We start from the raw sequence: 144,179 nt of genomic DNA on the forward strand, positions 1-144,179 counted from the left end.
CATTATCATATTGTGATAATGCTTTTCCTCCTGGATTCATCAAATAGAATGATCTTTTACCTATAAACACACATAAACAATAAAAAAATCTATCATAGTTTCACAGTTTCAGCTGTATCACAGAGTATCAAAGAATGAGTAAGTAACTTAAACATCAAACACGTGTTTTTTTTAAAATTCTGTGGGTTAGAAAATACAGACTCATAAAGACTTTAGATTTGTTGTCTGGTAAAAACCTATCTTCTAGTTGTTTCTTCAGATACCAAGGTAAATTTTCTCTGCCATGTTTCTCCTTGTAAGGGTAGAAATCTCATTTGCAATGACTCCACCATCAAACTAGTTACATCACAATTATTCCTCTTTTTTATATTATCAAATTGGTCAGATTTTCAAACTTAATGTATTTTAGGGAGAAAACCAAACACTATGGTATTGCATCACTCTTTGTGTGTCTAGATATCAAACCCATAGCCTCACCATGAAACACCAACATTCTATGCACTGAGTCCCTATATGAAACCCTTTTTTTCTTCAAATTATGATGACTACTTTGTTTGCTCTGCTGTGCATTGCTGCAACCAAACATACATTGGCTCCAGTAATTTCTACTCCTGCAGTTCTCTAAGATTGTCATCCCAATGAATGCGGGAAACTTCATTATCTTGACTCAGAAGTATTTCCCAGTGGCAATCTTGATATATGGGCAATAACTGTTACAGTGTTTTTATAATCTGGTGGGACTTGTTTCATAGCACATTTAGGCTAACAAAGTATGTTTAGAAAACACGAGTGGGTACATGGGGGTTGCCTAGCAAGTCTTACAAAACTTGAAAATCTAATCATCTCCCTAGAACTTTGGGAAGGGACTTTTTGTCCAATGGCATTTCAATTTAATTAGTATAGGTATCCGAGAAACTATTAGGAAAACAGAAAAGCAAACAGTTAAGAGACACTCTTACTCACTGTTGTAACAGGTTTTTTTTTTTTTATGATTTCAGGACTAATGTTTCCCCAAAGACTCATGTGTTAAAACATATTCCTTAACTTGTGCTGGATTTTGAGATGCTCTGGAAACTTTAGGCAAGTTTTTCTAGGTGGAAGAAATGGGTAATTTGAGGCATGCTCATGAGGGAAGGTTCAAAATGTTTTTGTCATTTCACCACAAGGTGAATAGTAAGGTCATCCAAATACATTTGCCACAGTGATACAGATTCTGCCTCTATAGCGGAAGCTTCCATTGTGCAAAGGAATAAGCATTAAACTTATTGACATCATGAGCAAAAATAAATATCCCTGCAGTTGTTTAACCTGAGTGTTTTATCCCAGTAATGCGATACTAATATAATATCAAATTCACATCTCTCCTCCATGTATTCACCCTTCAATGCATTTTGTCAATTGAGTATTGCAATCCTTCCGTGTTGACCTAATACTTTTAGAAGGAACTCTCACAGGACCTTCCCAGATTTCTCTGTGTAAGGTCTATCAACTCTTTTTTGTGTTTATGGCATCTCCCTAATGGACTAAAGAGACTTGATAATAGTAATTATTTCATTACAATTTTAGTGCAATATTTATGCTTCTTGGTGAGCCAATGACAGAATAAATGAGAGGAAAATATTAAGTGGAATCTCTCTTCTCCTCTCAGTTGCTCAGTGTTCTCTCTGTCGAATGGTCATGAGAAATTGTTATTCTTCAGCTGCTAGTCAAAGTCACATAGATAGGCATATTATGGGCTATAAACCTGATGAGTAGGGAGTTAGGTACTGGCTAGGACCCATCAGAGGTGCCCTGGAGGCTACTATTTCAACGTAGATCTACTAGTAAGACATTTTAAAAATAAAATATATTAGCCTCTATACGAGGTGAGTTGAGTAATTATATAATAAAGTTCCATCAAAACCCTGAGGGTTTTCATTAAATGTCAGGCTACAATAAATCTTCCAGCAGTGGACCTCTTTCCTGTTAGTGTCCTGTATCTTAAACAGTACTGTATACCTTTGAAAAATAGCTGATTGAAGGTCATTCTTCCAAAACCCTTTCTCACTTTTGACATTTTTAGGCAATGACCCTTTAAAGTTGAAATATGAGGGGTTTTCATGTCAAATATCGTCTAAAATGTAGTCACTGTAGTAACAGTACTGGTTAACCAGAGGAGGAAAGATAGAATTGGAAGAACTGTGAAACATTTTTTAAGAAGCATGTGCCATAATTCTTTTGTAGAGGGTACTATGTAGCAATTCCAGACATGAATTCAGAAACATTACTCTCTAGGTTCAAATTCTGTTTCTGTCTGTCACTTAATAACCCAGGAAAATTAGCTCTCCCTTCTAATATTTCTCACATGAAACATAAAGAAAAATAATAATAGACAACTAATAGAAATTTGAAAATATTTCAATATGCAAAGCTATCCCAATCAAATAGAAGAACTAGTCCTTAGTAAATCACTCATATTTACCAACTGTGTCAGCTCTTGCAAGTTAGAAATCAGACAAAGAAAAGTAGTACAAAATCCTGATACTCAAACTGGAACAATCTAGATAATAGATACCCATCAAATTAATGATTGTGAGCAAATTTAAAAGAAAGCTACATCACAATTTAAGGGATACTATGGAATGTGATAGAATGATTATTTTCTTTCTATTAGAATCTTTAGCATATTAAGGAGTTCTTGATTCCCAGGTGTTCTGTGGCCTTCTTGACTTAACTGAATTAATAAACTATTGTAAGACAGTAGGGTCAGGAAGGAAACGTGCTGAGTGCCATTAGATGTTGTAATTGGAGGATTAATTTACTTTGAGATGCCAGAATTTCTTGGAGGACAAGTTCTAAGAATTTAGGAAATGACTGAATAGTTTAAGCAAAATAAAAATTTCAGATTTTTACTTTTAAAATAAATATTCTTGCCAATATATTCTAATAAATATAGACAAAACAGGAAATAAACAGTGTTTTAAATGACTCAGTAGGAGATGAAGCTACTTCAAGTAATTGTCAATAGAAGTCAAAAAATTTGGTGATAAAATTCATAACTAATATTAGTACATGCAGATATTGATGTGGGTGATATTGGAAAAGATGAGATGTTGGTATAATAAGAACATAAGCTGAACTGATATTTCACAAAAAACAAAAATATTAATATTAAGAAGATGGAAGTGCATTTCATGAAGACTGAAACACAGACAATCACATGTAGAGATGGGAGAACACGATATTATAAATATTGGATTTTGAAAAGGAGATTGTCAGCTGGTTCCAGTGCAGGTTAGAGACCATTCCAGAATTTTCCACTGGTTTTATCAGCAGTTAAACGTTAGTGTCACAGAAACCAAAACCAAAAGAGAGTGTTTAGTGAATGAACATAAAATGAAGCAGGAGAAAGAGGAATTTTCTTCCAATAGAAATTTGAAAATATTTCAATATGCAAAGCTATCCAAATCAAATAGAAGAACTAGTCCTCAGTAAACTACACATATTTACCAACTGTCAGCTCTTTCAGGAATTGCTAGTAACATCTCTTGTTGAAGACAACATAGTCAACTCATAGAATAGAGAAATAAAGTTGGTATTGACGAAGAATCTTTATTTTTCTATATAAAGGTATAATGAATACTATTGTAGAACAAATTTACCATGAATATTACTCATCACTGAAACTTCCGAGCTACTAGGATTTCGATCCTGTTATACCAGTGGCACATATGTTATGGAAGTAACCATACATGGTATGCATGAGCATCTATTTGCATGTTAATTAAAAAACTAGCTTTAAGACATGACCTACAAGATGGAATGCCAGGTTTATTTTCTAGAATCTATGTCTAACTAGGACATAGATCCTATGTCATGTTAAATGGACATAGTATTAAAATGACTGTAGTGGTGTATTGTTATACCCATGAATTGTGCATCTTTCAGCCTTTATCAGAGAATAAGAAAACACAGTCTTCCATCTTAAAAAATACATACCCAGAACACTCCTTCTTCCAGAGCTCAAAGAATATCATGAAAGAGAGGGCAAAGTGGTTTTAAGAGGTGGTAGATTAATTCAAGGAAACAGGGTTTATTGCCCAAACATTGCAGTTTCACGCATTAATACATATTGCTGAGAGCATGTACAAAATCTGAGCAAGATCATGCTAAATTAAATCCCATCTTGGAGAAAAGGGGCAGACTTGTAATCTAACACCTATCTGAGGTGCTATTGGTATATAATGGCTGGAGAGAGAAAGAGGAGAGAGAGAAAGAGAGAGAGAGAGAGAGAGAGAGAGAGAGAGAGAAGTAAAAGAAATTTTGTTAAGACTCTTAAAGCAACTCCCCATCCAAGAATATTTGAGCAGCACAAATTGGGTTCAATAGGTTAAGAAAAAAAAATGAAAACATAGTTTGGTGAGTAGGAAGTTGGGGTAAATTTTGGCGGAGCTGAATGATGGAACAAATAGGGTAAACATGAAAAATTAAATTGTCTGAAACTCTCAAAGAATTAATGAAAATACTATAGAAAATTGTCACATACACCCCTGAAAGCTTGCAAGCTCAAGACTGTGCCCTTGGTTTGTAGAAGTAACCACTAAAAAGTTAGTGAAAATCGAGGTCTTAATTAGTAAAATATTCTTCTGGTAGAAATAGAATCTGATGTGATTATTTGGGGTTTTATGTACTAGAAGGATGAGTCTGGTTTAAGAAATTGGTTACTGGGAGCCAACATTTGATGACTATATTTTGATTCTAGATTTTTATTCCCAACTCTTAGATAGGAACTTCATTTTTTTTAATCCTCATGGCAAAAATAATGTATTCTTTGCAAATTATTTATCATATTTATTTATTTATTGTGGGACAAACAGGTATGGAGATCAGATGCTGGAGCTGTTTCTCTCCTTCTAGCACATGGGCCTCAGGGATCAAACTCATATTGTCTGGCTTGAAGGCAACATCGTATCAACTGAGCAATCTGCCCCTGCGTTAGCTTTTAATATGAACAAGGTGCTTGATTATTCCTATAAAGATAAAGAAAGGGCTAGAGTAAACATTTGGTGGGATAACTCAGCAGGAAAAAAAAGAGTGTGGACCTGCTTAGAATCCCTGGAACTTACAGGAGAAACGAGTAATTAACACCAAAGTTTGTTCTCTGACACCGATAGGCAACACACTAATCAGAAAACATAAGGAAAACCAAAAGAACAAAAAGTCAACACATTTATAAAAAACAAACCAATGAAAAGTCCAAACAAACACCAGAAAATGAAATAAATTCAAATGATAAAAATAACTTTTAAATTAACAATATAAAAATATTTTTTCTTAAATCTACGTTTTTGTGAATTTTGTGTTATTTATGTTTTTTTTACTTGTCACTCCCCACCGAGTCTTTGCTTCTGACAGCCATGAGGCGATCACATTTCTCTGCTATATTATATACAATGATATTCTGCCCCCTTTTATCAACCATTTATGGACTGTATTCTCAAAAGCTGTGAACCAGAAAATCTTCTCTCTTTTAGCTGTCATTTGCAAACTATTTTTCATAGTGACAAAAAGAACTAACACAAATGAACATGTGTAGCCAGTACTCAAAATGTCATATGTCTGTCCTATATTTCAGAATACTCTTCAGTGAGAAATTAATAATTATTTCTCAGAAAAAATGACAATTAGATAAATGAAGTGTCATGCTGACAATGGAGGTGGGAGTCCCATAGCCTAAGAGGAGTGTATGCAATAGAAGAAAATACTGTGCTATTTAGTGTTTAAGTTTAGAATCACGGGGTTCATAAAAGAGAGATAGCTTTAGAGATAAAAATTAAATAAAAATTTACCTTTTCTCTGGAGAAGTCAGATATAGAGATAATGTTGAGGGCATGCATAATGTGCTCATTTTCATTTACCTTCTTTAGAACTTCAGACTCTTACTGTACTGTCAGTTAAACAAACTGAATTATATTTTAAATATACCATGAATTAGGTATAGCAACAATAACCGAAATTTGGACTTATTTCTATTATAAAGGCAATTAATTATATGGATAACTCAATGTAATCCTGAAAGCAACTTGTGCTCTATGTAGAATTTATACACACACACACACACACACACACACACACATGTGTGTGTGTGTATAGGTATCAAAGATCTTCCTGCTTAGTAAGAGACATTGTCTCAAAAAATAAGGCAGACAATGATAGAAGTAATCATCTGTTGTTGAGCTCTGGCCTCCACATGTCAGTATATATCTGTACTTGCGCATCACACACACACACACACACACACACACACACACACACACACACACAATCATGGGGAAATACCATTCCACACAGAAAAACTAAAGCAACAAAAGAAAGAAGCTAGGGCATAAATCTGTACTTTTGTCACCATTGTATTTTACAATCAGTCTTTGTATCTAAATCATAGTTTATGAATGACAGGTTGGATCGTTAGTAGTCCTTGTCTGCTTAGTGTCAGGGCTGCATGTGGCACCATCATGCCACTGTATCACTAGTCATTTTACAAGAAGACAGAATGGCAATGACTCCCAAATTATGGTATATGAAAATATTAAGTGTTTATTACTATAACATCTAATCCATTAGATCCAGAATGAACTATTTGTATCACCTGTAGGTATAACAACTGTTTTAAAGTGATAGCATAATAAAAAAAAAACCCACAAAGCTTTCTAAAATGAAAGTAGTATGGCTACAAGTTGATAGTCATTGCACATAGATATTAAACTAATAGATATGCAATAGGTATGAGTATAGGATTCTGTGGGATAATACTCGTGTAGACTGTAAACTTTTGTCACTCGTATTAGTTTAATAAAATGCTGATTGATCAGTAACCAGGCAGTAAATATAGGTGGGGTGACCAGACTGGGAAGAGGGAAGACAGAGATGAAATCACCAGCCAGATGTAGAGGAAGCAAGATGAAATGCCTCACTGAGAAAATGTAGCAAGCCATGTGCTAAATATACGTAACAATTGTGGGTTAAATTAAGTTGCAAGAGCCAGTTAACAATAAATCTGAGCTAATAGGTCAAGCAGTTTATAACAAGTAAAAACCCCTGTGAGTTTCTTTGGATTAACTGGCTCTGGGACTGGGCAGGACAAAATTTTTATCTACAGAGCAATATATCATTAGAAGTTACTTTATGACTTTGTGCCTTTCGTAATAAGATCAGATAATCATTCAACCCCCATTGTGATTGAAGCTTATTTTGCTGACAACGGTAATTAGCACAAGGGCATACAGTTGACAACAAATAAAGACTGAGTTTCTGGAACACTCAGCACTGTGCCAGTGGTGGTGGATGACTCCAAGGAAACTCCAGATACAAAAAAGCTGCTGAGCGTAAGGTTTAAGAGAGACTGTGAGGATACATACAACCTGCCCAGGCTCAAAACTGACAGATTTCTAGGACAGAAAATAAGAAGTAGACCCAAAGTCTTTCCATCACTAAGAAGCTTTTTTTTTTCTTCAATTGATAGTTTCTGGGAGGGAAAACAAAATCACAATTGCCTAATGGAGTGTTACTGGGTATGTCAACCATATTCCAGGTCAGGCTCCATGCTAAGTAGCAGTTGGCCAACATAAAAATGATTCCATATTTATTTTTATTTTAAATAAATTATCTTAGTATGTGTAACACTTTTTGACTTTTTTGTTTAGCTTGCTGTGATATTTTGTCTTATTTTTGAGGAAAAAAAAGAACATGAAGTTGGATGATAAGGAAGTAGGCATGATCTTTGAGTGAAAATATGTACAAGTATATTGTATGAAAGCTGTTTAAATAATAAAAAAAAAATTAACAGGTAATGATTATGGTCCAGTCATTCAAATGAATGAGAAAGAGAAGAGTGACTTTAATGAGAGTCAATGAAAAAAAAATAACTGTGGTATAGTATACTTACTTGTCTCCTTCACTCCCCTTCTTTTCCTTGTTACCACTGAGAGTTTATGCCTGAATTCTTCATCATCAGATGAGTTTTTGTATATTTCAGAGTATAAACAAAATATTAGCTTCCACTTAATAACATTCAATAGTTGACTACAACCCATGTTCACTCCACAACTGCAACAACAAAAAATGCCTCCCAACTTTAACAAATCTCATGTCAAAATTGTCCTGAAATGAAAATAACCACCACAATGTTCTCTCTCCAGTTCCTCACCTATAGCTACTTCTGACCTCAACCTTGAAGTCTAGGACACATGGCCTGCCCTTCCTAAGTGTGTCCTCCTGTGAAAAGGTGGTTAATTTGATGGATATAGGGGAACTTACTATATTTATTCACAGCCTAGACTCCCTAGTAACTAGTCACCATATGCATATGGCTATTTTATCTTGTCCAAAAAAGAAAGACAGTTAGAGTCAAATTATCAAGTTGTAACCAGTACACAAACCTATCATGGCTTTTTCTTTCAGATAACAAAGAGCTTACATCCATTTTACATAGATTAGAGGGAACTATAATTTACAATTCTAGCTATAGAGAGTGAGACTTTTTTAGATGTGTACCTCAGCACATTTTGGGGAAATTTTATTTTGGAAAGTGTAGAATATTCCCATTATCATATCCCTTTCCGTTTTATGAGTGTAAGTATACCATCCAAGGAAACATCCTTCACCTTTCCTTTCCATTAATTTCTGGGAACGGCTGTCAGCACTTTCCAGTAACGTATGAAAATAACAAAACCTTTTTGAAAGTTTTTGGTAGGATGGTCTAACGTTGTAGAACGTTAGACTGTATCATCTTTCCGTTAAAATGTGGAAAAACCGCATTTAATATTAGGAAACGCCAGGAGTAACCAGAAAGTATTTGCTGTGGACTAGTTATTTCCAGGGAATTAATTCCTGCCTCACTGGTTAATCATATCCTTGAATTTAGGTGTTCACCCTGTGAAATAGTTAAATAATAATGCACGACACATTGTTAATCGACATAGAAAAATAAATAAAAACAGTTTATTTATATGGACGTCACCGGCTACGTAAATGCACTTGCTCCAGAATCTATTATAATGTACTTCAATTGCTATTTGTATTATTATTAGGTATGAGCTGCTTTAATTAACATACTTTGTGGAAGAGAAAAATGCTAAATAGCGTGGAGTAAGAGAATAGGAACAAGGAAGGTCACTACATATTTTTTAGATGATAGGGAGTCAGAGAAAAGAAAATTACTGCAATATCTGTTATTCTGGGCAACAAGAGAGGAAGAAAAGAAGGGAGAGAGACAAAGAAAGTCTATCAGTCTGTAACCCCGTTATGCTCATCCGGTTCCTTTAATGGATTTCAGTGGCTGTTGTAGCAACAGTTCCCTTGCCGCCGCCTTGCATGCACAAACAGTTACTTCTGCTTTGAACTGTCTGCTTCTCAAGTAACTACACGGTACATTTCATTTCATCTCTGAATTTGGGCATTTCCAGGTGGTGTGGAGTGATTAATGATGCAGCTTAGGACCCCCATCCTTGGGCGACATCCCCGGGAAGCAGGGATTTAGCAAGGCGTAAAGGCAGAAGATGGCTGGGCACTGAGCCCTTTTCTCCATAGCCATGGTCTTTGCAGTACAGTTGTTCCAGCTGCCAGAGGCTTTCTGGTTGCCATGGCAACCCTTGGGCTCAGTTGAGAACTCAAAGCAGAGCCTCTGAAGTTAGGAACCAAACACAGAAGCTCCACAAATGCAAATGAAATGCACTTGAGCAGGGGAAACAGAAGAATCGCCCGTGTCATATGCTAGGACGTCTTTGACGGCGGAAGCTAGTACAATCAGTTTTGTGTTTGTAAAACGAGAGAGTTCTTGCCTGGTATTCTTCATTACTGACATCTTCCCGTCATGAGAGATAATACGTTGCAAATTGGCGCACTAGAGCGCAGGCAGTAGCAGGGGGAGGGACCGAAACGTGCTTAACGGGAAGGCACCCAGACGGCTCATTCATTCACTTGAGTTTTACATTGTCCACCTCTAGAGAGCTCATTTGTGCAGGGCATTGTGTCCCGTCCTACATCTGCAAAAAGAAACAAGGCACTGTCCCGGAATCAAAAGGAAGTAACGATAATTACTCAAAAATAACAGGATTCTCGCAAGCCCGAAGAAAGTCTATTAAGCTCTTTCCACAGAGGGAGAGTTCCCTGGGCGTTCTCTTGAAGGCAATTAAAAAAAAAACTAAATGAATAAATAAGTAACTAAAAGGATAAATGAATAAATAATTCCTAACTCAGGAGAGGGAAGAGGTAGTGACCAGATACATTCCAATATACGGAAGGGCAGCAAAATAGCAGCGTTTCCCTTGGGAGCCCAACTGTCAAGGCCACGCCAATGTTTCTTACAGGCGCTGGAACGGAGAAGAGGTTTATTTTTCTTTCATAAAAAAAAAAAAAAAAAAAAAAAAAAAAAAAAAAAAAGCGGAGCTCTTTTCCCCACTGGGCTGGGCTTGATTTCTAGTATGGTAAACCCCGCCTTTCTGGAGCACTGATTGGTCCAACTCGTTTTGAGATAATTTATGCCGGCGTCCTCCCCGTCTGATTGGCTCCTTGGCTCAGTTCTTCTGGGAGTCGCATCCTACCTGGTTAGGAGGTGTCCTGTCTTTCCACACTCTCCCTTGTACTCACTGGGCGGCTGCTGAGGCTTGAGACAAACTCTGGGCTTGGGGACTGAGCTAGCAGAGCAGGGACCATAAAAGCGACCTGATGGGTTCTAGGAAAGCCTTCCTCTTCTCTCCTTCGCTCCTGTGGAGTCAAACTAGAGGAGTGAGGTTGATGTTCCTGTTACTAACCCTGCATTTGGGAAACTGGTGAGTAAATTCAAAGACTTAAAACTGTCTCCTTTAATTAATTAATTTGTTTTGTCCCACAATCATTACAAGAAATTTGCATTTTCCCGGGAACATGTGCAATGTTTGCCGTCATTGTATTTTCTGATCTATCTGTTTACTTGGAGACAACATGAAATCAGCCTTTTCTGAAGCCGGGGTGTTCACTTGTTTTTGAGTTCTATCGGGTTATAAACTAATAGAGGAACTAGAAGTAGAATTGACTTTCCTGCTGTATTTGGAATCAAATACTGTTGACAAACTTTGTGCATTTTAAATAATTTCAGAAACTTCTTGTTACATGTCATCATGTATATACTATTTGTATATAAGCCAATATTGTGATTTTTTTTCTCATTCGTGTTGGGGTAACTTTCTTGATTAAGTCAATCTTTTATATGCTATATTTGACCACGTATCTATCAGCTATGGAAAAATATATATCTCAGAAGGAGTTCTGTGTGTTTCATTAGAATCACTTTTGAAAGTCTTCACTGTAATTGGTTGCTTACTAATTAAAATTGAAATTATTCTGAATGTCTTAGCTGCATTTTTGTGTGATCATACCAAGCACAAACCTGCAGTTTGACAGGAACAAGAGTGGACCGTAAAACATATCAAAACCTTTGAAGTTGTGCTGATAGTGAAAGAAAAAGCTCACACGTGGACTAGGAACAAGCAAAGTGTAGAAGAAGTTGCCACCTTTGCTTAAGACATATATTCTTTAATAGCTTTATAAAAATGTACTATCCATGCATTGCATTATTTGTTTTATATACATTTACATTCAACGTTGTGACATTTGATGCTTTAGTGCTGTTTAGAACTCCAGTAGAGCCAAATTACTAGGAAGATAATTTTATGTAGATTTTCCTTCTCTTTACCAGTAGACAGAACATCTGCAAAGCCTCAGAATGTAGGCACTGAATATGATCATAATTAAAATTGGCCTTCCTGGATTCAAAATTTGATATTTGGTATGTTTGTGTTTCATTTGGGAATTGCAATTTTATTTATCTTTCTGCCTTCGTATTTTAAATGTTCTCTATGTACAGACAATGTAATAAATGTTTCATCCTATATAATGTCCAGTAATGGGTTATGTCCTTGAATATATCACATTTATAGACGATATTTAAGTAGAATAGGTACTTTTACACCACTGAATAAGTAAAATCAGATTGGCCCACTGGTTTTCTAGAGTAAGAGCCTGCATGCTCTTTTTGTCTTTATAGCTGCACATTTCTATGTAATCGTGTAAGGATACTGTCTTACAGAGAGCATATTGTCAGTCCCAATAGATACTTCATTTGGAAGAGTTTTACATTGCATTCATTGTTGCCAGCTTCCAAAGTCTCATCAAGCTGATACAGGGTAAAGTGTGCTGCGGTGCAGTGGGCAGGGCACTCACTGAATTTCCTACTCTTATGTGCCACAGCTCTTTAACCATACTCCATACGATAGTTTCTTCTGCAACATATATTATAGCAGTAGACCATGATGACTGCTTCCAGTGTTCAAATTCAATACATCTCTGATTTGAAATGAAATATGCAGTGATTTAAGGGTCTCTTCACAGGCCTGAGTAGTAGTAAAGAGGAAAATTCTAATATGACTACCATTCCCTATTTTTTACTATATGTTTGAAAGACTGAAATTAAGTTACAAGGTTCAAATTTATGAATAATTTATTTTATCTTTATTGTATATATAAACTGGATTTCTTTGTCAAATGAACAAATAAATATTGAAACAAATATATATATATATATATATACATACACACACACATATATATGTTGCTACTATAACTATGGTTTGAGTGCTTGAGTTATGAGTTTTTATGACTTTGTTTTGTATAGCAGACAAATTTGTTATAAATTTTATATTCTTTCAATATAGATTTGGAGAAAATTGGCATCAATACTTATAAACTATGTATGATCATATATATATATATATATATATATATATATATATATATATATATATATATATATATATATATTGTTCCCTCTTTGTGTGTGTAGCTTCTTTTTATAGCAAATCACAGACAGTTCTGTTTGAAGGAATTTCAATGTCATACTAGTTTTAAAATACACATTCAATGCCATCTATTTGGAGATTACTAAGTTGGATTCTATTACTTTTTATATAAATTCAATGGGCAGGTCTTATCTCTAGTAGTTTCCGTGAAAAGTGAAGGGAGACAGTGTATTGACTTTCCTCATTGCTGAATTATGAAAACGGATCCTAAAAGCTCTGACCTGTTGTATCTAAAAGCTCTGACCATGGATGCTGTTCTTCATTCTCCAGGAGAATCTGTGGCATCCTGACAACTTGGTTCATATTTCATCTGCTTGATTTCACTCTTTGTAATCTAGAGACAAATATGAGTGTAATCAAGTTTAGAAAGAGTTTGAAAAGTATCTTGAGATTTTAGATATTCTGAAAGGTAATCTAAATAGTAATCTTTGTCTGAGAAGTTACTTGAGTAGAAAACCAAAGAAATTCAACATATTTTAAAAATTTCCCTCAATAAAAACATTGTCCTCCAATTTTAAACATTAAGTTCAAATGCACTTACTTTTAAAATGTATTATTTTAAGTTATTTCATAAATAAGTTTTGGGGTGTTGTGCTTAATAAATGACTTTTCTTCATGTTTCTAGCTTTTAAACTTACTTTTGTAGTATAAACCAATGCAAATGTTACACAAGTACTTGTTCAAAGGACCCAAGGATAAACTGATTTTGAGATAAGATTGCAATTGATAAAAGTTCCCAATTGAAAATCTTTTAAATTACCCAAACACAAAATCCAGTCCAGTTGCTTTCCATTCTACAGATTGAAACACCTGTCGGGTAAGTAGAAGAGGAAATGCTTCATACTGCATTCAAATTTCATAAACATTTTGTATCTATATTCATGTTATTATGTTTGTTTATGAGTATAAGAATAAAGGTAGAGCCCCAAGGAGCTAGAGGCAAGGCAAGGATATAAAGCTGAATAAGGGCTGTGGAGGTCGTGGTAAAATGAAGGTAGCATGTGGCAAGTGACTTCCTAGATGAAAGGGAATGAGTGGGAACAAGCTAAATGAAAGATTTTAGTTGAAAATTGTACATGGGAGGTATCAAATGAGAATTCTGATCTTTGTTGTCCAGTTTCAATTTCAGTTCCATTGTCACTTCTTCCTGAATGATTTCAGACAAACTTTTGGGGCACATAGAACTCATTTTTCAAAATTATTTCAAGAACATTAAAAATATTCAGGAACAGGACAGAAAAATTTGGGAAGGACATAGTAAGAAATATGCTATAAACTCATCATAATTCTCATATTATTTATCTTTGTTAAAGTGGTTTGAAATACAATAGAATTGAATATCGAATGTTAGATATTATTAAGTACCCAAAAGGAATATGTTTCTTTGCTTGGTTCTGTATGTGGTATATTAAAGAAATGTATCTTTCTTATTGTTCTTCCCTCAATGGCGAGACCTTGTAACATGTCCCCCACCAATGTTGGGATGATAAATGAAATTTATTATTTAAATTCTGTTTGGGCAACTATACGGTTGAGATTTCATGGGTGCAGATTCCCTGTCACATCTAAAGAACCCTATCTAGCAGAAAGTGTCCTGATCCTTTGGCTTTAACAATCTTCCATCTCCTCTTCTTCCATTTTCCGTTAGCCTTAGTGTACGGGTTGCATTGTATATGTGTTAACTGGTGATGAGGTACTCCATGGTCTCTGCATTTTTACCAGTTGTTTATCTATCTCTACAATCTTCTTAATTTGTTGGAAAAGGAAGCTACTTGATGAGCTTATACTCTTATTCATGAGTATACAAACAATTATTGAGAAAACAGTTAACTATTATATTAGTTTAGGAAAAACTGCTAGGAGGCACTCCTCTAGTGTTTATCATGTCGCTAGTCAAGGGTAGTTGGCTAGGTTGTAGAATCAGTTATTAATTCCCTCCTATTGAGTAGGCCTTAAGTATGATTAGACAGCTGTTGGTTACCCTCCAATTAAATAACTCATTATTATACCAGCGGTGGTTTCTCATCAGTTGGTAATTGTTGTGGCTAACTGGCTTTATGATGGATAGGAACAGCAATTGCTTTTCTCTCTTGGCAGGTTACACAGCAATTTCTGATAATACAGTAGCTAGTACTTAAAGAGGCTTTCAGAACACTCCCAGCTTGGTTGCCTCAAGTCCTGTGACTGAACTGTATGTAGTCTTACCTTTGAAGTAAGCGAAGAGTAATGGTAATAATCTATGTTGTTTTGAGAGTCTATTTGACCCACCTGACTAACTCAACAGGCAGTGTCTCATTACTAATATGGAAGATTTGTTAGATAGTCTGTGGCTACTGGGATGAGCATTATAACCCCATAATGAGTAACATTATGAACATTGCCTCTCTCAGGATAATTTTTCTAGTTCCATCCATTTGTCTGCAAATATTATATTTTATTTTTTAATAACTGAATAATACTCCATTATGTAAATGTACCATATATTTTACTCATTCTTCAGATAAGGGACATCTAGGTTGTTTCCAGGTACTGGCTATTATGAATAAAGCTTCTAAGAACAATTTGAACAAGTGTCCTAGTGGTAGGATGGAGCATCATTTGGCTATATGCCCAAGAGTGGTATAGCTGCATCTTGAGGTAAATTTTTTTTCTCAATTTTTTGAGAAACTGTCAGTTTCCAAAATAGCTATATAAGTTTGCATTCCCACCAGCAATGGAAGAGTTTTCCCTTTGTTCCACATCCTCACCAGCATGAACTGTTTTGATCTTAGCCATTCTGACAGGTGTAAGATGGAATCTCTGGGTTGTTTTGATTTGCATTTCCCTGAAGACTAAGGATGTTGAACACCTCTTTAAGTGTTTCTTGGTTGTTTCAGATTCAAATGTTAAAAATTCTTTGTTTAGATCTGTACCCCATTTTTAAATTGGACTGTTTGGTTTGTTGTGTCTCGTTTCTTGGGTTATTTATATATTTTGTGTATTAGCTCCTCTGTCAGATGTGGAATTGAGAATTTATTTCCCATTCTGTAAGCTGTCATTTTCTCTCATTGATGGTATTCTTTCATTTTTAGGTTCATGAGGTCTCATTTATTAATTGTTGATATTAGTGTCATGCTATTGTTGATCTGTTCAGGAAGTTAAGTCAGAGAAAGTAAAAATTAATTTTCTCCATGAAAGAGCTTCCTCTTAGTTTATCTAATCTGACTACTCAGCCATTGTATATAAGACCAATCCTTAGTAGATTCAATTGGATATGCATATATGTAGTAGGATTTATGGCCTCTCTAATTATGAAGAGCCTAGCCATATACATATAATAAGAAAATCAAATATGAAAAGGAATAAGATTTTTGAATAATGCTACTTGCCTCATTTTACAAAAGGAAAGAGAAAGGCACAGATACTTTTAGAATATATTAAAGAGTTATCGTTTACTTAAGTGACGAATTCAAGATAGAAACTCACGTGTCTGTCCAGAACCTACATTCTTTTTTTTTTTCCAAAGAGCAGGTTTTATTGTTTTTATTGAGCTATACATTTTTCCACTCCCTTTCCTTTCTCCCCTCTCATCTTCTAGGAGTGTGCTCTGCCCCCCACACTCCTAATTTACTCAGGAAATCTTGTCTTTTTCTCCTTCCTAAGTGGATTCATGTTTGTCTGTCTTAGGGTTCTCTTTGTTGTCCACGTTCTCTAGAGTTATGTACTGTAGGCTGGTTATCCTTTGCTTTATGTCTAATATCCACTTACGAGAGAGTATATACAATTATATCTTTCTGGGTCTGGGTTACCTCACTTAGTATGGTTTTTTCCTAGTTCTGACCATTTGCTTGCGAATTTCAAGATGTCATTATTTTTTAGCACTGAGTAGTATTCCATTGTGTAAATGTACCATATTTTCCTTATCCAGTCTTTGAATGATGAGCATCGATGTTGTTTCCAGGCTCTGAATATTTTAAATAATACTGCTATGAACATAGTTGAGTAAATGACCTTGTAGTATGAGTATGCATCTTTTTAGTTTTTGCCCAAGAGAGGTGTTGCTAGGTCTTGAAGTAGATTAATTCCCAATTTTCTAAGAAACTGCTGTACTGATTTCCAAAGCAGATATATAAGTTTGTACTACCACCAGTAATGGAGGAATGTTCTCCTTACTCCACATCCTCTTCAGCATAAGCTGTTCTTAGTGTTTTTGTTCTTGGCCATTTTTATAGGTGCTATCTCAGAGTTGTTTTGATTTGCATTTCTTTTATGACTAAGGAAGTTGAACATTTCCTTAAGTGTTTTTTTTTTTTTTTGGCTATTTGAGATTCGTCTATTAAGAATTCTTTGTCAAGAGCTGTATCCCATTTTCTAATTGGATTATTTGGTATGTCTAAGTTTTTATATATTTTAGAGATAAGTTCTCTGTCGAATGTGGATATGGTGAAGATCTGTTCCCATTTTATAGGCTGCTGTTTAGTATTGTTGACTATATTCTTTGCTTTACAGGAACTTCTCAGTTTTATGAGGTTCTATTTATTAATTGTTGCTATCAGTGACTGTGATACTGGAGTTATATTTAAGAAATGCTTCTTGTCCTGTACCAATGCATTCAAGGTACCTTCCCACACTTTCTGGCACGAGGTTCACTGTGGTTAGTTTTATGTCGAGGTCTTTGATCCATTTGGAGTTGAGTTTTGTGCATGGTGCGATAAGTATGATTTTATTTGCATTTTTCTAAATGTTGACATCCAGTTATGCCATCACCATTTGTGGAAGATGTTTTCTTTTTTCCATTTTATGATTTTAACTTTGTCAAAAATCAGGTGTTCATAGTTGATATCTGTTTCTTTGATTCTATTCCATTAATCCCCATCTGTTTTTATGCCAATACCAAGCTGTTTACATTATTGTAGCTCTGTAGTAGAGTTTGAAGTCAGGGATGCTTGCGCCTCCAGAAGATACTTTATTGTACAGGATTGTTTTTGGCTATCCTGTTATTTTGTTTTTCTGTATGAAATCAAGTATCTTTCTTTTGAGGTCCGCGAAGAGTTGTGCTAGGATTTTGATGGGTATTGAATTGAATCTGTAGATTGCTTTTGGTAAGCTTGCCATTTATACAGTATTAATCATATCTGTACAAGAATATGAGAGCTCTTCCCATTTTCTGATGTATTCTTTCATTTCTTTCTTCAAAATTTTAATACAAGTCCTTCATTTGTTTGGTTAGATTTCCCCAATATATTTTATGATATTTGGGGATGTTTTAAAGGGTGAAGCTTCTCCGCTTTCTTTTTCAGGCTATTTATCATCTGTATATAGGAGAATTACTAATTTTCTTTGAATTACTCTTGTATCGTGCTACATTACTGAAGGTGTTTATCAGTTGTAGGATTTCCCTGGTAGAATTTTGGGGATCACTTATGCATACTTATTGTATCACCAGAAAATAGTCAAAGTCTGACTTTTTCTTTTTCAATTTGTATCCCTTTGATCGCCTTTTGTTCTTATATTACTAGTTAGAATGTCAAGTATTATGTTGAATAGATATGGAGAGAGTATGCAGCTTTGTCTTGTCCTTAATCTCAGTGGGACTGCTTTGAGTTTTCTCTCTATTTAGTTTGATGTTGGTTGTTGGCTTGCTGTATATTGCCTTTATTATATTTAGGTATATTCCTTATATTTCTGCTCTATCCAAGACTTTTATCACAAAGGAAAGTTGTTTTTTCTCAAAGACTTTTCAGCGTCTAGTTAGCTGATCACGTGGTTTTTCTCTTTCATTTTATTTATGTGGTAGATTGCATTGATAGATATTTTTTGTATGCTGAACTATCCCTGCATCTCTGTGATGAAGCCAACTTGGTCATAGTGGATGACTTTTCTGATGTATTCTTGGATTCAGTTTGCCAGTATTTCATTGTGTATTTTTGCATCAATGTTCATGAATGAGATTGATCTGTAATTCTATTTCTTGATTGAGTGTTTGTGTGGTTTTTGTATCAGGGTAACTGTAGCCCGCCAAAAGAGTTTGACAATGTTCCTCCTTTTTTAACTTTAAAAATGTTGGTATTAGCTTTTCTTTGAAGTTCTTATAGAATTCTGCACTGAAAATATCTGGCCATCGCATTTATTTATTTATTTATTTATTTATTTATTTATTTATTTATTTGAGACTTTTGATGACTGTTTCTATTTACTTAGATGTTATAGGTCTATTTGCTTATCTGGTTTTGATTTAATTTTGGTAAGTGATATTTATCAAAATATTCGTTTAATCCCTTTGTTTTCCAATTTTGTGGAGTACAGGTGTTTGAAGTATAACCTGATAATTATCTGATTACCTCTCTGTCTATTTTTATCTCTCCCTTTTCATTTCTGATTTTGTTAATTCAAAAATTCTCCCTTTGTCTTTTGGTTAGTTTGGATAAGGGTTTGTCTATTTGTTGATTTTCTGGAAGGACCCAATCTTTGTCTTATTGGGTCTTTGTCTTGTTTTCTTTGTTTCTATTTTCTTGATTTCATCTCTTAATTTGATTATTTCTTGTTATCTAGACCTCCTGTGTGAGTTTGCTTCTTTTTATTCTATAGCTTTCAATTTCTTTTTTCTTTTATTCTTTTTTGTTAATTTGCTAGTGTGGGATTTTTCCAACTTCTTTATGTAGGCACTTAGTGCTTATGAACTTTCCTCTTTGCACTGCTTTCATTGTGTCTCATAGGTTTGAGTATGTTGTGCAGTCATTTTCATTGAATTTTAGGAAGTCTTTCATTTCTTCCTTAGCCCAGTGGTGATACATTTGAGCATTGTTCAGTTTCCATGTCTTTGTGGGCTTTCTGCAATAGTGTTGTTGTTGAATTCTAGCTTTAAGCAATAATGATCCAATAAGATACAAGGGGTTATTCCATTTTTTTGTGTGTGTGTCTGTTAAGATTTGATTTGTTACTGAGTACCAGGAGAGGAAGCCTCAGCAACGTAGTAAGCCATGACAATAGGAGTGGCCTCTAGAGATTGTCTGACCACCAGTGCCTCATCCTCAGTGACGACTACAACTGGAGGAACAACTATAGGTGCAATAGTTATGCCTGTACCAGGAGGAATGCCCATCTGAGTCGTGGGCCTGTAGGCACCTGGAGTAATGATTACAAAATCTCTGCCTGGCTTATGCTTCAAGGAAACTTTAAGGGAACCACAGCCCCCAGCAATAATAACTGGAGGTAAAGAGACACTCGTGAAATGTAGGCCCCATCTGTTCCAATTGGAGGAAGAGATGAGTAGACAGGTAAGAATACACTCAACAACCATAAATAATAATACAGCACCACCAGAAACAGGTGTTTGTACAACAGCAAGACATAAGCATCTTAACACAGATGAAGCAGAAGAAAATGACCATAAAAATAATTTTATGAAGACGATTGAGGCCCTTCAAGAGGAAATGAAAAATTTCCTTAAAGCAATGGATGAAAAAGCAAATAAAAATTAGAAAACATCAGTAAAACCCTTAAATAAAACCAAGAAAAAGAAATCAAACAGGTTAAAAAATGCTTCCAGACCTGAAAAGGGGAAATAGAGGCAATCAAGAAAACAAAAACTGAGGGAAATCTGGAAATTGAAAATCTAGGTAAATAATCAGGAACTACAGAAGCAAACACAAACAACAGGATATAAGATGTGTGTGTGTGTGTGTGTGTGTGTGTGTGTGTGTGTGTGTGTGAGAGAGAGAGAGAGAGAGAGAGAGAGAGAGAGAATCTGAAGTGTTGAAGATATGATAGAGGAAATAGATACATTGGTCAAAGAAAATGTTAAATCCAACAAATCCTTACTAAAAAGTATCCAGGAAATCTGGGACACCTAGAAATAACTGAACCTAAGAATAATAGGGATAGAAAAAGAAGTTCAACTTAAAGGCACAGAAATGTATTTAATAAAATGATAGATAAATAATTTCCCAACCTAAAAAGGACATGCTTATGATGATACAAGAAAATTACAAAACACCAAATAGACTAGACCTGCCCCCCTTTAAAAAAGTCCCTTTGCCACATAACAATCAAAACACTAAACATGCAAAGTAAAGAAAGAATATTAAGATCTGGAAAGAAAAATGGCCAACTAACATATAAAGGCAGACCCATTATAATTATACTCGACTTCTCAGTGGAAACAAAGAAAGCCAGAACTTCCTGGTCAGGCACCATTCAGACACTAAGAGACCACATACGCCAGCGCAGACTATTATATCTGGCAAAGCTTTCAGTCAATATAGACAGAGAAAACAAGATATTCCGTGACATAACCAGATTAAACCAAAGCTTTTCTCAAATCAAGTCTTATAGAGAGTACTAGAAGTAAAACTCCAATTTTCCAGGAAGTTAGCTACACCCACAAAAAACACAGGAAATAGAAAATCCCACACCAGAAAACCCCAAAGAAGAGAAAAGCACACACAATACCACCACCACCACCATCAACAACAACAACAACAACAAAAAAAAAAACAAATATAACAGAAACTAGCAATCACTGGTCATTAATATTACTTAATATAAATAGATTCAACTCACTTATAAAAATACACAGGCTAACAGATTGGATACAAAAACAGAACTGATCTTTCTGCTGAATACAAGAAAAACACCTCAACTTCAAAGACAGGCATCACCTCAGAGTAAAGCGGTGTTAAAAGATTTTCCAATCAAATGAACCTAAGAAACAAGCTGGTGTAGCTATTCTGACATCTAACAAAATAGACTTCAAATTAAAATTAGGCAATAGAGAGGATGAAAGTCATTATATATTTATCACAAGAAAAATTCACAAAGATGAAATCTCAATACTGAACATCTATGTACCCTCAATCACAACAGATATTACTAAAGTTTAAATCACGCTTCCAGCCCCACACATTAATAGTGGGCCACTTCAGTATCCGATTCTCACCACTGGATAGGTCTACCAGACAGAAACTTAACTGATAAATAAAGGAACTAACAAATGTCATGGCTCAAATGGACTTAACAGATATCTGTAGAATATTTTAGCCAAGCACAAAAGAATATGCCTTCTTCTCAGCATCTTATGGATCCTTCCCAGTACCTAAATTCTAAACCAAACATTTCATATCACAAATACTTTGTAAGTCAGATCAATGGGTTTAGTTCTGCATGGAGGTAACTGGGGAGAAAAGAAAGAGACAATGAAAATACTATGTAATATCTTTATTACATAATTTTAGGAGAAAAGGGGAGAAGAGAGAGTAATGAAAACCTATGGTAGTGTAGTTGTGGGTTCATTGAAGCAAGCACAATAGGTAGGAAATCTATTATGTACCTATCACATGGTTCACTGACTCTCTTATGCAATGCTAGGTTCATTGTTTAGGGAAAACGTTCGGCAACTTGGAGTACTTGATCATTAAAAATTTGCCACAGAGAAAAGAATTAAAAGTAAGAACTTACATTTTCGGTGCATTTTGTTTTAAGAAGTGGCTACTTATTTCTCAGGGTTCTATAGAAAGTTATGGTGAAATTTGTTAGTTATGGGTATACGGCACACTAAACTAATAATAAAAGCAACAGGAGTCACAGTTTCGCTACACAGAGATAAAGGATAGCTCATCACCAGATCCATTCAAGCAGAAGCTTGTTAGAATGTTCCTGTACTCAGTGGGAGGCTGATGAGATTTATGGGTTTTATCTATTTTTAAGCAGTATCTAATTTTCTCAGTACTAAAATAGTTTGGCCAATTGAATTCTAATGCTTTAACAAATAGCCTTAGCTATTAATCCAGTCAATGAATATTTCTTGCCCATTATTCATCCAACAACTATTTACTCAGTGCTCACCATGGGTTAAGCAGCATTTTGGAACCTGGTGCTAAAGTGGTAAGCAGAAAAAAAAAATCCTTAGGTGCCTTGTGTTTTTAAGGATTAAAGAAGGACATAGGTGATACTCAAATGCCAGATGCCAATGGCAGAGATGTGGTGTGTTATTACTATTGAGTCTGAGTTCTCTTGCTCTGTGGATTGGTGGTTTGTTGATAGAAATATGTATAGCTGTGTTCCACATGCTAAAGGAGGTACAGCGCTAATGGTGAATACTCTGCCATCAATGCAAAGCCGAACAAAGACCATATTCTATGAGCTTTGTTAAAGCTGAGTTCAGGACAGAGTTCAGAAAGAAAACTTATGTGTGGGAGGTGATGTCAGTGTGTTTGGTAGTAGCAGTAACTTTATTTTGATCTTCTCATGTGGCATTAAGCATCAGCAGCTTTACAGTATGGGTTCCTTAATTTTCTATCAGTGAGGTTCTGATTTATAGGAATTATTTTCTCCCAGAAACAGCGTATTATGCAATTTGACATTTCTCTTTATGTTTTAATAACTGAATAGCAATGTTAAGAGACTGTAGCAAGCATAGGAACATGGAAACACACTTAGAGATTCTGGACTCTAACTTGTGGCTGCTTGCGTAAGTCAGAAAATCAGTGCTTTTAACTTGGTTTGAAGACCATTCCCTATGGATGGATTCCTTACTCTGTCTTGGTAAAGGGGGAATGGCCTGGTCCTGCCTCAGCTTGATATGCCAGACATTGCTAACTACCCATGGGAGGCCTTACCTATCCTGAGGGTTAGGTGGGAGGAGTATGGGAGGTGGCAAACTGGGATTTGGAGGAGGGGAGGGAGGGGGAACTATGGTTAGTATGTAAAATGAAAAACAAACTTTTAAATAAAATAAAAAGAAAATTAATACTTAAAATATGTTGGGTATAATATTTACATTTTACTCTTGGTGTGATCAAGTTTCTGAAATATCTTTAGAAGTATTAGAAGGAGAGTTCTGGCAACTCGTTAATGACTGCGTGTACTCGGAGATGATCTCTTATGGTTGTGTGATGTCTGAATTGTGTAAATGTAGAGATGCATCTGGTCCTTAGTCATCCTCGATGCATGTACTCACAGAAGACTCATCTAATATGTTTAATTCAGGGTCTACAAAAAAGAGTACATTTTCTATAAAGTAGCCATATTGACTAGATTGAATCTGATCTCAGACAACTGCACTCTGTTAGGTAGTTAGTTATTTGAGCAACTGATGTGTGAATAAATGCTTATTTCAAGGATTTGCTTAGTAGCAATTCCTTAACAGCCTCAGACTGCCACAATTAGCATAGATGAAGAAGAAGGATTGCATGTTGCTGCTATACTCATTTGTCTCCCTTGTCTTCGGAAGGGAGTGCTCCAAGAGTATCTTATGCTAATGAATATTGTATTCTTATTTTAGATCCCAAGACAATAAAATGGTGTGGGCCTCTTATTTGGATATATTCATGCTCAATTCTTTCACTTTTAAGATACTTCAAATTGTTCTGTAATCGAATAAGAATCAACATGATGCCTTTACACAATTCTTGCAGACTTAAAGCATTTATCTGATGCATAAAAGCATCAAAGATTTAGAAAATGTGAATATCGTTAAGGATTGCATCACATATAAATCTAATTTATGTCCTGTCAGGCTCTCTGGATATAAATTGAAATGGTGACTTGGCTGTTTATTTTAATATAATTTATACACAGTGGTAACTTAAAAAATACTGTACTAAAGATTATGCTAGCTTTCTTTTCCTCAAAAAAGCATGATAATGCTTACATGGAAGTACTTACAGAAGATATTTATAATATTTGGGTATTTACCATATCCCTGAACACTTTTCATAGGACACGTAATTGTTCATTTTCTAAAGATGATTGATTTTAGAGAGTTCTCAGAAGACCAAAGTTCAGTTCCTAGAATTCACATTGAGTGGCTGGAAACTTTAAATCCATCTGCACTCCAATGTGTTCATTACCCTGGCCTGTCTTCCAGAGGTACCTGTGCTTGTGTGTATAGTAAGGAGGAAGCTGCTTGTTGGTTCCTGGCCACCCGGCTAGCTTAGACTGAAAATTAACACACAGAAACTGTACTAATTAAATTACTGCTTGGCCCATTAGCTCTTCTTGTTGCCTAACTCTTACATTTTAATTTAATCCATTTCTATTAATCTGTGTATGGTCATGTGATAGGAGCTTACTGGCTAAAGTTCTCAGCTTCTGTCTCCAGTGGCTCCATTGCTTCTCTCTGACTCTGCCCTTCTTTCTTCCAGCATTGAGTGCAGCTTTCCCTGTCTACCTAACTTTTGCCTTGCTATAGATCCAAAACAGTTTTTTTATTCATTAGAGGTAATCACAGCACACAGAGGGAACTTGCACATCATGTGTGTATACCCCACCTCCACATATACAGAGTTAAAAATAACCTTTCATTTAAAGGACAGAGTTAACACAGAAAATAAACAAAACATAGACAAAAACAAAAATGTTGGTAAGTTGCATGTTTTATTAGTAAGATTTGTTATGATATATGGATAGCTGTTAGTATGTTATAATAGTATTTTTTCAATAAAGAAAATATAAATTTTAGAATTATTATCTAAAATATTAAGAAAAGTATTTTTATCATTTGATCTTTTTAATCTTATTCCTAAATATATATGCCTATCATCATGAATTTTTAAAGAAAATTTACTTTTCTATTATTTTGTCTCTTTATCATTAGTGAAAAAGTTTTTAATTATGATAGCTCTAATATGATTAAATAAACTCTCTTGCAAAAGCTTAGGAATTGTCCAAAATCTTTTCTAAAACAATAGTGACCTACGAAGGCTCCACTCCTGTGGGAGAAGCTATGAGTGGTTGGTAGATGCTAAGAGGAGATTCACTGGCCTGGCTGCTGGTCGGCTGCTTGAGCCCCATTGGACAGACACAGACACATATCTGTGTGTACAAGAGGAGCACTAATAGGAATTTCCAGATTTTAAAAATAAAAACAAAATACAAAAAAAAGGATATGAAGCTTGGGAAGGAGGTAGAATGAGCCTCACCAGCTTCCCCATCCCACTCTCCATTCATTCCTCAGAGAGGATAAGGGGAATCATCAAAGTCTGCAATACCAAGTTGAGGCAGGACCAAGCCCCTTCCCACTGAATCAGGCTGGGCAAAGTATCCCACCATGGGTAATGGACTCCAAAAAGCCAGTTCATGTACCTGGGATAAGTCCTGGTCCCACTGCCAGAACCCCCACTCCCACCTAAGCATATCAAGCCACATAACTATCATCCACATTCAGAGGGCCTAGTTAGGTCCCATGCAGGTTACCCAGATATCAGTCAAGAGTCCCTTAGCTACCCCTAGCTGGGGCTGGCTGTCTTTGTAGTTTTCCCCATCACAATCTTGACCCTCCTTGCTCATATGAGCCCTCCTCCACCTGTTCAGCTGAACTCCAGGAGGTCAGCCCAGTGCTTAGCTCTGGATCATTGCATTGTCTTCCATCAGTTACAGGATATAGATTCTATGATGAGAGTCATGGTGGTCAGTTCGGGGACTCTCTGCACTATTTTTAGGAGTCTTAGCTGAAGTCATCCTTGTTGATTTCTAGGAGTTTCCCAAGCAGGAAGTTTCTCCCTAACTCAATATGACTCCTTCTATCACGATATCTCTTTCATTGCTCCCCTCCTCCATTCCTTGCCTATCTTTGCCATCTGGATACCTCATGTTCCCTTTCCCCATCCCCTCCCTTCTTATGCCTCCCAGTTTATGTGAGAGATCTTAACTATTTCTCCTTCCTGGGATCTTCCTTGTGTATCCTTCTTAGTGTCCTCCTTTTTTACCTAGCTTCTCTGGGACTATGGATTATAGCCTGATTATCCTTTGCTGTACATCTAATATCCACTTATGAGGGAGTAAATATGGTGTTGTCTCTCTGGGACTGGATTACCTAACTCTGGATGGTTTTCTCTAGTTCCATATATTTGCCTGCACATTTCAAGATGTCTTTTTTTTTTATTACCACTGAGTAATACTACATTCATTGCTCAAGACCCAGCAATACCTCTCTTGTGCTTGTATCCAAAGGAAGCGCATTCATATCACAAGGACATTTGCTAAACTATGTTCAAAGCAGCATTATTCATAATAGCCAGAGCCGGGAAACAACCTAGATGTACCTCAATAGAAGAATGGATAAAGAAATATTATACATTTACACAATGAAGTATTACTCAGCAGTAAGAAACACAAGATGAATTTGACAAAATACAGCATTGGAAGGGGAGGTAGGCTTGAAATCTCACTTTTTTTTAGACGTTTAAACTTTATTTTTATTTATTTATTTATTTTAAAACTTTATTTTTTTTCTCGGTTTTTCGAGATGATTTTTTTTAAATTTATTGTTTTTATTAAAAATTTCCGCCTCCTCCCCGCTTCCCTTTCCCCCCCTCCCCCCACTCCCCACATCCCACTCTCCTCCCCCTTCCTCTCCAGTCCAAAGAGCAGTCAGCGTTCCCTGCCATGTGGGCAGTCCAAGGTCCTCCCCGCTCCATCCAGGTCTAGGAAGGTGAACAACCAAACAGGCTAGGCTCCCACAAAGCCAGTACATGTAGTAGGATCAAAACCCAGTGCCATTGACCTTAGCTTCTCAGCAACCCTCATTGTCCACCATGTTCAGAGAGTCCAGTTTTATCCCATGCTTTTTCAGTCACAGTCCAGCTGGCCTTGGTGAGCTCCCAAATCAGCCCCACTGTCTCAGTGGGTGGGTGCCCTCCTTGTGGTCTTGATTGAGCTCCAAAGATCCAAATGAGGAGCAGAAGGATGGAGAACATGAGCAATGAAATCTCACTTCTAATGAGGAGCTATTAGCAACGGATAGCTTCTGGAAGAGGGAAAGTCAGTTTTCTTACATGGCGTGGACTCTGGTAGTTGGACCTTACTCCAGTGGATACATCCGAAGGAATTTGAGCAACACAATTTGGACTCAAAGGGGGATGGGAACGACACATAGTTATCTATGTGGGAAAAGAAGTGACTCTGTGGAACTTTAGTAGGGTGTTGAATACGACCAAAATGCATTGTTTGAAATTTTCAAAGGTCCAATATAAATGAAAATAAACAAAGTTTGTTTTTCTAGAGCAGCAGATCACAGGTAGGATCTGTGGAAAAAATGCAAATTTATGAATTCAGAAAATTTTGCTCAAATATTTATATGTGATCTGTTATGTAAATTGTTATTTTGGAGTTTGATATTTAATAAGGGGAAAAAGTAATATATATTGAATATATGTGTGTATTTATGTGTGTGTATATACATATATATTCATAAGCACACATCAAATGTTTTCTATGTTGAAATAATTTTAATATGAATTAAGTACTTAAATATGTGTGGATTTTAGAAAGATAATGGGGTTTTAAAATAAAAAAAAATACCTTAGCCATGGAGTATGGAATTTGTAGGCCAAATTAAAATTTCACAGAAGATGATCAAATAAATATTTCATAAACAATAAAAGTAGCTGAAATGTTATGCAAGATAAATAAATGTTTGACAAGAAAGAAGTTGGGACACTAGATTGTGTGGTCTGTGGGAGTTGCTCTTAGTTACATAGAAAACCATCACACTAAGATCCAGTACTCTGAAAATGGAGAATTCATATATATAAGTTGATATATGTATATTTTATATAAGTATATATTTTCTGATATCTGTGCCTGTATTTTTAGAGCATTTCAGTTGTTATTATGTTTTTCATTGAGTACAGGGACACAAGAGTTGAAATAGAGATATGTATGAAAGTGCCATCACAATTTGGGACTTTCTAGTGAGTTCTGTCTTGCAACTAGAAATGTGAATTTGGGTAAGTTCTTCACACCTTTCAGAAAGTCCTTATATTTACTTATAAAATTAGGCCATAGGATATCTCTTATGTAGGGTGCATACACATTTATTCAGTTATGGAGCAAATAATAATTGAGAGCCTGTTATTATTTTTTTTTTTGCCATAGAGTATCATAGACAATGAGCTTGCATCAGAAAACAGGCAAACTCCAACAGACAGGGTTCCTTTGAGAGTGCATGCTCAGAAATCAGAAGACAGTTTATATTTTAAGATTGTCTTGAAAACAGGAATTCATTTCAATGTAAACAAGTTCCAAGATCCTCAGGGGAAGAATCGTGTACATTTATCTACTACTTGCTGAATGTATATGTGCACAGCAGTAAGAAAACATGGACTAAAAAGGCTGAGATGCAGTTACAAAGCCTGAGTTTACAACTGCTCCTCAGAGATTTACTCTCAGAAATGAGATTATCCTGACAAAATCATGGCACATTAAAGAGCAGGACCTTAAAATTTTTGGATTTACTCAAACTATATAATTTCTTTCTTTAAATAAGAATATCTACAAGAAAAATTTGGACACCTAATAATTATTAAGCATTAAATATTGAGTATGGCCAGATTAGTTAAGCTGAGCAAAATAGAACCAAACCTCTTAAAATTAACTTAAGAAAAAGATATGTATTAGAAAATATGAACTCACTTTGTTTTTCTATTAAATGTTTCCCCAGTAGTAAAAGATTCTGAGTAATTATATATTTCACACTTCTCATTGTCTGCTACACAAAATCTTGGTTATATATTTCCAATTGTTTATGGAGTAAGGAGCATTTCTAACACACTTTTGAAATATTTACATGTTCAATGAATGCTCAGAATGTGCTAGGAAATTCATTCTTTTGTTACACTTATGTTTCATGTTTTGGAATCATGTCTCTTTTGTTTCTCTCCTACCAAAAAATATAAGACAGATTGCATATCTTTTTTCCCTTAATTTGTTTGTCTGTCAATGTGTTTTGAACTATATAATTATACTCATCCTAAAACAAACTGCATTCATACAAACCAAGTAAGTCAATATATGCACATGATCTACATAGAAGTGGTGATGTCATGATTATAAGAGCCATAGCTAGCGACTCCAAGGGAAAAGGCTCTTCCTGACACAGTAAGGTTGATGAACATGCAAATTCTCAAAGAATGTAGTATGCACAAGACATGCACAAAGTCAAACAAAATCACAACTGGAAAGGGGGAAGTAGGCACAAAGTTCCACACCAATCAGGAAGATATTACAATTGATTCTTGGAGGAGAAAAATTAGTTTTCTTTAATGTGATACTTTAAGTGTATCTAAACACTCAAAGGCATGTGTTAGTGAACTATTCAATAACACAACACACGTGTGTGTGTGTGTGTGTGTGTGTGTGTGTGTGTGAATTCATTCTGTGTGTGCATGAGTGCTGTTATATTTGATACCTTTTTGGTTTTCGTTATTGTGTTTTTGAGAGAGAGTGAGCAAGAGTGAAGTTTGGTGGTTTTTGAAAAGGCAAGATTTGGAAGGACTTGGAGAAGGGGGAAAAGAATGATCCAAATATATTGAGCATAATAAATGAAAGAAAATATTAGCCATTTAGCAAGAGACAACGAGGTGCTATAGAACTCTGAGGAAAAATAATTCTGTTCAATTCCTTGTTTAAATTTGACCTTTTGTAGAATCTATTTGAACAATTGCATACAAATTCACAAAATGTAGTTTCTTAAAACTGGCAGTGTGTGTGTCTGGGAGAAGCGTTGTGGTATTGATCAAGTCCCTATGTATTACTTACACACACACACACACACACACACACACACCAACTTAGTGTTGTTATGGAATTACTAAGTGTACAATGAATGACTCTCTGATTCTTTTGCCTTCTCTCTCTCCTTTTTGGCCTTCTGTTAGTTTGTTTTGCACAATTTCAATGTGTTAGGTTTTGTTCTTTATCTTCTCTTTTATATTTTATTGTACTATTACCCATGAAAACCTGTTTGTTCTCTAATGAGACAGAAATGGCATGGTTCTGAATGGAAAGGGAGGTGGGATATGATCTGGGGGGTTAGAGGGAGGGGAAGCTGTTTTCAATAATTGGGAAAAATGAATTCATGAAACTGAAATAATTGTCTTTTAAAATTTTATGTTTTAAATATAATAATTACTACTTTTTCAACTACTCTCCATATCATTTATGTATGCGGGCAGCAAAGTTAGGCAGCTATGGGGCTCTTCATATTACAGCACCTCTCCTGCTTCAGTAAAAACAGCTGTGTATGCTTTGGTTGTTATCCTTTGCTGTTCTTTAAGCCTCACTGAATTGATTATCTTTAATTTTATTTTGCTTTATGCAAGTGAGTTTTAGAATGGACCCATATCTGCTGCCCGTTCATTTGTCTGAGTCTTCATGGAGGGTTTACCACCGACTACAGAAAGGACGATCTTCTAGATTCCCAGATGGGTACAACCCCATTGCTCATTGCATAGTTTGGGTTTTAGAAATCTCCTTTCTAGGCAATGGTAGTGCTTGGGAAACACTTGCCCACTTTATGACTTCTGATTGGATTCTGAGAAACACAGAGTACCATAAAACTGTAACTTTAAAAATACAGTATTCGTCCATTTTCTAAAGATTTTCAAATACGTAAAATATAAGAACTCTGTGTCAAAAACTTTTAATGCCTTGTTAAAGCCTCACAATTTCATTAAATGATTAATACTAAAACAGACTCTAAACCTTCTATTTCCAATTTTCCTCTGTGAGTATTATTTATTCAACCCTTATATGCTCATCATTCAAAAATAGTACAAGTCCATAATAATTACCCAATAGTTATTGTAAGTAATATAATTTGTTATAATACAATGAATAATAATGTATCATTTGTTATATTATAAATAATTATAAATATAATCATGTGCAATTATATAATATATCATTTGTTAAAGTAGCAATAAAATTGAAGATGGACTATAATTCACAGAAGCTATGTGGTCTAAGCAAGTTTTCCAAATAAATTGGTGCTATATGTTGAACGTTATTCTATTTCACTCATGTATTATTATCAGTGACCCATTTTCCTAGCATTTAATGGAATTATGTATTATTTCATATTCACTATAATTACAAAATGAATTATGTGATTATATGCATCAATATATAATATGTGCATGTGTCATTTAGTGATATATATATATATATATATATATATATATATATATATATATCCAGTAAAATACAACTCTAATACTTAAATTTGCTATAATATTCTGGCAATAAAGAGGGAGTAAATCAGATAGTTGTGCCCCTTAAATGGTTGTTAAGTTCGTAAGTTCGTATATAGTTGACAATTGTATTATTACCTATGATTTTAAAAGTTAATATTTTAAATAATATTTTAAAAATTAATATTGACATTATTTAAGATCAAAAAGTTCATATAATTAAATATACAAATGATGTTAAAATAAGATCAAAACTTGTAGTCACAATATCTGAGGTTATTATTTTTCCTTTGAAAATACCTAATGGCGTCAACTCTGGTTTACTGTTCAAGTACACTTTTCCTTCGTCACTTAATATCTATTACTCATTCTTATTTTTGGAGAGTCAAGTTAGTATAATATCAAAAAATAGTACTAATGATAATGTAAATTATGAAATTCTTTATTTTTATAAGCTTAGTAGCAGTAGTAGTACTTTTTCTTGTGACGGTATAGTAGTTATCACTGAATTAGTCTCAAAGTGTTAAAGTATGAGTAACAATAGAAAAATGTGTATTGTATTTGTTACCCTGAGATTTTTTTCATATATACTCAATACAATAGACTGTAATGAGCCTGTCTTTTCCCAGAAAATATATAGGGAATACCTATATAAAATTTATGGCCCTGTCAGTGGATGTCACTTGAAATTATAACCTTTTGTTCAAACCATGGGAAGAAGGCAGATCAATACTCCTTCAAAGTTTAGAGAAATTCCTTAGGCAATTCATTAAACTGGTCTGGATTACACCGTGTTTTCTTGTAGATTAATGGGAGAGGTTTTCTCGTGTGTCAGAATCAGAACACACTGCCCTTTTTATGTGTGCTATCTATGGAGTTGCTCTATAATTCATCATCCAAACTAGGTCATCTTGTAAGTGAGAGGGAGGTGCTTGGAATTATTCTAGGGAAACAGTTCTACAAGAGTCTTGTCCTGAGAAAAGTTAAGAATATTCATCTTCTATGTGAACATTGGTCAGCAGCAGTTGCTTGATTTGCGTTGGGTGCATGCATGTTGCCATAGTGATAAACTAGACCCATCTCTTCATTTGCCTTTACTTAAATTGTTGCTTAAATTCCAGGTAAAAGCACTTATGATATGAAAAATAGTAATATAGCCATCAAAGTAGTTTTTATGTGTCAGAACATTGTATAGTGCTTTACAGGAAGAGCTTAGAAAGACATGATTCATATGACTCAAAAACTTTTGCTAGTAACTAGTCATAAGAACTGTAGAAACAGAAGCTTCAGAGTAAAATACAGTTGCCAAAATGAAACAAGAGATGTTTGACACATCTGAGTGAAAGGTATGGGAAAATTTAATGGGACGGGAAGCATAAAGGAGAGAGAAGCTGGAGAGGGAAGAGGAAGTTTAGGATGGAGGACTCAAGAGGACATTGCTCTGCTAAGAACCTTAGCAGAGGGAGGCATCAGGCAAGGGTGGCTACACTACGGCACCTTCACGTTCAATTATTGCCTGACAGCAGCTTTGATTGCAATGGTCTGCATAGTCTCAGGGCTGCTCCCAGGTGCCAGCAGCTGGATAGCCTGAAGAGCAGTGTTCCCAGGCCAGTGAGCTAACAGTCAATTTCAGGGCTGTCATGACAATTTGTTGACAGAAAAATGTTCTATCTCTCCCGCAAAAAAGGCTCCCTTTATTTATTTTTTAAGATTAGAAATTCAATTCAAACAGTTTTTGGTATAGACAGTGGAGTGATGGAGGAAGGTCATTGGCAGTTTATTTTTAGGTTAGGATGTCTACTATATTAACTCCTTCCTGTGTATTAATATTATAAATTATGTACTGGAAAACTGTATAATACTATTGAATAAAAAAGCTTCTATAGTTCTTCTGATGTAGAATATTAAGTATTTTTCTTATCTCTTTCTTCAAAAAAACATTTAGAATCATTTTACACATAAAGGATGATAGCAGCCAACTTTTTACTGTTATTTTTCCTATGATATTGTGATTATAATATCATATCAAATAGACTTGGTTAAGTAATGGTATGTAGAAAGATTTTTTCTTTTCCACCTGCCTGTTCCCAAATAACTGAAACATGGACTGAATATTAATTATAAATATTCGACTGACAGCTCAAGTTTGCTACTATCAAACCCTTCCATTCATATTTCTTATCTGCCCTCAGCCACATGATGGTACCTGCCTTCAGCACAGCATGTTCATTTGGTTCTCTGCTTCTCTCGAGACTCCTCAGACTCCATGTTTCTTATTCCCAGCATTCTCTTTGTCCCCAAATTTCTGCCTGTCTCTAGACCCATCAACTTTTTGTTAACAATGAAAGCAACATATTTTCACTACTAACCAAAGGAGTATTCCACAGCAATCCTGAAGATTGATTTTCAGACCTTATGCATGATAGAAAAGTGCTTGAGCTCTCAATTTGCTTTGCTATGTTTCTAGCCGTTTTTGCAAGTCATCTATAAACACTTATTGGTTAAATGTGCACAATGTATGATATGCATATTTCACTATTTATTAAAACATCCTGTTGTTTAAAATGTATGCCATTTTTAAATTAAGTAACCACTGTTGTGTTTGATGTTTTCCAATATCATTTGTTTCAATAGATCTGCCCCATTCTAGGAAATATTCACTACAACAGGAACATCCCATTATTTGTTTTTGCATTTCCAGAACTTCACACTTTTTAAATACATGGTAATTGCTCCATAAATGAATGAAAATTCCGTGCTGGACACAGTTCCTTAGAAAGCTTTTTTCACAGAGAAGATGTGATTCATTAATAGTCACACTTTCAAAAGTGTGATCTCTTAAGGTTATTATTTTACCTTCTTGGTACCAAAGGATGACTGAGGAGGCTTTATAAACTTATGTAGTCTAACAAGCTTCCCAATTGGATGCTATTTATGTTGTGCTCCTTCAAAGTAGCAAATCCACATCCCACCATTTGGATAAATCAGATGATTCATGGAATTATCATAAGGAACATGTTTACAGTTTATATGACTCTTTAGAAAAGAAAAAAAGCTATTTCTACTATTTATAGTGATGTCCTGTAAAACAAGCCCATTCTTATCTTTGAGCTAGAGATGTAAATGTGGTTTCCCCAGAATTAATGGAGATTAGATGACATGACATATGGTCAGAACCACCACCGGATATTTTGTAGGTTCAGTTCCTTAAAACCATTGATATTTGTTATGCCCAATTGGTGATAATAACGATTGAACCATCAGTTATAGTATACAATTGAGAAGTATCACATATCAAGACGCAAAGACTCCTTGAAGTTACAATTGCATGAATTTAAATTACTTGTAGACTTCTTTGAAAATGAATTCAAAAATATCTATAGTGTCAGTAAAGAAAAACGAATAATGAATATTTAGTTCCTATAAATGAATAGGTGTCTAAAATACACCAGTTTTGTAGTATTCTCCCTTCTTTTTGCAATATCTACATATCCAGTAGAGTGTAACAATTATGTTTCAAAACTGGTGTTTTTAATTATCCACATAATACCAATGTAATGTTAAAATAATTAACAAATATTCTGAAACTGATTTGAATAGCTTGAAGTAAAGTGTAAAGAAATTAGCACTAATGAAATTCCTTTCTGTGCTGAGATAAAATCAGAAAAGAAAACTCTAATATAACCAAGGTCAATTTTCTCTGCTTCCTGCAAGAGAAAATATAACTCCCTGTGAATGTGTGATTTTCTTTATCAAAATGTTGTTACCATACAAACTAGAGTGAACATCCCGTAGTTTATTGAGAAATTTGACTACAATCATGTTTCAATTGAAGACTGGACACTTGTATGTTCAATGGCTCTTCCATATCCAGCAAATAGCTCTTTCTATGAAGGAGGGATTGAGAGATGTAAGGAAGACTAAAACACAGCTTATTTACAATTCTCCAGTAAGTATAATTTGATATAATATTCTTCTAAGTTGGCTCACCAGCCGGGAACCCAAGAATTTCAGTGTTTGAGGTATCTCAGTTTACCTAAATATGTACTTGTTTATTTTAGAGAAAACAGTGAGAAAATGTTAAAGGAAATAATATAAAGTTCTATGAGAAGAAGCACTGAATATTTTATAAACAATTCAAGAAATAAAATATGTGAAAATCTAATAACTGCATTTGTATGGCACATTATCTTTGTACTCGTGATAGCTATTGGAGTCTTTGAAGTGCGGCCAAAAGCCTTCATCTTCATTTTAAAGTTTACCACAAAGAAAGCAGTATTTAATTGACTTTTTTTATAGATAACATATACTTCTTAGTTGTTTATTTTAATTTCAGTTTTTATTGGTTTTATTGAGCTATACATTTTTCTCTGCCCTGCTCCCTTCCTCGACCTTCCCCTTCAACCCTCTCCCATGGTCCCCATTTTCCCAATTTACTCAGGAAATTGTTGAGGGAGAGAGGGCCTGCCTTTTGTCCCAACCACCTAGCTAGCTTACATCTGAAATAACCACATATAAACTCTATTCATTTAAACACTGCCTGGCCTATTATCTCTAGCCTTCTATTGGCTAACTCTCACATCTTGATTTAACCCATTTTTATTAATTTGTATATATGAACATGATGTCATGGCTTACCGGAAAAGATCCAGCATGTCTGATTCCGGCAGCTCCATCACAGTTCTCTGTCTCTGCTTTCTTCTTTCAAAAATTCAGTGCTATCTTCTCTGCCTACCTAAGTTCTTCACTATCAAAAGGCCAAGGCAGTTTCTTTATTCAACCAATGAAAGCAACATATAGACAGAAGGATCTCCTACACCAGGAAATCTTGTCTTTTTTCTACTTCCCATGTAGATTATATTCATGTATGTCTCTCTTAGGTTCTTCATTGTAGTCTAGGTTCTCTAGGGTTGTTATTTGTAGGCTGTTTTTTTTTGTTTTATGTTTAAAACCCACTTATGAGTGAATACATATGATAATTGTCTTTCTGGGTCTTGGTTACCTCACTCAATATCATGTTTTCTATCTCCATTCATTTGCCTGCAGTTTTCAAGGTGTCATCATTTTTTTTTTCCCATAGTGTAGTACTCCATTGTGTAAAGTACCACATTTTCCTTATCCATTTTTGGTAGAAGGGCATTTAGGTTGCTTCCAGGTTCTGGATATGACAAACAATGCTGCTATAAACATAGTAACATCATCTTTTACAATAGCCACAAATAGCATAAAATATCTAGGAGTAGCTCTAACCAAGCAACTGGAAGACTTGTATGACAAGAACTTTAAATCTTTGAAGAAAGAAATTGAAGAAGACACCAGAAAGTGGAAATTTCTCCCATGCTCTTTGATAGGTAGAATTAATATAATAAAAATGGCAATCTTACCAAAAACAATCTACAGATTCAATCCAATGCCCATCAAACTCCCAGCAAAATTCTTCACAGACTTTGAGAGAATGGTACTCAACTTCATATGAAAAATCAAAAAATTCAGGATAGCCAAAACGATCTTGTACAATAAAAGAATTTCTGGAGGCATCACAATCCCTGACTTCAAACTCTACTACAGAGCTACAGTACTGAAAACAGCCTGGTATTGGCATAAAAATTGACAGGAAGACCAATGGAACCAAATAGAAGAGCCTGGATATTAATCCACACACCTTTGAACACTTGATTTAGACAAAGAAGAAAAAAATATTAAATAATATTTAACTGTCTTTACTGACCAGGGCAAGTGTGAGAATCTCAGAACCACCTGTGTTTTGTGTGTCAAACAATTAATTCCTCTGGGGCTATTCCAGGTCTATAATGCACAGAATACAGAGAATATGGCAGAAGTGTAATGTTGTGGCCTAGCAATTGCCTGTTACTCTACAAAGGATATTTCTTGATGTTGTGCAAAAAGTACATTTTATTCATTTGAATTTAATCATTTAAAAGAGATAAAATGAAAGGGCAAAGAGCTTACTCGGGTTGCCTGGTTACTTGTTGTGGCCTTGGTGAGAGAAACTGATGAGCATTTAAGGAAGTCAGCCTGAGGCAAGAGTAAATAACACATGTTCATTTGTTTCCTAAAATATGAAATAAAAGTCAAACAGACTTTCCTATAAATAAAATAGGAAAATGCATTTTTTTTAGCAACCTTTGTTATTTTACATATCAATCCCAGTTCTCTCTCCCTCTCCTCCTCTTGCTCCCTCAAATCAATTCCAAGTCCACTCCTCAGATAGGGTGAGGCCTCCCACGTGGAATCAACCAAGTTTGTCACATCACTTAAAGCAGGACTTGTTCCCTCATTCCTGTATCTAGGCTGAGCAAGATATCCATCCATAGGGAATGGGCTCTAAATAGCAGGTTCATGCACTAGGGATAAATACTGGTTCCATATCTGGTGGCCCCACAAACTGCCCAAGCCACACAACTGTAACCCACATTCCTAGGACCTGGTTTGGTCCTAGGGAGGTTCCTGAGCTCTCCGCCTAGAGTCAGATCTCACTAGCTCAGGTTAGCTGTTTTTGTGGGTATCTCTATTATAGTTTTGACCACTTTGCTCATATTACCACTCCTCCCTCTCTACAACTGGACTCCAGGAGCTCACCCCAATGCTTATCTGGGGATCTCTGCATCTGCTTCTGTTAGTTACTGCATAAGGTTCTATGATGACAATTAAGGTAGTCATTAATCTGTTTACAGGGGGAAGGATTAGTAAAGGCACCCTCTCCACTATAGCTTAGATTCTTAGCAAAGGTCATATTTGTAGATTTCTGGGTATTTCTCTGGCCAGGTTTCTTGCTGACACAATTATGGCTCCCTCTATCAAGATATCTCTTTCTTTGTTCTCCTTCTCTTTACTTCCCCCAACTCAAAGTTACAAATCACTCATGGTCTCCTTCCCCGTCTCCTGTCCCCACTCCCTTTACATGTTCATACCACACTCCCCAATTTACTCTGAAGATTTTGTGTATTTCCCTTTCCCATGGGGTATCGATTTATGTCTCTCTTAGGGTCCCCCTTGTTTCCTGGCTTCCCTGGGGTTATGTATTGTAGTCTTGTTATCCTTTGCTTTATATCTAATCTCTACTTATAAGCGAGTTCACACAGTGTTTGTCTTTATGGGTCCGGATTACGTTACTTGGGATTTTTTTTCTAGTTCCATCTATTTGCCTGCAAAATTCAAGATGTCTTTTTTTTTAACTGCTGACTCCATAGTGTAAATGTACATTTTCTTTATCCATTCTTTGGTTGAGGGGCATCTAGGTTGTTTCTAAGTTCTGGCTATTATAAATAAGTAATAATTGTACTTATTTGTACATAGAACATAATTGAGCAAATTTTTTTTGTTTGTTTTGGTATGATTGAACATCCTTTGTGTATACTCCCAAGAGTGGAATTGCTGAGTCTTGAGGCAGATTAATTCCCAGTTGTCTGAGAAATCACCATACCGATTTCCAAAGTGATTGTGCAAGTTTGCACTCACACCAGCAATGGAGAAGTATTCTCTTTATACCACATCCTCTCCAGCATAAGCTGTCATTAGTGGATTTGATCCTAGCCATTCTGACAGGTGTAAGATAGTATCTCAGAGTTGTTTTGGTTTGCATTTTCTTGATAGATAAGGATGTTGAGCAATTCCTTAAGTGCCTTTCAACTATTTGAGATTCCTTTGTTGAGAGCTCTCTGTTTAGCTCTGTACAGAAACTTTAGATATGTAAAGATATCATGAAATATCTGTGACTTTCAAACTTAGGCTACTTGATTATTATAGTTCAAGTGTGTCTTTCCCATGCCACTCTCATTCTTGGACTGAACAGATGGAGTGAGGTTAAATGTGACTAATCACCTGCATGGTAAATTAATATGATATTAGACTTTCTGCTTGGCAATGATAAATATTTTTCAAAACCATTTAAAGAGTCAAATATGAGTTTAAGAGGCCAAGGTTTGTATAATCCTCTTGCAGAAAGGATGGCCAAGTCAGAAGCCAGTGGGCTGATAAGTGTTTTTCCATAGAGAAGAATGGACATTGATAAGAATGAAAAAACCCAAGTCATTATATGCTCAACATATCAGAATTATTGAGGAGATAAGCTAAGAAATAAAGTTCTTTTAAATTAAGCTTTGATTTATTGTATTATTCATCTCTTTGTACTGTAAAAAATAGCTGATACAATCAATATATGTGATAAAAAAATTGTATTTTAATCTATTCTGTGTTTCTATCTATAGATGTAAGCAAATATACATATGGGTACAATATAGCATGAAGAAAAGAGAAAACAAAAAGTTAAATGTAAGGGGATGAGTAAGGACTGAATGTAGTAATAATAAGCATGAGTTAGAAGAAAAGATATACAGTCAGCTTTTTTTTTCAAATTCTAATTCTGTCTTGGAGTTTTTAGTTTTGATTTTGGTGGTGGATAAATGAATAAAATATGTATGTTGCTGAAAGGGTAAAATTTAACGTGAAGCTGCACAGCCTCTGTTCTCAGTGATGGTTCACACTATATAAATTCATTGAGTTGTATTGACTTTAAGTCTTGTTAACTACGAAGTGTGATGTTTACTTATTTGCAAAGTTTTATAATATACTTTATAAAATTAAATAGAAACAATAAGAATCAATAAATGAGTTTAAAAGAATAAAGCTGGGAAGGAAACATTAAAATATTACCTAGACTGTTGTAGTTGTGTCCCCAGTTTTGTGGGTAAGGAGACTTATGTTTATCTGGTTTCCTTCATTATTCAGTGTCTTACTTAGAAACTAAATTCTTAATATTTAGATGTCAGGTTCTCTGCATTCCCTTAACATATATTAATAAGGCACTGTCCCTTTATTGATCTCACAATCAGAAAATCCTCAATATTTGCTTTAGCATGCTTATTAATTTTTGATTTTGATGTATTTATTTTATCGGCTAATAAATTTTAAAGCATTATATATGATCATACTACTATATGTTAGAATAATTCTGAAATAAATTATATAGTTTAATTGAGAAGATTTTGATGGAACTTTTACTATATAATGTTCTCTTTGAATCATTTAGTGTTGATAAAGCGGATGATGAAGATGATGAAGATTTAACCATGAATAAAACATGGGTTTTGGCACCAAAAATTCATGAAGGAGATATCACACAAATTCTCAATTCATTACTTCAAGGTTATGATAACAAACTTCGTCCAGACATAGGAGGTAAGTCTGATGTTATCATCTAGGATTTTGATGACTTCCCTGGTGCAATTTTAGTCCTTTTCGAATATCCAAGGCAAGCTACAGATTGTTATAGTTGAGGGTACTTAACTGCAGTGGCCAGGGTCTTCGAAGAATTCACAATGAGAGAAGAAACAGAAAACTAGCCCCTTTAGTGTAGTGGTTCATCAATTGGTGATATAAAAGGTGTTAGCAGAGAGTTTTGATGAAACTGTTTGGAGAAAAAGAAGTTCCTGAAAGTAACTGTGTTGACAAAAATGAAAGGTTCCAATTTCGTGACAGTGGAAGACATTTAATTAGCATATAACTATAAGTAGTGAAGGCAAAGTTAGTGGAGGCAATCGACTTTGTTTCAGATTGTATGTCTAAGTCTATTGCAAATGTGGATACATTTGACAGTACAATTAACTGATAAATTTCTCTGAGTGACTTTAAAACAAAACCAAATAAGCAAAGAAAAATAAAATTTTAATAGAGAATTTAAGATTACTAGCAACAATGAAATCTTTACATATTTAAATTTCCAGGGGATAAGATATTTAATGTTGTAAATTATTTTTCCTTAAATAATTATGGTAAGAAACGTTATCTTTTTCTTTTTGTTTGTTTATTTACTTGGTTTTGTTTGGTTTGACTTTTTTCTATTATATTTCCTATCGGGGCACTGCAGGGGTGAGCAGAGGGCATAGAGGAACTGACAGCTAAGTGGAATTACGATGAATGATGTAAAATTACCAGAGATTCAATAAAATAATTTATGTTAAACATGAACAAAATTGCTATGAAAATAAAAAAGAAATGTTGTTAAATATAATTAGATATGTTTGAAGTTTTATGAATAGTAATCGTATTTCCCTAAAATAAGTACTTAGCTTATATTTTAAAAAATCAATTTTGTATATTTACTCACAATTGATTAAACTTCATTATTTAATGTGAGATAATTCTGCATTTATGTTAGTAATATAAAAATGTAATTTGTTTACAATAATGAATACTTTACTTGTTTAATTTCATTCCAAGTGCCCTGGCAGGACAAAAGCACAAAGTTCAATTGTTTTGGATTGTTTCTGATTATCAGAAGCCAACTTCCATTTCATTACTATTGAGGAATGATGATGCTTATGAGAAATTGTTAAGACCCTCCTCTGCTTGTTACTTTCTGTTCATATAGAGCAAGGGTTATTTTTTTCACTGAAACTTCATATGCTTTATAATATAGAACATGCATAGTTTGTCCATATTTTTATGGTCTTTCCTCTAGAAATAAGATTCAATCATTTATTAAATTTAAATGGATTTAATATTTTATTAAAAGTATATGCGTTTTTGAGTGTGTATTTGATTTTTTTTCCTGGAACACAATTAGGATAGTCCAGATGGAGGAAGGACAGTGTTGGAGAGCAATGAAAGAAATATCTTGATTGAGGGATCATTATGGGGCTAACAAGAAACCTGGCACTAGAGAAATTCCTAGGAATCTACAAGGATGATACCAGCTAAGATCCTAAGCAATAGAGGAAAAGTTGCCGGAACTGGCCTTGTCCTGTAGTCAGATTGATGAATATCTTAAATGTCACCATAGAACCTTCATCCAGCACCTTATGGAAACAGAGGCAGGGAAATCCAGTGCAGCACTGGGCTGAGTTCCCAAAGTTCAGTTGAAAAGTTGGAAGAGTGAGAATATGAGCAAAGAGGTCAAGAATATAATGGGGATGCCCATTGTAACAGTTTACCTGAACTAATGGGAGCTCACCAACTCTAGCCAGACAGGGAAAGAACCAGCATAGAAACAAACTAGATCCTTTGAATGTAGATGACAGTTGCATGGCTGGAGTAGACTGTAGGGCCACTGGCAGTGGCACCAGAATTTATTCCTACTACTTGTACTGATTTTTGGGAACCCATTCCCTTTAGGTGGATACCTTGCTCAGTCTAGATACAACAGGGAGAGCCTTGGACCTTCCACAAAGCAATGCGCCTTATCCTCCTTGAAGAGTGAATGAGGGTTGGCATGTTGGGGGAGAAGGTGGAGGGAATGGGAGAAGGAGAGAATGAAAAAACTGGGTTTGGTATGTAAAATAAAAAAGATAGTTTGTTTCCTTTTTAAAAAATTAAAAGTTAAAAGAAGAAATAGTATATTACATATTAGGATGAAGATGGCCGTATGTCACCCAAAGAAATAAAATTAAATAATCCCCCCCATAAAAAACAAATCAGAAGCTATAATATATATGCAAAGACCTGTAATGATTTTTTTTAAAAAAAAAACACCCCTAATTAATATTATCAGAGAAAAAAAATCCCTCAAAATATGCCTTTGCCTTTGTTTTGTGTTGGTCATCAAGCAACAGATTTGTGGCCTTTTCTTAAGGGTTTGTTTTCCTAATGAGACTTTTCTAGAGAAAACAAATTTTTAGGTTGCAAGCTGCTAGCAGTGAGGGATAGCTTCTGGGTTATAGAAGAGCCTGTGTCCCGTCCTCATTTCAGGTCTAAGACCCCATTTGGTCCAGACCCCTGTTGGCCCTGCACATGCTGCCATAGTCTCTCTGAGTTTATATTTTTGCTAACTCTGTTGTGTCTAGAAGACCTTGATATTTCAGTGTACTCCATTTACTCTAGGTTTACATTCTTCCCACCTCCTCTTCTGCAGAGTTCTCTGAGCCCTGAGAGAATGGATTTGATGGAGATAGCCCATTCATGAGTCCAGTTGGGAGCAAAGAGGGTACAGTGGAACGATTGGAGGGAGTAAAGGGAAAATAGAAAATTATATAATTATACCTTAATTTAAAGAGAGAAAGAGCACTAACCACTTGAGTGTCCTTGAGTCTGAATTTACCTACGGGTTTTGTTACAGTCCTGTAATGCCTCCGCAATATATAACAATATAATATATAATATATAACAGCAATATAACAGCCTACAGTACCTCCACAATGATGTTGTCCCTTTTCAATCCACTGCATCAGGAGGTTGTGGTACTGTTCTATTCTAGTTCAACTTATCACTTGTGATAGTAATGATTTTAATATGCATAATTACTTAGCCTTTCAAGTTCGTCCCTTTCGGATTAATATTTTTAAAGGTATACTGTAAAACTATACAAAAGTTTTCCATCACACCCCTCCATTATTTTAGAATCATCAGTGAGTCACACCTATGACATTTAAAACTGCTCTAACTTTCAAATAGATTCAATAATGTCATTATTCATCCTACACATATTGACTAAAATACTACCATAAGGTACAGTGGAGCTTTCTCTTGCAATTGCTTACCTATTATTACTAGCATCATCAAAGGCCATGAGCAGTTATTTTGTTTTACATTTCATAGTCCATTATTGTCATTATTTATTGTATTGTACAATGTGAAACATTTAGTCACAGGAGCTTCTTATAATTTGTTCCCTTCATATGGGTATGTGTTCCTACTGTTTTAGAAGCTCATGGTTTCTTTTCTCACATCAGACATTCTAGCTCATCCTGACCCGGAACTAGAATTAGCTAATCCTCCAAGGACATTGAGTTCTTTTGTAGTTTTATTTATTTTTGGAATGACATTTAGAATTCAAGATCTAAGCCCCAGGTGTATTCATCACTATACAGTTTAATTCAGTTTTTAAAAATCTCTTCAGCTGACTAGAGTAAAAAATGGTGTATTTTCTACACACATATAGGCATTAATACTCATGGGTTTTTTTCTTTTATACATGTACTATGAGACATGACTTTGTACTGTAGATTTGACTCAAATACAAACATCACAGTATTCATTCTAACCTTCAATTCATTCTTTTTACAACTTACATTTTCAGCAATAATAACTTGATTTTCATGTCACTACAATATAGTCTCAGGTTTGGCAAATCCTCATAAAGTCATATAATTTTAGAACTTAATTTATTTCTATGCACAATATATATCTTTAAAAACAAATTTCCCAATGAATAAAAAAGTCGGACACAATTTTATGCTTTTATTTTTAAATACAATTGTATTTTGAATAATATTCCTGGATTTGGTATAAATTCTGAATCTAGCTGTAACAGGAGGCCCGCTTGATTGTCTCGGCTGCCTGGCTAACTTATCTCCGAAATAACCACACAGAAATTGTATTAATTAAAACACTGCTTGGCCCATTAGCTCTACCTTCTTTTTGGAAAAGTCTTACATCTTAATTTAATCCATTTTTATTAATCTGTGTATTGCCACATGTCAGTGGCTTACAGGCAAAGCATGTCTATCACTGGCAGCAGGTCCATAACATGAGTCCCTTGACTCTGTTTTCTTCCTCCCAGCACACCATCTAGTTTTCCCTGCCTACCTAAGTTTTGTTCTCCCCTATCAGGCTAAGCCAGTTCTGTTAGCTTACAGAAAACAATATTTTCAAATTAGTTTTCATTTTATTATAATATTTTAGTGTTTTCTGCACTATTAAAGTTTAAATATTTATCATTTAGTAGTCCTTTCTAATGTTTTTGAAATTTTCTGAGTCATTCCTTATATAGACTTTCCATACATTGTTTATGAATTGATAGCCTTTTCTGTTGACTTGTTCTTTACGTGTAGAACATACAGATGCAAAAGCTTGGGTTCACCCTTTCTCTGCTGATTTTCTTCTTGGTTGGGTATTTTGTCTGTGGGACTCTTGGCTTGTTTCTTTTAAAAAGTGGGATAAAAATTCAATGCTTATTTTAAGTTTTTCTTTCTGGAGATTACTGAAATTAACAAAAATAAATTTTAAAAGAATAACATTGCTATCAAATGCCCAAGAATGATTCAGTTTGGTTAACCTCTCTCCCAAACACTTAATAATTTATTTAAAGAGTAATGAATTGTTCTTTTAATGCCAGGAAGAATTATTTTTTATTTCACATGGCTCCATTATTATTTCTAATCTGATGTATTGATTTCTTCATCAATTCTATTATAGATAAGTTAATAACAATTACCTGCCATATATTTATATTGTATTTAGTTTTTTAGTGACTACAGTCTATTATTAATTTTTTTTCTGTATTCACTATTGGTCATGTGTGATTCCATTTTTGTGTCTATTTCACATAGTTCTCCAGCCAGGTTCTGTTTCTTGGTTTAAAGGACAGGAATTGCAGCCCAGGGTTACTGCCTGAATTTCTGATTCAGAGTGGTTATCATATTCCAAAGGCTTGTTAAATATAAGCAGCTACTCTGAGTATTTTCCTCTGAGATTTCAACTGTGTATTGTCTGTAAGCATTTTTCCATAGTTTGATTAGGGTGGTTCTTAATTTTTTTGCAATATTTCTTTTGTTTAATTATTTTGTGCTTTGTAGATATTTTCCATAGCTTCATAGTTTCACTCCATTGATGTTCTTACATGCTCACTTACAAAGTTTTAATGGATTTAGTAGGTGTAATGGTGATGTTTCTTTTGTGTTAGAAGAGGATTCAATGGCATTCAAATTATTGGATTCTGTTTCTTATAGAAACACATAATTCTTGTTTGGTTCTTTTTCCATATGTTTTTAAAGCATATTTCTATTTTCATTTTTGATAATGGACTTTGTCCAGAAACACCTTGTTTAGTCTTGGATTTCTTTCCTCTTACTATTTGTTCTAGCCTCAGAGCACAGTTTTAAGTACCTTCAGATGGATGGTACACAGGTTCCATTTAATGGGATTTTCACATCAGTCTTAAGCTTGTTACTGATTCCCATCTCTCACAAACTTGATTACACTCTGTGGACAAAAACAAAAGTCTTACACAGAGTGAGACTGTTCTGGAGGTATTTCTAACAGAATTTGTCCTCATTCCTTGTCTCACTTCTTTCTTCTTTATCTCTCTTTCTGTCTTTTCCTGGAAACATGTTTTGGAATTTGAACATAGATCCTTTATGTTTTCTCTGTACTATTTGTTGCTTTTTGCTAGTCTACTGTTTTTCTGAAAATGATGTAACCTGAGACAGATAATACACATTTTTTTAATCAATGCTTTGGCCACATTGAGATTATTCCTCTTTTCTTTTTGGAAGCATGGTAAATTAATGATTTTTGATTAATCTTAATAAATTAGCGGTGTTTTAGAAAATTTTATCATTGGATTTTTTTTCTACTGAGCAAAAATTCTTTAATTTTCTAGTCTTAAGATATGTGTTCAGAACCAGCTTTCTTGGAAGCACAGAAAGTAACTGAAGTTTTCCTGAATTATCATAATTATTTCACAACTGTTCATATTAGGTTTGTAGTGTCATATGTACAACTTTGGGATGTCAGATGCTTGGAGAATTTTCACTCAGAATGCTGAATCCCATTTCATGCTCTTTCCCTGATTACAGAGAAATCCTAGCTCTCTCAACAGACTTACCCCTATTTTCTCTTCACATTTGTAAGATAGTACAAGATGTGATATGGACCTGAAGCTTTCTTTGTTGAAAGATGAGAAATCACTAATTCAAAGTCTTTGATAATACATGGATTCTTCAATAATTCCTTACTGTGATTACTGACTTGACTGTGCTTTCATTTTATAACATTCATTTCCCTAGATTTTCTTTTATCTCTGCATTATTTTGTGAACTTACATCCAAAGTATTTTGAGATTTTCATATACAAGTATATGAGGGCATCAACATAGATTTGTATTTAGTTTAATTTCATGCACATACTGTATAACAATCAGAACTATAATGGTAATACTAATATATTGATATTGATTACTGAGACTGCTTTTCCAATTATTTCAGTCATATGTTTACAGGTTAAGGTTCTGGGGAAATAGTAACTAAAATGTCTCAGCCAACTCTATGGTCTCATTGTCTTAAAGACTATTTTGATAAAAAAAGTCTGTAAAACTTTCTTCCAAATATTATTATTTGATTTAAATGAACTGACTTAATCAACAAAAATGCACAGAAAGATGCATACAGATTACAGAAGGACTATATTAACACAAACTATATATTCAAAACATTTATTTAAAAAAGATATGTACTTTGCTGAAACAATCTGAGAGAATCTGGACAATAGAGTCCAAGAATACAAGATTAGAGTCTACTGTAGAGAAAATACCTCACTAATGCTTCTTTTTAAATATAATTTGTGCTCTACTTTCCCTCCTGTGTATGATTAAGTTATCCCAAACCTCTGTTCTTTCTGTATATTCACTCCTTCGGGGGTGTCTTTTATAGTCTTGGTGTATGTTTATAGGATATTTAGTCCCAATGTGAGCTGAACAAGGCATGCCAAAGTGGATGGAGAAAGGCCCACAAGGCCTCAGCCCTATACACTGCACTGTAGAAAACTGAGGAAAGGCTGGAGAGTGAGAGGTAGTCTTTCACATCCCTGAAAACACACACACAGGAGAGGTCTACTGATAACATCATATTTAGGAATGCATATGTATATACACATGCATGCTTGCATGTAATAACAATTAGTGAAAAAAGAAGTCATGAGTTTGATGAAGAGTGCTGGGAATCAGAGAGGTTGGAGTGAGGTGAGGAAAGGAAGAAATGCTGTTAATATATTATAATTCCCCAAATAAAATTAGAAAGTTAAAATTTTTAGCAGCACAGAAAAGAATATTTAAAACCATGGCTCAGAAGAAACCTTAAAACACTTATGCAGCCTTCTCTAAAATCTTCTCTATAAAAGAAAGGTAGTTTTTTTTTTGTCAGTGCTTGGGTTTCTTATTTATTGTGGGATTGTGGCATAGAAATATTTGATATCTCTGTGTATTGATGAATTGAACATTATCTCTTCTGACTGTTAAAAATCATTTAATGATCCCAGATGGCATTCCCTCTAAATTGCACTTCAATGGATTGGGCTGGAATATTTTTTCCTTTCAAATTTCTTAGAAATGCTGCAGTTATTTGACTCTGGACAAATAGCATGATGGCAGGAAAAAGTATTTTCAACTTTTAAAGACTTTTAATTTTGAATAATTATCATTATAAACAATCTTCATAATATAAGTCAATCACAGAGGCAATGAGTCACTGTGACAGTTTTATGGTTACTTTTTCGTTAATTCTGTACTTTGTATGTTATAATAATTAAGCTTGTCTTCCAAATTAGCTTGAAATATTTTCTTTAATTTCACATTAATATTTCCTCATCTTCTATAGGGTTATTGATTAAAAGATCTGATTAATGCCAGCAGACACGAGTTACCATATTTAGATTTAGAAAATAGATTCATAGTTAGAAAAGATACATTTTATGATTGTTAATTGAATATTTTGTCAGCACTATAAAGCAAGGAGGTTAAGGAGAAAATTGCCCATTTTCTTTAAACAAACATGGAGAGTATTTTCTTATTAGTAATTGCTATCAGGGTTTTCTGTCCTGCCCAGTTCCCACAATCATTGAGTCCCAACGAAATCACACAGAGGTCTACATTAACTATAAACTGATTGGCCCATTAGTTCATGTCTTTTTTTAACTCTTATAACTTGTATCATTATTCTTATCTGTGTTAGCCACCTAGCTTAGTACTTTTTTCAGCAAGGCAATCACATCTTGTTTTTTCTATGGCTGGGCTAAGACTGTGGAGGAATGGGTTTCCTTCTTCCCAGAATTCTATTCTCCTTTACCTCTACTTCCTGTCTGGTTGTCCTGCCTATACTTCCTGCCTGGCTAAAATGCTCTGGCTCTTCTCTCCTTTACCTCTACTTCCTGTCTGGTTGTCCTGCCTATACTTCCTGCCTGGCTAAAATGCTCTGTCTCCTGGAAGAGCCAGAGATCATGCTAGCAGCATAACCCAGGAAGCTGGCATTTTAAAACTGTGCAGCTTTTTTCCTGCTGTGGCTCCTGAGTCAGGAAAATCTGTCTTAAAGGAACTATGGGATACTGCCAGCAAACAGCAAAAAGCTGTGTTAAACCCTCTCTCTCTCTCTCTCTCTCTCTCTCTCTCTCTCTCTCTCTCTTTTCTTCTAGAATTTCTTTTTCAAGTCCTCTCAGGTTTTACATAGATTTAGTTAACCACATTGGAGGCATCAATTTTTGGAGCAGGGAGAAGGACTCTTGTTTGTCCCAGCCACCTGAAATAACCACACAGAAACTGTATTAATTAAAATACTACTTGGCCATTAGCTCTAACTTCTTATTGGCTATCTCTTACATATTATTTAAACACATCTCCATTACTGGAGATTCTAACCGGCATCCATCTTCAGAAGAGGATTCATGGGTTCTTTGACACTGCCCTTCCTCCCAGCATTCAGTTCTGTTTTCTCTGCCTACCTAAGTTTTAAGACCAAGGCAGTTTTTTTATTCATTAACCAATGAAAGCAACACACAAACAGAAGGAACTCCTACACCACATAATAATTTTTATCTTGGTATTATTTTCTTAAAAAATATTGCACATTTTATTCAAATTTTCTTTTCTTATACAATAAACTATTGGTTTACATATTAATAAAACACTAATATAAGAATTAGAATATCTTTATCAACAGCAATTCTTTTATCTTGAGCTAATGTTGTTACTTCCCTTGTTGGATCCACAGTGGCCTTGATTGTGGTCAGTAGTTCTCCCAGTAACAGAATGCCATGTAGCCTGTGCCCTAACACCAGAATTAATATTTGCATAACAAACACAGCTTCATGTTATAAGAGGCTCGAAAATATTGATATTATGGAGTCAAGGTAATGTTGGATGAGGACGCTGTTTTGTTCCCGGCTGCAGGGCTAGCTTAGCCCAGAAATAATCACACAGAAACTGTATTACTTAAAACACTGCTTTGCCCATTATCTCTAGCTTCTTATTGGCTAACTCTTATATCTTAATTTAACCCATTTCTATTAATCTGTATATCACCATGAGGTTGTGGCCTACCAGCAAAGTTTCAGCATGTCTATCTTCAGCAGCAGATCCATGCATCTCCCTTACTCTGCCTTTTTCCTCCCAGCAATCAGCTTAGCTTTCCCTGCTTACCTAAGTTCTGCCTTGCTATAGGTCCAAAGAAGTTTATTTATTCATTAATGGTAATCACAGCACACAGAGGGGAATCCCACATCAGGGTAACTCTTAATATATGGAAGTCCTACACTTTACTACAACAAACATGTCTTGCAAAATAAATACCCACTAGTTCTTTGTTTCTACTGTAGGCAGAATCCAGTGCTAAGTGTTTTTCATTAAATGTAGAAATCAAATATTTGTTGATTTATGAGTATAAATAAAAAATCTGATTATGAAAGAGTGTGTGTTTAGATCAGTTGTAATTGCTTAGAAATGGCAATAAATATACGTACAAATTCAAATAAGGAACCTGTTATATTGTTGTTAATTGGCTTCATAAAAATTATCCTTTAAATCCTGGCTGTAATTTGCTTAATTATCTATTTATTGCCTCCAGTAAATAGTTCACAGAAATAAATGACAATTAAAGGCACTCATCTCAGAAGTCATCACTCTCATATAAATTTCCTCTTAATCACCTGACCTATTTTTATTTAAGACAACTGCTTGAGGCTAGCAAGTTAATTTAACCTTCCTGTGTTTTGTCAGTCTGAAAGCCCAACTTTCTTTTAAACTAATTCAAAATGACTTATTTATATTTCTTGTTAATAAATGTATGTACCGTTTAATAATTTTTTGTCTGAAGAAACACATAAATAAATCTATGTAGACAATGAATGGTTCTCCAAGTGCTGATGCTAATCATTGCAGGGTATTCAAAAAATAAACATCATGGTTTGTGAGCACTGATTTTCAAAATTACTACTAAATTCCACTGAATATTTTGTAGCTTGAGGGCGTTGCCACATAGACGAGTAAAATTGAGAAAATATTGAGACTGACAGATTTGGCCCTCTGTAGCAAGAAAGGTAACCAGTGAAGACTCACACAGCCTTTTAATATTGGTGAGGAATATGAGAGGTCAGAAAGGGAAAGTGTTCAAAGCTTACAATGGTAGAAAAGTGAACCAAACAAACATGGCTCACATAAACATCTACCACAAGGAGACTTTTCTTTATCAAGTTCTCTGGAAGACATGAAGTGTAGTAATGGGGCGGCGGGGCTGCGTTCCCAGCACCCCGGCTGCCTGCTCGGCTAGCTTATGCTCCGAAATAACAACACACAAACTGTATTCATTTAAACACTGCTTGGCCCATTCTCTTCTAGGCTAATTCTCACATATTAATTTAGCCCATTTCTAATCATCTGTGTGTAGCACCCCAAGGTGCGCTTACCGGGAAGATTCTAGCCTATGTCCATCCTGGGTCGGAGCTTCATCCCGGGAGCAGGGCATGGCGTCTCTCTCAGGCGTCTGCTAGCGAGAGGAGAGCTGTGAGTCTGAGCTCACTTCCTCTTCCTCCCAGCGTTCTGTTCTGTTTACTCCTCCCACCTATCCTCTAACCAATAAAATGGGCCAACGCAGTTCCTTTATTAGCCAATGACCTTCCTCCATCAATGAAGGATCTTCTTGCAATTCTTGTTCTGTAGTGTCTACTTTGTGAATACTTTGTTTCTCAACTAGAAGCTATTGAAATAAAGACTAAATTATCCTCTACATGTTATAATTTGGATTTTACGAATAGTGTTTAACATACTATGTAGAGCTATTTTTCATTGCAAAAAAGAACATTGCAATTATTCTGGTAAATCTCATTAAAGGGAAGTTTAAAAAGGAGCAAAGAACCACAGTCACCATCAGATATGAGACTGTAGTGAATGAGCTTTAATTATAAATTATATCACTTTGTAACCATTTAAAATGCTGACCATTTAGGTGCATTTTTGATAGGATATGCAAAGATTAGATATACCATCTGAAGGTACATGAGAAAGCCCTAATGACAACATACAAATCAAAGTAGATGAGACAATGGAAATATCTATGTGGTTGTCAGTAAAATTCAACTATCAACAAGATAAATGAATATTGTTACCAAAACAGAAAGGATGGAGGAATAAATAAATATTTAAAAGATCCCCATGTGAGTCAGTCTGGAAGCAGTGTGTTACAGACTTTGTCTCCTTTGATACCCATTCTATAGGTTTCAGTGTTTGTCATAACTGGCTCTCAGTAGACCCTTACTATTTATCTTCTCAACTCTGTATTCAGGGACTTCACAGTGTACATTTAAACTAGTTATTGAGGAATGATTCACCATTTAATTTGCATCTTGGAATAGTTAACCGTTTAGAAATCAGCAAAAGTTAGAAATCAAGGCCTTTTCCCTTACTTTCTGAGAGTAAGGCTGTTGTGCACTCACCGTCAAACTCTTTATTAGCTTTAAATAATAATAATAATATTATATACAAAATATATTCTAACTCTAAAGGCCTAGAGCAAGGAAAACTATGTTAAAAATTTTACTGAATTTAAAGTCTTTTATATAGTTGGGCAGTTTTCAAAGGTTCATAATATCTTTAGATTGTACCCATGAAATATTTAGTTAACTCATTAATTTATATTTATATAACTTATTTCAAATTAAATTTTTATGATTTTGTAAGAGGATTTTTTGTTACAATTCATAATAGATATATTATGATTGAAATAGTAAAATGTGATTCACTACTAAATTTAAGGTCTCTTTAGAACAATCCTGTATAACATAAAGCATTCTGTGTTACTTTGCAGTGAGGCCCACAGTAATTGAAACTGATGTTTATGTAAACAGCATTGGACCAGTTGACCCAATAAACATGGTGAGTATAGCCTGTTACAATACAGATTCCTGAGTGTGTGCCTTCTAGAATAAGGAAGTGTGTGATTTAAGATAGTTTATCATGAAGCATTTTTTTTAAGATTGCAATTATTATTGTACTGGTTAGTTTGCCAATTTGACACAAAGCAAGATCATCTGAGCAGAGAGGACCTTCATTGAGATAAACTGACTCTATCAGATTGACCGTATGCAAGTATGTAGGGAATTTTCTTAATTAATGATCAATGTTGGGGGACCAAACCCACTTCCCACTTTGGGCAATGCCACATCTAGGCAGGTGTTCCTGGGTTGTACAAGGAGTAGGATGAGCAAGCTATGGAGAACAAGGTAGTAGCCAGAAATCTTCCATGATCAAGGATCAAATTTCTTCAACAAAGGTTTTACGCTTTCTAAGTTACAGATGCGACTTTTCTCAATGATGGACTGTGACCTGTGAGAAAATAAACACATTCTTTATCAAGCTGAATTTGTTTGTGTGGTCTTTATTACCACAATAGAAAACATACTAGGAAAACTGTGTCAAGCATTGGCCAGTGGAACTAAAACACTCTTTATGGAAGAACTAGTAGTTTCTTATTGCAATGGATTGCATTTATAGTGCATAAATAATTACCATTAGTTCTATCAAAAGTCAATCTCTGAAGAAATCTGAGAGAAGAAAAATTAGGAAGCTCAATGGAAAAGGATTCTGAGATTGAAAAGGCATAGTACGAAAAAAACAAATAAAAGGGACATAGTTTATGCCTTCAATATTGATTAAAGTTATTAATTAAGAATAAATACATTTAGAATTAATTAAGAATAAATTAAATAATATTTAATTAAGAATAACTTTTTAAGGCCATAGGGAAGCTACAATAACCCCATGCACATGTACACACAGACTCATTTCCACAATTGTTTTTTTATATGTAGTGCTTTCTTGGGTTAGAATATAGAGCCCCAAACAGGCTAGTCAAGTCATCTACAAATGAACTATGTGCCTAGCTCATTAATCTCATCATATCTGGAGAACTAGCATGATATGGTTAAGTTTGCCTGCTTGTCTTCCTCATAATAGTACTACACCATACTCGGTTTAGCTTATTCCTGGCTCAGCAGTTAAGCACACTGATTGCTTCTCCAGAAGAGTCCTGTATTTGATTCCCATCACCCATATGAAAACTTATAACCAAAGCCCGTGATATCTGACACCTTCTTTTAGGGGAACTGCACACAAATAATGCATGGACATATATGCAGGAAAGACATACATGCATACAAATAAGTATCAAGCAGTTCTTCTGAGTATGGTGCCACTAACTTCCACAGCTGTCTGCACTGATGACCACAATGCCAAGCATTTGGATGGTACCATAACTGATATATTAGTCACCTTAAGGCAAGTGAGTATAAACAGGATTTTGTTAAAAAGATTTGAGATGATAATGGGGGCTACATTGGACTGACCTAGAAAATGATCTTAATTATGGGCTAACGCTCAGGTGAAAGACAGGGTTACAACTAGGTCTTTGTCAAGAATTATCTTAACCTCTTTCTTTTTAAAAGCTAATTAAATGGAAGTGCTATTGAACCTGACACTAAATATGCTGAGAAAAAAAGGAAAATCATAGTTATAAAAAGGGACTGATAAGAAGCCTGTGTAGAAGATAATTTTAACTAAGGAATTTAGGACAAACAAAACTCACATTTCATAAAATGAACAAAATTGTTTTGCTGTGAGTGTAGTAGAGTAATAATAGGATGGGAGCGCAATTCAACAGACAAAGGGTAGCTTCACATTTTTCTCACTAATTGCCCATACAATTGCAGTGAGAACAAAATTTTCATGTAACTGTTTTTTGGACCAGATATTTTCTTTGTTACAAAAATGTTTTCTTTCTTTTGGAAGATGTCTACATCAAGGAACACATTATAAGAAGTAAAACTTAATTTCATAATTGGATACAGATTTCTTCCCCTTGTTTCATTTATGAATTTGTAGTATCATATCTCTATAAAATGGGGTATTATATTAACTTCATGAATGGATCAGTCAATTAATAGATAATTTCCTTAATTATTGTTTTGAGAACTTACATTAAAATGAATACAGAATATATTAAGGAAGGTTGAAATAAACTAAATACTGTGAAGAAGCATTATTGTTTGCTTACATTATAATCAAAATGCTTGAATATAAGTAGAAATGCAGATATACACAGATCTGAAGGCTAGATAATGTCAAATGATATTATTTGAATGGAAAAAAATTCTGCCTAGTGAATTTTCAGTCTTTGGGAAGCAGGTATGATTTTGCTTTGTTGACACCCATAGCCCAGTAATTACATTCTGACTGGTGGATAAAAACCATCAAGTGTTAAAGTTATTCCTGCAGCAAAGTCAATAGAAGGTAAGTATCGAGAAAGCTGAAGAGCTCATGTACAACCATAGGGGACTAAGCAGAAGATTAGCTAGTGTAAACACCTTCAATTGACAATTACAAACATACACTGGATATGAGTTCCTCAGTGGGAACACTGGAAATGAAAGACAGGGAGAAGCAACCTTTAAAAACTTGTTTGGAGGGAGAAAACATGCCTCATTTGCTGAACATAATCCCTGCTATCCTAGTCACAAGAGTGGCTTTTCACGTAGACACAAAATACAGTTTCTGTAACTGTATAGATCCTTCTTACTAGAATTCTAGTAAGTCTCAAATTCTCAAAGTCATTTGAGAATTGACAGAGGGGTGAGGAAGAGGAATCCAGATGTGAAGTTGGTAATTCAGAGATCATTTGGAGACTCAGTGGAACTGTACTTCAAAACAACAAACTGCCAGAGTAGACTACATGGCAAACAGCACAAACAGGCTTGGGTCAATTTAGTAAATAAAGTGAAAATATATTTGTCAGTATATAAGTAATTAACAAGCACAATCATTTTTAAATTAATATCAAAAGCAAAGGAAACCCAGGAAAACTTTAAACAAATGTACTCGTAGAGCAGCAAAGTCAGAAGCACAGTTCAAAATGGAGCGGAGGTAGAGGGTGGCCCTCTGCAAGCGCAAGGAAGAGAATTTGCTTTGTTTTGATTTTCAAAGTTTAGTAGAATGGGAAATTGTCAAAAATGTGTGTGGGGTGTGTGTGTGTGTGTGTGTGTGTGTGTGAGAGAGAGAGAGAGAGAGAGAGAGAGAGAGAGAGAGAGACAGAGAGAGACAGAGAGAGACAGAGAGGTAGAGGGGAGTATATGTAGGTGTCTATGTCTGAATATTTGTGCTGAGAATTTTTAAATAATATGTTTTACTTTCACTGTATTGTCCTATGAATAAGAAAGGCAGATGCAAAATTACCTCCACTCTACGTAGACCGACTCTTGTTCCATTTTCTCTCCTTTCTTCTATTCAGTTACTTTTGGATTTAGGAAGAAAAAGCCTGAGATGTAGCTTTTACACATCGAAGAAAATATTTTCTTTTCTTTTACTATATAGACAGGAAATGTCACTGTGCTAAGTGTATTAACTTGAAAATTTAGGAGGAGGAAATGTGGCACAAGAATAAGACTGTTTTTTTTTTTTTTCCCTCTTCTCAGACTGGGTAGCTTGCATGTGCTGTGGAGGGGAGAACATGCTTTTGGTACTTGGGGGATGATGTGTGGCTGTGGGATTTGAAGAAACACACCTGAACTTTTGACTTTGAAGTCTGTTTCCTTGGCTTTTAGGATACTTAAAGTCTTACTTTAAACAAACAGTTGAGTTTCCTTACCTATGCACCTGTATTAACTTTTGTCACCAATTGCTTATAATCTACTCTTTTACCACACATCTTATTTTAGAACAATGTAACACATTTTTAATATCACTATCAAAGAAAAGGTGAAAGTTGTACATGAGTAGCATCTCCTTCTCCTGGCCTCTTAGATCTTGTTTGCTCATTTGCCATTAACTTACTTATTATATTAATATATAAGTGCCTACAATTTAAATTTTCTTGCCTTAGGGAAAAAGCCTTCTTTTATGTTGTTTTGTCAACTTTATTTTCTATATTTTGAAGCCTTTTGTTTCCATTTATGATGTGTGTGTAGAGGTCAACTTTGTGGAAATTGTTGTGTTCTTCCCCCTATGACCTGGATTCTGAGGATCAAACTCAAGCTGCTAGACTAACATGAGAAAGACTTTTGCCTGATCATCAATCTTACTGGCCCAACACTTTTATTTTTTTAGGTTTTATCATATTTATTTTTGATTATCTAATAAAAATTCATGCAATTACTTTTAAGAAATATAAGGCATCTTTCTATGAGAGATGAAAAAATAGCAAAAAAAGTTGCTCCATTTTGGGAAAAAAAAGAGACTGATCTTTCAATAAGTAGATAAATATAAATGTCAGGATATGTATATGAATCCATATTGATTTAAAACGGTAATAGTGAGCCCAGTGCCACTTGTTATGAAAGAAAATTGTTAATGAGTAGCTTTCCTATGTTGTAAAACAGATGCGGAATTGGGATTCAGTCTAGTAATGCAGTCACCAGTAAACCTGGTAGGCAGGGAGAAAGTTCAAAAAGGAGGGAGAAAAGAAGAAAATAAAGGAGGAAAGAACCAGCAGTGTAATGCCGAATTTACACATGTGGCATCTGTGATCAAAATTTCTAAAACGTGGTAGGTCTTTATATTTGTCCTGCATTATAATTTGGGCAAGAAAAATCAGGTGAGCATAAAAAAACAGAGATTGAAAATCTAGAATAATTATTTTGCAAAAAAAAAAATTATAGGCACTAGAAGTAAAATGAGAATGCTTTGTGGAAAATTATACTTAGTCATCTGTGCAATGAAATAATTAAATGTGCGTATGAATACACCTTCTATCTTACAAATGGTGTTTCACACACCAAAACATGGGTCCTAATGGCTTTTCAGGTTTCATTTTTTCTTGGAATTTTTCTGAATTTCTCTGAACATCACTTCAGGATTGCTCGATTTTTTCAGAATTGATGATCATTTGGGTAAAACTTAGAGTACAGTGAAAATACAAACATGAACCTGTAAGTATAAATCTTTAGTTTATTTCTTCCATTCAGCAGAGAAATATGAAACAAATTTGACTGAAGCGAGGACATGAAAGGACATGAAAACAAGTATGAACACTCTTGGAAAACAGGATACATTTCTTCCTACGACCAACAAAATACCAATTTTCAATTGTCTGGAAATAGGGAGGTGATAAATTTTGTTACATGTTCCAAAGCCACAGGAAACTAGCCATTCATATGATGGCACCATGATGGGAATTTCTGAGTTATTTTTCCTTGGTTAAGGTTACCAGCTATTTGTCCAAAATACTATCTCTGACTGCTTTTGAAAGTTTTTTTTTTTTATGTTGCTACCGTAAATTACAACAGTTTTGAATGACTCAAGCTAGCTACTATAACATGGTTGAGTGTCACACAATCACGTGAGAGCTTAAGAGAACACATTTGCTTCCTCAACAACAGTCTTGGTCTCCTGAATGGCAAGCTTGACGCTGGAGTGTCACCTTGCCCCTGATCGCTAGCTTCCTGTCTGCTGTGCAGATTTAAAACTAATCACACCTCTAATAGTACAGGAGCTAATTCTGTATAAGTGGCCATTTTCTCTTTCACCTGCCCTTCTAGCCTATCTGCTCTTTCTCTGGACAAAATGATGAACTACAAATCCATGAGGCAGATTTGTGCAGACCTGAGTGCTTAGTGTCTGGACATGCGTGTTGATGCTGGCCTTGCAGTGTAGCTAGAGTCTCCCTAAGGCCAGAGAAGTGCTTATCTTTTTTATTATGGAGTTTTTATTAGGAGTTCTGTGACCAAACTAATTTTGATATTTTACGCTTAAATTATAAGCAAATTTATATAAATTTAAATTACATAAAATTTATACCTAATAGTAAATATATGACTAATTATGATATAGAGAATCAGCAATGATTTATTAAGACTTTGGGTTCTTTTACCCCAATTTTAGTATTATATGTATTTATAGCTATTTTTATATCTTAGAAAAATTGAGGATTTTATATTAAATTGGCAAGTGCTTACAGATATAAAATGTTCTGCGTATCAAGGAAAGTACATCTCTGACACACAAAAACAAGACCTCTCCTTTGTTATGTGAGGTTTATACTCCTTCACCCTTTTAAGAGGTTCTGCATTTTAGAGTCTTGTGACCAATTTATTAATCACAGTCCTTGTATTGTCCTGGTTTCTGACTGAATGTACCTTATATCAACAAGTCGTTCTGAATTTTCCCAGCTGAAACAATCTCTAACAGTTTATTTCTTTTTATCTGTACCTATCTCAACTTAAATTCAATTTCAAGTTTTAATTAAGCCCAGATTCATATCTAAGAGGCTTCCATTGTTGTCCTCTTGAAGCAAACAAATTGAAAGATCACAGTAACTAAACTGTCAAACATTGCTTGCTGAACAAGTTATCAAATTAATATGCATGATACATTGTGAAATTTGCAAGCACTATTCACAGAAATAAACAGACCCCAGAGCCAAATGATTCACATTTGAAGCAAGGATTCATGAGGATTTATTGATTATCTTGATTGATTGATTGTCACACGACCTCCATGAAAATTTGAGAAAATAAGGCCATCAAAATATTTTATCTATTGTGATAGTCTCAAGAAGCTTTTGTTTTTACAATAATTTAGCAAAATATATTTTATATCTGTGAAATGTTTACTAACACTTATATAATATGAGTTTATAATAATAAACTCATCTCTTTGCCTGCGTTTATCTTTCTTTTAGTTTACTGCTGACCATGGTTTAATTTAGACTTTTATTTTAGTCATGTGATCAGGTAGTTTGAGTAAATGTTAATATGAATGTAGACAGACAAGATCAGGATCAATCCAACTACACAATAAAGTTTTGCATCTGTATCAATTGCTTAGGACAATTATGCCTTTTGCATTTTTTCCATTCCAAAAGCAAATAGAACCCCACCTTCAATACTGCATTAACCAATATTTATAAGTGTGAGATGAGGTACACAGCTGCAATATGCAATTTTGGTTACTGTAGTAATATACATTTATGGTTTTCCTGTCTACCTTATAAATCAAAGTAGCACACTTTTCACATTTATTTCTTTTGTTGGTTAAATTTCAAGGAGACAGTAAAATTGTCATGTCATGTCAGCCTCAAGTATTAAATGTACTGTTCCTCTCTCAAAATGTTTCTTCTAGAAGGTATTGTACTTGTTCTGAGTCAATAGAAATTCAATTTCAAGTTTTTTTTTCTTATTTTTATGTAGATGATTATAACCTTTAAATAGGAACATGAAGTACAAGAACAGAGTTTGATCATTTTCTGGAAATTACTCTACTATGAATGAGTAAACAAAATTGGATTTTTTGATTACAAGTAAAATGGCACAGACTTTAATAACCTTCTTATCTCAGCAAGGCATTTATTAAGGATTTGCAGTTTAAAGGGGCTTGGGACTATAGCTCCTGCGAGGCTTTGTGAAGGACAACTTATCAAGAAATGTGCTCTGCATTTCTTTCTTTTGATCATAGATTAATTGTGAGTAGATCCTTTCACTTTTCTTTAATATTTTATCTTTAGGGAAATCTGACCTGTTAGAAATCATAATCCCTCCAACAGCTGTGAGAACATTAGAATTATGTATTATAAAACACATTTCCGTGCAGAACATATGGCTGTGCAGGCAGAAAGATCTGTATTTTTGGCCCAGGTTTGGAATTAATACATTCCTTGAGCTGCTGAATGGTGTTCATGATGTTTGCAAAATTCTATTACTAGAAATATAATTCTTAAATGCTGCTTCTGATGCTATCAAAGGAATTTGAAATTAAGTATGCTTAAGTGTCATGCTGCTCTTTATACTAGCCATTGTTCATTTTTTCCAAGACCACAATCCTGCCTACTTTCTTATGAAATTTCTGCTATATTTCCCCTATTCAAATATATGATTTGACTCAGCTGAACAACATTGGTTATACTCTCTTTTCAACCTGACAGACCCTTCTCTCTGTTCATATTTATTGTTACAAAACAACTTTCTATCATTGGCAAAGTCAATGTTGGGCTTAAAGGAGTTAATGATTTGAATAAGTAGAGAGCACATTTAAATAAATCTCATTATCTCCAATATTTCTTAAGTGCCATTGGTCCTGACAAGGAAGTGAGAAAAGGTGTTAAAGATAAGATATGTCCATGTATTTTCCATAAGAGTCAAGCATCAGTCAGGTCAGTAACATTAGCCTTACTAAACAAATACAGAGATTATGTAGCATGCCGCTGATAATATTCATTAAATGATTAAGAATCTATGCCACAAGTGTGTGATAAAATGAAGTTTCTTTCTCAATTTATCTCTATATTTTAGTAACCAAATAATAAATATTCTTGCAGCAATCTAGGATTTGATCCAACTTCCCTACTGATAAGTTGAATCTCAGACTGTTTACTCATTAGTCTCCCTGGATTAAAAAATAGATATTAAATATTCATTAACCAAACTCACAGTCATGCTTCCATTTCTTTTGGTAAATATTTCCTTTCAGGCCAATTGACCAATTGCAAGTATCATATCACGAAAGACAACTCAATCTTCTCTGTTATGTGTAGCCAATATAGTACTTCATAATTTTAAACATTTTTCCTTCCTCTTTTAATGTCTAAGTTAAGCATGCAAGCAAACAGTCACACAGAGACGACATTTTTTTTCAGTTCCTTTATTCTGTACCACATATTATTGTTCTTCCCTTAAGTTTTGTGGCAAGTTTTAATGCTTATAAGATTGTAGGCATTTCATCAGGACACAGATGTGGGTAATTCTTGATCTCAGGCCTCTTTCTTAACTGCACGACTTGCTCCTTTCTGTGAACAGAGTTTTGAGACCTAGGTCCTTGCTATGAGAACTGGAATATGAATGCAAGGTTTAGCTTTGTAAATGTCCATTGGAAATTAAGATCTCTAATATGGGGAAGAGTTCTTTACCTTTTATCATTTGATATTTTTGGAAAACATTTATTAATGTGACAATTACTTCACAAAGTGTTGGAAGGTTTTAACAACAGGATAGCATACAGAACCATTATTGTAATCTTTAGCACATTATAATTGTTTAGCTGGTTCCTTTTGTGGTCGATATGAGACATTAAACACTACTGTCCAGATATTTAACACTGATGTCTTGAAATGATGGTAATCTAATACTCAGACTAAAGACATTTTTAGTGGTTTTAGATAATTTGATGGATAGTTACCCTTTGATTTTGGACACGTTTATGGAGGTATATTGTAAATATAATCAAATTTATCAATGTTAACAATAAAACAGTTACTAATTGCTAAAATTGATGAATTATGAAACTTAAAAACAGCATAAAAGGTTAAAGGAGAGAAGGCATCTAGAATTTCTGAATTTTGTTTTATATGAGTCACTTGAAATAATTTGAAAAGAAGTTTAAAGTACCAGAATTATTTTTTTCCCAAGAATGAATCTAATTGCTAACAACTTGTAGGAAATTTGCACTAAAAAATTTCAATTTCTAAGGAAAACATCTAAAATGATAGCATCATTAATGTCATTATCTTTCAATCTTGTAGGAGTATACCATAGATATAATTTTTGCCCAAACCTGGTTTGACAGCCGCTTAAAGTTCAATAGCACCATGAAAGTGCTTATGCTTAACAGCAACATGGTGGGGAAAATCTGGATTCCTGACACATTCTTCAGAAACTCAAGAAAATCTGATGCACATTGGATAACAACACCTAATCGCCTGCTGCGTATTTGGAGTGATGGAAGAGTTCTATACACTCTACGGTAATATTTATACGAATTGAGGTTGTATTTTCAGCTCTTAAAAAGCCTTCTTCACACCAGCAGAGTAGGACATAGGGGCATCTTTCATTTGTTAAAATCTAACCTGGTGAACTATTTGGTGATATATTTTTATATTCGGAGTTACTATCAAAAAAATGACGGGAAAAATATTTGGTCTTCCTACTTGGAAGCAAGAAAGGTTTTGACTCATATTTTAAATTTTATTCATTTATTAATTTGATGATGTTTTAAATATTTTATTTTGTATGTACATAAATTTTGTTTGCTTTTTCACTACACACATACCTTGTGAAAACCAGAAGAGAAACTTGGATCCCCTGAAACTGGAGTCACAGATGGTTGTGAGTCACTCTGTGGGTAATGGGAACCAAAACAGGTCCTCTGCAAGATCAGTGAGTGTTTAAATCCTGATTCTACTCAGCCATGGTTAATATTTATAAGTGTATAATTTAAATTCCTGTGATTTTTCCCTTGTAATTTATTATTATTTTGATTTTTAGCACTGTTGTGAAACATCACCATTAAATGATTGATCCTTCAGTTCAAATCTACCTAATTTATCCCTGTCAAAATATACGCTTATTAAAAATTACTACCTTGTTTTTACTTTTTAAATTTTATTTAGAGTTACATTTCTCCCTTTTTTATCCTCTCTCCAAACCTTTCCATCTAAATCTCCCAGTTCTCCTTCAAATACTAGGCTTCTTTCTTTACTAATTGTTATTGCATACATATATTTGTGTGTGTCTCTATGTATATGTGTATATAAATATGCATATACATATACACTTTTTAAATATAGCATGCTCAGTATATATAGTGTTATATATGTTTTTAGGGATAAGCACTTGGCATTGGACAACCAATGAGTGTAATGTTTTCTGGGAAGAAAAACTCTCATGCGCCCATCTTTTCCTTGTAGTCTGTAGGTCTTTGTGTTTTCTATTTCTACTTTGGCATGTTCAATGGTGTCATCCTTGAAGATTATCATGCTAAATTCAGAGAAAAAAATCATGCATAGCCTTGTATAATGTATTACTTATTGTGTGGCTTTTAACATATTAATTTCATATATATGTTATATATATATAATTCATGAAACTGCAGAAGCTTTATTTTTAATACAAATGCAGAGATTGACATATACAAAGTAGATACTTAGTTGTCTGAAGAAATGTTTGAATTTCCTACTCAGTAGTGAATGATGTAATATTTAGTATTAAATTTAAGGTTATCTTTGTATTTTATTAGATTATAGTCCATTATAGGTTGCCCAAATGATGTTTTAAAATCAGATGAGTAGTTTTTAAAGACTTTAACAACTCTTCTTTGTGCAATACTTATTTTTTTCTTCTAAATAGATTAACAATTAATGCAGAGTGCTATCTTCAACTTCATAACTTTCCTATGGATGAACATTCCTGTCCACTGGAATTTTCAAGCTGTAAGTGAAAGCAATGATAATCCTAGAAATTTGGGCTTAAACATACTTTATTAGCTTATAGAATGAAATAAAATGTGAGCTTAGAAATATGTTGATTGTTATTCCACTTTTAAGTTTAATAAATGTAAGTACTAGATTTGTTTATTGATTTTAAATTTTAAAAAAATGAAAGCTTTTTAGTGAATATACATATTGCAAAATAATCTTTTTAACTCAGTTTTATTTCAATGCCTTTTACTTTATTTTTCTACTTTGTTTTGTTGAAAATTGATTTTTCTGCATTGTATTCTAATTACAATCTTGATTTTCTCAACTCCTCCTAAGTGCTTACTACCTCCAGTCCCGCTTGAGTCACACCCATTCTGTCTCTTCTTGGAAAACAAACAGGTGTCTAAAGAATACCATATAAAGATAACATGAATAAACTGGAGTAGAAAAAGTAAACTAACATTCCCTTTTCTCATTCTAAATACTCATATGGGCTGTGAATCTAGGCTTGCATTCATTCAAATGATTTTACACAACTAGAATAAAAAACTCTGAAACTATATCAATCTTCCTGATGTAATATTTCACTTTATTAGATTTTAAAGTAGGTTTCAAAAATTGGTTGAGGAAAAAGTGTTTGCTTTTATAAATGATTTCAAATAGGAAAGGAATTTAGCCACTGGAATTCACATAAGAAATTATAAGCAGAAAGGTAGGCTTACAATCAACTCAGATATGAGTATATTTTAAAAACACATTGAATTCCTGTGTTGTTTTTGACAATATTTTGGGGATTAAATAGTAACTACCAGGTCACAGTAATTATAGCACACTTGAGTCTGAGATGGTTACCATGTTCCAGGTAAATAATAATAGAGACAATCTGAGATTTATGAATCAAGACACTAGGACAACATCAAACTTCCTCTCTCTCAAACTCCTCAGTGCAAAAACGAAACTCATACTTGTGATCATCATAAGAGCTATATAATTCTTTAAAGCACACACATACCACGCACACATACACGCTTCAGTTAGTATTTTCTGTATTTGACAAACTTTATAGTATTGATTGAGAGAAGGATCACAAATACTCATTGTTTGGATGGTGTTGGTATTGCAATGATAATATTTTAAATTTTTCTAAACTACATATATTTTACTACAATTTTTTCTCCAGATGGATATCCTAAAAATGAAATTGAGTACAAGTGGAAAAAGCCCTCTGTGGAAGTGGCTGATCCTAAGTACTGGAGGTTATACCAGTTTGCATTTGTAGGATTACGAAATTCAACTGAAATCTCTCACACAATCTCTGGTAAGGAGGAAACAGAAGCTGACATTGTTATTTAGGTATGGAAGGCAGAATGTAGATTTTTCTATGTTTTACTCACTAACATATCTATTTCTTATAGGAGATTATATTATTATGACAATCTTCTTTGACCTGAGCAGGAGGATGGGCTATTTCACCATCCAGACCTACATCCCATGCATTCTAACAGTTGTTCTTTCTTGGGTTTCCTTTTGGATCAATAAAGATGCAGTACCAGCCAGAACATCACTGGGTAAGACTGTGCTGCTATAGCACAAGCTCTTAAAAATTAATAAATAAAACTTCATTGATGCATATTTTAGAACTATCCTCTAGACTATAATGAGGTAATAATGGATTAAAAATTTAGTATTATACAAAATTGAAAGGACTTCAAATAGTATAGGATTTTACATAGTAAAGAACTTGGAATTTGAAAACTCATATTTTACCCGTAAACAGGACTAAATATTTACACACGCGCGCGCGCACACACACACACACACACACACACACAATGTGTGTGTGTTTAAGAATTAACACATAAAAAGCAGAGAAGGGAAAATATCTGAATCTCATTTGCTAAATATTTTGATTGCCTTACAACGAATATTGACGATGTTTTAGCAGGATCACAAATCATCAGCGTTTAATTTACTGGTTAATACTAGAATTGCAAATTGATGGCCAGCTGTTCCAAAAGACAGATATCTGGATAGAACAAGAGCTTCCTGATTTCTAAAACATCAAAAGCAGTGAAACTAATCTGTTCCTTTTAGAGGTTCTTATACAATGCCAATGTTTACAAGAGTAATTTTGGCTTCATCCTTTAAAAGGTTGATAATGATCTTTCTATAATAGTGTACCATAATGATCACAATATATAGTAAACAAATGGCTGATTTTATACATGTTTTAACAAAGTGACAATCTATAGTCTCTTCAATATTATACAAGAAAAGCTTATTAATAATTGATTCATATTCAGAATAAAGATTCAATCACATTGTGATTATAATTTTATCTAAAAATGTAAAGTTAGATGAGTTTTATTTTTAATGATTAATAGGTTTTCCTGTAGTTTCTATGATAGCTGGAAAAAAAATGTTCATTCAATTAACATTGTAGATTTAAAATCACATAAATAGGTCAGTAGTAGATCCTGAAATATTAAGTATCCTAAAAAAATTGTGGAGTCTACCATAGGTATAGAGTAAGTGAGTGAACAAAATCTATCTATCTATCTATCTATCTATCTATCTATCTATCTCTATATATATATATAAATTTTATTTACTCTATCCTTTAAGATATTTTATGTTTCTCATTAAAAAATTTATTGAAACTTATTTGTATTATAATAAAATTTTAGCTTAGGAACTGGGGATACTGATGATAATAATCTATAGGCATAAGAATAAATCATTATCCTGTTTTTCTTAATATCACACAGCAAATAAATGAATGTAAGAAGTGGAGATTTAGAATTGAACTTAAATTTACATCCATTCTTCAAAACCTTTGCATTTGTATTATTTTTTTCTTTCTAACACTAATTATCCATGGGATAATAATGATGAGGTTCTCTGAGAATTATTTCAGCATATTCTAGTGGGCACATGAGAAAACATGATCCCCAAATTGCTCCTCCTATACTAAAGATTTTTTGTAGCCATTTATTTAAATTAAATTACATTCATATTTACAAATACATATTTATTTAGCACTATACTTAGAATATTTAAAAATATTAAACATTCAATTCACAGAGCTATGGTTGTGGCAATAAAGAATAAGAATGGAGTTGGGGGTAGCTGGAGAGGTAGCTTGGTGGTTTGGAGCACATGCAGCTCTTGTAAGGAGCCAGATTTGGTTTCCAGCACACATATGGTGACTCACAACCATCTCTAACTATAGTTCCAGGGGTTTCAATCCTGTCTTGCAGCTTCTTGCAATGTATCCATGTGGCACATATACAAATATAATTATTTAAGTGCTTTTGTTTATGAGTGTACAAGCACTTAAATAATAATATTTGTAGAAGAATGAAAAACACAAAAAATATAGAGCTTCTTATTTAAATGACTTAAGACTAACAATGGCGAGAATAATGAGATGACTATTACATAAAGGGAGAGATAAAGGAGTCCAAAGATGGACGCATGGACTTGGCTTTGACATGTATCAGAATTGCACATACTAAAATTTTAAAAATATAAAAATTCATTAAGTGTATTTGAAATGCAAAATATATTGTTATAATTCTGCATCCTTAAATTTGAAGTTTTTAAACTAAGTTCAAATTATCACAAAAGAAAACAATACATTAATACATTAGTTAGGCTACTCTTACTGAATGAGGCAAACAAAAAAAAATAAACATACAAAATAAACACAACAAAAAAAACCCTCCAATAACTGTTCCTTCAAGTAATTTGAAAACTACTGGCTTCTACTGCACGGGTTCATAAGTGCTCACTATGGTATCATATACTGTGGAGAAAAGGATTCAGAGACTTTTGGTTCTTGGCTGTGTAGGGTGTATGTGTGGTTCGTGACTTGAATTTCCATAGCCATCTCATCGTTCAAGGTGGCTGCTGGCTTATTATCATAGCATTGCAGTAGAAAGAAGAGGGGGGAATAAAGCAAGGCATCTCTCACATTGTGGTGTCTTCTAGACTTTAAATCTTGGCTTAGTTCCCCTGGTACAATCTTACCTTCTGATCACACTCTGCTTCAGAGACGTGCCCAGTGAAATTGTACTTTAAGAAAACCTCCTGCCAGCCCAGCAAGTGGTGGCACACGCTTTAATTCCAGCACTTAGGAGGCAAAGACAGGAGGATCTCTGTGAGTTCGAGACCAGCCTGGTCTACAAGAGCTAGTTCCAGGAAAAGTTCCAAAGCTACAGAGAAACCCTGTCTCAAAAAGCCAAAAAGAGAAAGAAAGAAAAGAGAAAACCTCCTGTCAACTAAAAATGTTTATTTTTTTAACCATGGAGAAGCGAAGAGTGAATATTAGGAGCCACCCTGAAATCCATAGTGATTTGAATCATTAAACTTTCCTACACAAAGAACACAGTGAAAATAATGTAGCCATGGTTACTAGTAATTCTTTCTGGCAATCATATCCTTTTGTTTCCATTGTTTATTTCAGCTGACATTATTGTTAAATTAGAAGAAATGAATAAAAATGTTCTGCTAAATTACTTGTAATCATCTATTATTTTCCCTTTTCTTCACAGGTATCACTACAGTCTTGACTATGACAACCCTCAGTACAATTGCCAGGAAATCTTTACCTAAGGTTTCTTACGTGACAGCAATGGATCTTTTTGTCTCTGTTTGTTTTATTTTTGTGTTTGCAGCACTGATGGAATATGGAACCTTGCATTATTTTACCAGCAATAATAAAGGAAAAACCACCAGAGACAGGAAGCATAAAAACAGAACTTCGGTATGTTTTATTTTTATTCCTTTTTAATAGTAATATTTTTGAGAATTTCATACATGAATGTTGTATTTACATCACTGTCTCCCTTTCCCTTCTTCACTCTCCTCTCTTCCTTCCAAATTCACAATCTCTTCTTTAATATTATCATTACACATACATACGTGTGGGATATAATAAGGTGTAAGAGTTGGGACCTTGTAGCATTACTTGTGTTTGTTTTGGCTTGTCAACCTGGGTTGTCATGATGATCTTGTTAAGACAAGTAGGTTGTTGGTAATTCATAGGTGTATTTCCTTGTTATGTCTAGGGGCCATGGTCTATTCACAGCTATCCTTAGCCACTGTCTAGTATAATGTTTCCGTCCCCTCTTCCATGAATTTCACTTAGCCTCAGGTTTAGGAGTTGTGCTGCATGTATATCACTTGGGGTTGCATATACCACAGTCACTCATTTTCTGAATTTGTATTATGTATATCAATATAATGGTCTGCATCTCTTGCAAAAAGAAGTTTCTTTGATAAGCAGTGAGAGTTACTCTTATCTGTTGTTATAAGGATAGGTATTTTGAAAATGGTTGGAAAGCTACCCACTGACATAAGAAGCTTCTCTGGCAAAAGTTGGGACCAGCCCAAATCTACAGATATAACTACTTATAAGGCAGCTTGATAACATGACCATTAGCAGAACATCAATAGGATAGGTTTTTTTCTCTATAGTCTAATTCTTCCCTAGCCATGATTTTGATCTTGATTCCAATGCCCCTCCCATGAATCAAGTCTCAAGTCCAGTCAAGGGAGCAATTGTATAGATAGAATTATATTATTGTACAGTGTACAGATCCTGTTTAGCAGGTCAGAAATAGAGCTACATAACATCACTGATATCCTTTTTTCCCCCACTAGTTTGCATAACACCTTGCAATGCTATGAAAAATAGGTAGCAGGTAGAGTTTCCTGGCTAGCTCAGGAGTGATTTGTTTTATAAATGTCACCAATGTATATGGTTTCTTCAGCAGCAGGATCTAGTTATGGTGAACAACCTAGAGTGATGGCAAAGTACTGTATTGTTTGGGATGGTACTGAGACATCCCTAACGAAAACTCTTAGGGAGATAACCCCATTTCTCCAAGGTTTTCTTTTAACAACCTGTCTCTTCTTGGAATAGTATTTTCCACTACTGCAGAGTACTTCTTTTAACATTCCTTTAAAAAATATTATAAATTAGCTTACAAATTATTGGGTTTCATGGGTCTTCTTTGTACATCCTTAGTTTTGGTTAGTCCGTCATCTATACCTCTCCGCAAGTCTTTGTTTTAGTAACTGGTCTATTCCTGTGAAGAGACACCATGACTAATGTAATTTTTGTGAATGAAAACATTTAGTTGGGGGGTTGCTTAGAATTTCCGAGGTTTACTCCATGCTTATCCTGGCAGGGAACAGACAGGTATGGCACTGGAGCAGTTGCTGAGGGCTTTACATACTGATTAACAGGCATCAGACTCTCTCTCTCTCTCTCTCTCTCTCTCTCTCTCTCTCTCTCTCTCTCTCACACACACACACACACACACACATACAGAGATGGAAAGACAGTCAGACAGAGATTTGGACTAACATGGCTCTTGAAGCCATGCCCATTGTCTTTCCAAACAAAGTCACACTTGCTAATCCTTTCTAAAAGGCCAACTGAGAAGGAAACATTCAAATCTATGAGCCTATGGTCCGTTCTTATTCAGGCCACTACAATTCCCCATTCCCACTTAATCCTTTATTGTCCCTGTGTAACCTCATAGTACATGTTTTCTGTTATCCTCTCTTGCTGGATTTTTACTTGAATTACAAGATCATAGGTTCCCAATATGCTGTTCATGCATGCTTTGTTTTGGTTAAGTCTTCCCATGGGCCATATTGCCTACAATCCCCATTACTCCACTAAGTACTTCAGTGTTTCTGCCCCAAGAATTCACCTTCTCTATTTTCAATTCAAATGTATTCCGAAACACCCTTCTCTAAATGCACCTCCTCCACCAAAGCCCTCTTCATGTTTCGTAGTCTCCACATATGATGTATGTTACACGTAGAGAGAAAAATAATTGAGGACAAATATGCAAAAATTTTCAGTAGGGACCTATGTGGCTTCAATGTATAACACCTTTAGCTCCATCATCTGCCTGCAAATTTCATCATTCTACTTCCTTTATAATTAATATTCCATTGCATATATGTACCACATTATTCACATTTCATGTGGCAGTTGACAGATATAAGGGTTGATTCCATTTTCTAGCCACTGTGAATAAAGTAGCAATCCATATGACTGTGCAAGTATCTTTATTGCAAGCTATAAAGTGGTTTCATATGCGTATGTGTAAGAGTGATTTAAACTTGGACATCTGCAGATCTCTTTTTAACATTTGGAGAGGCCTGCCTCCTGGTTTTCTGAGTTGCTGAACTAGTTTATGCTCTCATTAATAATATGTGATGCTGACAAACAAAACCCAAGATTATATGAGAGGACCATTCATCAAGACCAAGAGCTTCATTCTAGAGATCCAGGCATGGTTCAACAAGTGTAAATGCTTTTGGCATAATTACTTCAACATTTCTAAATGACAAAAGTTACAGAGATCTAGGATTGGGGAAGCATGCCTCAACATAATAAAGGTATGTATAGTAAAAATAAAGAGCTAATATTCTTTTAAAGGAAGAAAATCTCATAGCATTTCTACTAAGATCAGAGAAAAGATATGTGTTCTCATCATTTGTATTCAATTAGTACAAGATTCTCTAATGCTACATTCTTTGTCAAAGGTGTAATAGTATCTAAACCTATTTAAGATATATTTTTGAATCTGGTTATGGTTTTTCACACCTGCTATCCCAGCAGTTGAAATGTAGAGGTAGGGAGACTGTCTTGCATGATGAGCTATAAATTAAGACATTGCATTAGTACAACAAAATAAAATATTAATTGATTTCTTTTTCACAAGTATCTGTGGATTTGCAAGAATGAGTGGCACACATAATTAACTCACTTTTAGAGAGTAAGATCTCTTTTAAAACTATAGCCTACCAAGAGTAGAAAGTCGTAGCTCTTACACTTTCTCTAGTTTCTGTACAATTATATACTTTTAATCCACACCCAATCACAATGACTAACATATATTGTATCAAATTATATGTTAAAATTGGTTATAACTCGAATATATGTAACAATTAAATGATTGACTGTAATTTAAGTTTATAATAGCATTATAGCAACCTGAATGCAATGTCTAACATTCATTGAGGGTTCCAGACAGATCTGAGCATTTCACATGCTTTCATTTGTGCTCAAAGAAACCCTACAAATGCAAGTTCATCGACTTTCACAAGGCAGCTTTGTCAGTGATAGATCCAAGATTCATGCTCAGGTCTCTTTGTGAGCTGAGAGCTCCATTTTTTTGAAGCCTTCATTTTAACATTTTATTCTGTTCCAAACACTTAGAAAAGTAGACTTTCATTTCACCAATATTGACAATGTGACAGTATGCTACAGATTTCAGTAAATACATTCAGAACAAATACTCAAATAAAGACAGTGCAAGACATCCATCCTTGACAAACAGCTTGTAAGGCTGCTATAATATGTTTACCATGAGACTCGAGTGATCAAATTTCTTTAAGTTTAGGGACTGAATGGCTTTGTTCTATTTTTTTTTCTTTTTATGATTTTTATTTTAGAAATGTGGATATATCTTAATTCTTTATTTTAAGAGTTAAGGCTAGTAAACTTTGTATTTAGGTCCAATGATGTTCAATGTCAAAGAAGGCATTGCTAGATGTAAAGATCTGAGAATTTGCTTCAAACCACAATTCTGTTACTGTTACAAATTCACAACAATTTAAAAGATCATGTTTATGATTTTATGAACAAAGTACAAAAGAATAATGATTTCCACTTGACTAATTGGTATTAGACTTAATAGATTTAAAATAAATTTTATTATCATGTGAATACAGATGATGTGGAGTGTGTTCTTACTCGTACCAGAGCAAGCATGAGGGGGTCAGATGAAAACACAGCAGGATAGGTTTCCTAATTACATCTATATGTGGATTCCAGAAATAAAACTCATATTTTCTTGTCAACAAGGTAAGGATTTCACCCACTGAGTCATTTTGGTTGCTTGTGCACTGATAAATTTTAAAGAAAGAAACTGAACGTTCTTACTATTTTTTTCTTCACCCAAACCAAACCTCTTCTCTGCTTTCCATCTCATTCTTTAATCCTCATTTTAAAATGTAAATGCCCACACTTGTGTGTAACAATTGTATTTACTTTATTTAATTTTTATAACTTTTGTTAGAGATTCCAAGAATAAAAACAAATGACATTAACACACATGTAATATGTAATGCCATATGAGTTTTAAAGTTTCTTTTATACAGATATGTAACCCAGGTGGATTACTAACTGAAACACACCTTATGGGTGAACAGCTAGCTACCCAGCGCAACCTCAAGTCATAAACTATAGATCACAGCTCCAAGTGTCATGTTGACTCAAGGGAGCTGAAGCATAAAAATGGAAACTTAAAATTATGGTGTTTTTAAACATTAATTTATCAAAATATACTAAGAACTACCCAAAGTCTAGACATAATTTTACTACAGTTATTCAAGAAAAGAATCATGCTTAGTCTGTTAAATTTAGCAACAGTCTCAGCAAATTAAATACTAAAAATGGAAAAGAAACAACAACAAGATGACAGTATTGACGTATTAAATGGCAAATAGCAATAGTTCACAGTTGACATATTAGTTGACTGGAGAGTGTAAAAATATTTTATAGACATTCAGTACAAACTTTATGTGTCTTTCATGCTTCCTGAGATACATATTTCATTAGCTCTTACAACATTAAATGACAATTTGAAAAATTGGGACCAGCAATCAAATTTGTATACCTGCTTGGTTTGTTTTCAGCCATCATGGCCTTACTAATCTAATGCACTGATATAGAGAATAGACAACTCTGTCCATTTTGGCTCACTTTTTCCATAAAACATATTGTGGAATCTACATTTTCCATTTTATCCAACCCAGACACACCTCCTGCAGCATGTATGCTTACACTGATTCTCATATTTCAGATTACAACTATCCTTTCTCTCTCTCTTTCTCCTTCCATATGGGAGCATTCGTTAAGAAGCTAGAAAATCTGAATCGTCTGGAGTCCATAATTTTCCCTCTCTATTGTTTATGATAGGAAATATAAAGTGCCTTGAATATGGATATGAATATATATGTATATATTCATATATATAATCACATTAATATATATTCATATATTAAGAGATGACATCTGAGTAAAATATATTAAATAATGACATGCATTTAATAAAGATATCTTATACTTTTCACATTAAATATTTGATTCTATCTTCCTTTCCCTCTTCCCTTCTCTCTCTTTTTTTATTCCTTTAATCTTTCCCTTCTTTCTCATTTCTGCTTTATCTGAATTATTATTTTTACTCTGCCTATACCTGTCTTCTAAAAAAACTCCCATTCAATATGTGGGTTTTATCTCTTAATACACACACTATTAAATTATTTGCATGCAGTTATTGAAAATAAATTTTTAGAAGTTATGTTAAGTGTACTGGACTGTGATTCAGACTCTTGTGAAAGGGGTAAGAACTGTAGACATGTAATGTCAGTAAACCCCCATCACACCACCAATGATGAACATTTCATGTTGAAGCTTCAATATCCATAGGCTATAATAAATCTCATGAAACCATGAGATACCTACACTTTGGGACTGATTGCAGAATTGGACAGTACTGGATTAATTTTAGGCTCTCAAGATTTTTAAAGTGTAAAATTATGGGTATTTAATCTTTCACCAATGCAAAGACAATTTTTAGACAAAAGAAATTGAATGTGTACTCTGCTTCCAGGAGTGTTTAGAGCTAGGTGTAGATAAGCTTGACAGACAAGTATGGTGTCCAGAATTATATCCTCAACAGTCATGTAAAGGTTGGATGTAGAAATGCTCTCTGCAGGAAGTCTTGCACATTTACCTACCTCAGACCCCAGTGCAAGATGCTGTTTAAAAAAGAACTGTAGAAACTTCATGTGTATTAGCACTCAAGACTGACCTCTCACTCCCTTATACACATAAATCAGCTTTTCAAAGAATGCAGAGTGTGATTTAGAGGGTTAGGAGGATCATCTACATGCTATCTTCACTTGGCTTGAGTTTCAATTTTCCATAGCACATTTCCTTGAGCAATTATAATAGTCTCCAAAATTTTCACCTTTCCTCTTTTGCCAATTGAGGCTGTATATTATGCATGTCAACTCATTTCTTATTTATTTATTAAAGATTTCTGCTTCCTCCCTGCCACCGCCTCCCATTTCCCTCCCCCTCCCCCAATCAACTCCCCTCCCTCATCAACCCGAAGAGCAGTCAGGGTTCCCTGCCCTGTGGGAAGTCCAAGGACTTTCTGCACTCATGTACACTCATGTGTAAACACATGCACACATACATATAAAAAACAGAAAATAATTTACAAACCCAAAGTGATTATATAGGCTATGAGAGAATTATCAATGAGAATGGTAGTTTCTAAAACATTTTCAAATGCAAGGTATTTCACTAAAATGAATACCTCTAAGATGAAGTCATTTTTAAAAGAGCAAAAGAGCTGCAATTTTCGAAACAGACAACCACCATAAATCTGGAACTACACTGGCTATACCTAGCATCCAAGAATTGCAGAAGACACTGTGAAATATAGTCTATGTGGTAGAGAGTCTTAGACACACAGCATTGCAAAGAAGGTTGTGGGAAAGTGGGTCACACGCCACTCAGAAAGTTTTCCTTTCATTTCAAGTGGGAAGAATTCATTTATAAAGCATTTACACTGAGTCTAAAGGAAATCTGGCAGAGAAAAAAATCAGAGGCAGTGTAGCCAGCTGAAGCAGTTATTTGGAGTATAAGCTGAAGTTTCATAAGAATAAATTTGGGGGAACATTTAAAACTGAGAAAATCACAAGAACTGAGTTGAGGCTTGTAGATTGTGGGGAAGATAAACTTCTGCTCAATTGTATAATTTCTTATATGGTAGCTCTTATAAACTGGTTAGGTGGGTCCAAACTGATACAAACTGAACAAAATTCCAAATGTACCTTCTATCTCCATAGCATTATTAGACAACATGCCTAAGAGTCACATGTGATTTCCATCCTGGGCATCGTCAATATGGGGTATTTTCGCAGTTCTGTTGGACACCCACTGGCTTACAGCATAAGAACTTTAGGGACAAAATCACCCATGTTGAAGACAGAGCAGTGTTGGTGGGCAGCTTGTGGATTTCTAATGTCATGTTAAGACTATAGCTTTTGTCTTTTTCACTCTGGTGTGTCAGAGAAACTTCTAAACAGAATGGCAAAGTTGCATCTATGTGCCGTCAAGATAACTGGAGGTTAGTACACATGTGTATTCTTAAGTTGCAGAAGGGGGGGCTCAATTTGGAGACCACTGTAATTGCTTAAGAAGCAATGTATTACTGAAAATAAGAACCAGAGCCTCAAGGGAAGATAACGTGTGGAAGGGTCTCCCAACTATTCAATTTACAGAATCCTTTCTGTAAAAGGCTAACATCTTTTCCAGCTAGTACATGTCTACATGAATAAACATCCATCTACCCTTCAGAGGATGTAATGGAATAACAAACACCTGTGTCCATCTGCAATTTCACAAATCATAAAAGATTTTTTTTTCTTCTGAAATGGTGTTTGCCAAAGATCCCAGGAGGTCTTTTGTGATATTGGTAATATGATAAATACAACAAAAAAGGTCTGCTTAATTAATTATAAAATGTCAGGTATGGTGGGATATTTTAGGCGACGGCAATCATTAGATGTCGATTGCAAAGGCAGTCAGGTGACGTGCTTCTGTGTGCAGCTGGGCCCTGCTCGCAGTTTGCTTTCCATTCTGACATCATAATAGCATCCTTTCATGTTACTCTTCACAAACTCGATAAATGGATTGATCGCTGAATAAAACTCTCATTAAAAAATCTAAATTTATATGAATAGTGGTACTTGAATGAATTTGAATCAAATGGAAAATGAATCATATAAACAAATAATGTTTATATGAGGAATGAAGGCACTGCCTATAACTCTTGGTCATAGATTTCAGAAATAAAATAATTTTTGTGGTTTTCATCTGATGGGTACTTTCACTTGTTTATAATATTTGTATAGATTATTTCAAAGCATCAATCATAGAAAAGGGAAAGTAATTATTTTATATGAAAGGTAATTTTTTGCCATTTTCTTCCCTTTTTATCATATATATATGAAATATTATATATAAAGATTATATATATATCTTTTTCACATAGGTTTAATTTAATTTCATGGTTATGAACAATTCTAGTGTCACTATTATTTATTTTTACGTCTAAATTTTATCATGTTTTATAATATAAAATAATAAATAAGACCAGTTTATTGTCCATATTGTTAATTTTTATTGATGTGAGTTTTATTATTTTTCTCAAATATTTATTTTCTTTTCTTTGACTGTGTGTGGATATGTGTATATGAGTACAGGGGACCTTAGAGTTCAGAAGAGAACACTTAATCCTCTGGACCTATAATTACAGGCATTTGTGGACCATTCATAGGGGGTGCTAGGACTCAAACTCAGTTCCTCTGAAAGAGCAATATGCCTTATGTACTCTTAAATACTGAGGCGTTTTTAAGTCTTTTCTTGATTATTTATTATGAAAATATCTATTTTATCCTCTAAAAGTAGTCATTAATTCTTTTATTCTTGTTTGGAAATTTCATGTATGCTTGCTTATATTTTGATCCAGTAGATGCCCATTCCCTCATCTATAATTTTACCCTACACCTCCCAACAATTTTCTCTTCTATTTCTGTGCCTTCTCCTTTCATACTCATTGAGTACACTTACTGCTACTGGTATGTGCATAGATGTAGGGCCATTTACTAGACCACAAGCCTGAAGAAGACTAACTCTACTTCCTCTGCAGTTATTAATTGCCAACACCTCCTGAAATATGAATGGGACTTCAGGAGGCCCTTCTCAAGTTACCCTGGGACTGGCAGGCTTTATCTTGCTCAGATCTTGTGCATTTGATCATTGGTACTATGAGTTACTGTCTGCAATAGCTCTGCCATTTTGGTGAAACTGTTTCACCATAGATGTCGACTGCCTCTGGCTCTTATAATGTTTCCTCTGCCTTTGACCATAATGACTCTTGAGTCTTGAATTTTGGGTGTGATGTCCCATTTCTATAGCTCTTATTTTCTGACCATTGAGCTTTTGTCAGTCTTTGAAAAAAGAAGTTTAACTGATAAGGGTTGAGAGGCACACTAATCTACACATCTTGATTTCCTAGGCATCATACTGTCCAAATTTTCTTCTTTTTATCTCTTGCATCACAATATATTTTTAATTAGCTTACAAAATAGACTTTTACATTCTTTACACACCATACATTTTCTTTAACCCTTTCCCTCTCTTTTTCTCTCCACGTTCCCATCTCCTGCCCTAATTCCAGCATAAACCTTTATTTAGCTCCTGATACAGTCCAGACCCTCTATTTCATGTCATCTGTGTTCTATCATGCTTTCATAAATTTTACTTTGGTGGCAAGATCATTGTTCACATCTATATGTTTACATTACAAAATGTCTACAGTTCATTTTGTTAACCCTTTCCATCACCCCTTGTTCCATAATCTCCATCATTTTATGACCAGCCTGGGTCTTTTTGCCTCTACTCCCCCTCCTCTTTACCTTCATTTTCATGTTACTCTCATTGGCCCCTCTCTCCTCACTGAATCCCCTTCCCTGGACCATTTCTAGTTTCCTACCTTTCACATGAACTCTAGAACAGAAGGTAAGAAGTTAGAATCCTCCACTTTATTGAGATGCGATCTCCCACTGAACCCATGGCTCACCGAGTAGGCTAGTAGAGGTAGCTGGCTTGCGCTGACTCTGTCTTTTGGCTCCTGAGCTCTGTTGTAATCAGCAGTCACCACACCTGCGAGTCATTTTATTTGGGTTCTGAGAATCTGTGCTTGACTGCTCAGATTTGCAGAGCCAATGCTCTATCCACTGATCCATTTTCCATGTGTTGCGTGTGCTTGGTTATTAGTATTTATTTGTCTTTATTTTCTACGATTTAAAAGCACAATAGCTTTGAATGAAAGTTCAAATTTTAAGAAATCCTTTATCTGTTTGATTTTTAAACATTGCCCATAAAATATTTCATGGCTGTGAGATACAGCTTTTTAAATTTTAACATAAAGAAAAAAAATTGGTAAGCATCTATATTAGAAAGAATTAAACTCAGAGAAATGATTTTATAGTCTTGACTTCTAATTTACTGCCAATTTGACAATGAAACAATGATTATAGTGGGATTTCCAATGCACAGCTTAGTTAAATGAAGACATGAAGTATCAAGGCTGCCTAAAGTGGCAGTCCTCTTGCTGTTTTGAGTGATTCATTTTTTTCTAGTATCTACTCTTGTTGTTAGCGTTGTGAGTATGTGTGCTTTGCCATGAATTTTGTAGTGTACTGTGACACGACGTTTTCAGAGAGCAATAGCAACAAAAAAGCAACGGCAGTAGTAAGTGCTGTCTACTTGCTATACACGCCCCATTTAATCATCAGTGTGGTCTGTAGTATTGCAGTTGTCACCTTTGCATGACAGGCATCTCAGAGGCAGAGGAGCAGTCACATTTTCTGTTCAATTTCACACAAGCACAGTTTCATGGGAAACATCTCTCCCAAGTGTGTCTGACTCTAAAGTGCTTAGTTTATGTTGCACAGTTTTCGAATCTTGCCCATGCTATGAGATTTTCAAATATTGTTTTTACTACAGTTGATTATTCAGATCCTGAGTCAGTATGGTTTCTCTGAAGGTAAAGATAGAAACTACAAAGACTGGCAATCTGAGTTCAGTATCATATCTTAAAATTGTTACATGTCCTGTAACAGATGAATGTTTGTTTTTACAGATGTACACAGAAATACATGTACAAAGACATATATTAAAATAAAAATTTTACTCAGAACTTATTATGTGATTTTAGTTTGGTATTTATCTCAAATAATCCTGGTAAAATAGGAATTATAGTTATCATCAAACTGAGCTTGATTTTTCTATAATATGCTACAAATTTACATAGGCGCTCATATGCTACACACAGGGAGAATTGTAGCACTGTTCAAATGAGCCTAGTTTTTCACATCTATTGGTCCTGAAACTGTGTTTTTAAATTTTTATAAAATGGCTCTTTGCACTCACTCACTCCTATATATGCCATATTTTCTCTGTCCTTTCTGGCATTTCCAACTCTTTTCAACATCAGACTATTTCTTTCCATTATTTATTCTCATTATAACTAAGTGAATTATATAACTTTCAATATAAAATCATTTGTGACATTATGATTGTAAGTGTTCAAAACCATAAAAATATAAAGTTTATTATCATTTCATGCTTAGATTCATGGTTGACAATATCTTCATAGATTAACTTTGTAGAGGCATATGAGTTTTATTTCTAAAGTTATTTTTTTCTTTATATACATTTTGGAAGAGAAGAAAAGTTAATTATGCCAGTAATTTAAATCTAAAAAATACATTACAGTTGAAAATAATCAATATTTGGAAATCACACTATTTTTTAATTGACTTTCATTTTTCTAGTGCCTCACTGGCAGAAATATATTTATTTTCTTTGATCCTGTTTTTGGTCTCAACATCTCATTTATCATTTTCTCAGGTATCCCCAGCTCTCCATGCTGGATCCACTCTGATTCCCATGAATAACATTTCTCTGCCTCAAGGAGAAGATGATTATGGTTACCAATGTTTGGAGGGCAAAGATTGTGCTAGCTTTTTCTGCTGCTTCGAAGACTGCAGGACAGGGTCCTGGAGGGAAGGACGGATACACATACGCATAGCCAAAATCGATTCCTACTCGAGAATCTTTTTCCCGACAGCTTTTGCCTTGTTCAATCTGGTTTATTGGGTTGCATACCTTTACTTGTAAATTCCACTAATAGATAAAAATCATAAATGTATGGCTTAGACCAATAGACTCAGTTATATTCTAGTAACATGAAGTTTAAATTTAAAATAAAAGAGTCTATTGGTAAAAATCTGAATCATACTGTTATAAGACTAGGGCTTTCATACATGAGTAAGGCAGAAATATTCAGGTTAATTTATCTAAATGGACATGAAAACTGATTGTCAAGTATAACACACTGAAATTATAATGTATATTTTTACTTTACTTTTCTTTATTTTGCTTGTATTTTATTAATATTGGAACTTAATACTTCTGTGAGACATATTTTGAATATGAAATAATTTTAATACATATTTTATTTAAATATAACTATTGCTTATAATGAAAGATTAATGCCTAGTATTAAAGTACTCTTTGCCTAGATTAGTCATTAATTTGATTTTATTTCTTGTTTTTACTTGCCCTGTTTGGGATATAGATTGTTTAAAACAAAGCCATGATTTTCTTGGATTTATTTCCATGATACATTACTCTTGAGAAGAAAATAATATGTGTATTAATGCCTTTTTAAATAATTTCCCTTTGTGAGCTGTTAATTTGTAATTGTACATGTTTATGGATTTACAGAATAAACAGTGCTGTTGTGTCTTATTTTGGATATGTGAAACCATTAAATCAAGTTACTTGGCAACTACAATTTCTAAAATGGCCAATTTTATCTGTAATCCACTTTCTTTCCTGCTCAAGTGTTAAACAAAATCAAGCCACATTTAATTTGAAGATTTTCAAAGTTGGATAGAAAATACTAAAGCCATTTTTTTACTTTGTTTGTACTGCAAGGTGAGAAAAATGTCAAAGTTATTTTCTGCCTTGTACGATTGATAAGGTATAAAGAGGTTAAAAATGTACCAACAAAAAATCAAGTGGGAAATGTTCCTTTTTCTCATTATGCGCTACAAAAAAAGAGTATTACAAGTTCAAAGGAGCATTACGTCAAAGTGTTTGATTTAACTCTGCTTAAAGAGTCATCTAGCAATCTAAGCTTCAGGTTGTCTTTGAAGATAGACTTAAATATATTCCATTGACATTTTATAAGGCAGATATATTTGGGAAACCTTGTCAGAATGTTTTATATACCCACTGAAATCCGAGGTGAGCTTTACAATGTAGTATAATCATTGGGTTCTCTCTTTTAGACATGTGGGAAGCCGCAAAATTCACCTTACAAGTGGACTTTGTGAGAGGTATCTGTAATGGACTTGAGTAAGGACATCTCAAAATCCCTCCAGTGAGGAGAAGAAAGACTGTAGAGAGACTCATTGTAAGGAAAGTCAATGCTACATCTGGGAGCAGAGGCTTCAGCTTAGATATAAACAGTAGAAATCTTCGCTGTGGTTCTAGAGAGATGGCTCAGTATATAAGGGCATTTTATGCTTTTGCAGAGGACCCAGGTTCAGTGCCCAGCATCCAATGACAGTTTACAACATTCTGTAATGCTTCGAATTAGAAGTTCTCTTCTGGTGTGGCTGAGCCGCATGTACTTGGTGTACATAAAGACATGCAGGCAAATGTTCACACACTGTACAAATAAATATGTAAATCTCAGAAATGAAGAAATGCTCAATGTTCACAGCAGCCATCACAATGAAAGGTTTCATATGGAAGGACATGTTGAGTTTGGAGAGCAAGCTGCCATGGACATGTTTGACACACATGTTTGTATTTCAATAATTGCTCCCTGTGGTGTGACATTCTCTGGACGAATTTCGAATGTATTACAATGTGACTTGGCCAGCTAAGTAATCCTCCATCATTCTCAAAACCTCTAAAAAATACACAGGAGTTGAAGGACAATAAATATTAACTTTTTAAAAAAGTAAAATGCCAAATAAAGTTTTGGCTATATGTACACTAACTTTTAGATATTCCACTCATTTTTGATGACATTAAATATTCATATATGTTAGTAAGATGAACATTCACGTAAGAAAGAAATGAAATATGGAGTATCTGTTAAGACATAACATGCTTCAGTATATTTTTTGGCTATTTTCCATATTTGTAGTATTGGCTTGCTCATCATTAATAGTGTTTAATTTAGTGGCTCTTTGAATTGTATCTAAGCATGACTAATTGTTAAAATACTTTTAAATGCTTGATATAAATACCCTCGAGTTTTCATTGCTGTTTTATAAACTAGGCTATAATGTTGAAAATATTTAGCAGTGAAAATAAAATTATTAAAAATATTATATGCTTTTACATATATTCCTTGTATATATGCATACACACATATATACATATATATGTATATGTGTATATAAATCATCAAATAAGCACTTTGTTTCAAAGCCAATGGTATTATATTTAATTAGAAAGATTAGAAAAAGAGGCATGCAAGCCTAATTACATTGAAACCTAGAACCAAAAAAGTAAAATTTTATTTAGGTATTAATGACTCAGATGAAACTTATAGCTTATTTTTAAGGGAATAAAACCCAATTTTTGTTTTAGTCCATGTTTTCAAATTTAAAGTCAACTATGTTGAATTATTTAAATTAATATGACTTTTTTATCTAGATGATTTGAAATAATTAATTAGGTTTATGTGGAGATTTTTCCTATACACATGGGAAAATTATTTTTACTACTAACATAAAACAAAAATATAATCACTAGGAATGACAAGTAAATGTCAAACAGAAAGATGTAAAATAATTTGAAAAAGTGTTAATTTATATAGACTTAGTTTCCAGTCACACAATTAGTATTCAAAAATTTAGGAAGCAGAATGTGCACAGCAGTATTTTATCCACCTAAATAAAACAGCATAGTAGCATTTTATATGTACAGTAGCATTTATATACACTTGATTTGCATCCTAAGTGGTTTTCTCTATATATCCTGTTATATCCAGAACATTATTTTGAACAGTAATGCGCCCCTCACATGTTAAAATACATACACAAGAACAATTGTTAACAAAGCCTGGCCATTTGGAATGACCTTGTGACTGAGTTGTGTTTTCTCCCAATTTAAAGTGACATGCCCATATCATCCCACAGTAGAAATAAAATATAAATAAATAAAAAATAAAATGAGGGCAATCAGGGATACAATGCCAACTGAGTCTGCCCTTCAAGTGGTAAGACTCTGAAGAGCTGAATATTTTGTGTCTATGATGTGCAGGCAAAAATTGAAGAAATTACTTCCAATTTCTAGTGGAACAAATGCTAAAAACCCTAAAATGGCTGTTATGGCACTTCAACCCCAAATCTAAAGCAAAGAGATAACTGTAAATGGGTTTCCCTACTGAAGAAATTGTGGCAAGGTGAAAGTAAGCACTGTCACAGAAATTTTTTTTAGTGTGTATATAGAAATAGACATAAACACAGAGGATGTGAATACAGATATAAACATATACTTGCTGTTTTATTGTTTATTTAATTACTGGTTATGAGTTTAAATTTTATTGTTCATATTTAAAGTTATTTCTTGTATAATCAAAGTATAGGTCATAATAATAAAAAAAAATGTCTTTACCCTAGATACATTTACATTGCCTGAAAGGATTCTGCTTTTCTGTTGCTGAGCAATTTGCAAAAATGCAAACTTCAATGTTGTCTGTTCTAAAAGAAAAAGGAATTGACCATTTTACCATTAAACAAAGATATCAGAATATGGACACACAATGAAAACATTTTGGCTTATTTTCATTCTGTCTAGTTGTGACTTTTAAAAAATGTATTAATGAATTCTTTAACTTTGAAATTTATTAAATGAATTCTCTAATTTTTACATCTCAACTTCATTATTTAGGTTAGTTGAAGTTTCTTGTCTGCCCACTGAATTTTCAGATATTCTACTCCTTACTCTATTACTCTATTCTAAAACAGTTTGAAACTATAGAGATTTAATTAAAATATGTTAAATTTTCTGTTAACTTAATTATATTTTTAGATTAATTAATTTATTTTAGGTTAATGAACATTGCATTGAGATATATGGGTACAAAGGAGGCCACTACTAATACCATTACAAAGATTTTATACTAAGGGTGTGCATGGATATTAAGGGTGAGAAAATTAATGAAGTGCGTTCTAGGACTGAAAGATGAAGATTATACTGTTGACAGAAGTTATCAGTGGTAAATAGGAACTTAGCCTGGATTACGAGAGATAAAGGTTAGATAATAAATTTCAAATGATAAACAAAATTATCAAACATATTAAGTTCAGTTCTTGCATGTTTGTGAATAAACACTAAACCAAAGTTTGGATGTACTACAGTCATGTTGGCTGTTGCACTGCAATCTATTTTAGTTTACATCATCTGTATTTTTGTCTTACGGATGAAGAAAAAGGATTATATCTCAAAATATAAATTTTAGGTAATCTACCAACATAATTACTATTTTTATAAATATCTTCCGTATTAAATATTCCCCACTCCAAATATCAATTCTTTACAACCAAAAAATACACACTTCCTCCTCCCACACACTTGAACAAAAAGAAAGAAAATATTATTGTTTTTCAGATTGTAAAATGGCTGCTGCACATATGTGTTGACCTGGTTTTGAATTTCGAGTACCTTTGAAAAATACCACACATGGTACTACATGCTTATAAATCCCTGTGTTGGGGGCCAGACACAAGCAGAAGCCTAAAGGTCATTAGTGACTCAGTATGTTCAAATCAATGAACTTGAGGGTGGATATGAAACCCTGTCTCAAATGGTGAGTTAGAGACCAATCAAGGAAACCCTTCCAATCAAGGAGACATCTGACCTCCACACATACATTTATAGACACACTTGTGCACACATATGAACACATACATACAACAAATACACATATACAATTTCATACAAACCAACACACAAACACACATGAGTTTTATGTAGATAAACTACCACTGGACCTGATAAATCCATAAAGTTGATTTTTTTTAAATTTTTGACAGAAAAACAACCTATAATTATTTGTCACAAGAATAAATGAATATTTATTATGAGGAAGTGAAATTTATGAGGACTAGATGAGTCTGTGAATAAGAGAGATTGTGATAACTGAAAAACAGGTAAGCAAGGAGGGATTATACAAAGATTGTAAGGCAAAATTTACTTAAAAGAAAATAGTTCCTGTCTTGATAAGTCACTGTAATAACAGTTATTTGCATCCATTAAGTGTGCACAGCCACTTTGCATAATAAAGTATCAGGCTTGTGATTACAGTGACTTTTGTTATGCTTCAGCCTCCTCATTTTGCAGAACATTTGCAAATGTCTCAGAAAAAAATTGCAATTTTTGAAAACATTTTGTACCTTCCTGATTCTAAATATAAAGAAAATCCTGTAATTTTTATGACGTAAAGAGTTCCAGGTTGCATTTTCTCAAAATGATTTCTTTTCATAGTTTCTTGCATGCTTCCCTAGCTTTGGTGACAACAACATAAAGTTAAATCTGGTTAAGGTTGTTTCATAGTTTTTAAATAAAAAAAATCATTTTTTGATAGGAAATTTTTTAAAGAATTAAGCTACAGGAGATCAGGTAAACATGTCTGTTCATGATTTTCATTGCTAAGTGTGTATTCTGGACTATTCTAACTATTGGTAAGTTAAGAATTTCTGAGGTGAATTTAAAGGAAGGAAGGAAGGAGGGTGTGGTGTTGCTTGGGTACCTTCTGTGTGCTGGACCTTTAATGTGTTGTATGTTAATATTTTAAATTTCAAGGAGAGGAGATTTGTTTCACAATGCAAAAACAGAAGCTCAGAGTGGAACATCAGTTCTACAAGCTCATGTATTTGGAAGTCAATTGAATTTGTGTACCTCTGCTCACATAAACTATTTTTCAATTATATAGAGTCATCCTGATGGCAAAGTGATTGCTCATTTTTTTAATAATTGAATATGTTGCTTTCACAAGAAAAAAGAAGTAAGTTCAAAAAAGAGACAGCTTGTTATTTTCTGTTTAAAGGATAAAATCAACAGCCAAAGCTATTCATTGATACCATAGGAATGAAAATCTTCTTTATTACCTCCTTAATTCAAAAGTGCATTTTGGTTCAGATGAAATCTACCTATAGTGAATAAGCTTTCAGAAAGACTGCTTAGTTGGAAATGGTAGCTCATGCCTTGAATCTCAGCCATGAACAGCTTGGATCAAATGATCATAAGTTTGAAAGCAACTGGGCTACCCATAGAGAACCTGTAGTAAAGTAAAACAAGTAAGAAAGTGATGTGGGAGTTCCCTTTGTGTACTGTGATTACCATTAATGAATAAAGAAACTGCCTTGGTCTGTTGATAGGGCCAAACTTAAGTAAGCAAAGAGGATTGAACTGAATGCTGGGAGAAAGAAGGCAGAGTCAGACAGGGACACCATAGAGCCACCAGAGTCAGGCATGCCGAATCTTTGCTGGTAAGCCATTGCCATGTGGCAATATACAAATTAATAGAAATGAGTTAAATTAAGATGTAAGAATTAGTCAATAAGAAGCAAGAGCTAATGGGCCAAGCAGTGATTTAATTAATACCTAATACCGTTTATACGTCATTATTCAGTTCTAGGTGGCTGGGACGAACAAGTGGCTTCCTCCTACTAGCAAGCAAACAAACCAATAAACAAATAAAAATGAACCAAATCGAAATACAAATGTTCTGAGTTTTGGAAAAGACGCTATAAACTACAGGCAACTATTTTTTAAGTTATAAGCACAACTCCTCATTTACATACCATCCAGTGATGTGGGATTCCCCTCTGTATGTTGTGATTACCATTAATGACTATAAAGAACTACTTTGGACCTATAGCAGGGCAGAACTTAGCTAGGCAGTGGAAATCTAAACTGAATGATGGGAGAAAGAAGTGACAGGTGTAGCCCTGTCAGACAGAGATGCTGGGATTTTAGCAGCTAAACCACAGCCACATGGTGATGCTCAGATTAATGGAGATGGGTTAAATTAATATGTAAGAGGTAGCTGATAAGAAGTTGGAGCTAATAGGCCAAGCAGTAATTTAATTGATACAGTTTCTGTGTGGTTATTATGGGGCAGAGCAGCTGGGAAAAAAACAAACAACCTCTTTACAGCAATCCAGATTTACTGTACCAATTAGAAAGCACCATATCTGAAACATGACTTATCTTCTACTTTTCTTAATTTTTAAACTTTCAAAAAATCTTGGTTAAATTGAGTTTCTTATAAAGCAGTGAATTAATTTTTTTTCCTTCCTTGCCTGTCAATTTATCTGACAAAGACTGATAAATCACATCGACATCCTTTTGAGAAGATTTTTTAATAAACATATATGCCTTTTTTATTAATAGAAATAGTTGGTTAATTAAAATTATGTTCATGTAACTTGAAGTAGATAAATTAGTAGGATAATCTAGAGTTGAGTTTACAACTTTGTCACTTAAGTTGACGCAAGATTCTTTAAATAAAACATAAGTTTTAGCTGTAAATAATATTTCATGTCTTCTCCCTTGAGACAACATGGGATTTATTCATTAAAATAGTTTATGACATTATTAAATTCTTGCATTATCACTAAATTAAAGCAGTTATACATGAACACTTTTGATATCATGTGTATTTCACATTGCATAGCATCAGGCTTTCTCTCTTCACTACACTGGGTGTATTCTAACCAATCCAACTTGTGTTTCAAATACCCACAAATAGTTTATCAGGAAACAAACATTACGAAAAAAATAGGAGATACTCCGGAAGTTGACGCTGTACGTTAGGTTATCTACCCCATTGCAATACTTGGATTTGTAATGTTTTTAGTTTCTTGGCTTCAGATAATTTGCCATTTTTTATTTGTTTTGTTTCGTTCATTTTGTTTTGAGACAGAATTTCTCTGTGAAGCCATGGTTGTCCTGGATGCTCTCTGGACTAGGCTGACCTCCAAATTGTAGAGAGCTGGGATTAAAGGCATGTGCCACTGCTACCAGCCTTGGCCATTTTTTTTTAATGGACAAGTATTACATTAAAATTCAAAAATTTAAAAATAGTAAAAATGACAAGTATAAAAATCAATATGAGGCTTTAAAAACTACCCCTAAGCATAAATGCTAAAAATTAATATTGAGAGCTTATGTCAAAATCAGATATAAAGTCTAAAATAAACCCCTACTTTTGTCTATCTTTCACTGAAGATCAATTTTTCTTTATTCATTATTATTTATTTTTGCTTATTTGATTACATTTTTTCTTTTATTCAGAATAGATTTTTAGGTATCCATCCATAAGGAATGGACTCCAAAAAGACAGTTCACGATCTAGGGATAAACAGTGGTTCCACTGTTAGTAAACTCCTCAAGCCACACAACCGGCATCCACATTCAGAGGCCTACTTCTGTCATGTGCAGGTTCCCCAGCTGTCAGACAGGAGTCAGCTGTTTCTGTAGATTTCCCCATCATGTTGATCCCTTTGCTCATATTATTGCTTCTTCCTTTCTACAACTGGAGTTCAGGAGTTTGGCCCAGTGCTTAGCTGTGGATCTCTGCATCTGCTTCCATTAGTTACTGTATGATGGTTCTATGGTGACAATTAAGGTAGTCATCAATCTGATTACAGGGGAAAATAGTTAAAACGCCCTCTCCACTAAACCTTAAAATAGTAGTTTGGGTCACTTTGGGGATTCCATGGAATTTCCCTTGTGCCTGGAAGATACTGGGGGGTGGGGAGAGACCTTTGTCCTGCCTCAAGTGATGTGACAGACTTTGTTGACTCTCTATGGGAGGACTCATCCTCTCTGAGGAGTAGATAGAGGGTGGGGAAGGGTGGGGAGAAGGTGTGGGAAGCAGGAGGATGGCAGGGAGAAGAAACTGGGATTGTATGTGTAATAAGATTGTTTTAAAAATAAAATAAAATAAGAAAAGAAAATTGATTTTAGCCAAGGAGTGGTGGCACGTCTTTAATCCTAGGACTAAGGAGGCAGAGGCAGGTGGATTTCTGTGAGTTTGATGTTAGTCTGGTTTACAAAGTGCGTTCCAGGGCAGCCAAGACTATACAGTGAAACTTGTATTGAAAAACCACACACACACACACACACACACACACACACACACACACATTCTCTTCTCAGATAATATAACCTGATTACAGTTTCCCCTCCCTCTATTCTTCCCAGTTAAAAGACTTACTAATAATACAAAATTTATGATCTGAAAGGCTTTTAATGTAAGATATTAATTTTTCTGTTATTGATTTGAAGTTGCCATCAGCTAACCTATGGAATCTAATATAGGATGAACCTATATTAGATAGTTTATTTGACAAAATGTAGGCCTGGGGTGGTGAACTCCACAGAAGCAGGTACAGGGGAGCAACTGCTGAGCATGTGGGCCAGAGTAAGAGACTGCCGCAGATCTGGATGTAAATCGGGAACCTTCTTGGGAGTATACCTGAGCCAGGATCTCTGTAGGTCTGGGCATGAGTCTGGACTTCTGAGGGAGTAGGCCTGAGCCATGGCCTCTGTGAATCTATGCAAAGGTTTGGGACCTCTGAGGGAGTATGCCTGAACCAAGTCCTTTGCGGGTCTGGGCACACCTGAGTCTGGGACCTCCGAGGGAGTATATCAGAGCCACAGACCTTTGCAGGACCAACCTCAAGCCAGAAGAGCTGCAAAGGAAAACGATCAAGTAACCTATAAAGGCAGACCTATCAGAATTACACTTGACTTCTCATTGAAGTCAATGAAAGACAGAAGGTCATGGTCAAGTGTTATGCAGACATTAAGAAACCACAGATACCAGCCCAAACTACTATACCCAGCAAAACTTTCAATCATTATAGAAGGACAAAAAAAGATATTCCATGACAAAACCAGATTTAACCAATACCTAGCCACAATTCCAGACCTACACAAAGTACTAGAAGGAAAACTCTAACCCAAGGAAGTTGGCTACATCAACAAAAACACAGAAAATTGAAGATCTCACAGCCAAAAATCCCAAAGAAGGGAAAAACACACAAATTAACATCACCAACAATGAAAACTAAATTATTAGGAGATAGCAATTGCTGGTCATTAATATCCCTTAATATAGATGGACTCAACTCACCTATAAAAAGGCACAGGCTAACAGATTGAATACAAATACGAAAACAGAATCCATCTTTCTGCTGCATAAAGAAACACACAATAACCTCAAAGACAGACGTTGCCTCAGAGTAAAGGGTTGGGAAAAATTTCCAATCAAATGAACCTAAGAAACAAGCTGGTATAGCTAGTCTAATATCTAACAAAATAGACTTCAAACTAAAATCAATCAAAAGAGACAAAGAAGGACATTTCATTTTAGTCACAGGAAAATCCATCAAGAAGAAATCTCAATACTGAACATTTATGCTTCCAATACAAGGGCACCCTCATATGTAAAGCAACACCTCTAAAGCTTAAATCATACATTAAACCCCACACTAATAGTGGGAGACTTCAACACTCCACTCTCACTACTGGACAGGTCAGTCAGACAAAAAACGAACAGATAAATAAGGGAACTAACAGATGTTATGAGACCAATGGACTTAACAGATATCTATAGAATATTCCATCCAAACAGAAAAGAATATACATTCTTCTCAGCACCTCATGGAATCTTCTCAAAAACTGACCACATACATGGTAACAAAACAAACCTCAAAAGATACAAAAAAAATTGGAATAATAACATGTACCTTATCAGATCACCATGGCTTAAAACTAGAATTCAACAGCAATACTAATTACAGAAAGTCCACAAACACATGGAAATTAAACAATGCTCACATGAAAATCAAAGGGTCAAGGAATAAATAAAGGGAGAAATTAAAGACTTCCTGAAATTAATGAAAATGATCACACATCATACCCAAATTTATGGGACACAATGAAAACAGTGTTAAGAGGAAAGTTCATAGCACTAAATGCCTTCATAAAGAAGCTGGAAAAAATCCACACTAGCGAATTAACAGAACATTTGAAAACTTTATTACTAAAAAAAGCGAACTCACCCAAGAGAAATGGATGGTAGGAAGTAATCAAATTGAGAGCTGATATCAACAAAATAGAAAGAAAGAAAACAATTCAAAGAATCAATGAGACAAAGAATTGGTTCTTCAAGAAAATCAACAAAATAGACAAATCTTTATATAAACTAACCAAAAGGAAGAGAGGGAATATCCAAATTAACAAAATCAGAAATGAAAAGTGGGGCATAACAACAGACATGGAGGAAATACAGAGGATCATCATATTGTATTTTGAAAACCTGAACTCCACAAAATTGGAAAACTTAAAGGAAATGGACAACTTTCTGGATAAATATCATTAACCAAAATAAAATCAAGGCCAGATAAGCAAATTAAACAGACCTATAACTACTGAAGATATACAAACAGTCATCAAAATTCTCCCAACCAAAAAGAGGCCAGGACCAGATGGTTTCAGCTCAGAATTCCACAAGACTTTCAATGAAGAACTAATACCAATCCTCCTCAAATTATTGCATACAATAGAAACAAAAGAAACCTTGCCAAACTCTTTTTATGGGGCTACAATTACCCTGATATCCAAACCACAGAAAGACATTACTAAGAAAGAGAATTACAGACCAATCTCACTCAAGAACTTGATGCAAAAATACTAAATAAAATACTGGCAAATTGAATCCAATAACACATCAGAACCATCATATGATCCATAACAATATGGGTGGGTGTTGAAGCTAGTATTGAAGGTAATTAAATTAAGATGATTAAGGGAATCTGTTACAAAAAGAAAATCAAAGGGCAATCCTGTTGTTACCATGAATCTAATGCAGTCAAACTATAGAATTGAGAAGTAAAATGATAGCTAAGAGGGGTCTAGTCTGAGATAAGCTGGACGTTTCAATCTTGCAAGATAAATATTGTATATTTTAATTGTTTCTGATTTTGCCTTGCAGCAAGAAATCTTCTGCTATAGTTTAGGCGATGGAGCTCATGATCATCTGTATCAGGCTCCTGAAGTTTTGAGATTAAACACTTCTGTCCCCATGCGTATTATATATGTATATATAATTTTGAACATGTATATATAGGTAAGCACATAGGATGTAGGTATGTGCAATTAAGAGTTGCTTTTATGTAGTGAAATCGCAATCTTGGCTGAGTAGCGTAAGTGAAAACACCTTTGCTTTGCTTCGTTTTCACTCACACTTCAGATTGAGCCCATAGCTTTGTGATTACTCAGCAGGTGCTGTCCTCATGAAATACCCATGATATCCCATTTCAGGAAACAAATTTAAAATTCGGAATGGAATTTTTGCTGCTTCTTTTATTTACATAACTGTAAAGGAATCACCTAGACTTCTAATCTTGCTTTTTCATCTAAACTCAAGAGTAATATATATTCCTGATGACTTTAAAAAGCTAATATTCATGAAAATATTCAGCATCCTGCAGACACTTAAAATTTTCAGGCAACATCACTGAAACTTATGTAAAATGTTTAGAAAAAGGAGACCTCTGGAAATAGAGACCTCTTGATTCAGAACTCTAGTTCAGTCAGCACCAAGGATGGACACCGTACACTGAGTCATACCAAATGCTTTCCCTGTTTTTCTTTAAAGAGAAGAAAAAATATCTCCTGAGATTTTGTTTGGCCACTGTGGATGAATCTCTATTTGTAGAGTGTTCCTACAGCATCCCAAATGTATACATCCTAGGTGTATATTTCAGTTGCCATGAAACTGCCCTTGGTGGTATCTGCTTGAAATCCCAATATTTGGCAGTTTGACACAGGATTAAGAGAAATTCAAAATCTTCTGCAACTATATTGTTAATTTGACGCCATCTAGGCCAACAAAGATCCTGTCTCCAAAAGTAAAATGAAAGCAAAGGAAACAAAATATAAACCAACTAACCAATGAAAACAAACTGTCAGTTAAGGAACTAGAGTTTGATTTATAACCTGTAGGGTGAAGGGTTAAACACAAATTCTGTAATGTTGGTCTGAATGCCACATGAGCAAGTTTGCAAACATATGCATGCATTGCATACACACATAAACACAAAACATGTGTTTAAACTTAAATGAAATATATGATTTGAAAGTATGAGCATGTAATCTAGTCCCAATTTACATCGTCTAAGGTAAGACATAGGCTCTTATGTGTTTATTGATTTTTTTTAAGAAATTTATTGGACTGATGTATGAAACCAGTCTTTAGAGCTATCAGCTCTTGCCCTACCCTTTAATCCTCTGAAAAATTAAGACATAAACACTAGAGGTGAAAGAGTGAATTTATGGTACTACGTAATTGCCATTTAACTCTTAGACCACTTATTTTAGAATTTCTTGCCTCATAAATGGGTTAAATAAAAAAGTCACATGTATTTGAAATAGCAGAAGCCTACAAGACTAAAAGGAACCAATGGAAGAGAGCACCTTGCATGATGACTTAATTCACGCCCACAGCAGACAGGCAGGCCAGGGGAGAGCACCTCTCAGGTGTTTCATCTTTCACATTCATTAATGCCGAGCACTGGTGAGAAAATATGTTTACAAGAAATCAATAATTACATGGTGATCAATATTTGTACTAATGTCTTTTCAGTCACAGTGCTAAGGATTGCTAATTGTACCATTGGTTTTATCAGTTTCATGAGAGCTTATTCCAACCCATTATTTTGATTTTTGTCTTTGTGGCACTGGATAGTGAATTTAAGGCTCCTGTCACATCTCCAGCCCCTGTTTTCATGGCACAATCTTACTGAGATGTCCAGAATGGCTTATTCTTAGGATCTTCCTTTTCAGGCTCCTGTACATGCCTGCACCACCACAGTTGCCAACTGCTAATATACCCTGATGGATTCATTGGAATGTTATAGAAACAAACATCCAAGATCATAACAGTGTAATGTAAAAATTTCTGAAGAAATTGACAAAATCATTCTGGATGAATTTCACTGTTGCATTAAAAATATTCAAAGTATATCTGGTTTGGACTATTTTGATGCATCTTAAAATATCTTGTGGCGAGTAGAGTACCCTTGCCATATGCTCAAGCTTTAGTTCATTGATTGGTTTATTGAGCCGAGCTGACTTCCTAGTGTAAAGCTGATTCAGTTTATAATTTATCATAGGAAAAGCTAATGAGAACCTTGGATGCCTTTTCTGCTCTCCTGGAATATGTGTCTTTCCTAATGGCTTTTAAATGGTGTGGCTCTCAACCATGACCTTGATTTCATCTCTCCAAGATGAAAATTAAGATAGCGTTTGAATTAAAATGTGTTCTTCAGTGAAGTAAAGATGTTTCTGGTTCTTTAAAAGAGACACAGACCCTAACATATTTCAGAGCTCATTATTTACTTAACTAGTGTGTTCCAGTGTGGTTTCCAGAAATGGCTATAGCAACATTTTCCAATGCATACATTCTAATAGTAAGACTTTGAGGAGTCTCTCATCAACAAGTCAGACCTGTTATGCTCCTTCAAAATCTAGAGAGACTTAAAAGGAAGGCAGCGTATTACAGTTGAACCCCAGGCACCTGAAATATATTTTCAGGTACTATCAGTAACAGTGAAGTGTGGAAGGCCTAGGATTGATGTGGCAACCTTAGCTGGAACAGTAACATCACCAATATGCTTCAAGAGACAATGACGCTGGGGCCATAAAAATTCAGCAGTTAATTATTATAACATCTGAGTGGGTATCTTTGGTAAGAACTTGAGACCAAACAATTTTACCATCATGGGAATGGCCTCCTTAAATACAAAAGAGGAAAAGCAGATCTAAGAAATTTTTACCCTGTTACAAGCTGCAGCATTAATGCATGTAGGCAATGCATCCTTATCTAAAATTCTAACAAGTGAAATTCATCAACCAGAGTTTCATGGCAAGCAAAGTGCTAGTTAAATATTACCGTGATCTTCTGGAATGATAATGAAGAAGTCTGTGACCAGCAATAACTCTCAGTGATCACAAGCTGTGGCTTCCACAAACAATTTTTTGAGAATAGTTTTTTAAAAATATTCATTGAATGTAGAAATGACACTTCATGCAAATAATAATTTAACCTTTCAAAATCTGTTTGGTTTTACATAGTATATTGTTTATGTGTGTCTCTGTGTGCACATGTATGTGGTTGATTTGTGTGTATATGTGGATGCCTCAGCATGTTTGTGGAGGTCAGTAAATACCTTTGATAAGTCCATTCTCTCATTTTACCATGGGGGTGACATATATCTAACTCATGTTGCCAGTCCTGGCAGTAAGTGACTTCATGCGACAAGCTAAGTTGTTAGTCTACAATAACAAATAAAGGCACGTTGTTCATAGAAGACACACTCTAATTGCAAACTCCCTGTTGCTCTGGCTTGTGTAATTTTCCCACTGTCTTCTACAGTGATCCTTGAGCCTCGTATTGAAGTTCATCTTTAGATTGAGTTCTGTGACTCTGCATTTTGATTCATTGTAATTTTATGTAATGGACTAGGAATTTCAAAAGCTATCTTCATAAAGTATCAGGAAGATGTCTAACTAGATGTGACCTGAACAAGGAGGACAATAGACACATTAACATGGATGGAAGAAAGCCCAGGAGGCCTCAACCATACACAAAGAACTGCAATCAACAAAGACATTTCCGAGAAGTAGAAATAGTCTTCCCCAGTGAAGAGAACACCAATTTGTTCAATGCAAAATCAACAGCCCTAAAAACATAGATGCAGTTAGTGTTATATAGACTGAACAGGTTTTAACTATGAGCGATGTGTGTGTGTGTGTGTGTGTGTGTGTGTGTGTGTGTGTAACAATTAATGGAAAAAAAACATGTCTGAAAAAGCAGGGGTATATAACGGGGCTTGAAGAAAGGAACATGAAGAGGAAAATAATGCATTTATATTATAATTTCAGAAACTAAGAGAAATAATTCTAAAAAGCACAGCTTGCTTAAAGTTTTAGAAAGTTTGATAGTAATATATATGTTCATATACAAATTTAACTTTAACATTTCAAAGACAATTATGCAAAACTGATTTACTTTAGACAACTTTACAAGTGTTGAAGACATTACAAAAAAGAAAGTAAATGTGTTTTAAGGGATGATTTAAAATCATTTTAATTCAAAAAATTAACACCAAACTGACTATTAGAGCTCCAAATTCCACCTCTTTAATTTTCTTTCCCACAGACAAGCTTCATGCAGCAGGTTCCTTTTTTTATTTCTCAAGGTAAGCTTAAACACATGGACTTTTTCTGTGAATGATTTGGTTCAATCCCTTTAAAATGCCCAGTGCAGCAGTGAAGAGTGGGGATGAAGATAGAAAAGAGCCGTGCTAAGAAAAAGCACTCTTTGTTTCACATGCTCGACTACTAGCAATGCTTGTTCATTGCTTCAGTCAATTATTTTAGCTCTCCCCTTTGAAGCTGTTATTTTTAAATTAGCAACAAAATTTTTGGTACCAGAGAAACTGGTTAAGGGCATGGTGGTAAGATCTGTATTTGGAGTTAACCTGATGGCAGAAACCAGGCACACATTCTTTATTCTATATTTCATATCTGTCATTTCACAACCATCATAAAATAATTACAATTTGTGTGCATGTATATATGTAATATTAACTATTGAAGACAACTAGAATTTGAGAGGGTGATGTGTGAGAGGCACAGTTATAGCCTGAAAAGGAGAAGGATGGTTGCATGTGATGTAAATACAGTACTCACGTGAAATTCTCCAAAAACAATTTCTTTCCAAAATGAAACAAAGTGAAAATATTTTCTACTAGAAACTCACTGACTATAAAGAGAAAAACGATGAGTGTACATCCACAGTGGACACAGTGTCTTAGGGTTTTCTATTGCTGTAAAAAGATAAATGACCATGGCAACTCTTATAAGGAAAATATTTCCTTGAAAGTACTTGGTAACAGTTTCAGAGGTTCAGTTCATTATTGTCATGGCAGGGAGCATGGTGGCATCAGGCAGTTGTGGTGCTGGAGAATTAGCTCAGAGTCCTACATCTTACAGACATCAGGAAGTCAACCAAGACAGTAGGCCGTATCCTGAGCATAGAAAACCTCAAGCCCTGACCCCACAGTGACACACATTTTTCAACAAGCTTATATTCACTCCAACAAAACCACACCTCCTGATAGTGCCAATTCCTGTGAGATTATGGGGGTCCTATTAAATTCAAATCACCACAAACAGTAAGACTCCATACACAGTAGCAATGTGGACAAAGCATTATTCCTCTGAAAGATATTGTTTCCGAAAGATGTCTTATTTCCAAATCATCAAGCAGCTATAAGCACAAAGATACCGTATTTTCAAAGCCCATGGACTAATTAAGAGACTGAAGGTGCATTAGTCTCAGGGTTGGAGAAACTGGCTGCTGATGAAATGATACATTTAAAAGTCAAAGAAAAACACTGAGTAATTTTAACAAAGTCTAAATTTCCTAGTGAGCAAAGGAAGATGAAATAATATTTTAATAACAATTAACTACTTGAGTAGTCTCAATATCATTTTAATTCCTATTCAAATTATTATCATCTAAGCTTAGATCCTTTATGTGATGACTTTTAACGATGGTCAGCCAACGTGAACAAATAAATAAACATAAGCCTCCAACTTCTTTTTCTTTTGCCTCCATAACTTTAAATTTAAAATCCTTCCCTGAATTTTAATGAATAAAACTCAGTGTGTGATAATTACAGTTGTGTTTTGTGGTGGTTTATATTTTAAACCTTGAGTACTAAGGCTATTCATACGTCTGTTAATAGTAACTATTTCATATTTAGTATGCGTAGTAGTTTTAAGAAGTCTGATAAAAATCCATTAGAGTCAAATAGAAAAATATTGAAATAGAATATTAAGTTGTAATAAATGCACTTTAGCATTGTATGTATATATGTGTATATATTGTACAAGGGAGTGCATGTTCTGGTGTGTGTGAACTATGTGTGTGTGTACATGCATTTGTGAGAGCACATGTGCACAAAGAGTCATTGTCAGGTGTTTTTTTTCATCTTTCGCACCTTCATATTTTTAAGAGTCCTCACACTGAGCCCAAAGTTCACCAATTGACTAGAGTGGCCAGAGGCTGTGGGGAGTCCTCCTTTCATCAAGCCTCACAGATGGGGCTATGAGTGTCCCATTTATCGTTTTCAACACAACAGGATTCAATTCTCTCCCTGTTAGCTTCAACTGTCAACTCAAAATAGCCCAGAGTTATCTGAAGAAATCTCAGAGGATTGCCTCCTTCACATTGGTCTATGTGCATGCATGTGAGACATTTTAATTGCTAATTGGTGTAAGAGGGTTCAGCTAGTGAGTAGGGGACCAGGGCTATATAAGGAAGCAAGCCAAGATTAGCAGGCCAGTTTCTGCTTCAGTTCCTGGTTGGGTAAGTGCTTTGACTTCCTTCATGATGGACTGACTGGAAGTCTAATTCAAATAAGCCCTTCCTTCTACCAGCTGCTAAGGTAATGTTTTCTTTTTGTTTTAAACAGAAAGGGAACTTGGAATATGTTCATGTACTTTGAACTTGTTTTGAGAATTTTAATCTGGAGTTCTATCAATAATCCCCCTCCAGTAAGAAACCATCTGTTAATCATTTCTATTTCAATAGGTATCCAAATAGAAAATTACATCTAGCAAATACTAAGAATCAGTGTGATAAGGGTGGAGAGATGGCTCAGATCAAGGTATTTGCCGAACAAGCTGAGTTAAATTCTTAAGCCCACGTGAAAGATAGAAGAGAAAATGGCCTAAAATGTCTTCCTCTGATGGCTACAAGCACACCATAAAAAGTGCATCCACACTCACATTATACACATCTACACAGGAGCAAATGAATACATATATGCGTATACACCTACATACAAAAATCAATCAATAATTTTATTGTAGGAGTGTTAGCATAGTACACCAGGAATGATAACACTGCCTGTATCCCAAGCACTCAGGAGGCAGACACAGCAAGGTCAAGAACTGGAGGATATCCCCAGTTGCCTAGCAAGGGGATGGATGAGAACCTGATACCCTAGAAGAGAAAAGTAAACAATGCTAATAAAAGTAAACAGAAACTAAACTAAATCCATTTAATTCTTACGAGAATCAGCCTTTAGAAAATCAAACAACCCAGCAATTTCACCTGTAACACATACTTTGAAAACAGCACTATAGATTTATCCAACTACAGAGTCAATAGTTTGAATTTCTCTTATTGCATTCCACACAATTAGATTATTTCACCCATTTTATAGGGTATATCTTTGAGGTAAATTCTGAAAGTTTAATCAACACATTATTTCTGTTTGTTGGTATATATGCAATTGTGTGGTGGAGGAAAAATATATAATTTTATAATTGAGTTATAACATACAGAGAAGCTGCCATGAGACTAAACATGCAAATGATTATTGGGAGCAGTGCCCAAGATGCAGCAATGAAATGAGCAAGAGAAGATGAAGAGCATCCAGTTGCCATGGGTGTTAAACATCTGTGAAAGAAATGGAGTGGGAAGAAATGGGTTAGAACAATAATAACTACAGTCCAAGTCTATGAAAGATATGGCAAGATCAAAGAGGAATATTAAAACCATTTCTCCAGTTAGAATAGTTCTGTGACTCAAACAAGACAAAACCTTAGTGCTCTTGTCATCCTAATACAGTACCTCTGAATCACTTTGGAAAAATGTACAATTAGTACTAAGTTCAGACTGGGAGATCTGTGCAGTGCTCTGTTAATAACTCTCATTGCCAGAAGATTCTGTACTGAAAACTGCTCGCAAGTAAACACACAGAAGCTTAATAAATGATGGCCAATAGCTCAGGCTTATTATTAGCTAACTCTTATGTTTAAATTAACCCATATTTATTATCTCTAATTAGCTATGTGGCTTAGTATCATTTCTTCCAGCATTCCATCTTGTTTCTCTTAGTGTCTGCTTGCTACTCCTCTGACTCCTCCCTTGGTTCAATCTCTGTGAGCCCCTATAATTCCAGATTAGTCCATTTTGTGGTGTTTTTTGTTGATATCCTTGATTCCTCTGGCTGACATAATCCTTCCTGCTCGTCTTTGGTTACTTGTCCTTTCTACAAGATGCAGGGTCAGAAACCAATGACTGGTCCAGCCTAAAATTCATACTATGAGAGAAAGTGCACACCTGACACTGCCTGGGGTGCCAGGAGCCAGAGGTTGGATAGTCTAGAGATCCAGGATAGAACCACACAGGACCATCCATTAAAAAAAAAAAATCAATGAAATGATCCCAATTGATGTTTTTGCTATTACAGTAGCCTGGAGTTTAGCCTAATCATCAGCAGAGAAGTTTCTTCCAGCAGTTGATAGAAACAGATGCAGAGAGCCAGTGTCAATGTTTAACCATGAGAAGACAGAACTCTTTTTCCAGGTGTTCAACTGATTGGATAACGAATCATCTATATCTAAGAAGAATGATATATTTTGCTTTTCTTCTTTTAAGTAACTGATATAAATCTATATTTCATCCAGAAAAATTCAAATCCCATTTCTCCCAAATATTACTTGTTAAAATTATGTGTCTGCCTCAAACGATTAATGTTATATGTGATGCATGATGTTCTTTATATTCAATTTGTAATAGTTCATCAACTTTAATATTCATTCGGGAGACATTAGTTGCTTGGGAGGTGAACAAGAAATTCAGCACAATGTTTCTTTGAATATTTTAGAACCAGTCCTAATTTTTGAATGAGTATACAATTTTTTGGATCAATAAGTCATTTCTGAAGTTTATTGGACTTTTAGTGGGATCAGTCCTTTTCCTTTATTGGGAAGCTAGACACATTTGTGAGGCGCGCTGATTGTGACTGGAATCCCTTTGTTCTAAATCATTTAAGAGTATATAAAGTCAGATATGTGTGTGTGTGTGTGTGTGTGTGTGTGTGTGTGTGTGTGTGTGATAGTACTGAGCAATGTAGTGAGGGGTTTTACCATGAGAGACATGACAATGAACACAGAAACAGGAAAAAAACAGAGTTCATTGTACTGAGCTTGGCTTCAATATATCTGTATACAGTGATAATTTTATAAAGCAACTGTTATCTATTAACTCAGCTCAGTTTTCTCAACTAATATTTCTCTTTTCATTTTCATTCCCACTACACAAAAAGTTTTATAAGTGTTTTAAATATAATTCTATCCCCATAAGACATTATCAGACTGAATTGCAATCATTAAGTCTGGAAAGTGTATTATCTCTTCCCTATGAAGAAAAACAGCAGAGATGTCTAACAAAGGTCCCTAAACTATTTGGTCATAGCAACATCCTTTTCCATTTTTGCAAAAGTGGAAACTAATCATGTTCTAATTGTGAAGATATATTCTGAAAAAAAAAATGACAATCTAGAACACTTCTACAGAGAAATGATACGGATGGGGCAGAGCTAAAATGAACATAGCTTGTTCACACATCAAACATCACAAAATAATTCCTTTTATGGGCTGGAAAATGGGGAATACTAAGAGAGTTTTTTGAATTTTGTATTTTCAAGAAAGATTCAAGGAAGGCTTAGACAGGGTATGCTGCTGTGCTGTCCCAGATGCTGGCATAATGACCAGTTATATAAAGATTGTTAATTTGAATCGAATTCGGGAGAATAATTTTCATTTTCTTCACGCAGAAACAGTTGTGTTTCTTTGTGTAGCATCAGTGATTCCAGCTACAAGGACTTGGGATTACAACGGACAAATTGTCTCACTTGCCTAGAACTACTGCCTTCATAACAGATCTATTGCTACATTGAAACTTTGTTCTGCCCAGATTACACAGTGATACATTGTGTCAATACACAATAAATAAGTAAAAAGAAATTAAAGTTAATATTATATATATATATATATGTGTGTGTGTGTGTGTGTTTGTGTGTGTGTACATATGAGAGAGCATTCTTATGTGAGATAGGAGAAAGAAAGAGGATAATTATGTTTCATTGAATAAAACACATTGCTGTGCAAGAATGAGGGCCTGAGTTCAGATCCCAGCACCAAATAAAATAATAAGCGTGGACCTGTGGATGTAGAAACAAAAGGAATAGGACTCCTGACATCAGACTTTACTTGCTGTGTGCATTGTCACGAACATATGTGGACACAAGAGTGTGAATGGATACACACACACAAACACATATTAAGGTGTATAATATCATTACATGAGCAGATACTCAACTGACAAGACCTAGTATCATTTATTCTTTACCTCTTTTTATTTTGTTTTGTTCTTTTTACATAAAAAGATTTGGAACACATTGAAAGAACAAAAATCCCTAAAACAAAATCTGATAGATACCATTAAGCACAAAAAATCTAAATTTTGGATTTCTTGAATGCAAATCTTGATATGTGTACACTCACTGATCTGCTTGCAGAAACCACAGTAGGCTGTTAAGTGCCCTCCTTTCACCTCTAATTCTCTTTATTATTCCTTTGAAACAGGATCTCTCAGCTGGACTGGGAAAGAACAAGCTTAGGACCTCACAAGTCCCTCTGAATGTGGCTGACAGTTGTATGGCTGGGGCAGACTGAGGGACCACTGGCAGTGGCACTGGAATTTATCTCTACTGCATGTACTGGCTTTTGGGAATCTTATTCTCTTTAGATGGATACCTTGCTCAGCCTAGATGTAGGAGGGAGGGCCTCGGACTTTCCACAAAGCAAAGCACCTTACCCTCTTTTAGGATTAGAGGAGGTGAGGCTGGAGGATGTGTGGAGGTAATAGGAGGAGGGGAGGGAGTGGGAATTTGGATTGGTATTTTTAGAAAAAGAAACAGATCTCTCATTTAACTGGGAATCTCTGGACCTCTCCTCCCAGCACTGAGGTTATATTCACAAACAGCCACAGAGGCTTTTTATGTAGTTTCTTGAGATCCAAAAGCAGGTTCTTAAGTTTGCACAGCCAGTGTTTTTATTAACTGAACCATCTCCCCAGTCTTTGCATGATTTACTTTATTTAATACAGATGACTTACTTTTGTCAGTATTTTGAAGTATATATTCTTGCTTCAAATATTCATGTTGTCTTTATATTTCACCAGACACAATATCCATCAGTTGAGATTAAAGAATGAAGAACACTTGAGCCCTGCTAATAAGTAGCTTAGAGCAACAGATGAAGTGAGGCATATAATCAGGTGTGGGATGACATGTGAGAAGGGTGATGACAATATGTATATTAGAGCACAGAATTTCTTGATGATAATAGCATTAGTATTTTAACATATGAGCATCAGAAGCCTTGCAAAGATGCTGTATCCATGGAAAAGTGGGGTTGGGTATGCTGAAGGAAGCTCTTATTATGAGAGACGGCATGTAGCATCTTTGCCTATTTTTTCAGACCTATTTTAAGGGAAAGTTTGAGAAAGTAGAAGGCGTCATGACCTTTCAACTCTGTTGATTTACAAAAGGTAACTCTATAGAGTTCATTAACGTTGTATGTAGTGAAGGTTATGATTATTACATATATTTTCATAACTCCATTAAATATTAAAATGGATAATACAGAAGAGTCCATCCTGACAGGAGATGTAGTGATACTGTTTGTATCTATAGAATGTATAGATAATTAATTTTATTATTGTTATAGTTTGGCGTTTTGCTTTTATGAGACAGGATCTAAATATGTTGTGCTGGATTGGTGTGAGATACCCCTCTGTATGCTGTGAATACCGTTGGTGAATAAAGAAACTGTCTTGACCCATTGATTGGGCAGAACTTAGGTAGGTGGGGAAAAGTGGACTGAATGCTGGGAGAAGGAAGGCAGAGAGAGGAGAAGCCACGTAGCCTTGCCAGAGATAGACACCAGAACTTTTCCCAGTAAGCCAGAGCCTCGTGGTGATACACAGATTAAGAGAAATGGCTTAAATTAATATGTAAGAGTTAGGCAATAAGAAGCTAAAGTTAATGGGTCAAGCAGTGATTTAATTAATACAGTTTCCGTGTGATTATTTCTGGGCTGGACACCTGGGAACCAACAAGCGGCCTCCTCCAACACTGACTGATCCTGACTCCACTATAGCTAAGTTGACTTTAATAATGATCTTTACCCCCAGTCTCCTGAGTGCTTAGACTACAGGTGTGTCCTATACCCAGTTTACAATCTAGAAATTCTGATAAACACTTGTGGAAACAAAGTTTATTGCTTCTCTGGAATGGAAGAATAAACATGGAGCTGGGCAGGTTGAGTTGAGTGAGTGGTATTAGGAAAGACAGGTACTTGAGCGGCAGTCACGCTGAGTGCCAGGCACATTTTCTCCTTTCCTCAATGCTGAAATGCACACAAAATTAGCAGTGAGCTAAAACACAGACTGGGAGAACTCCCTCCTTTTCTCAGTTTTGAAAGGGTGATAGATCTCTCTTTTGGTTTTGACGAAAGGTTTTTATGTAAAGACCAAATCATTTCACATATGCTAATGAAGCCCTTATTATAAAGTTTGTGCACAAACTTAGAAGGAAGCGATTTGTATGTGTCATGCATGTTTCTGAAAGTCGGACACATTCTTAAGCTGTTTCTTTTCTCCCCCTGGGTCTCCTTATAAATAAACCGTGTGAAACAGAGGCACAGGGCAGTTAGATAGCTTTCCTTCTTCCTCTTGGGGTTGTTTTTTATCTTTTATTTTCCAATTAATTCAGTCTGGTCTCTCATTGCTCCACATTACTCTCCGAATTCCCGTGGTAGGGATCACTGCTCTTTTCATTGTGGCAGAACCACTAACAAAACTGTCTCAACATTTTCATCAGAAAGGCGACATGGGCTCTTCTAGTCGAGATATTTATTTGCTGGGAGGCCAAAGGGAAGCCAAGGAAGGTTAAATGAAATTGACTTCTTCACTATTCCCTTTGAGCTCAAACTGCTACTTTTTCTTTGCTTCTTCACTATAACACACACCTAACTAATACCAAATACATCATTCAGTCTACTCCCCATGCTGTTATGTGGGTCCTCACTCAGAAATACGCGTCTTCTCATCTCCTAAATCAATTCCTTCTCTTCCATTACAAGGCTGTGATTTACTATGTCACTTCTGATTGGACAGTTTAAAATCCTCTTCCTCTCCTTCTATCTTCCACCTACATTCTTAAATATCTCTGGGACTTTCAAAAGTGTTTTGTCCTCCCCCTAGTACATATTATCTTAAATATGACCTTTACAAACTACAGGTCAGAAAACCGTTGTCAGTTTTTTGTTCTGTATAATGCTTAAGTTATCCACACTGTCCTTGTTCCACATTCTACTTAGCAAAGTATAGATATAATATATATATATATATATATATATATATATATATATATATATATAATATTATATTTGTGTGTTTGTGTGTGTATGTGTTTGTGTGTGTATCTTAATTTTTTACCCACTACACTGTGCTCTATGCTACCACAAATACACATTATGTGTGGCAATCTCTGAAACGGAAGTGATACTCTTCCTTTCAGATTAATGCTCCATACCCCTTATGTTTCCATCTCTTCTGAATCTCTTAGGAGTTCCCACAGAAGGTCTGCAAATATCTTCATGTTCTTGACTTTATTTACAGCCTCCCAAAGGTGCTTTCAGGTTTTTGGTTAGCTGCCATTTCTTTAAAGGGACAGCTACTCTTTGTCCCCTATCTTCTTATTGATCATTCAGATGCTATTTATACATCACCATCTCCAAAGCCATGTCAGAACCTCAGGTTAAGCATCTTTTATTTTGTGCTGCTGCTACACTTTCAGGATAGCTGGCAAACATTTCCGATATTATATGTATTTGAAACATTTTTGTGTCTTTGCATACACCCATAAATTTCAAGGTTTGCAGATTTGTGCTGTGTGCTCATTGGATTTGTTATTTTAAAAATATATATGAAAGAATTACCTTTTAAAGTTTAATTATGTTTTAATTTATTATTTTAGGGGCATAAGTCCATGGTAAAATGTCTCTGTTGTGTTGGGGCATGTAGAACACACTCCAATATAGCACAGTGAAGCTGTAATACATTGTGTTAGCTGAGGAACAATGAGAAGAGACTAGAGTATCAATACCCAGGTCAAAGTCATTCTCCAGGGGAATTAATTTCTTTCTGTTGTAAATCTGTTTTTAAGGCTTCCACCATACTCCCAAAGTTGTATCATCTTTCATACTGGAGTTCTAAGAATATTTTAAATCAGAGCAGGCTATGGCGCTTGTGTGTGTGTGTGTGTGTGTGTATGTGTGTGTGTGCCCACGTGCACACAAGTTTTTTTTTGAGATTTTTCTATGTAATAGCCATCTTGGAACTTGCTTTGTAGACCAGGCTGGCCTTGAACTCACAGGAATCTGCTTGCTCTGCTTCCCAAGTTCTCGGATTAAGGGCATGTGCCACCATACTATGAAGAGCTCCCATGACTAAGGCAACGATAACACAAGAAAGAGTTTATGGGAGCCCAGAGTTCCATAACTACCATGCCGAGAACCAAGCACAAAAGCATGTCACTGGAGCAGTAGCTGAGAGCTCACATTTTGGGAACAGTGATGAAGAGGGAGCTAACTGTGAACGATATAAGCTTTTCAAGCCTCAAAGCACACCCTGTAAACTTCATCAAATAAGGCCAAGTCTCTAAATATTTTTCAAACAATGCAACATACTTGGAAACTAGTAATCAGATATGTGTGCTTATATGGGCTGTCTTCATTTAAACTACCACAGAAATATAATTAACTGTTAATGTATGTCTTTCACTTTTTGTTTATAATTAGTTTTTATTCTCTTAGTTTAGTTTGCCTTGATCATGGTATATAACTTATGTTGTGTTTGTAAGTTAACAATTCTTCATGAACACGGCACATATTAAAATGTATTCTGTATAATGTGTTTTAGTAATTGAAATTAATGAATTATCTCTAACAGCAGCTTTTGCATTTTTGTAGTTTCAAAAATATTAAGCTTATAAGATTTATAAGGCTGTTACACTTTCATGTTAACCAAAATGCTTTATAATCTGAAACAAAATTATAAAATTTTATTTTTAGGTAAAATAATTAAAATGTTTCAAATCCCATGATAAATATTTTGAAACTCATTTGCATAATGATGATTATTAATTTACCTTCTCTCTGAGAATATAAAAAGTTCTATTCAGTATAAACCCTTTATTTAGAATATTCTTATATTCTCACCCACACTATTTCAATAAAAATAAAGCTTATTTATCATTTTTAATTCTACATTTTTTCCTTCCCGATTAAGTTCACTTTTTCTGCAAGTAATACTTATGCTTCATTTTTAATTAGCTGTGCATGTTTTTCTACATTACTCTATTTAAATATTTCAATTGGATTAATGAAAAAGTTAGTATAACCACATAGGGTATCACTTAAAGCAAATATTTATTCTGCTTCATGTTTTCTGTTGACTCTATATTTACAATTATTTTTGCACTTAAAATGCAGGTATCACTCTTTCCCTGAATTACTGGTCTGACCAGAGCTCATCTTCATTGTCACCCCAAGCAAGTACCTTTTTTCATCACCTTACCCTTTAAATGTAAGACAAAGAACATGCAAATAGATTCAACGATCCATAGTGGCCCTTTCAGAATCTTAACTCTGGTGTCAGAACACAGAATCTCTGCTCCTTCTGAGTATGTCACATTGTCATTTATGTATCTAACTAGGAATAAAAATATTCCTGTATTTAAAAGTATTCTTAGTTTTACTATCTGTTTTCTACAATTTTCAAAAGTTTTTAGAAAATATACTTTATTTTGAGCACTAAACTATGTGATTCCAACAACTTAGAAGAGTTGTTAAGGTTATAATAGATTGTTTTATTTTAAAATATAAGAAAAAAACAGTTTTGCATGCAAAATTCACGAAGTCATTGTTTTTCACCGCTGAATAGTACTCTAATATGTATATACCATTCTTCCATTGAAGGGCATCTAGGTTGTTTCCAGGTTCTGGCTATTACAAACAATGCTGCTGTGAACATAGTTGAACAAATGCTTTTGTCATATGATAGGGCATCTCTTGGGTATATTCCCAAGAGTGGTATTGCTGGATCTTGGGGTAGGTTGTTCCCGAATTTCCTGAGAAATCACCACACTGATTTCCAAAGTTGTTGCACAAGTTTGCATTCCCACCAGCAATGGATGAGTGTGCCCCTTCCTCCACAACCTCTCCAGCAAAGGCTATCATTGGTCTTTTCGATTTTAGCCATTCTGACAGGTGTAATGGATGGAAATAGAAAACACTATCCTGAGTGAGGTATCCCAGACCCAAAAAGATGAACATGGGATGTACTCACTCATAATTGGTTTCTAGCCATAAATAAAGGACATTGAGCATATAATTTGTGATCCTTGAGAAGCTAAATAAGAAGGTGACCCCCCCCCAAAAAAAAACATATAGTCATCTGCCTGGATATGGGAAGTAGACAAGATTGCCGGGCAAAACCTGGGAACTTGGGGATGAGGTGGCATGGGGCTAAGGGGAAATGGGGTGAGAAACGTGAGAAGGGGAGAATGGGGGGAGCTTGGGGGAATGGGATGGTTGGGATAAAGGAAGGGTGGACACGGGAGCAGAGAAATATATATCCTAATTAAGGGAGCCATCTTAGGGTTGGCAAGAGACTTGACTCTAGAGGGGCTCGCAGGTGTCCAGGGAGATGTCCCCAGCTAGTACCTTGAGCAACTGAGGAGAGGGAACCTGAAATGACCCTATCCTATAGCCATACTGATGAATATCTTGCATATCTCCTTACAACCTTCATCTAGCGATGGATCGAGATAGAGACAGAGACCCAAATTGGAGCACCGGACTGAGCTCTTAAGATCCAAATGAGGAGCAGAAGGAGGGAGAACATGAGCAAGGAAGTCAGGACCACAAGGGGTGCACCCACCCACTGTGACAGTGAAACTGATCTATTGGGAGCTCACCAAGGCCAGCGGGACTGGGACTGAATAAGCATGGGATGAAACCGGACTTTCTGAACATGGCGGACAATGAAGGCTGATGAGAAGCCAAGGACAATGGCACTAGGTTTTGATCCTAATACATGAACTGGCTTTGTGTGAGCCTAGCCTGTTTGGATGTTCACCTTTCTGGTCCTGGATAGAAGTGGGAGGACCTTGGACTTCCCGCAGGGCAGGAAATCTGGACTGCTCTTCATTCTCCAGAGGTAGGGGGAATGGAGTGTGTGTGTGGGGGGGGGGATAGAGGACAGAGGGGTGGGGGAGATGTGTGCGAGGAGGGGGAGGGAAATGGGAAACGGGGAGGAGGCGGATATTTTTTTTTTTTGCAACAACTAAAAAAAAATAAAGAAACAAAAGAAAAAAAAAGAAAAAAAACAGTTTTATGTTCTAGCTTGGACCCACATGATACATTTAATTGTTAAAGATTCAGATGTCTGTTGTACTTTAGATGGCTATAGACAAATGAAGAACTTACATCAGATACTGCAGACAGGAACAATTTCTCTCACATTCACTCTGCTCTCAATTTTGATACAGGAACCCAGTTGATGACCTGCAAGAATTGCTTTTGACCTTTACTCTTAAAAATGAAATTCAAAAATGTTAACCACGTATTTTTGAAACATCATTATTTATAAATATTTGGCACATGATTTCATAAGAATTCAGATTTTCCATGAGTTATATGAGAAAAATGCTGTAAGCTTGTGATAGTGCTTTCTACGTAAACACAAAACCATATGATTTACTACAAAATAGGTTGGTGGAACTTATCATTTACACTGCTCAGAGTGGTACATAAAATAAATCTCTAGATCTTAATTTTTATAAACTAAAAGTGGATTTAACTAATGTCATTATAATAGATACTACTTAAAGCCTACCAGTTAAAATAAATTTTTAAAAAGTATAAATTCTACGCCAATTATTAAAAGTACTGATCTTAGCTTTCACTAATAAGTCATACTGTATTTAACCAACCAAGAGATATTACAAAAGGTTGTGTTATCTCTCTTATGTTAGATGCTATAAGGACCATTACGTTTTTTCTACAGTTGTTACATTTTCCCCAAGAGATGCCAGGAGACAATCTTGTACTAGAATGTTAACACAGAAGTCTGGATGTCTCCACAGGCTACACCTGTTGCAGATTTGCCCATGGCAGTGGAATATCATAAACATGTGCCCCACTTGCTGAAGGACACTGAGGAGCAGCTCCCCTTAATTTACAATGTCAGGTCTTTGAGTTGTGATTTAGTATTGCAAAGCATTATATTCAAGGGCTGGAACATGTTCCAAGATATTGGGCTTGACTTCTTATCTCAGAATGTTACATCCCTGTAATTTCTGTTGTTGTTCTTAAGAACTTCAAATGAAGAATTTGAGAAAACAAAATTCATTTCCTAGTTCTTGAATCCTGTTCCAAGCATTTAAGGCTGCTTTGTGGCATAGAGTCAAGATTTGGGAGGGTGGAGATGGAGGAAGGGCAGATATAGGAGCAGGGAAGAAGATACCTACATTAAGGGATCCATTTTCGTGTTGGCAAGAGACTTGGCTCTAGAGGGGATCCCAGGTGTCCACGGGGATGTCCCGAGTGATGTCCTTGAACAGCAGAGGAGAGGGTACCTGAACAGTCCTTGCCCCACTATCACGCTGATGATTATCTCGAATATCACCATAGAATCTTCATTCCGTGACAGATGGAGATAGAGACAGAGACCCTCATAAGAGGAATAGACCGAGCTCCAAAGGTCCAGTTGAAAGGCAGAAGGAGGGAGAAGACAAACAAAGATGTCAGGACTCTCTGATTGTGGCTGACAATGGGGGCTGACTGAGAAGCCATTGATAAAGGCACTAGGACTTGTTTATACGGCATGTTCTGGCTTTTTGGGACCCTAGTCTATTTGGATGCACAGCTCCCTAGGCCTAGATGTAGCAGGAGGGCCTTGGACTTCCCACAGAGCAGGGTTGCCTGCCCTCTCTCAAGCAGGGTGCAGTGCGAGAGGGAAGAGGAGGTCTGGGGGAGCCGAGGGGATTGGGAGGAGGGAAGGAAGGGTAAATAATTGAATAGAAAAATAAAACACACACAAAAAAATAAAGATTTGTTCATTGTAAAGAGCTTGAGCTTGTGGGTCAGCATAAGTTCCCTCACTAAGAATTTGATCTTGGAAAGCTCAAGTCCTTTTGTTTTCCCCTATTGTTCTAAAATTTTAGCGTCTTCCCTGAAATAACATTTAAACATCAGTTGAGGCCCGTCATCCACGACTGCTGAAATTAAATGAAGCTAGTCATGTAGCATAGCTTTAATGCTAGAAGACCATGTTTTTACCATCTCCCTAACAAATGCAGAATGCAAGCAGTAAGTTACTATTGTTTCCTTAATTTCTTTTAGATCATACATTCCTATAGGTATCCATCTACCTTCTTTGGATCCTTTTGGGTGTTTAGAACTTGATGCTTTGTCAGAGTAGATTGCATGCTAGGAAGTTAAAATCCTGGGTAAGTCATCTCTGACAGGTATTGATGATGTTAAATACTGTGCTTGAACCTTATTTCCCTGCTCATAGCTCCAATAGTTTCTTCAATTGTTTCAAATCTTTTTATTACTGTCTTTTGTAAAGCGTGAATCTTCTGGCCTGTGTATATCTTTAGTGATTACATTGAGGCACCCAGCATCTGGTCCTCATTCTTCACATGTGATTCTAAGGTCTGAAGTTTTTTCCTTTAAAGATAACACCTTGGACATTATTTGGATAGCGTGTATTTTGCTATCTTGGAGAGACACTCTATCTGCTAACCTATCAAAACGTTTTAACAAATTTTTATTGTCAAATTCAACAGTATGAATTCTTTCAGATAATTTCTCCTTACCCTTTGGCATGGATTCAATTTTGTCTGTCAAATTAATGTTACCCTTTTCAATAGTACTAATTTTTTCAGATAACTTTTGATTTTCCATGGTATTAATCCTGTCAGCTAGCTATTCATTATTAGTCTGTAAAGACTGCACCATTTCTAAAAGTGCCTCATTCTTGGCTCTGTAATCAAGCCATTTGCCTAAGGATGTAATATGAAAAATAACTGATAAATGGATGTATCACAATAACTATATAAGCCTTGAAGAATACAATCTGTAGTATTAGCAAAGAAGTTACTATAATTTTCCATGGTAATGTTGTCTGCCATTATATATTGTTATGAGGTCTGGTAAATTATTTTTGGTGTGATTATGTTTATTGTCCAGTAGGTGTTGTAGTTGGAGGGTCACAAGTAGCAGTGCAAGCTGGTGCCACTAATAGTCCTAAGCTGCTTTGTACTTTTTCACCTTGGTGCTGGTTAAATACTGAGAAATAGGCCTTGCTTAACAACTTAAAAGCAATTAAATCAATTTGGTACATGAAGCAAGAAGCCCAGAACTCATGGGCAGGGGACACAAACTGGAAGCTGGGCAAGACATCACATGGCAGGAAATGTGGCAGTGGGGGAAGGGATGTGCATGAGTTTGGGAAATTTCCAAGTCACATGCAGTTAGCTCTGATGTGGCAGGGGTTTTACAAAACACTACTTAAGTAAAAGTAAGCCAAATGGGCATGGGTGGGAGACTTTCTGGGCTGTGGACTGGTTAGGCCTTTAAGTTGGTCTCCCTGGTAGGTGTGGAGTATGGATCCATGAAGGCAACAGATAAATATGGACGCTTAAAAGAAATATCACACTAACTCATAATTGAGTAAAACAGAGGGTTATTTATTTAGGGGTAGACTCACAGACTACAGTCCTATGCTCGAATGGGGAACAGCAAATTTATTCCATAGCTAGAAGAGAGGCCGGACACCTGCTTTACATTACTATGTATAGTATAAGAGGCCACACAAGTGGGTGGGTAACTTAAAGGCTACTGGCTATAAGGATTCCTACATAATGAAGTGATTCTTATTTTATTCAATAATGATTGCATCATGAATAAAACCAGAAAAGACTATTAGCTTTCAGACAGTATTTCTTGATGATTTTTTTCAATAAGTGTTGAGAAAGAATAGAGTAAAACTGAGATTATTAATTTGTACATCTAGTATGCAGTACAGAATAATGATTAACTGTTATGGGATTATTGAACTGAGACTGGGTGAGAAAAAAATCTGTGAAGATTAACTCCTTTAAATAAGGCAGTGATCATTTTTGTTAAAGATGTTGATAATAGTTAATGCAAATTAAGTTATCAATTTTTTATTTGGGGTATGTGTTCTTGGTGTTGACAGTGTTTCATTAATGAGAAAAATAATAGAAAATGTGTTATTAAATGAATTATTTTGCTAACATATCAATTAGATAATATAATCCTGTTAAAAACAGAAATTTGGGTGATAACTAGGCCAGCAGAAAAGTGTAGTCTGAGAAGTGACATGAGGACACTGCAGCACAGAAGCCCAGACCATGAAACATATAGGGTTGCATGTGGCATACTCACTATCAACTCAAATAAAGATATTCTGAAACTGGGTTAAACTGAGGTCATGGGAAACACTTTTCATTCATGGATAAGACGGATGAGAGTTTAGTGAGTAAGTATAGCTTATGATATGTTTAGAATAAAATTAGAGTATATTCAAAATTCTATAGCAAAACCTATCACGATATCTGTGACCATTTTTCAGACACAAAAGTATATTTGTACAGACTTAAATTGTACATTGTCAGTTAATCATGCTTCTTTATTCTTTATTCATAAAGTCATGTTACTATCACACATTTTCCAGTTCTCTTCCTTTGTATTTTATTTGATTTATTTCACTGGTGCATTTATTTTTATGTCTAACTTATCCTCATTTATTCTCACCTATATACCATCATTAAACTATGTGAATGATTTTAAGATATACATTGTTATTGTATGTATGCACACATATAAAATACACAATTATCACTTCTTGGAAATACTCAGTTGTTAATATGCACCAGCATACCTGAAAGTTTATCTTAAACATTAGCTAATCTTACCAATATACCAGCCATGTATAGATAATATTTTTTCCTACCTAGATATTAAGAAACTGAGGCATATGGAGGTAAACTTCATGAACTGCTCAATTTCACATAATTATCAGGAGAACAGATGTATCCATTAAATCTTGAGGATCTAGCCCATACATTGCTTCTTTTATAAACTGAACTGGATTTCAGATCTATTTCTATATCTTACTTGTATTTGTTAAGTATTTGAACTCAGTGAACAAATATTATTGTTATATGGTGATGCTGCTGAATAATATTCTTTAAAAAGTATTCTCAACAGTACTTTAACAATTCTATTGAGAAACATGAATGAAGGCTAGGATTAATAACACAAGTGACAGCTCTTGCTGGCTGTGGAACAAGTGAAACACTCCTCCTTGCTGGTGGGAGTGTGAACTTGTACAGTGATTATGGAAATCTGTGTGGCAGTTTCTCAAAACGTTGGTAATTGATCTATCTCATGACCCAACTATATCACTCTTGGACACGTACTCAATAGATGCTCTCTCCATCTTACCAAAAATAACCTTGGTCTACCATGCTCATTATGTTTTTATTCATAATAGCCAAAAACTGGAAAAAAACTTAGATGCCTGTCAACATAAGAATCAATAAAAAAAATGTGGTACATTTACACAAAGGATTATTATTCAACTGTTAAAACTTATATGAAAATTGCAGGCTTCCAGTGAAGGATGAGGCTGCATTCAGTTGAGTTGTTGGCCAATGGTGTTTCAAAGAAATCCTCAAAGAATTCAAACTGACATTAATACAAAGGCTTTTGCTCCATATACTGACAGTAAGGTCCCATTGCTGAAGATAATAGGCAAATAACTCATTGAATATTCAGAAGTCAAACTTGTGCCTACATGGAGCCTTCATGTCTACTTTCTAGTCTCGTTAGTGTGGTAAGATACTCTGTAGGCTACTAAAAGGGAAGACTGGATCACAACCCAGCCACAAAACTGTTGACCTCCATCTTTCCTACCTGCGAAATACACTAGGGCAGTGGTAGCACAGAATTTGTGAGGACAGTAGCCAACAAATGACTGATTTGATATAAGGAGCACACCATGAGAAGTAAACCACACTGGGCATTGCTTTGGTAACAAAGAACCAGAGACCTAATGCAAAACAAAATGCTGATGGTCTCAAAAAATCAATAAAATGATTCTTAATGATAATCATCTCTACTCATAGATCAGTGTCTTATCCAGTCATCACCAGGGAGGTTTCCTCTGGCCATAGGAAGGAACAGATGCAGAGACACTCAGTCAGATATTATGTGGAGAGAGAGTCAAATTTGAGGTCTCCATCAAACCCCTCCACTAAGTGCTCAGGAAATCCCACAGAAGAGGAGGCAGAAAACTTGAAATTATCTAAGGGGATAAGTAAACCAGGACAACGACCTCTGAATCAACTAATCAAGGCACATATGAGCTCCAGAGACTGAAGCAGCAAGCACAGGGTCTTCATTGTTATACAGCTGCAGATATATTATAAATTACCTTAGGATTATATGGGACTCCCGATTATTAGAAAAAATGGGCCACTGAGTCTTTCGCCTGTTTTGGGGACTCTTCCACCTGTTGAAATGCCATGTCCTAATTTGATGTGACAGTTTTTGCTTCCATCTTATTACATTTATTTTGTCATGTTTAATTGCTAGATCTTAGAAGCCTTTTCTTTGCTGATGAGAGATAGGAAGGTAATGGAACCAGTGGTGAGGGGAGGTGAGGAGAAATTTTGAGGAGTAAAATGAGTAAAAACTATAATCAGGAGCTATTGTATGTGAAAATAAACTATTTCCTATAAAAGGAAAAAATAAAGAGGAAAGCATTGAGCCTTGTTTTTCTCAGCAGCAAAGATATCTTGAAAGCATACTTCAGCTTTAGGAATACATAGTTAAGTTAGTGCACAGTTAAGCTTTAAAAGTTTTAATATAAAAGTATTTTAGTAAAAGATGTGAGACCCTCTTAAATATCATTTTTGGCGCTGGCAGAAGTTTCAACTCTGTCAGAAAACTAGAATATAGATTTAATAAACTGCAGTACAATTTAGTTTGTTACAATAACTCAACACACATTATTATAATATTGTACTACACAGCTTTATAATTGCTGAGAAAGGAGTGAATACCAAGATAGATTTCAGAAATGTACAAACTCACTAAAGTAGATGTTACTAGATCTATTAGAAACATCATGCTGCTCATAGTACAGATGTGAACTTTGTTGAAGCCCATTCCATTCCTAGTAGAGTCAAGTGTTTGGTTTTGAAGAGAAAAAACTTTTTCCTGACTGAACTTATCTACCTGTAAAATAAGTACTGAGATCGCATTTATGACTTGAAACTGTCTGAGGAATCAAATGTGAAGATATACCCTCTAGTTCTTAGCTGGAAATCAGGCCATGTGGTAAGAATTTAATGTTAGCAGTTCTGTCCCTTTGAATCACTCATATGTTCCAGATAAATAAGAAAAATGGGCGATTGAACATTCGAGAAGTATGTGTTCCCTTCAAATAAGCCTAGAGAAATAAGATGACTAGACTACAGCTAACCCAATGTTTTGGGGACTATATGATGAACTGGTCTCACTCTGTAGAACAGTGGTTCCCAACTTTCCTTATGTTGTGAAACTTTAACACAGTTCCTCGTGTTGTGAGCCACAACCATAGAATTATTTTCTTTGATACTTCATAACTAAATTTACAACTGTTATGAATTGTAACCTAAATATCCTGGGTTTCTGATTGCCTTCAGTGACCCCTGTAAAAAGGCCCTTTGACCACACAAAAGATTCAAAACCCACATGTTGGAAACCTCTGCTCTAGATAATTCTCTACAACTTTTGTTAGATTATGTCCAGCAAGCCAATTCCTGTTATTTCTTTGACTAGGAAAATTTGATATGAAATATATAAGAATCAGAAATTAGATTTAGAAATTAATGAAATTGGGATCAGGCAAAGTCAGGAGGATCAGGCATTTGGGCATAAGTAAAGTCCATCTCTAAAAAAAGGAAGTGAACAACAAAACAAATATTTTGCAAAGCCATTGTTCTAAAATAGGAGCTTGGACCACTCATTTGCCAACATCCAGTCACATTTAGAGTAGATAACAAAAATGAAATGTGTCCTCAATGAAAGAGTTAGACAAATTGGAAGACTTAAACTTTGTTATCCTTTTAATAGATATTGACAATTTGAAATATATATATATATATATATATATATATATATATATATATATTTCTGTTTCTGGGTTTTATTAATCATGCTACAAGATTCTATATCCATAAAGACTCACTTACATGCATGGCTTTCTAAACGTGTTGCACAAGAATGACACCAATGGGCATGATAACATGGACGGGGTAAACTCACTAGGCTTCAACATGTGCACATGTGTATGTGTGTGTGTGTGAACAGTAAAAGTAAAAAATGAAGCTGAAATGTTTGAGAGCAAGATGGGATACAGGCAAGATATGGAAGAAAGAAGGGGAAGGGAAAATATTGTAATTATATTATAATATGAAAGTAAAAGAAAAAAATAACAATAAAACAGTCCAGCACCACGCCTAATATTGCACACATTCTTGAATAAGAACATATACAGGCAAGCAAGAATTTGCCCTAGTTGCTGTAATTTTTTATTAACAAAGGACAGTTTCAGAAATCTATCCCTCATTGGGAGCATGAAGATGGGTTTAAAAAGCATACCTAAATATTTCAGATGAACATAGGTCAGAAATTCTCAAACACTGCCGATAGCCTTATTCTCAGTGGCTTTTTAACCATGCCTTCTGAAGACAGAAGCTTCAATAATTTAAAATATACAGCCATTCATTTTCCAATACATGGTTAAGAGATTTCATAGTCTACTTTTCAAAAAGTCTTGTTAAAATCTTGTTAAAAAATCAAAGTATAGTATCTAATTCCTTAAGTTTTGAAAATTGTATAATAAAATTCCCCCCACACTAGATTTTGTTTCAAAAGCCAATGTAGAGAAAAACTATTAAATCTGCAGTGTACAGAAAACACACACAAGTGCCTTGAGGTTTTGGTCATGGTTCAGAATAACTAGGTCTTGATTCTGCGTCTCTGAACTTGGGGAAATGTGAATCTTCAAAAGTCAGTCTATCCCTCTGATGCTGATTGCCTAATGTGATCATCAGGGTGAGAAGCCGACTGGAGTCCTATCAGCCTCCAGAATCTAATTTTATATAACACATTCAAAGTCCTCCCATCAAAAGAGATCTCTTAGAGATCGATATTCCTTATAAAACTCTTAGAAAATATGTCAACAAAGAGCATATTCCCCACGTATCATATGACCAAGTTTTTACCATCTGACACAATTGTCCTTGGTGATTCACCAGATGCTGTCTTACTAAATCGATGGAAAATATTTAGTTCTTGGGTATTTGGTGGTATTTGGTATGTTTAAAAGGGAAACAACAGAGTTAACATTTTCGCCAAATGTAAAAAAAAAAAAAAAAAAAAGGAATGGTTTGTCCTTTGTAATCCACAGAATATGTTAAATGCTTATTATATATTTTACAGTGGGATGAAAAACAAACAAGACAAGAGAGAATTAGTGGAAACGGTATTGCTAGTATTAAATTCAGTGAATTGAATTTGCCTTAGGATTTATTTTGACAGCTTGTGGCACTATTGGTATTTGGACTTGTGGAACCTTTAGAAAGTGAATCCTGGTAAGAAGGAGCAAATTACTGGAGACATCCTTGGTCAAGATGAAAAAGATTGGAATTCTGTGCCCTCCTCTTCTTCCTCCTCTTCTTCTCCTTACTCTTCCTCCTCTTCTTTGACGTCAAGATGGCATTAAAGAAGTAGAGCAATGGATAGAAACCCCTAAAGCAATGCATCAAATAAAATTTCCTCAGGCATTTTGTCACAGTAATGAAAAATTTACTAAGACAAAGAAAAAGCAGGGATGTAAGAATCATTTAAAAAAATGAAAATACTATTATTATTTTATTACTTGAGTTATAGATAACACTTGCATAATAATGTAAAGGTTGAGAAAATATTTAAATAGGAAAATATTTCTTAGGATATAAAATGTAAATATTCTGAGTTAGTGGCTTTTATGTTAGTTCATAGGGCAATGAAAATTTTAAAAATCACAAGAAGAATAAATTGAAAAGTGAGAAAGCTTACTTAAGGGAGTGAATTTCTGAATTGGCTACAGCTACTTACTCTTGTAGAGATGCTGCTGTGCTTTAGACATGTTCTGTTTACTCTTTGTTAATGGCTAAGTTCACCCCAAAGTAGACCCATATCAGATTTATAGCTTTCACCTTTCAGTCACATTAAGCTCCTATTCAAAAGCCCAAAGTTGAAGGTTTCTCCAAAAGCCTTATAGGAATTCCTATTTTAGGAAGAGTAGAAAGACAAAGACCACAAATCTTCTGTTGCTGAAGGTATGAGGTGAATGTCTCTCTGCTGAAAACTGTTAGTGCCATAAAATACCAGAATCTCTAGGCTATGGGCCTTGCCATTCATGAGGATGGGCTAGCACTGGGTTGGGAAATGTGTGATCTGGCCATAGGTGGCCTTTATTCCAAGATGAGACCTTCAAGAATGAATTTGGATGCTTGTGACAAGGATAAAGAATTTAACGGCAGACCAAAGTGGCTGAGTTCCATGAAACCGGCCAATAGAAGAGCAATAAGTCTCCATTTGTACAGTTAGCATTGTATTAGAGTAACATGGTTGTTAATTAACAACCGTTGTAATCTAAATTCTCTGAAGACAGGTATTTTGGTTTTTTTAAATATATATTAGCCAGTAACCTCTAAATCAGACTGCCAGGGACTTTCTAGAACAAGAAAGAACAACATTTTGATGGCCAGGTAGGTTCAATTCAGGCAATGATGACCAATATATCCCTTTAGGTTGCAAAGATCAGTAAGATGAATTTTTTATCTATCTTATTTTATAAATTTTTAGTGAATCCATTAATAAATATTCTTAAAAGAGATACTATAGGACATATTTCAAATGAGCAAAAAAAAGACTTTTACATTTGTCTTGCTTTAAAAGATGTCAAAAAGAAGAAAAAAAATAGTCTCCACAAAACTGACTTTGATAAAATTCCAGGCTCTTGAGACTGTCAGGCCTGTATCTTTCCAGAATTGCACCTTTTTTGAGAGAGAAAAGAAGTCATCAAAACTCTGCTGAGCAATGTTGATAGAAAACTTGTTTCTCCTTATGTTAACTGCAAAGAAAGAAATCACCGTGACTCAGTGCTTATTTCTTGACATTTCTATAGGATTTCTTGACATTAGCAGCCTACAGGCTACCAGAGTCATTTAGTAGTTCCTTTGGAGGAGGAGATAAAATGCAATTAGATCTTAAAGTTGTCTTGATTTGCATTTCCCTGATCGCTAAGGAAGTTGAGCATTACCTTAAGTGTCTTTTGGCCATTTGAAGTTCTTCTGTTGAGAATTCTCTGTTCAACTCAGTGCCCCATTTTATAATTGGGTTGATTAGCCTTTTGCGGTCTAGTTTCTTGAGTTCTTTATATATTTTGGAGATCAAACCTTTGTCAGTTGCGGGGTTGGTGAAGATCTTCTCCCAGTCAGTGGGTTGCCTTTTTGTCTTAGTGACAGTGTCCTTTGCTTTACAGAAGCTTCTCAGCCTCAGGAAGTCCCATTTATTCAATGATGCCCTTAGTGTCTGTGCTGCTGGGGTTATACGTAGGAAGTGGTCTCCTGTGCCCATGTGCTGTAGAGTACTTCCCACTTTCTCTTCTATCAGGTTCAGTGTGTTCGGACTGATATTGAGGTCTTTAATCCATTTGGACTTGAGTTTTGTGCATGGTGATAGATATGGATCTATTTTCATTCTTCTACAGATTGACATCCAGTTTTGCCAGCACAATTTGTTGAAGATGCTCTCTTTTTTCCATTGTATACTTTTAGCTCCTTTATCAAAAATCAGGTGTTCATAGGTTTGTGGGTTAATGTCAGGGTCTTCTATTCGATTCCATTGGTCGACTTCTCTGTTTTTATGCCAATACCAAGCTGTTTTCAATACTGTAGCTCTGTAATAGAGTTTGAAGTCAGGGATGGTAATGCCTCCAGACAATCCTTTATTGTATAAGATTGTTTTGGCTATCCTGGGGGGGGGGGGATACCACCTTACACCTGTCAGAATGGCTAAAATAAAAAACACCAATGATAGCCTTTGCTGGAGAGGTTGTGGAGAAAGGGGTACACTCACCCATTGCTGGTGGGAATGCAAACTTGTGCAACCACTCTGGAAAGCAGTGTTTCGGTTTCTCAGGAAATTCGGGATCAACCTACCCCTGGATCCAGCAATACCACTCTTGGGAATATACCCAAGAGAGGCCCTATCATACAACAAAAGTATATGTTCAACTATGTTCATGGCAGCATTGTTTGTAATAGCCAGAACCTGGAAACAACCTAGATGCCCTTCAACGGAAGAATGGATGAAGAAAGTATGGAATATATACATATTAGAGTATTACTCAGCAGTAAAAAACAAGGACTTCTTGAATTTTGCATACAAATGGATGGAAATAGAAAACACTATCCTGAGTGAGGTAAGCCAGACCCAAAAAGAGGAACATGGGATGTACTCACTCATATTTGGTTTCTAGCCATAAATAAAGGACATTGAGCTTATAATTCATGTTCCTAGAGAAGCTAAATAAGGTGAATCCAAAGACAAACACATAGGCATCCCCATGAATATTAACCTTCATCAGGCGATGAAAGGAGACAGAGACAGAGACCCACATGGGAGCACCGGACAGAAATCTCAAGGTCCAAATCAGGAGCAGAAGGAGACGGAGCACGAGCAAGGAACTCAGGACCACGAGGGGTGCACCCACACACTAAGACAATGGGGATGTTCTATTGGGAACTCACCAAGGCCAGCTGGCCTAGGTCTGAAAAAGCATGGGATAAATCCGGACTAGCTGAACATAGCGGACAATGAGGAATACTGAGAATTCAAGAACAATTGCAGTGGGTTTTTGATCCTACTGCACGTACTGGTTTTGTGGGAGCCTAGGCAGTTTGGATGCTCACCTTAGGAGACCTGGATAGAGGTGGGCAGTCCTTGGGCTTCACACAGGTCAGGGAACCCTGATTGCTCTTCGAGCAGATGAGGGAGGGGAACTTGATCGGGGGAGGGGGAGGGAAATGGGAAGCGGTTGCGGGGACGAGGCAGAAATCCTTAATAAATAAATAAATTTAAATAAAAAAAATGCAATTAGATCTCGTGGACTCACTTGATTTCAAAATAAGTGACTTGGTGACAAATAGGAAGAATATCAGAACTGCTTTTGGTTTTAAACTTTGATTTTTAAATAAAAAGAAATTTGAAATGCAAGTTGTGGCAGTATTCTAGTTAATAGGAGTGGCATATCAGGCAGGACTAAGGAAGATTAATATTGCCCATTGTTTCATAGGATTTCATTCATGATGACTGTGTATACATACTTCTGGAAAGTCACATGTTGAGGTAACTATGTGGTAGACACCTGATATGGACAGGGAACAGAGAGAAAAGGAGACGGGTTAATCTTCAAAGTAGCGCATTCTGTAATCTAATCCTTTCATACAGACCCCACTTCTTTAAATTTCCATCACTAGCATCTTGGGGAACAGTGTTTAACACAACATCCTTAGCAGACATTTCACATAAAAGCCCTATTACTATTAAGACCTTACTAAACATAATCTGAAATTAATTTACATATTTTGGGGAGGCTGAGAAGAAGCTATTATTTTAGTATTTATTGTCATGTCTCTTTAGTAATAGAACTCCAAACTATCAACCCAACGTGTGGTTATTAGAGTTAAAATCACATTTCTAATTTTCAGCTTGTTATAAAAGTTTCACAAAGAGATATCAGAGTGTTTGCTTTCTCTTGCTGTCCTTAAGAAGCAGATTTCCTCTGCTATTATTTTTCTTTTTCTGGATGAAATGAGACCAATCTTCCAGTCATTTTTTTAGTGAATATAGGCTTTAGAAGCAACCAAAACTATTCACTAATTTCTCCTTGAAGCTTCAATCAGTCCCAGGTAATGCAGTTAGTTAACCAAGGCTAACATAATCACATGTTGACTCCTCCAGCATCCCTTCCTGAAAAGTCCAGGTATCAGTTTCAATTTTGTAGTTCCTTGTTATGACTTTATATTTTGAAATATCCTTTGCATACTGCTTTGGGGATCCTAACTTCAAATATTAGCATTTTTTTCTTATAATTTTCATTGATTATTTATGGATTTCACTCCATGCATTCCAATCCCACTTATCTCCCTATAGCCTCACATGTGCCCTCTGCCCTTGCAATCTTCCCCCCAAATTAAAAAGGAAAACCAACCAACAAACAAAACAAAGAGACAAAAAACGCCAGAAACAAAAACAACATTTAAAAAAAATATCTTGCACGGCAGCTGTAGTGTGGTCTGTTGAGTCACACGTTTACATTCAGCCCGTTCATCCTTTTTGCAAGTGTTCATTTCCAGGAGTCATTGGTCTGGCTTGAGGCCCCTGGTTTCTGCCACAGGACAGATTATGGGCTGTCATTGAGGCTCCTTTTGGATATCCTGTTGTTGTGCTGTGTCTGGGAGATCCTGCGGTTTTGGATCTGTAGATTTATCCCCTTCATAGAAATGGTGGATGTTGGGGTGGGCTAACTCATAGTCTGGGTTCTAGGCCTGGTTTGCAACAGGGTTGGTCATCTCACCAGCTTTCCCTCATTGTCACTGCCTCAGCTAGCCTACCCAGTGCAGCCTACAACCAGGAGCCTGCCCCATTCTGCTCTAAGGCCCTCATATACGGGTTCCTCTCACATCACCAGGACCAGCTTCTATCTTTTTCCCAGTCATGGTGCAGAGCCTTCTCTTCTGATTGTTGTATGTAAAATGAATAGATGGGTCAGTTCTCCTGCTCTCATGTTCTCAAGGCCAGCTCTCTTGGACCCCTGCTGTCAGGGTCAGCCCTACTGTACTTCCAGATGGGAAATAGAGCCCCCATATTAGTATTTTATAATAAAAGCATGTTTCCCCACGCTAAACATCCATATATTAGTTAATATTTCTTTAGGCTGAGAAGAGTGTTCAGTAAATTAAGTCTTTGATGTGCCAGCATGAAGATTTGAGTTTGACCACTGGAACCCACATAAAATGCCAGGGATAGTGGCAGAATCCTAAGTCTTGGAAAGTAGAAACAGGTGGATCCCTGGTACTCACTGGCCAATCAATTTAAACTAGCCTAGCTGGTTAATCTAAGCAAATAAAATCTCTCTCAAGAAATGAAAGAGAAAAATAGATTCATGGTATCTGAAGAATGACACCAGATGTTGATCTCTGGCTTCCACACTCATGTCCACACATATTCACCTGCACATAAGATTGCGCAGGCACATACATACACACAGAGATAAATAACAAAGAAACAATTATTCAGCTTTTCATTTAAATATTGCTTGAAATATTTATACATAGCATATTATTTGTTCTAATATATATATAGTAACTTTCTGCCACACACACAGGTAATAAAAAGGCAAGTCAAAATTTAAAACAAATTCTTTATGGGCCTAATGAGTGCTGCCAAGTAACTGGAGAGTTTATACATATGTGGTTCATTCCATCTGCATAAGATAGAAGAACATACATTTTCTGTTTTCAATTTTCTGCTTATTTCCTAGATTAAATTTTTTAAACCTCCAAATCTCCTTTCATTTTTGTCTTTCTTTTAAGTGTTTTGCTTCCTCCTTTCAGTTTTAGTCACACTTTGGGAAGGGAATGCACACAGTATTCCAAATTAGAACCCTGGGATGACTACTTTACATTCACTGTCTGAGGAGAAATCAGGAATCCCTTTACCTGCATGAAAGCTGCCATTAGTTCTGGAGCCAAAACCTTTTTTTTTTTTTTTTTTTTTTTTTTTTTTTGGTTTTTCGAGACAGGGTTTCTCTGTGGCTTTGGAGCCTGTCCTGGAACTAGTTCTGTAGACCAGGTTGGTCTCGAACTCACAGAGATCCGCCTGCCTCTGCCTTCCAAGTGCTGGGATTAAAGACGTGTGCCACCATCGCCCGGCCTGGAGCCATAACCTTATAACTGCAAAAATTGCGTTTTTGAAACAATAAATTCATCCTATGGGATTGTTGTGCAGTCAAGTCTATGGCGGGATCAATTTCCTTTTTATTGTCCCCTTTTCTTCATTCAGGGCATGTACTTGAGCTGCTTCAAGTCATTGCTCCACAACACAGTGTGCTTCACAGTGAGCCCCTTCTTTTTTGTTTTGATTGGTATATTTGGAGTTGGGAGATCAGTTCAAATTTCTAATGTGACAACAATGACATTTCTAAAAATAAAAAACCCCTACTAAACAGAAGATAATGAAGTCAAATGCTTCCACAGTGAGTTTTATTGCTCCAGCCCTTCTTTGTATTCAGACAGAAAGGGAATTAATACTTCTCATTTTTAGGCATGAGGGACTCTGTTCACCTATACCTCCAATTCTCTCAAATTAACAGCACTTGTCCTAGCCATGCTTGTTGTAGACAAATGGAATGTTTATCTAATATACTGATTAATAAACAAGGGTCCATGGCTTGACCTCAAAGTTTCATCACCGGAAAAGTAATGTGAAGAGATTTAAAATATCTAAGCTAAAAAGCAAAACTGACCTGACTTCGTTGAGCATTTTACCTATATTAAATGTATCGTTTTTAAAGAACAAAATAAGTATTTACACACACACAAATATATACCTATACATACGTATATATGTGTGTATGTATATACATATATCAGTATGTGTGTATTTTATGATAGCATGTGCATATTTAACTCATCACAAAGACAGATCCACTACCATGATCTTGAATTATCTTTAGAACAGTTAAGAACCTTGTTTTGAATCATACTGTGACTTTTTATATCCTGTGTGTTTGGTGAGATATTAGTTTTCTGTATTACCTTATTATTATCACCTACAAAATAAAAATTATAGCTATAGTATGAGTGCATAATTAATTGGAGAAAATAAGTAAAATTACAATCAAGAAAATCTGTAGCAGGAGAGGTGACTTTCCCCTTGGAAGATCAAAGCTATTGGCCATCAAATATTCAGTCCTGAAACCATACATATAGTTAACATATGGATTGAATAGGCTATACTTAGAAATATATGTATACAATATACATATATGCATGCAGTAGCAATTAGTAGAAAAAGAGTCATGGATTTGAAGGAGAGTTTAGAAGGGGAAAGTGAAATGTAATTAAATTATAATCTCAAAAAGAATAAGAAAAACTCTAAGAACATATTTAAAATATTATACTCCCTCATTTGAGGAAATAATTATGTCCCCATAGGCTATTTTGTAGTAGTAGGAGCAGCAGGCTACGTTCCGGCACCCGGCCGCCCGCACGGCTAGCTTTACCCGAAATAATTACACGGAAACTGTATTCTTTTAAACACCGCTTGGCCCATTATATCTAGCCTTTTTTTCGGCTAGCTCTCGCACCTGGACTAGCCCATTTCTAATAATCTGCTGTAGCCCACGAGCTGGTTTACCAGGAATGATCTTAACTTGCCTCTGCCTGGAGTGGGAGAATCATGGCGACTCCTGATTCAGCTTCTTTCTCCCAGCATTCTGTTCTGTTTTCTCCGCCTACCTAAGGGTTGGCCTATCAAATGGGTCTAGGCAGTTTCTTTATTAATAAGAAATCACTCCCACATCACTATTTGTTAAATAAAACAAGTATATTGTATAACTACTAAAGCTTGAGTAAACTAAGAAAGCTTGAGGAATTTTTATTATGGTTAATATAAACCAACACAGTTATTTCATAACAAGCTAAATTTCTATGCAAATTGAGATGAAATATTAAGCATAACATAAAATAAAAGTTTACAGTATAATTGTATCATTTTCATTTTATATGAGTCATATATTCCAACAAAGTTATACTCATCTAGTTCTAATAAAAGATTTAGTTAAAAATGTGAGCCAGTTCTTATGTCTACAAAATTTCAGTTGGATGTTTTCAGAGTGACTCTCAAAAGAAGCTTATCAAAGTAAACAACACTTTCACTATTTCAAAGATGTCCACTTTTATTATATGTTTAGGTCTTTAATTAGTGCACATATTGTTTTAAGACTCCACCCAGGTTACTAGAATTTACTAAATAAGATAAAATGAGCATTGAATATATTTTCATATTTTATTCAATTACATTTTAAATTCTGAACAGTTTTTAATTAAAAAGACTACTTAAGGAACACATGGCTTATACTCAAGCCACAGAAATATCATTATGTAAGTCAATAAAATAGCTTAATCTACATTATCTTTTTGAGTCTGGACAATCTAATTAAAGATGATTTTTTTTCTTAATTCCATTTGTTTGCTTGTGATTTTCATAATGTCTTCTTTTTAACAGCTGAGTAATACTCCATTGTATAAAGGTACCCCACTTTCTTTAACCATTCTCCAGTTGAGAGGCATCTAGGTTGTTTCCAGTTTATTTCTATTATGACTAGAGCTGTAATGAACATGGTAGAGCAAGTGTCCTTGTGGTTGGATAAAGCATCCTCTGGATATGTGCACCACAGTGATATAGCTGGATCTTGAGGTAGACTGATTCCCAATTTTCTGAGTTACCACCACAGGATTTTCATAGTAGTTATACAAGTTTGCCCTTGCATAAGCAATGGAGGAGTGTTCACCTTGCTCTACAACCACCACCAGCATGAACTGTCACTTGAGTTACTGATCTTAGCCATTCTGACAGAGGTAAGATGGAATCTCAAAGTAGTCTTCTTGATTTACATTTCCCTGCTGGGTATGGATAGAGAACAATTTTTTTTAACTCCTTCTCGATCATTTGAATTTCCCCTACTGATAATTCTATCTTTAGATCTGTACACCAATTTTAAAATTAAATTATTTGTTTCTTGATATCCCATTCCTTGGATTCTTTATATATTTGGATAATAGTCTTCTATCAGATGTGGAGCCATTAGGAAAATGATAACCAAAGATAACAAAAGATATAATAGTAAAATCTTCCTTATTATACAGCTGAGATATATTTTGTTTCCTTGCAACCTTTGTAAAGACTGAATGGAATGTCCAAGAATCTAGTAGTTTTGCAGTCTGGGTATCTCAACTGGTTTGCTGGGATCTGGAAGAAGGACTGAGTGTGCTGACAAATCAAGGTCAAGCAGGCATAGAACACACCCTTCATTCATAGTCCTTATATAGGCTTCCAACAGAAGGTGTGATCCAGATTAAAAGTTTGCCTTTGAGCCTCAAGACCCACATTAAAGACCTATGTCATTCATCCTCAAGATCTGAATCCTCTGGATCACAAGTGTGCCCTCCATGTCTGGGTTTTAGTTCATTCCAGATGTAGTCAAGTTAACAAGCAAGAATAGCTATTAGTGAGATGGAAGCCTGTACAAAATCCCCAATGCCAAGAAAAATGCTCTGTTCACAGATTCCTCTAACACAGTATTTTATCCTTTTGTTCAGTACTAAAAATACTCTTCATTTTAAATGTAATATTAAGAAATTGAAATACGTTGAAGATATTTATAATAATTAAGAAAGTATCTTACTAAATAGAAGAAAAATACAAAAAATAAAAATTTAAAACCCAGAAAACTGAGGTATTTATTTGCAAAAATGTCAGTGATTTTAAACTATTGAGACTATTCATATTGCAGACAAATACACTTGAGAAAATGTTGAGCAAGGACCAGGAAACTGGATCATAATTTGTAGAAAGCAGTGTTGGAGACCTTCAGACAGAAACAATGATAAGTTCTGGTATTTCCCCTCTGCCTCACAAGTGGTGGTTTCTATCAATGTTGGGATTAATTGAGTCCTGGCTTTTAGCTGCTCTTCCCTGTCTAGAGCCTTCTAATTGAAGTTACTAGAAGCTGTGCCTAGCTTAGAGGATTAGAGGATGGGATTTTCACCTGTTGGCCATTGACTTCAGTGTATTTAAGCCTCCATGGTGCTATTAACGAGGGGATTGGGGCATATCAATTTTATCCTTTTAATCTGTCAAAGAGCATATAAAATACATGTTCTTAATTCAAAATCTGGAACTATACCACAATGAGTCCTCTTAAATGAGTGACTTTTTTTCTTTGAGGCAAGTAGGATGTGTATGAGGCAAAGGACAGCAAAGGAACAAAGAGATGGCCATGAAATTTACAACAAGAATCACCAATGTTTATATCGAACCTTTACCATTAATAAACTCCATGACATTATATAATGTAGAATCATTTGTTTTCATGCTTACTAATTTATTTACTAGAGTAGAATAATATCTATGCTTCTGCTCAGCCAGTGTTAAAAAAAGTCAACTAATATAGTATTTATTTGGTTTCACACAGTAACAGAAAACCAGAGAGTAAATTTCCTAAGCTCAACATTTATAATGTGACAGTTCATGCTTATCAAGGATGTTGAGCTTAGGAAATTCAGTATCAAGATGCCAGTACCCAGGAAAGACTTCCTTGATCCATCATAACATGGAAGAAAGCATCATATTCCAATAAGGGCATGTGTATGCTTGACATTGATTTCAGACCTGCTCCAAGTTACTTTATAGCATATAATTCAGTGGGGTTTTATGTGTCTTACTCTGAGAGACTCCATATTATAAACAACATTTGATTCCTTTGAATGCAAACATTCAATACTTTGGTGCTTATGTAAACACCACCATCTGGCTGTCACCATATAGAAGGCAGAAAGAAGGCTAATGACTGAAAGTAAAATGAATGCCACACCAAAAATTTATAAATCTGAATTAGGACTAAATTACCAACTAGGCATATTAAAATCATGTTAGGAAAATGTAACTGAAAACATATCAAATACTTCAGGGTGCAGTATCCTCATTTGCATACTATAAAGAGGAGGACATTAGACCCTATAATGGTACCAACCTGCAACTTCATCAACACTGTCTGTGAGGTATGTAGGTACATGTATGCACTACATAGAGAAATGCTAACTGTCAAGAGGCATATCTTGGTTTGTCCCCAAATTGATATGGCTGCTAAAATCTAACCTGTCCATTTTCTTACTCATTCATCCATATCTGGGCTTGAACTTCTACACTAAGGGTCTAGTGTTTTCCAGGTTCAGCTTAGTTCTGCAGCTTAACTTTACCCAAAGGCTGATTAGTACTCTGATCAAACGGCCTTGGTTGGCAACAGCAAAATCTGCAGGTTTTCCTATCTAATTCCCACATGAATAGCCCGTCTCTATCAACATTTTTATTTATCCAGTGAAGACTATTTGGAAATCCTCAGACTGTTTTTGGTGTCCTTGTACCTCGTAGTCATTCTGTAAACCCCACAGTTAAGTATATAGACAAATGGAAGCATAGAGAGATACTGATAGATAGGTAGATAGATAGATGATACACAGACAGACAGACAGTTAGATAGATAGATTGACTCTATGAGAGGTAATGTGTGACCTGAAATTTAATATTAGTAGCTAAGTTTGTAGTGAATAAAGTCAAATTTTCTTCAGTTATCTACCAAGAAAATATTGACTTCTTGGCAAATCACAGCCAATGGTATTAATGTAACTTGCACGTTTATTTCTATTCAAAAAAATCTTTCATTGAGATCTCACATGTGTCTATCTGTGTTCCTGGTATAGCACTTTCTCTTTTTCTAAAGCCACTAATCTCAACATAGTCCCTACACACCCCATGACCTTCTTTAATTATAACCATCTCCCAAAGTTACAATCTTCAAATATCAACATACAAATTTGACAATTACAATTTTACCACATGAGCTTTTGAGAAAACATTCATATCATATGGAAGTAATTTAGAAAGACTGTAAAGTTCATGTCAAATTAATTATTACCTTAATCAAATTTTATGTGTGACTCTTAGTTATTAAATCTATAGACTTTGAAATCAGACAGTATCTAATATCAAGTATGTAATATCCAGTAATTTTATTCATCTTTTAAAACTTACCTTTTGTTAATTTTTATTATAATGATTATCATGGAGTTTTGTGGCATTTCCATAGACCAATATATATAATATTCGTAGAAGAAATTTTAGGATTTGGAATAAACTATCAAGAAATGCTAGCTAAAAATGTTTATCCTGACAAGTAAATACAAAAATGTTAGAAATGAATAACAATTATTTTGGTTAGTAAATATCTCTGGGCTTTGAAATATTCTATAAAAATTAAAGCAGAAATTCTTCCATAGACTTGAGATTACTTTCATCAGCTTCATATCACTGTTGCAAAATATCATGGACTAAATAAACCATTCCAAACATAAATTAATTTGCCTTCTATTTACGGACAATGTTAAGTCCAAGTTGAAAGAGTCAACATCTAATAAGGGCTATTACGTTACAGTATACTATACAGTATACTAAAAATGAAAGCTAGAGAGCTGGAATGGGAGATAACAAACAAGAGAGAAAGAAAGAAAGAAACAAAGAAAGAAAGAAAGAAAGAAAGAAGGAAAGAAAGGAAAGAAAGAAAGAAAAAAGCAAAGATGAGAGCAGAGAGAAAGAGGACAAAAGCAGGTGAGAATGAAAGAGAAAAGAGAGAGAAGACTAAATGTTTTTATACATACTAGTTCTGGAAATATTTAAGGTAACTCTAAAGCTATTTCTACTGAATCCATATTCTAAAATAAGCCACACTGTTAGCTCAGTGATAGATCATGGAAACAAAAGAAGTTAGCAGTTATTTAACACACTATTTGCGTGATTCATTTCTAAGTTTTACAGGAGCAAGACCTTCACAGTGAAGCCTGGAACCCTCTGAAACTGTACTCAATGTCAAAGATTCTTCATTCTCTATATAGATTATGGAGCCAATGTAAAATTTGTATGGAATGTAGAACAAAGTTTTACACTGGTCTTTTTGGTGCCAACAATATGATAATTTCGCTTTTCATTTCTTACCTTAGCAGACTATTAGTGTGGTTTCAGTAATCAGAATCCTTTGCTGTATTTTATATTCAGTGTTTGCTCATCAGAGTGCTCATGGCTGAATGTGTGAAACAGGCAACAATGGAAGCTGTGCAGTGTGACAAAGGCTACAATCTGGTAAGGAACTTCAAAGTTAACAATAAGACAAATATTGCAAATACAAGATGAAAAGTTAAAAATATTTAAGCTGTTTTTTCAATTATGAAATATGAATTCTTTATTATTATTATTATTATTATTATTATTATTATTACAAATTTTCACCTCCTCACCTTTTCCCATTTCCCTCCCCCTACCCCCATTCATCCTCCCCCTACCTCTCCAGTCCAATATAATATTAAGGATTTATTTTTACTTAAACACAAAATGAGACTTTTAAAACTGACTTGGCTTCTAATTGTTTTCTTTTAGAAGATTCTGTTTGAGCAATAAACAAATGTATTAAGGTAGTATATATGAACACATAAAGTAGTACTATGTGTAATTGGTTTATAACTCAGAGTACATGGAATGCTAAGTACTTTGTATATTTAGAAACTGTGACTACGAATAAAATTTCTATCTAGTATAGAAGATTCTTATGCAACAAAAATTTCATATGAAATTTGTTCTGATTCCTAAGTAATTTGTGAACAGATCATAATAAAAATGCTTACCTTTTGTGTAGTTCTGTGAATATAACTGATTACATACATGTTGAAATGCACAGTGATGACTCCACATGAGTCATGACACAACCACATGTCACAAATAGTGAGTCCTATATTCACATTTATCTTTAAGATAAGTTGACAATCCACAAGGAAGAAAAACATATTTTCATAGCCATAAGTAGGTACTTTGTGGACTGTGTTGTAAAAGTTAAGCATCTCTCCTCTCTCAGAAACTGGGAGATAAGAGTATTGTTTTTTAAATGACAGTGTTTGAAATAGACGGTTTCTGATCCTTGAAAAGTAGAATTATGGGCCTAAGAATCTGGGAACAGAAAGTTTAACAAACAAACAAACAAATACGTAAACAACAATAAAACCCTTTTATACATTCTAAACAATAGGAAGAATAATTTTGATTTGCATTTTCTGAAGCAGATATTTAAGCAAACATTTAAGCATAAAAGATAGGTTTTCTTTTGTTCTTTAAGCAAGGAAAATAAGGTATCATAAATTTAATTTTTATTAGCTCTATGTGCTGCTTATGATGGACAAGTTTTGAAAGCAGTGAAATTACTTATGAATGAAATGTTGCAGGGGTAAACTATCAAAATCAGGAAAACCAGACACTATCCTAAGAAGACACTTGGGATTTATACTGCATGGTGTGTTTTCTAAGTTTCATATTGAAAGATACTAGCAGATTATTCCACAAAATTTATATTAAATAATCTTGTAAAGACAGATAATTAATACACAGCCCCATATTTATGTGGTGGTTTTATTTGATTGGACTTTTCATTTCTAGTCTTTTTCATCCTCAAACTTTCAATTTGCTAATATTTGCTTTGTGTATGGTCCAAATAGGTCCCTGGTGCAGCTTATTGTAACAAAAGTCATGTTTTATGCATAGCTCCCTTTCCTTTAGAGGATTTTTATAACTACAAATGATTAATTGAGATATTGTTACTAATTATCATTGCTCATTTTAGAAAAACAGGCATTGTTTCTTTTAACTCTGTATCTAATTCACGATTTCTCATGATGCCTCAAATTACCTACAAAATACCATCATAAGGAGTAATTTTTCAAAAGTAAGTATTTTAATGACTGTTTGAGATGCCTTTACTCTTACTGAAGAGAACACAGATTAATAAGATTTCATTAAACATAGCTGCTTGGCTATGATACAACCATAATGAAGGTGCCCATCCCTTCAGGTTTGACTTTCTTATGGAGATTATGACTTAAACAACAACCTTAGATAAATGATCTTAGATATTGAGTATGTCATGAGAAGTGATGGTGATGGCACATCTCCTCGGGGAGGGTGTGTGGCTTCTCATGAAAGTGTGTGTTAAGATAAATTCTAGATTCTAGAAAACTTTTTATGACAAAATCAGGGTGCAAAGTTTCAACTGGTTTTTCTTGGTCAGATACTGGAAAGTCTTGAGGACTTCTGTATACTTGCAAAATACCCAAACTTAAAACATCTGTACCTACCAACATGGAGCATCCACCCTTAAAGCATGCTGGAAACTTAGAGCCTAACAATGTGATTGTGGTGTGTGTGTGTGCATAATGGGTCTTGGAAAATTTAAGTATCTAAACTATTTTCATAAGGTAAATAAAGTCATTTCTAATCGTGTGATGTCCTATAAGGCAAGGAACTCTAAACATTGCTGCTGATCATCAGACACCAGAAGAGGAATGGGACATGCTGTCCCAAAGAGACTCAAGAGGAATCAACAGTACCAGTTCCTTGATTCTATACTTTTAGACTCCAGAGAGATGGAAGAATAAATTTCCACTTTTGGAAGTCTCTTTCTGTGCTGAAAAATATGTTACAGCCTTTGGAAAACAAACACATTACTCTTCTGGCAACCATATCCTGTCAAGTGTCAGGTGGTAAAATATTCTAGACTATGTGCCATGTATTTTCTCCATGGCATGTATTTCTTCATTCCAGTTTTAAGATTCTTTACCACACAAAACTGTTTCTAGACATGTGGATCACACATATATAAATCATATCACATTTGACATAGAAATCATATTTTTTTACAATACCCTATTTTTGATTCCATTAATATATATCTGTATATTTATTCTGAAAGATGAAATAGAATAAGTCACTATAAACAGGTATCAATTTGGAAAATTGCTTTAATTTTGAGTTTGTTGTGTCTTTCTCTGTCTCTCTGTCAACAACAAAGGGGTCCTCTCTTTGTTGCTTTCTCACATACATGTTAATTAATAATTCAATAATTAATTCATAATAAAGCTTGAATCATGGAATCTCTTTATTATGAATGTGTTTATCAGCATCATTTATTTGCTAGCAGAAAAAATGTATTTCTGAATGATTAAAACAATCAAATAAGAATTATACCAGATCATTTGTATCACTACCATCATTTTTTGTTTATTTTGTCTTCCATCCATTACAAAGTATATATCCTTGGTCAGTTTTTAATTAATTCTTGACTAATATATACAGGTTAGTGACAACAAGAAATTGTTAAGGTGTGATTTTGAGCTTGATTTATCTGGACAATTAGATAATATCAATGTAGGCAGTGTATTGAACCTTTTATGAGGTTGTAAAATTCTTTTTGTTATTTTTTTATTTATGTCCTATTTGAAAGTGCAATTCCTACAATTCTGAGCATCAGAATTTTATATTACTTTTCCACCAGGAAAAAACATGGAAGCAACACAAATGTGAAAATTACTCCTCAAATATAAAAGTTTTATTATATGTTGCAAATAATATCAGTGGCTTGGGTGTTAATGGAGTTAACAACACATATTTTTTGTTGTATCTTTAAAAAATATCAAACCCTTTGTCTCCTCTCTTTTTTCTTGGTGGCACTGATGATGAAGTAGAATTATTAAATTACTAGAATGGACTTCGTTTTTGAATATTTGACTATCCTAGGTATTTTAGTTTGTCAAGACACTTTCCTTATCATTGAAATTATTTATGGGCCAAAAGAAGAGTTCAGTTAATTCTCTTGGTCAACTCACCTTCCATAACACATCCTCTCTATTGACTCCAAATGAACAAAGCATTATAGAACCAAACTCCGTGGATTCTGATGTTTATAACATCCTTCTGTATGTATCTCTGCAGATCCTCACTTTGTTTTCTAGTATTTTATTTAATTTATCAAAATGAAATATTTAGGGGAAAGGTTAAAGCAGTTTCTGTAAGCTACAGAAACAAACTCTTTGGAGGCAAGATTTTAATTCACAGTCACCTAATGTTTCATCCACTCCTCTGCTTCCCTGATTGCTTACTAATCAAGGTGCTACAGCAATTTAGTTGTGAGGGTGCATTTCCTGCAGGAGATGCAGAAAGTCAAAATTTACCATTTCCAAGTTGCTAAATGCTTGAATAAATCTTGTGTCCAAGTCTTTTGAGGATTCCTTTGCTTGCTAAGTTTAATGCATTCTACTATTCTATTAAAAACTGGTTGATACAACCAAAGTTCAGAACAGTTACAAATGAATGAGAATAATGTTTTTAAAGTTGTTTTTCAAAGTCTGTTTCACATTGGTGTCAAAACTCTGAATGTTGAAACATTTCTAATGTCAGTTAAAGTTAAAATAACGATTTTTAAATTTTTTAATTAATTAATTAATTATATTATATTGTATTGTATTATATTATATTATATTATATTATATTATATTACACTTCCTTTTAAAAAAGATTCCAGAAGAACCTATAGATGGTTTACTTTCTTTATCATAGAATTCAGGAACCTACAAAATCAGTATCTACCTTTAAGACAAAGTTGATAAACACAATTAGACATAAATACTAAAGTAAGTTTAAAGGTTCCCGTAAGTCACATTTGTCTAATTGTTATGGGCGAAATCTTGAATCAAAAGTGATTTTGTAGTTGTAACCAAAACTGTTGTCATAATTTCCTCTAACGTTTTGGATAGAAATATCTGTGACTTACTTTTTCATGAGAAACTTAATTTAACAGGTACTTTAAACATCTCCATCTAATGCTTAAATCCTAGAATCACAGAATCTTGGTAAAATCCGTTTTCTGTACAGTTCCTTCTTTTTCTTGTTTAGCCCATTTCCTAACTACAGAGAGACAAAACAAAAGAACTGTTTGTACATAAATACTTGTCATCCTATGTATGTTTTTCATATGGTAAAACTTCATCATCTGCGTCTCTCTAAATGTAATTTAGGGCCTTGTGATAGATGAGGCCTCAGATAATCTTCCTGTGTATGGAAGAGAGTTTGTCAGAACCAGTACCATAATTCCATAGTGAATAAGAATATATGCATTGAACATTTTCTATAAGAGAATAAGGAAAGTTTGATTAACTTCATTCATAAATTCTTTTGTCATATTCATATATCACATTACAACTCCTACAGCTCTATACTGCATTCTGCCACACTTATGATTCACACCATCATTTTCACACATATATTTTCAAATACAGATTTATTTTCCTTAGTCTTTTGCTTATGGTATGACTGTATTTATTTCAACAGAGACTTATACTGAGGTTTTTAAAGAGAATAGGCATATAGTTCAGCGGTAGAGAATTATCTAGATTGTGCAAGACCCAATATATAATTACATATAATAATTTATATAAAACACTCATCTGTAATCATACCTGCAGACACAGAAATTTATTTCACCAACAGGGACTTACTGGCAAAAAAAAAAACCTTTTGAATATTAAAGAATTCTCTAGAATACAAAGATGTATGTATGTATGTATGTATACAGATGCATACAAACCATTGCTTATTGCACAGCCTGAAGAACATGTGGACTCCTGAGCAGAATGATATAAATGAATCCCGTTTGCCTTTTATAGAGGGACACCCTGTTACCCAGGAGCAACTAACTGAGAAAAGTCTTCTTGCCAGTGAGAAGAAGAAAATATCTTTAAAAGTTGAAACTGTAAGTGTATTGATTGTAGTAACTGGTAACTAAACTTCTTTGACCATTATAATAATTATGATTAAAGTATCAGATGTAATGCCAGAAGATGGTATACGAACAGTGTACGGTAACTCTTATTAAAGTATCAGATTGCAATGCTGGCAATGTAGGTATCTTTGAAAGTATTTCTCAAAAACCATACAGTAAATTTCTTTGAAGTATTATAGAAATGAAGGCTGTTTGATTTTTAAAGTTTGGTCAATCAAGTAAATATGGTCTGCCCCTGAATTTAAATTTTGTCTTTTGACTGTCCTAATTACCTATTTGTGGATTATAAAAATAAGCTGCTTTGACAAGAGTGACAATTGATGTACCAACTGAGTGTTTAATTTCTGCATCATAAATCAGATATTAATGTTGAGCATTAACAGGTATTTTCAAACATTTGACTTTAGTATGCATAGAGTGAAATGGAACAAGTAACTAAATGGGGACTAAAAATTGGCCTTTACTTTTAAATAATTTGTTATAAATCTTGGCAATAAAGAATAAATTGATGTTTAAAAGAAAAAAGTTGAAACTGGAAAGGAAACATTTTATGTCATATCTCGGCAACCAAAGATGACACGGCAGGAACGTCAACCAAAGCATACAAATGAGGAACTTTAACCATAAACAGATCTGGAATTCAAACATGGTATGGATGTCTAACTATTTTCATTCATAAATCAGATAAGCACCTGGATTATTTGAGCTGAGTATCTTTCCTCTAAATAGTATTTTTTATAATAACTTTAGAAATTAAAAATTACTAGCAACATGCTTCCTGTGTTCATGCTATTCAATACATGATATTTTTTAAATTGATATTTTTAATTACTAGGACAGTCAGAAATAGAATACATGTATCAACTCACTATGCCTTCATATTCTTAATGAAAGATTCCCTTTGTTTTATGCACAATGTTCATATCTGTTGCAATTTATAATAAAATAGTTTGATACTAGCTCAGAATGGAGTATTATAAAAGTTTATTTATTTAGGGGTAGACTCATAGAAAAAGCAGTGGTCAGCAGTCCTCTTCGTGAGCAGGGAACTGGAACCAAATCCAGCAGCCAACTGGCCCAGGCACGCTTTTTGTCTGCATTTATAGTATGTGAGACTACACCCAAAGTTGGCTAATTGAGTTCTCACAGCACATCCAATTTTGAAAATGTGGATGAAGGAGATAATTTTCAGGTGCAGTTGTATATATGTTGATTTATCCTCAGAGTACAAACGACCGTAGGAATGAGACAGAATTGATAAATACAGAATAATCTGATATAAGAGAATATTTTATGCCAGACATTTGACAGAAAGTTTTGAATCTGAGACGTTTCCTTTGTCACTGATCTTGCATTTTCCTAAGAATACTTTATGCAGAACCACCTGGAATTGTTTTTCCAAGAAAAGAGATAATAGCTATAAACCTGAGGAGATGTTGGAATTGAGAGCTTCTTGCATCAAGCCAGTGGGGACAAGAGATGAGTGACAGTGCAAAGAGAGAAATGGCCCTCTTCCAGCATGATTACTTAAATGAATATGATAATTCTTGTCTAAATGAATGTCATTGTGTTATCAATTTAAGTCCCTGCCTATGAGAAGTATACTATTTCCCTTCATGGAATAATATAATAATAATAATAAGAGAAGGTGAGCCTCATGTTTGTGTGGTGATTTATATAAGAGTAGCCACATAGACTCAAGTGTTTGACTGCTTGGCTCATAGGGGCTTGTACTATTAGAAGGCATGGCCTTGTTGGAATAGGTATGGTTTTGTTGGAGAAAGTGTGTCACTGTGGAAGCAGGCTTTGAGGTCTTAAAAGCTCAAACTAGACCTAATGTGGCAGTATCTTTCTGCTGCCTGCAGATCAAGATGTGAAATTCTCAGCTTCTCCAGCACCATATCTACTTGCATGTACCATGCTTCTTGCCATGATGATAATGAACTAACCCTCTGACACTGTAAGCCAGCCCCAAGTAAATGTTTTCCTTTATAAGAGTTGCTGTGATCCTGATGTCTTCACAGCAATAGAAACACTGAGACAGAAGTTGGTGCTAGGTAATTGGAAATTGTTGAGATAAACTAGACTGTGTTTTTGTTTGAAGTAATGCATACTTTGGGACTGTGGATTAGAAATGTTGTTGAGTACTGTAAGTGGGGATTAATGAGCCTTCCTATTAGAAACCCTGAAGACAGTGGTGTTGAGGGTGATTTAAACTGTTTAGGGGCCTTGTTCAAGAATCTTTAGTGGTAAATGATAATATGCAACCTAAAGACCAGTTTTGTTATGTTTTGGCAAAGAATGTGGCTTCTTTTTGTCTTTGTCTGAAAAGTCTGCCTAAGGCTAAATTGAAAAGTTTTGGATTAATTCTATTGGCAGGGGAAATCTCAAAACAGCCTAATATTGACTCTGTGGTATGGTTATTAGTGTTCCCTGTTATGAAAGGAGCAAACTAGGCAAGGAAAAATACAAAATGTACAGTTCAAGGAGAAAAGGCACACCAGGAAGTAGAATGGAGTTATGTTTTGTGCTTGAGGAGATAAACCGATTAAAGAAAAGCCTGGTATTATGTGGAATGAAGGGATAGGTCCTCAGGGCAAAATCCTATCTTACTAAACTTCCAACTTGTGAAAAAGAATTAAAGAAAAGCTCAGACCTAGGTTTGGTGGTGCACTACATTAATCTCAGCACTCCAGAAACAAAGGTAAGCAGAGGGTCTCTGATTTTAAGGCCAGTATGGTTTACAGGACAGACGAATTTAGGCAGTGATGGAAACCAGCAAAAACATAAAGCTAAAGAAGCAGGACAAATGAAAATGTTCTAGAGAGGCAGAAAAGATGGAGGACTTAGGGGTCCTTGTTTTGTCTGTTTGTTTTTGTTTGAATTTGTATTATTGGTTTTATTTTTTGTTTATGCTTGCTTAATTGTTTGCTTGTTTTGTTTTGGTGGGTTTAATTTTTTAATTTTTTTTTTTTTGGTGGGCAGCTACAGCAGAAATGGAAGGATATGCAGGTACTGAGAGGTACTGGAATTGGAGTGCATGATATGAAATTACTAAATATTCAATAAGAAAATTATAATAAGTATAAATAAATTGATAAAATAGTATTTAAAAAATTAAGAAAAGAAAGATAGAATTGAATGAGGGGAGCATGATCCATTCCTAGCAAGCTGCAGATCTTGGAAGCTTAGGTCACAAGGTTCTGGCTTTAGAGCCAAGGATAGAAGAAAGTAATTATGTAATATCCCCTCCCTGCCTTTAATGATTAAGGAAAGTTGCTAAGGCCAGGCCTGTGTCAGGGGTATCCCTGAATAGAAGACTAGAGAAGCCGTTGTGTGAAGATGTGAAGGAAAGCCTGGATTTCCTTGGAGTCCACAAAGATGTTGAAGATGCTAGAGTCATGGGATTACTACTGAGGAAAGCTGCTAATAAGGAGTAGAACCAATCCAAGAGAAAAATGTGTGCTGCAATCAACAGAGCTGAAAGGAATTGAATATCTGAGGAAAATTTTGACATCAAACATGGAGATGCCGAGTCTGGAGTTTGCCCAGCAGCTTTTCTTGCTTTAGTTCAGTCTTTCCTGACTGTGCTTCCTGTAGGAGGTTCTTCTGTTCAAGTGTTGTTTTCATTGGTTAATGAATAAAGAACTGCTTTAGGCCTGATAGGGCAGAACTTAGGTGGGTGGAGAAAACAGAAATGAATGCTGGGAAGAAGAGCAGCATGAGAGATGCCATAGATCTGCTTGAGAGGGACACTGGTTAGAATCTTGCTGGTAAGCCGCAGTCACGTAGTGATACACAGATTGATAGACATGGATTAAATTAAGATGTAAGAATTAGCCAATAAGAAACTAGAGCAAATGGGCCAAGCAGTGTTTTAATGCATACAGTTTCTGTGTGGTGATTTCGAGTGTAAGCTAGCTGGGTGGACTGAACAAACAAGGGCTCCCTCTCCTTTACAACATATGCTCCCTTTGCTCCCTTTTCAATCGTACTATATACTCTGTACCATTAGATGTTGCAAGCGTGTGATCTGCTTTTGGATTTTAATTTTATAGTGCATTACAGTTAAGAAATTGCATGAATCTCAGAAACTTTGAATTTTGAACTTTTAAGTAAGTTTGAGACTTTATTAGATTATGGGAACTTTTGAAGTCAAACTGAAAGTATTTCTGCATTATGGTATGCCTACAAGCCTATGAGAACCAGGAAGTGAAATGCAGTGATTGGAATAGGAATGGCTCCTATAGAATCATGTGTTTTAATGCTTTGCCCATAGGGAATGTCATTTTTAGGAAGTGTGTTTTTTTTGGGGGAGTAGATGTGGTCTGCTTGGAGGAAGTGTATCACTGTGGAGGTGGGCTTTGATGTCTTATATGTCCAAGTTAGGCTTAGTGTGGCACTCTCCTTCTAATTCCTGCAGATGGAGAAGTAGAATACTCAGCTCTTTCAGCAGTACCATGTCTGCCTTCATGTTGCCATGCTTCTTGGCATGACAATAATGATCTTAAGTTCTTAGACTGTAAACCATCTCATCAACATTAAATGAGATCCTTTATAAGAGTTGCCATGAATAAAACCCTAATTAAGAAGCCATGCTTAGTACATTATACAAACAGATACATGCATTGTCAGTCAATTCATGTACTTCAAGGCAGACCATGTATTTGATTCTTCCCAAGACAGTGTTATACTTTAGGATCAGTAATGTTTTTCCAG

At 34.9% G+C, this 144,179-nt stretch overlaps 1 protein-coding gene across 1 annotated transcript; it reads left to right on the forward strand.

Annotated features, from left to right (window-relative positions):
* The first annotated feature begins 10,634 nt into the window (after positions 1-10,634).
* Positions 10,635-82,480, forward strand: Gabrg1 (gamma-aminobutyric acid type A receptor subunit gamma1). The gene is made up of 9 exons (XM_041671351.1): positions 10,635-10,808; positions 40,872-41,020; positions 53,623-53,690; positions 63,316-63,536; positions 64,919-65,001; positions 66,170-66,307; positions 66,405-66,557; positions 69,546-69,757; positions 81,578-82,480. Exons 1-9 carry the CDS (start codon positions 10,705-10,707, stop codon positions 81,845-81,847), a joined length of 1,398 nt encoding a protein of 465 aa, XP_041527285.1. The 5' UTR covers positions 10,635-10,704; the 3' UTR covers positions 81,848-82,480.
* Positions 82,481-144,179: the final 61,699 nt, after the last annotated feature.

This window comes from Microtus oregoni, unplaced genomic scaffold (assembly GCF_018167655.1).
Source record: "Microtus oregoni isolate MIOR12 unplaced genomic scaffold, Mior012 000021F_ref0000039, whole genome shotgun sequence".
In the NCBI taxonomy this organism is placed as follows: Eukaryota; Metazoa; Chordata; class Mammalia; order Rodentia; family Cricetidae; genus Microtus; species Microtus oregoni.

Bases quoted from the DNA above. Each gene is read 5' to 3' on its own strand.
- Gabrg1 (XM_041671351.1), top strand. From the start codon at position 10,705: ATGGGTTCTAGGAAAGCCTTCCTCTTCTCTCCTTCGCTCCTGTGGAGT. The intron at 53,691-63,315 runs GTGAGTATAGCC...TCAATCTTGTAG, and splicing joins CAGTTGACCCAATAAACATG to GAGTATACCATAGATATAAT. The intron at 66,308-66,404 runs GTAAGGAGGAAA...TATTTCTTATAG, and splicing joins AATCTCTCACACAATCTCTG to GAGATTATATTATTATGACA.